The sequence below is a fragment of the Lactuca saligna genome, chromosome 8 (assembly GCF_052625555.1).
Source record: "Lactuca saligna cultivar CGN05327 chromosome 8, ASM5262555v1, whole genome shotgun sequence".
Lineage (NCBI taxonomy): Eukaryota > Viridiplantae > Streptophyta > Magnoliopsida > Asterales > Asteraceae > Lactuca > Lactuca saligna.
Window position 1 is genome coordinate 223,604,674 of NC_136424.1, and position 144,179 is coordinate 223,748,852.

General features: G+C 38.1%; 2 pseudogenes; one reads left to right on the forward strand and one right to left on the reverse strand.

The window, feature by feature from the left end:
- Positions 1–21,767: 21,767 nt before the first annotated feature.
- LOC145010520 (protein argonaute 9-like) lies at positions 21,768–22,737 on the reverse strand (annotated as a pseudogene).
- An 11,345-nt stretch (positions 22,738–34,082) lies between these two features.
- On the forward strand, positions 34,083–101,035 carry LOC145010521 (uncharacterized; annotated as a pseudogene).
- Positions 101,036–144,179: the final 43,144 nt, after the last annotated feature.

The window sequence follows — 144,179 nt, forward strand, 5'->3', positions numbered from 1 at the left end:
ATCCCCACATCTTCTTGATACAATAAAACGGTTTCGGATTTGACTGAAGTGCGACGTTTGGCACCCCCGATGATTACGCAGGAGAGAGAAGAACTGTTCCGTTTTGCATGCGTGCCCATCACCTCACTATTGAGGCCGTTACTCTGTCGGCTGAGTCAGCATCTTATCTGTTTAATAGTTGTCATCCAAACATAAGATTATAAAGTAACCGAACGAGAAGTTTGGAAAATCAAAGATTTTCGTGCATAGAGTGTAAAAGATAAGGAAATAAAGCGAGATATATAGGGGAAGAGTGATGTCAAACTAGACACAAAACAGATGATCCCGGGCACAAATCACTTTCTTCAAGGTCAAGAGAGACCTTAAAGTGTTTGTATGGATTCCCGTTGAATTACGATCAAGCACTTTCTAAGAAGTGTTGAAAGGCATCTTTTTGTTATGCATAATAGGGTGGCTTTCGCTTCAATTTAAAAATCCGGACCTTGACATAAGACCGAGACTAAATGAAGTACTTGTGAGACCGATGTGGTCTGTTGAACAAGTAGGCTGGATAACAGATATAGTGACTTGGAAAAAATATATGATGGTGAAATCTCAAAAAAAATTTAAACTGGATTCTAAGGGAAGAAATGTTATGGTAAATAACAAAGTCATAAGAATCGCACAAACAAAGAGAGATTTCATGTTGACCGTTAATTCATGATAGGTATTGAATGTTGGGTTTCACTAAGCACGTAGTGACACGTGGCTTAGATCATAAACACAGATATTTTGCAACCATAAACCTCAGTGGTTAATTCTGAGAGTCTCAAGGGTTACGATATGGTACCGAAATATGATGGAGAAGAGTAAGGTGGTGAAGAAAAGCGATAGTACCTCTGGTGAAAATAGTGACCAAGCAGTAAACTCTCAACTCATATGAGAAAAGAGTAAGGTAGCTCGGGATTAGAATAAATGGAGCAGCCTTATTGGGAAGACAAGGTTTGTATGTACCTAGTCATTAAGGCTTTTATTCAAAATCAGTTGAGGCTTTGGACAACATGCAGAAGCATGCTTCTAGGGACGCTTAACTAAGTAAAATAAAGAAAGAGAAAAACCAAACAAAGTAAAAAAAATAAAAAAACCGAACCCGAAATGGACCGAACGCTCGGTTCGTTTCGGTTCCAAAAAATATTTTTGGAAAACAGCTTTACAAATGGGAAAAACCAATACAGAATAATTAATAATAATAAGGGAGAAATTTTTTTTTTAAACTGAACCCGAAATGGACTGAACGCTCGGTTCATTTCGGTTCCTAAATTTTTTTTGGATTTTTAGAAAAACAGCTTTACAAAAAGTGTACAACCATAGACAACATCTTTTTGAGATTTGAGTGAAAATATGTGTTATGGGACCGAACCCGAAATAGACCGAACGTTCGGTTCATTTCGGTTCCCATGTGAACTGAACTCGAAATGGACCGAACGTTCGGTTCATTTCGGTTCATTTCGCTCCTTACTTTTTAACTTTAGGATGAAGTCTTTGGTACTGATTTAGATTCCATCATTCCTAGACCATGAAGGATTTTATTGAAACTGGCTTCAGGTAGAGCCTTGGTGAAGATATCTGCCAATTGATCGGTGGTTCGAACAAAGTGAATTTCGACATTACCATCCTCCACATGATCCTTAATGAAGTGATACCTCAGTGCTATATGCTTGGTCTTAGAGTGTTGCACTGGGTTGTGACAAATCCTAATTGCACTTTCTGAGTGCAATATAGTGGGATCTTTTTCATGTTAAGTCCATAATCCCGGAGCTGGCTTTGGATCCATATTACTTGAGATGTGCAGGAGGCGGCTGCGATGTACTCTGCTTTGGCTGTAGAAAGGGAAACGCATGTTTGCTTCTTTGACTGCCAGCTGACCAATTTCCCATCAAGGAATTGGCAACCCCCTGTGGTGCTTTTCCTGTCTAAACCACATCCTCCAAGGTCTGCATTAGAGATGGCTTGAACGAAGAAGCCTGAGTTGGATGGATACCAAAGACCGAGAGAGGTAGTTCGCTTCAGATACCTAAGTATGTTCTTCACTGCAAGCATATGAGGTTCTCGTGGGTTTGCCTGAAACCTAGCACAATAACATACGGAAAACATGATGTCAGGCCTGCTAGCAGTAAGATACATTAAAGACCCAATCATCTGGCGGTATAGCGTAATGTCAACTGCTGGTTTCTCCAGTGAAGGGGTGAGTTTGGTTTCGAAAGCCATTGGAACCTTGACCTTTGAATCTCCCATCATACCAAATTTGGCAAGAAGAGTTTTGGTGTATGCTTCCTGGTTGATAAAGATGCCTTTGGGTCCTTGTCTAATATTTAATCCAAGAAAAAAGTTAATCAGACCCATGGAGCTCATTTCAAATTTAGTCTCCATCAGCTTTCTAAATTCAGCTGTTAAGCTGGGATTCGTTGAGCCAAAGATGATATCATCGATGTAAATTTGTACAATCATAAGGTGGTTACCTTCCTTTTTATGAAAGAAGGTTGGGTCAACTGAACCTTGTTTGAATTTAGACATCTTTAAAAACTTTGTTAGCATTTCATACCAGGCCCTAGGAGCTTGTTTCAGACCATAAACCGCCTTGTCCAGAATATAGCAGTGATTTGGGAACTTCTCATTGACGAAGCCGGGAGGTTGCTCCACGTAGACTGTTTCTTCGAGTTCTCCATTCAGAAAAGCGCATTTGACATCCATTTGGTAGACCTCAAAGTTTTTGTGTGCTGCATAGGCCAGAAAAATGCGAACAGATTCCAGCCTTGCAACTGGAGCGAAAGTCTCTTCATAGTCAATCCCTTCCTCCTGACAGTATCCTTTCACTACCAGACGTGCTTTGTTTCGAATCACATTCCCTTCCTTGTCCATTTTGTTCCTGAATACCCATTTTAGACCAACAACTGATGCATTTTGAGGAGTTGGAATGAGGCGCCAAACTTTGTTCCTTTCGAATTCGTTCAGTTCGTCTTGCATAGCTTGAACCCAATCGGAGTGATCGAGAGCAGTGTTAACTGTCTTGGGTTCAACTTTTGAAACGAAAGAATTAAACATACAAAATTCTACTTTGGAGAATAGGGAAGTTTGTTTTTCCTTAAGTTGTGATCGGGTCAGAACCTTTTCAGAAACATCACCTACAACTTGAGAGACTGGATGATTTCTGGTCCATTTGATGAGAGGAGGGTAATTTGGATCATAGGAAGGATCCAATTCAGCGTTTACCATCTCTTCTGGTTCGGATTGACTTTCATCGTCAAAGAGCATATTGGCATTCTCCCCCTCGAATGAAGAACTTTCTGAAATAGTCGGACTTTCGGGTATATTGAAGATTTTGGGTGCTCCTGTGTCTTTAGATGCTGTGGAGTGATCAGATGCTACAGTACCTTCGGGTGATACAATACCTTCGGGTGCTGTTGTGCCTTCTGGTGTTGTGGAGCGTTCAGGTGCTACAGTACCTTCGGGTGCTGTTGTGCCTTCTGGTGTTGTGGAGTGTTCGGGTGCTACAGTACCTTTGGGTGTTACAGTACCTTCGGGTGCTGCAGTATCGGCGTGCTCCCCCTCGACTGATGCGCCGAAACTGGGCACTCCTTCATTCATTCGCCTTGTAACATCTTCTACTAGTTGCTTCAAATGATCCACCTTGTTGTCTACTGCGCTGGCTTCCACATTAATAGCTTTCTCTGGTTCATCAAATAACTCGACAAACTTCTCAAAGAGATTTGCAATTGATGCTGTGACTTGACCTGTTTGAGGAAAGATTTCACCAGTTGAGTTTATGTTTGTTGTTGACTTTTTGACATAGCTATCATCAAAGGTCACGTAATACGTCTCTTCTATTTTCTTTGAACGTTTGTTTAATACCCTGTATGCTTTGGAAGTGAGAGAGTAGCCCAGAAAAATCCCTTCATCGGCTTTGACATCAAATTTGTTGCGATGCTCTTTAGAATTGAAGATGAAGCACCGGGAACCGAATACATGGAAGAATTTGACATTCGGCTTCCTGTTGTTTATTATCTCATAAGGAGTGAGCGTGAATCGCTTATTGAGATATGACCTGTTCTGTGTAAAGCAAGCTGTAGATATAGCATCAGCCCATAAATATAAAGGTAAAGAAGCAAAACTTAGCATGGTTCGAGCTGCTTCACACAAGGATCGGTTCCGTCTCTCAACTATACCGTTTTGTTGAGGTGTGTAGGGAGCTGAGAAGTTGTGGGTAGTTCCTCTTTCCGCCAGGAATTCTTCGAATTCTTTATTTTTGAACTCCAGGCCATTGTCACTCCTGATGTTCCGAACGACTTTCTTCAGTTGTACTTCCACCTGCTTGATGAACATCTTTAGCTTGTGAGTCGCTTCAGATTTAAGCTTTAGAAAGAACACCCATGTAAAACGTGAAAAGTCATCAACAATAACAAGAATGTACTTGCTACCGCCGATACTTTCAATTGATGAGGGACCACACAAGTCAATGTGAAGTAACTCTAGTGGTTCAATAACTTTTGTGTTTATAATTGATGGATGAGTCTGCTTCCCCATTTCACATGCCACACATAAATGTTCTCTATCATACTTGAGCAATGGAAGACCACGAACATGACCTTCGGCAACAAGTTTGTTGATGTCCTTGAAGTTGAGATGAGAAAGCCTTCGGTGCCACAACCAGCTTTCATCAGATTGTGCTTTTGATAACAAGCAGATTGCTGGATTCCCTTTGATTGGTTTGAGATTTAGGGGAAACATTTCATCTTTGCGCTCTGATTTGAGAATAACTTTGTTCGTTTGCTTTTCAATAATTTCTGAACCCTCATCATCGAACGAGACCTTGAGACCGGTACCTCCAACAAGCTGAGATACACTGCTGAGATTATGTTGTAGTCCCTCTACATATGCAACCTTCCTGATTGTGAAATCACCATTTGTAATCATCCCATAGCCTTTTATGGTTCCAAAGGAGTTGTTCCCGAACTTGACATTCCCACCGTTTGAAAGAGATCTGAATTCCCTAAGCTCTTCCTTCCTCCCTATCATGTGACGTAAGCAGCCACTATCAATATACCATTCTTCATTGAACTGCTCGTCACTGATAACCTGAACAAATTAAACAGATTTAGGAACCCAAAGTTTCTTGGGTCCACGTGAGCCTTTCACAGGAACAGGAGCAGAAAAAGAGATGTCAACAAAAAATGTTCTTTTTATCAAAGTTGTTTCATCTTTCTTTTTGATGGTGTAAACCTTAATCTTTGTGGAATCTAGTGCTTTTGGTTTGGTCTCTGATTTAACTGACAAAACCTTTGATTTCCCTTTCAGGTCAGTTGGAGATTTAGAATGAGATTGAGAAGAAGAATGATTGAAAGAATTAGAATAAGAGAATTTAGACTGAGATGATTTCTTGACTTGTTATTCTAGGTGACTCTTTCGGTTTTGATTATCAGTGGAACCGAACCTAGAATTTTGCTCTCTTTTGCTCTCAAAACCGAACTCCTGCTTTCGGTTGATATTGTGCTCTGAACCGAACTTCTGCTTTCGGTTGTTATTTCTCTCTTGAGATCCAACAGTATTTTTCTCTGACTTTAAATTTTTGTCACGATATGAGAAATAGGCATTTTGAGATTGCCAAAACTATTTTCTTTCAGAAAGATTCTTCTTGTATCTCTGATTCCTTTGTCGTTTTTGATTTCTCATCTGTTTCGGCTGATGATGGATGTTCGCCTTTTGATTTTGACTGGTGTCAGCAGGTCCGCTTTGAACCGATGATGATTCTCTTGAATCTGCCTTATCTTTAGGAACATCTTTTGTACCACTAGAACTTGGCACGTCAAAGTTATCAGGTTTGTTAAGTGGCTCAGGAATGTATCTTCCTTTTGCTTTCCAGGATGTTTGCTCTGATAGACCAATAGTTTCATCAGCATTGTCAATAGGAGCCGACCAGAAGAACTCATCACAACCATCGGCATTGTCTTCGTTTACAATGGTTGTGAGTTCGGCTGTCTGATGTTCGGTTACACCTGTGACCTTATACACCCGATTTGGTGTTGTCCTTACCTTTTGGTAAACAACAGCTTTTTCTTCAAGTTTCGGGGACTTTTGTTGGGACAAGCGAGCGAACTCCACAGAATTTTCGGAGATGAGATTTTTGTGGATTTCAGGTTCACTTTTGACAAATTCAGAGCAGTCAACTTCGTCCTCTACAGAAATTTCACTCATGTCATTATCCTCATTAAGCTCAGATGCATTTTCAACATCAATTTTACTTTCTGAGCTCAAATTGGCATTCAATGAGTAAAATTTTTGTATGGTTTCGGTCCTTAGATTCAGTTTGTCATTTTCATCCAAAAGGTTTTTCAGCATGTCCTTATGGTCTTTGGACTTAATGAAAGATTCAATTTTGTCTAGACCATACATATACGTTGGATTAACATCCTCAGACGAAACCACACTTTCACAATTGTATGCTTCAGCGTCGATTTCATCCTCCTTAAACTCAAGAAAAGGCAAGATCATACGATGAATTTTCTGCCCTATTTCACAGTTCAAATGAAGTTGAGTGATATTATTGTAAATACGCTTAGTAATCAAACAAAAAACATTTTACTGTTTCAAAAGTTTTAAATTGTCTCTTTGCAAATAAATGTTTTCGTCCTTGGTTTTGACTAACTCCGACTCTTTCAGTTCGATCCACATCCTTCGTTCCTCACTCTTCGACGACACCCTGCTTATTTGGTCAGTTAGGTTAGAATTGGTGACCCGAGTTTGAGTTAAGCTACTGTCTAGATGAGAAATTCTTGAATTAACATTTTTTAATTCTTTTTCATATGAGCATTGTGGGACTTTAAATGAAACAAACACGGATTGTACCTTCTTGATTAATTCATCAAGCTCGTTGAATTGTATGCTGAGCAGTTTTGTTGTAAAGCACATGTCCTGTTGCTCCTTTGAGTCTTTGTTCCCACCATCTGTGTTATATCCCCTCATCTGAGATACATCAGACACCATCAAGCATCTTCCACTGCTTTCCTTCTCTTTTGCCACATAAGCTTTTCCATGAGAAGGCTTCCTTACTTCATCATCCTCGGAGTCGGTTGACCAGACCTCCACTCCTCCGAATTCATCATTTGCTATAGAACCCTGCACAATTAAAGTATTCATAGACGAGTTAGCAGTAGATTTCTTCTTCCTGATCTCATCCAGCTTTTTCAGTAACAATGCTTCTTCATCTTTTTCCTCATCCTTTTCATCCATTTTCTTGACGACACAATCTTTAGCATAGTGATTCTTTCCTCCACAGTAAAAGCAGCTCACTCCCGAATCTCCTTCAGCTTTCGGTTCCTTCTTTGATTCTTCTGCTTTCGGTTCTTCTTTGACCTTTTCAGAGCTATAACTTCCCTGCCAATTACGGTTCTTATTGGTGGGAAATCTTTTCTTGATGAACCTCTTGGGATTTGATACCATCATAGCATAGTCTTCAGAAGTAAGATCATACTCTTCTAAGTTGAGGTCTTCATCTTCCATTGCCGCTTTACTTTTGGATAGTAGTGCCATGGAACCCAGGCTTGAAACTACATTTTTCTCCTGAAGTACGATCTTCTCTTGAGATTTCAGTATGCCCACCAGTTTCGCTAGAGAATAAGATTTGAATTGCTCATGCGCTTTAACTGTGGACACAACAACTCTCCACTCAGATCTGAGGCGGTTTAGAAACGTGACTTTCTGCTCAATCAACTTCCTTTCAATATCATGTTTAATCATTTTGCTAAGAAGATGATTGAAGCGATCGAACGTTTGAGTCACAGTTTCTTCGACTCTCTGCTTGAATTCACCAAACTCAGATAAGAGTAAGGTTTGAATGGAGTGTTCAAGATCTTCATCCGTAGAATACAATTCGTGAAGCCTGTCCCATATTTCTTTGGCAGTAGTGCACGAACTCACCAGCCTGAAAGTGTCAGATTGAAGAGCGAATCTGATTAATCTCAATGCTTTAATATTGCACTGAAATTTATCTTTTTCGTCTTGGGCAACATCTTTAACATCTTTCAAAAGATCATTATACTCCTTTTGAGTTTTAATAATCCTTGAAGTTGCAGAATGAGCAAAGGGTCCCGAAACAATTGCTTCCCAGATGAGGTATCCATTGTCCTCAGATCCTATAACATAGTCTTCAAAGTGATTTGCCCAGACTTCATAATCTTGGGTGTAGAGGATGGGAATCTTCGTTGTTGATCCAATGATGTTCGAAATATTAATGGGATTGGATGGCGACTCGTCCATGCTTGATCGAATAACCTGTTTGAGAGATCAGACTTGTAATATATAATATTAGGGCAAAACGAACAAATAATGAGATACGTCAATTATGGGGTGATGGATCAATAAATATTAGTTAATGCGAAACAAACCCTAATAGCTTCTTTCACAGAAGAGATGTGTATGAATTACACAGCCTCCCGCTCTGATACCAACTGTTGAGATAAAAATCTTTAAGATCAATTAGATCTTTGAAACAGGTATATAAAGAATGTAAAGCAATACTCAAGAATGGATTTGAATATGTCGAATGATTAAAACTTTCAATCCTCAGCAGAGCTCGATGAAGAACTTCCACTGTAGAGGATCCTAGGGTTACAAAAAGATAACTTGTATAATTACACCGTAAAACCATGATCTATCAGTTACGTAAAAGATGCATGCAAGCATTTATAAATACACAAACCCTAGAAAATAAGATACGGATGGACAGGCCCATACCGCATGAAGGATGGGCTAGGAAGCGAGCCCAAGACGCAACATCAATAACCCAACAGTTATGTCCCTCCCTCCGCCCCCATATCACCCTCGAGAACTTGTACACCCTTGATTTCGTGTGAGCTTCCATCATTTGAGAGAAATAGCTTGGAGGAAGGAACTTTGGGAAAGGAACTTGAAGATCAAGAAGGTTGCTTCAAAGGAGGAGGTGTAGATTCGAGATCTACTTATGTGGTGTTCATCTTGGAGGTAACAAGCTGTTATTTTTCCCTCCTTTACACCTAGATCTATGTGTTGTTGTTGGGGTTTTTAGCCATAATGTTATTCTTTCAAGTTAGAAGCCAGATCTGAAGTTGCTACATCAGATCTAATCATATGATGGCCTTGAGAAGCACAAAGTATCAGCCATTCGAGATCTACTTCTGTGGTGTTCATCTTGGAGGTAACAAGCTGCTATTTTTCCCTCCTTTACACCTAGATCTATGTGTTGTTGTTAGGGTTTTTAGCCATAATGTTATTCTTTCAAGTTAGAAGCCAGATCTGAAGTTGCTACTTCAGATCTAAGCATATGATGGCCTTGAGAAGCACAAAGTATCAGCCCTTGAGTGGATCATGGAGCCTCTTTTCCTTAAACCCTAGTTCATGGTGCATTTTGCCTAGATCTCCTTCTCTACACGTAAAGCTTGCAACTTTACGTGAGGAATGGGCTTGGGAAGGGTAGATCTACAGTTTGGAGTCCATGCATGACCCAAAAGCCCTCTGCATGTAAAGGGATTCAAATGGACTCGACGAGTCCTTTGAGTGGACTTGGCGAGTAGCATGAAGGTGTGGAGCAACTCAGCGGGGCCACAAGAAGGCTCAGTACCCCAGTTTGTGTTCAGCAGGACGGGTGATGGCACCTGCCCCTGCAACCTTGAGGATCACAGACGACCGTCAGGGCCGTGCGGAGGCGCCTGCGGTTGGAGGCAGGGATTTTCAGATGGCTACCTTGGAGACGCAAGCAGCGCCGGACGTTGCAGGTATGCGATTTCCGTTTTCAGTTCTTCTGTTTGTGCATGATGTTATTGTTGGATTAGTGTCTAAGTCCATAACTATTTTGGTATGTACTTGACCCGATGGTGCATGGTCCTTTTGGGTTGCCTTCACCAAAGCAACTTGATTGGAGAAATGAATAAAGAGAGAGAGGATAATATGATTTATTAATATGTTATAAGAATAATATATTAAAGGAGAAATCATATTTGTTTAATTAATATTGGTCAATAATTAATTAAGAATTAGTTTTGTGATCAAATGTAATTAATTAAACTAGAGGGGTTGATTTGTAATTATGTGATAGTTACAAAATAAGGTAAGGATTATCTTATTTATATGGTGGACGAATTTAAGGTTGGAAAGCCTTAGAATTCGAGTATGATAAGGATTCAAGGATTATCTTATTGGTTGCTTAATGGATAATCAACTAGATAAGGATAATGACTGAAACCCTATCTCTACACCTATATAAACACCCCTAGGGTCATGAATTCGCGTATCCCTTCCCAAGAGGTCCTAGATATGAATTCTAATCTCTCACCTCTCTCTTTATACCTTCTCCACTTGCTTATGGTGTTTGTAAGCCATTAGAGGAGTGACACTTGTGACTCTAAGCCTTCCAAAGCAAATTCAAGGAGGAATTGGGATTGTTATTGCTACATAACAATCAAGGTATGTTCTAAACCTAATTACATGTTAATATGATTACTTACATGCTAGAATTAGGGTTTATAGTCTTGGATTCAAAGCATGTACAATAGAGAAACCTAGATCCAAGCATTAGGGTTTGTATGAGCACATAGGATGTCTTATGACCAAAACCCATCAGTGGTATCAGAGCCTAGCTTGGTTTCAATTGTATTGATGCATTGTATAACTGGAACATCGTTTTTTGGGCTTTATGGCTGAGGAACTCGGCGAGTACCACAGTGTACTCGGCGAGTAGACCTCAACTCGGCGAGTACAGTGTGGTACTCGGCGAGTTCGAGCGTCAGATAATGCTTATCTCGGGATTTCTTGCTGTTTTTGCATTTGGATAGTTACCTTATCATGTTAGATCAATATAAATCCGATTTTATGATATATATGACTATATTCTTGATCTAATTAAAGATAATTATCAATTAACAAGATAATTGTTTCCTTATAAGATAATTGATTAATTATCTTGAGTAAATTGATAAATTGTTTTGCAAGAAATCATTAAACAAATCAAATATGGATAATTATGTGATTAAATGTTAATTTAAAATTATTTGTTATTTGATCCTTGTTGTTATGAAAGGTTTCATATTTTCCCCTTTAGGTTTTATAGTTTAAATTTGAACCCAAAAGTTTTGAAGTTTTGAAATTTAAATAGTTAAAACCCTAATGTTTTGAAAAAGGTTTCAAAACTTGCCCTCAAGTTTTGGAATTTAAAAGCTGATTAAAAGGTTTAATTAGAAATGTTAAATTCTAAAACTCTAGTAATGTTTTGAAAAGTTGAAATCACACCCTTATGGTTTTATTAATTAATTAAGGAGTATAATTAAAAGAGGTTTAATAAATCCATAAAAGTTTAGGTTAACTTTTTAATTGAATTAAAAGTGTAATTGTTAAAGTTAACCATATAGTATTTTAAAAGTATAAAATACACTTTATACTATATATAACATTAAAAGTCTAACATTATATATATGTATGAGTAAAAGTCAGTCTTACCGTTAGTAGGCCTCATTCACGAAACTGGTCTATAAGGGGTGTTTAAGGAAAATTGCCTATAAAATGGCGATTGAATGGGTATCCACTCTTACCCACCGCACTCTTGACTAGTGGAGGGTCGTTAGCCGAACGGGTAAGATAGGACGAAACCTTCCATTATAAGTATGATGAAATACAAAGTAACTAAATGTTTTTCAAATTCCCAATCTTAGTTACTTAGGCGAAAGTGAATTGATGCAATTCCATGAAATTACACTTTGTGCCCTTGCAAAGACATTAGTGGAGCGTGTGTGGTTTACCGGCACACTAAATGGTTCTAAGCAAAGGTAGCAAAGGGTGACTCAATGTTTGTCATAGTTCGGTGGAGCGTGTGTGGTTTACCGGCACATCGAATAGGTGATTGTAACATGTGAGGGCACCATGTAGTTTTCATGGTTATTCACACCCACTTTGTGATCCTCGGCATCCCAGTCACAAACAAGAGGGGCATATCGAGATTTAAACATGCCATTGAAATGTTCAATGAATCTCAAAGGATCTAGGAGTTTTCATAGATTTAAAACTTAAAATTATTTTTCGTTTTTCATGGTGGAAACTAGTGAATCGTCATTCACTTACCTTCAGATGTTCTGCAATTTGGGTTACGGCATCCCTCTCCCGAGTTGTAGGATATTGTGTTGGGTCCTAGCCTTGGAATTTCATTTGGGTGATTTACCAAGGACTCAATCAATCAACTAACTTGAATTCGGTTTTCTCCCGATGTCAAAGTTCGACAACTATGGTCTTCTCAAATCCCGTGGAACAAGCATTCCACATGAAGATGATATTCCACGATTCGATCGAGGAACAAGAAATCATGCTTCACTTCCTCCTCCTCCTCCAATTATTCTCCCTAACCCACAAGATTGTAAAATTGAAAGGTTCAATATCACTCAAGCCCTTTTGGCAAGTAAACATAAAGAGGGCAAGTCGGTGTGTGCACACGTCTTAGGGATGAAGTCACACATTGATAGATTAAGAATGATGGGATCCATTGTCGGTGAAGCGATGGCTGTTGATTGGCTTCTTCAGTCACTTCCTAACTCGTATAGTGAGTTCGTAAGAGAGTACTATATGATGAACCACGACGTGACACTTATAGATCTCACCTACATGCTTATTGCTGCTGAATCAACAATGGTTTGGCGCAATAGAAAAGCAAAGTTGATTGGTGAATCTGCCTTCAAGACCTCTATGGATATAGACAATGGCAATGAAAGACATGCAATGATCGAAAAGTTTGATCACAAGAGAAAGGCGATGTCTGAAGTAGTTCCATGTGTTGTTCCAAAGGAGTCAATTTGCTTTTATTGCCAAGAGAAGGGGCATTGGAGACAAAGTTGCCCTATCTACCTAAGAGATCTAAGAGATGGGAGAGTCAAAAGTATGACTACGCTTTAGGTAAGAATCCACTATCTAACTCCATTAATTTCCTATTCATTGATTCTTAATACATGATGTGATAAGATTGCATTTGAATGTTTTGAAGGATCGGTGAAAAGAAAGGAAGCTTAATAAGAGAGCAAGATGAATCTAATCACAAGAGATGGATCTCGATCTCATGGACTTGAAGATTGGATTTTGAGCTTAGATAGTTATGATAGAGTTGTTAGAAATTTTCTTTTTACATAGTTTTCAATGGATTTTGCATTGTAAGGACAAATGTTTTTCCGCTGCTTTTATAAATAAAATAAATTTTGTTTGACTTATTTATTTGTTTACTTCCTTGCAATGAAATCATTATGAAAATTGATGTTTGCATATTTCTACAACGAATGGATATGATTCTTAGTTATGTTATTTATGGCAATGTCAAGTGAAGGACTAGGAGATCGAGTACACAAAGTTGTGTGTTGATCGAGTTCACCATAAGAGTAACAAAGATATTCGTCATGATTTACTAAAGGCTTAGTAAATATGATTACACTTACAAGATTAAGTGTAATTTTGAATTGATTAAAGGGTTTAGATCAATAGCAAAACGAATAAGAAGAATCAAGTAGGAAGAAAGATAAGAGTTTCTCCATTCTAAGAAGAAGGGAGAGTAGCTTTTATGCTTTATGATAGGTCTTAATGATTAAGAACCATATCTCAATTGATCCTCTAAGTGAGTCTTGGTACAATTGTATGTCCAAGAAGAGGAATCAAAGATTGATGAAATGGTCAAATCAAGAAGACAATCATACTTCGTTCCAATAACAAGTCTTAAAGTTAAGATTGTGACAATGAGTGAAAAGTATTAAAGGTTTATAACATTCATCAAATGTGGAAAGTTGTGATGTCTTGGATAAGACAAAGACCAACTATGACCAATTTATGAAGTGTTTTGATACAAGCTACACTAACTCTTGAAAATTTGTTTGTCAAGAAATGTTTATTGACAAAAGAATCTTATATGTCAAGGAGTCGGTGGGAGTCTTAATGGTCTCGAAAAGTTTCAAGAACAAATCAAATAAACCTTATCGATCATCACTAGCACACGAGTTGAGGTTTACAACCTATCGTGAAGACATTATTTTGTTTCTGTGCCAATCCAATCGAGTTAATTATGCATGTGAGTCCTATGAGTTCTCATTTGAATGAGTAAAAGGCAAGGACCTTGATCAATGAAAGGTGCATTGATAGGAAAAAGGTAAGATGCTTAACTACTTGGAAGACGTGGTGGGCAGCTGTGCTACCATAAGGCAAGAAATCAAGATTAAAGGAAGTTCGATCCATATGAGTTTGAATTTGTCGTAAACTTTGGTTTTAACAAATTCACATGGATAGGAACACATACACCGTTTAAATCTAAGTGTCATAAGATTTCCTCCTTCATGAAAATGATTGTGAGAAAATGCTTTCACTAAGAACGATTTTAAAAGATAGTGATTGTAAAATTGCATTCTCGAATTCGATCATGGTTATGGCATCCCTTTCCATAATTTGAATTGTGAGGTTTGGCAATTAGTCTTAATTGTTAAGACACACATATGAACTATCTAAGGCAAAACTGTATAAGTTCAAGAAGCCTTGATAAAAGATTATCAAAGCACTAAGTATTAGAAACATGAACTTAAGAAATTCAATAAGTATTGTTTTTCTGAAAGTTAAGATGTTTATAAATACATGTCGAAGCTAGTGGGAGCATAAGTGTTATATTTTATAATAATCATCATGATAGTGGGAGCATAAATGTTATGATTGTATGATTATTAAAGCACGTATTGCATAGTTGGCAATATTAATTATAGAAAACAAGAGTCATACTTTGCAAAGTTGTAAAGTTGTTTTGCTATAATTAAGGGAGAGAATATTATGCTTCATTTCAAATCTAAAGGATTAGGTTGTGGAATGTTAATAAATGTAGTCAAGGGTACATAGTGTGTTCTTAAAATTTCGATTATGATTACGGCATTCCTCTTCACAATTCGAATTTTGACAACATAGAAAATAAAACATTGTGCGTCGTGTCCCATACGCTTCGGGTATAGGATGGATTGCAAATGCTTTAATGTTTGACCATTCTAAAATTTCCCAAATGTCTAGTGCATTTAGAGGAAAAAGGGACTAGAATCGGTTTTGACTAAAATAATTAAACAACTATCAAAGGACAATCCAAAGTTCGACGAGGATTGGTTGCTTGTGAGTAGCTGGAAGTATAGTATTGGAAATTATGGAAATGTTTCCATAATGGATGGACAATATCGACATCATTACGAATAGATAAGATTCTATTAAGAAATTAGTTGTCATATGGAAAATATGGAAGCGTGTCCATATTGGGAAGTAAATATTGAAAATCTATGACTAGATTAGAAACCTTTATGCAAAAGGATGTTCAAAGGAATGTACTTTGAGTGAGAGACATCGTATCTAAGGAATTGTCTTGTAACAATCTCCGATAGAGGACTTTGTAATATCATTGGCAATAGTCTTTGAGACTTTGGTGCATTGACATTACAAAAGGATCGTTGCATAAAGTGTTAGAATCTAGTATATTCTATAAGTAACAAGAATTTGATATTCTTACACTTAAGAAAATGGATTTGGAGTTGTAAAATGAGAATGATTGGAAACGTGTTCAATTTGTCTATTTCACAAAAGTAAGAACCATAGGTAAAAATTGTGTGCATGCTAGGAGCATGGGACAAGTGTAATAATTCAAGTATAAAGTTGATTACCTGAAACGACAAATAATGAGTAATCGATATGGTGATAAATAAAACGTGTTTTGTTTATACTCAAAGGTTTGAGGCCATATGGGATTAGTATTATTCTTGTGTTTCACCTTGCATGTTTTGACTTCCAGAATAATTGAGTTTATTAAGAATAATCGAATTATTCAAACGGGCCACAGTCGTTCATATGTTGGAAGTAGATATGAATGAAGACTGTCGTGAATTGGTGTGTGGATTGTCTAGAAGAGTATTAGACATAAGCAAATGTTTGCTGCAACGTTCATGAGTGCTTATGAATATGATTTGAGCATTGGATTAAACCTACGCTCACTTGGATCACTCCATGAATTGTATTACGAGTGATTAGTGAGACGATAACATCTTATATTCTTGAAACCGAGATGTGTGAGTTGTATCTTGCGAATCGGTTGCACATTGATAATATGTAAACGCACCAGTAACTTGGTGTTATAAAACATATTGTTGTGTGTGATTTGGTTAGTGAGGGCAAGCGAGCATTGTATCAAAGTTTATCCGTTCCTTTTATCCAAAGTAGGATAAAAGCGATATCTTTGGGCCCCTCGATGGTTTAGTGATGACATACGTGAATGCTCGGCCGGGCTAGGGCTAATTTGATTTGTTCAATTAGTTTGTCGTCATAAATCGGAAATCGAGATATAGTACAAAGAGAATGATTTGAAATCATATCTCATACGATATCTAGAATGGAGGAATATATGATCCCTTATCTAAGGACACGCGTATCTGATATGATCAGAGTTGACAGCGGCTTTGGAAAGCTACGATTGCAGATTGGGATCTGAAGTCATACGCAGAATAGTTGTTAGACTTATCCAAGTGGGAGACTGTTGGATTAGTGTCTAAGTCCATAACTATTTTGGTATGTACTTGACCCGATGGTGCATGGTCTTTTTGGGTTGCCTTCACCAAAGCAACTTGATTGGAGAAATGAATAAAGAGAGAGAGGATAATATGATTTATTAATATGTTATAAGAATAATATATTAAAGGAGAAATCATATTTGTTTAATTAATATTGGTCAATAATTAATTAAGAATTAGTTTTGTGATCAAATGTAATTAATTAAACTAGAGGGGCTGATTTGTAATTATGTGATAGTTACAAAATAAGGTAAGGATTATCTTATTTATATGGTGGACGAATTTAAGGTTGGAAAGCCTTAGAATTCGAGTATGATAAGGATTCAAGGATTATCTTATTGGTTGCTTAATGGATAATCAACTAGATAAGGATAATGACTGAAACCCTATCTCTACACCTATATAAACACCCCTAGGGTCATGAATTCGCGTATCCCTTCCCAAGAGGTCCTAGATACGAATTCTAATCTCTCACCTCTCTCTTTATACCTTCTCCACTTGCTTATGGTGTTTGTAAGCCATTAGAGGAGTGACACTCGTGACTCTAAGCCTTCCAAAGCAAATTCAAGGAGGAATTGGGATTGTTATTGCTACATAACAATCAAGGTATGTTCTAAACCTAATTACATGTTAATATGATTACTTACATGCTAGAATTAGGGTTTATAGTCTTGGATTCAAAGCATGTACAATAGAGAAACCTAGATCCAAGCATTAGGGTTTGTATGAGCACATAGGATGTCTTATGACCAAAACCCATCAGTTATAATGTTATGGTTCTGCATCATTATCTGTATGAGTATTTTATTTTTGAGCGGGTTGATTGTGATCGAGTTATATGCCATCTGCATACCTTGGATATTTGGATAGTGATTAAGGGATGAGTTCTTTTGGAGAAGGTTACTTAGAGTGCAGTAATTGTATCATGCCTTGGAAGGACTCGATATGTCTTGCTAGTTCGGAGCCGTATAAGTTTTAGAATGGACAGGTTAGATCCCTAGCTATGGCAAGCTTGGGATTCCTCGGCGGATTGATTATGGAATGGTAGCAAGGATTGGGATTTCTCTTCATTGAGAATCGATGTGTAAGCATGATCAAAGTGGGGGAGAATCATCCGAGTGTACAAGAGTAAGAGCACACAAATCCAGAACGAGTACGTGATTTCTGAGAAGGAAAATAAGTAGTTCAGCGTTTGATGGATTGAGTAGTTCAGAGTTGGGAGTTGAGAAACTCCCCATCAGTCCGTGCGTGTAAATGGTAATGGTGAGTATGTGGTACGGATTCCGGTAAAGGGTCGCCTGTAGGACTCGTGTGAGTCGGAATGGAGATCTTGAGGTCAATTAGCATGGGATGCTTTTGTGTTAGCAGTCAGTGCCAGAAGCAGCATGTAGAGCATGGAAAAGTGGCGGGAGAGCCTCGGCTTTCTTCAACAGCAGTCATTGGTGGAAAGTGATGTAAGAATTTGGGGCGACCGTAGCATTCACTAGCAGTCAGTGGTGGGAAGTGTTGTCAGACTACGGGGCAGCCGTAGCATTCCGTAGTAGCTTCGTTGGCGGAGTCGGGGCGAGACCCTTATCTCCTAGCATTCAGATAGGGATCGGGAATGGGTGAGAATGGTAAGGAGTTACCTGTATAGCCTTGAGAGGTGAGACCTTGGGAGAGGCCGCGCTAGGATATAGTCGGGTGAGACCCATGGGCAAGGCCCGTATGAGAATAGCAGTATAGGTGAGACCTAGAGCAGGGTTGCTCAGTAGTATGGTTGGGTGAGACCCGTGGGCGAGGCCCATGAGTTTTAGCAGCACAGGTAGGACCTGGCAAGGATCTTAGTTTCTAGATGAGGGGATCGGGGATCCCAGGAAATTGTAGTGCTAGCATAGTGGAATAGATTGAGCAGCATAGGTGGCAGAAGTTTCTTCGAATGTCGCTGGGAGCGACTAGTGGTTGTGATGAGTCAACGATCGATGAGAGCTGGTAATGCAGATATTGATAGGTCGGTAGGGACCAGGGTGGTCTTAGTTCATCCGGAAGCCAGATGTGGAATAGCAGAACTTCCAGTCAGTAGCAGTGCGAGTATGCAACGTATGGTAGGACTCAGTCAGTTGTTCGTGGGGTGCGCGACACCGAATGGTAGTAGAAAGAATGCCCAGTGGATACTGGCGACGATGACCCGTATTGGGAATAGTGGGAGTAATAGATTTGGTGGAGACAGGGTCTTCGCAGTGGCAGAGGAGATGGGTGGTTATGGAGCATCGCCTTGGGAAGGCAAGGAAAGAAGGGGTGAACCCCTACGGGGTCAGTGCAATATTTGGAAATTATCAGGAAGATTGTCGGTTGAGTGAGTTGCGTTTCCAGAATGTTTAGGGTCAGGATGGACCCGAGATTATTATCTGTAAGGATTGATATTGGTCTGAATGACTGAGCGGAAGGCCAGCGAAGGTAGGCAACTGGTGTTAGAATGAACGGTGGGGTATTGGAGGCAGATCGCAATCGGTGGTTCGTAGCAAACTTCGAGGATGAAGTTTAGTTTAAGTGGGGGAGAGTTGTAACACCCAAACTTTGGAAAGCCAAGAAAAGAAGGAAAACCCCAATTTTCAGGGGAGACTCGGCGAGTCTAAGGAGGGACTCGGCGAGTCCGAGCGGGATCTGGGTCAAGGAGTAAGTGACCGACTCGATGAGTCGGCCAAGGTGACTCGACGAGTCTGGTCTGAACGAGGAAAACCCTAATCCCGGGAGTTGTATCCTATTTAAAGAGTGTTATGTCCCTCCCTCAGCCCCCATATCACCCTAGAGAACCTGTACACCCTTGATTTCGTGTGAGCTTCCATCATTTGAGAGAAATAGTTTGGAGGAAGGAACTTTGGGAAAGGAACTTGAAGATCAAGAAGGTTGCTTCAAAGGAGGAGGTGTAGATTCGAGATATACTTCTGTGGTGTTCATCTTGGAGGTAAGAAGCTGCTATTTTTCCCTCCTTTACACCTAGATCTATGTGTTGTTGTTGGGGTTTTTAGCCATAATGTTATTCTTTCAAGTTAGAAGCCAGATCTGAAGTTGCTACTTCAGATCTAAGCATATGATGGCCTTGAGAAGCACAAAGTATCAACCATTGAGTGGATAATGGAGCCTCTTTTCCTTAAACCCTAGTTCATGGTGCATTTTGCCTAGATCTCCTTCTCTACACGTAAAGCTTGCAACTTTACGTGAGGAATGGGCTTCGGAAGGGTAGATCTACAGTTTGGAGTCCATGCATGACCCAAAATCCCTCTGCATGTAAAGGGATTCGAATGGACTCGACGAGTCCTTTGAGTGGACTCGGCGAGTAGCATGAAGGTGTGGAGCAACTCGACGAGTAGGATGAACAACTCGTCGAGTCAGATGAAGATTTCCTTGGACTCGGCGAGTCAGGTTGCGAAACCCCAAACCCTTCGAGTTGAGACTCGAATCAGTGAGTCGGGTGGAGACTTGGTGAGTTGGACAGGTCCGGACTCGGAAATCGGTAGACTTGGCGAGTCATGGACTGACTCGGCGAGTCGAGACGCGAATGGAAGGAATCTAAACATTTTGAACTCGGCGAGTCAGTAGGGTGACTCGGCGAGTAGTGTTGACCTGGAAGGTTGAATTTGACTAGGGTTGACTTGGTTGTCTTTCGGGGGTTAGTTAGACTCAGTATTGCTTTGATATTGGTAGTTTAGGGAGCAAGGAGAGCAAGAGTTCAGTGAGTTGCCGGGCAGCAGCTAGTGAGATCATCAGCAAGTTCAACTAGTGCAGGTGAGTTTCCCTTTGTGTGAATGGGTCTAAGGCCACAATGTCGGCCCATGTAGTTATGAGTAGAAGATCCAGGGGTTAGCCCTAGGCACAGTATGCTAGTATGATATTTAGCCGGACGAGGTCCAATAATATCGGCCGGGTGCCCAAGGATTGTTTATATGATAGATTACACTTGTTGTCTGTGTGATACATGTATGTGCCTGGTAAGGAGGTGAGTGTGGGCGAGGTCCCGTATCTCACCAATAGCAGAGTGTGGATGGGGTTCCATATCTCATTAGTAGCCGAACAGGGGCGATGCCTAAACTAGAGCAGAAGTGAGAGTGGGCTGGGCCCGTATCTCACTACCATTAGGAGCGTGGACAGGGTTCCATGACTCATCAGTAGCAGGACAAGGGCGAGGCCCTGGATAGGCGAGGCCTTAGGACGGAACCAGTTGCATGTGTTTACTTATATGTTGTGATATGTTTATGTGTTATTATTTGTTGGCGGGCGAGGCCCTGTGACAGGCGAGGCCTAAGTAAAACAGATATGTATCTGAGCGGGGCTCGAAGCCAGGCGGGGCCTGGAGCGGCGGGGCCGTTATAGCAGGCGAGGCCCGAGGTAGGGGGCGAGGCCCAAAATAGCGGGCGTGGCCCAGTATGTGCAGTATGTGGTTATGCATGGTATGTGGTTGGGTGGGGAACTCATTAAGATTCGTGCTTACGGTTTTCAGTTTTGGTTTCAGGTACTTCCGGTAGCGGGGGGAAGAGCTCAGGGTGATCGCATGGCACACACCATAGATTAGACAATCTGAGAATGTTTACTCTGATAATGATTATGTGTTTTGAAAACTTATACTTATATTATGTTTTGGAATGATGACCTTGCTTTAAGTAATGTTTTATTAAAAGAAATTTTTGGTCTTAAATTTTGGGTCGTTACAAAAAAAAAAAAAAAAAAAAACCAAACAAAATTGTCCATATTTTTCAAATTCCAAAATACCGGAACAATCCATTGCTATAATTTGAAATTTATATAGCATGTAAATTTTGTATATTCGATTCAAAAGGATTAAAGCCAAAAAAAACTCACCAACTTTGGATTAAAATGTTACTATTTATCTTTTTGAACTTAGATACATAGCACATTCAAGATTTATTTTGAAAACTCATGACTTTAAACGTCGTTTTATAAGAATTCCACTATGAAATTGTTGATTAAATAACATGAAATAATTGAAAAAATTCACTAACTTCTGTTCTCTACATGTTTTCTCACTCAATCCAATGATATTATACTTCAGGTTCGAGGGTAAGGTCTTGACGCGAAGGTTCTTCAACATTCTTTTTGCCTAATCGCCAAAAAAGAATCAAATTCAACATTTGAAATTTTGAATCGATAAGTTTAAACAGAACAAAATTGTTATATCTTGATCCAATCGATCTCCATTAAGTTGCGAACGTTTTGGTTTTCAAATAGGAAATACATAACTTTCCCTGGCTTGACAATCATAGTAGTAGATACATATGTAATAGAATCAAATCAATGTTGATTGATAATCAATATAATCAGTCATAGCATTATAATTTTAAAATTAGACAAATAAAAAAGACAAAATCGTTAGTGTTTTTTTACCCATGTTCAAACTCAACCCAGATTGGGTGGCACGAAAACTTGAATGAAACCCCCTGCAACCCACAACACCACCTCCAATGCTTATGAAGTTCCTTGAATCATTTTGAAAGTAGCATTGTCTAACCAGAAGACAATCTCTATGTATAATCCCAAATAAACCATGATTAACGTTATTGAATACAAATACATGAATAATTAAGTAGAATTTCTTGTTTATATGACTTACTGTTTCGCCGCGTGTTGGCGAAGAAGAACATCTAAAATCCTAACTGCTTTATGAAATTGCTCAGAATCGTGACCTTGAAGCGCATTAACAACAACTTGAATTGGGATCTTTGTTGCAAAACATAAAATCACTTTCTACTGCTTCGATTGAGGCACACGCCTCGATGTTTTGGTTTCTCCTTCACTTGGGCTTCCACCTCGAATAGTTCTATACAAATAACATGTGTTTGTTAATTGTTAGCAGCATGATTCTTAAAAAGAAATTCGAAAGTCAAACATTGTTTATTACCTATTTGATGCCGCATTTTCCAGAACGAGATTGAACTCGAGCTTAGTTGCAGGTAAAGCACCAACGGTGAAAAGAGTCTTTTCACCATCGTATGCAAAACCTTTGCCACCCATTTCAGATTCGTAGATTCTATGAACCATATCGAGTATTTTTTCTTCCGATCCCTTTTGCCTCGACGGGATTTCCATCTTCATAAATTAAACCAACCTGAAGAAGAGATATTTGTAATCCATAAGTAACCATCGTCACAATAGATGGTGTCGAGATTTCATAAATTTGGATTTATTAATTAAATTGAATCCCTATCCCTAATCTCATATACAACGAATCCCGTAATATCCTCAAATAAAGATACGAAGATTGAAATCTAATTAAAAATTTAGCAGATTTTATGGGATTTGAGGAATGGATTGGAAAAGATTGAGTGGGAAACAAAGGGAGAGAAGCTCCAGAAAAGAGACACGCGGATTGATGAAACATATAAAAGTGACACGTGGCATGTAGGAGAGGTAATTATTAGGAATAGAGAGGATATATATATATATATATATATATATATATATATATATATATATATATATATATATATATATATATATATATATATATATATATATATATATATATATATATATATGGTGTTTATCGACCGGATTTTGTTTAGAAGAGTTGCGTGCACAAAAAGAAATTTCATTAAATATTATGCAGGATGATTCTTAAAGTATCTACATTAACTTTATAATCACATATTTTTTTACTTAATTATTTTAATTTTTTATGTCAACTTTATAAAATTTAATAAAACATTATAAAAAGCTAATTTAATTTAATTCTTTAAGAATTAAAAAACTTTTTTTTCCATTGAACTTCAAATAATCAAATCTATGGAGTGTCAAAATTGATTCTCACAATGATAGAGTTTCATCCGTTGAATGATAATTGTACTTACAATTTCACTGGACTCTGTTATTAAACTCACAATTATAGATGCGATTAACTTTCATAAGTTTTCGAATGACGATGTTCCATCGTAGATATGAAAAGGGTCGGTCTTATTGTTTAAGAGTAAGACTATCCCCATCAGCAACCCAACTCAATCCAAAATTTCTATGAAAAAAATAATTTTTCTTCCTTCCACTGATGCAACCCAATTCAACAAAATTTTACCCCATTAGCAACCCAACTCAAACCAACTGTTTATTATAAATAAAAAAATTAATATTAAATAGAAAATATATTGATATTATACTCTATTTAAAGAGAACTTTTTTTTTTTATGAAATTTAAAAGTTTTTGCTAATTTTTTTGAGATAATATTTAACGTAAAAATTATAAATCGATAAAAAACAGAGTATAACATATAAAAGAAAAAAAGAAAAGAATTGGGATGAGCAAGTGTGAGCTGGGTTGTGGTGGTGGCCTAGTTCACCAAAAATAATTTAATTTTCATTTTTTTTATTTTGTGATGTGATGCGAGCGTTCCTTCAAAAACCCCAATGAGGATAGTCTAAAGATAGGGCTTAGGGCCCCCTATTGTAAGGGGTTCGTTTACTTTTGATCCATTGTTAGTAGTTTCCAAAAAGTCAGGCTTAAGTTTTGATCGACTCTTCAAGCGACAATACGGCAACAAAATCTTCCGTTCTTTTTTCCACTCTCGTTCTCGTCTTCTCGATTACAGGCTTTTCTCCAATCATTTCTTCTACACTTCTGTTGAGTTGTTGCTCTCCCTGTCTCCCTGAATCACAACATATCATCATCCAAAAAAACTAGGATCTTCTTCCTTCTTCATTGTTGGTTTCTCGTCAGGGCTGGTCCTGAAAAATGAAATATTCTTAAAGGCCCAGGACGAACAAGAAAAAAAGGGCCCTTATCTTTATTATAATTTTGTATTTTTAAATAAAAATATATAATCAAAAAAATTAGACCCTGTGCAGCTGCCCACTTTGCCCTCCCTTTAAACCCCCCATGTTTCTTGTGATTTAATGATATGCTATTCTGCTGCTATTTTGCGGCTATTATGCTGTTACTGAATGATTGAAACGGTAATATTCTTTGTAATTTCAATTTTTAGGTTTGATTTTTCTATTATCTCAAAATTGGGGTTAATAGGCAATTCATTAGGGTTAATCTCTTTCCAATCTTGTTTTGGTTTATTAAACAATCATTAAGAAACTAAAGCATCGTGTATGCAACTACTACTTGTTCTATAAAGGAATCGGATAAAAGAGTGAATGCCTTGTGATGCGTTAAAGGATAAACAGGAAACATTTGACCTTTTTGCCTTTTGGTATAGTTTCTCTAGCCATTCTAAAGAAAGTTCTTTTTTAATGCTAAAATTGTGATGAAAGCGGACTGATGTGTCATTTAGATTATGGTTTGCATGAAAATGTCTAATTTGTTTAGTGTAATTAATCATTGATATAAAGTTTTCCTTCTAAATGAAAATGTCTAATTTGAGTTAGAATAGCTTTCTGGCTTTCTATATGCTTTCAATCATGATTTTTGTGTTAAATAATAGTGGTTTTAGTGGTTAAAGTTATTGAAATTTTAGACATGGAAAACTCAAGTATAAAAAGTAAAAAGTTTTATTTGGTTTTATAACGTGGTTTGGTAAATTAAATCTCATAAAAGTGCATGAGAGTAAACTAGCAAAGAGGTGGTCCCAATCATTCCAAATTACACTGCAATTGGTTGTAATTTAAACTTTTTAGTTTATTATTGCTGGTTTCAAGCTCGGATAAAAGAGAGTTTATAACATTAACTATAGTAATATCAAAGGGTCCCAACTTTTGGTCGCTTAGAGCCCCCAAACTGGTTGAACCGGCCATGAACATGAATGAACACCATTTCCGGTGCAGTTATCGTCATGTGGAGTGGGCGACCTTATGCCGACAATGGAAAGGAAAGAAGAGGCAACGACCTTTTGACCGTTTGAACCATTTAAACAATTTTTTCTAATTATCAAATTATATATATATATATATATATATATATATATATATATATATATATATATATATATATATAGAGAGAGAGAGAGAGAGAGAGAGAGAGCTCATACTTTCATTAAAACTCGAAAACTAAAAGTAAAACGGTAGATTCAAACTATAAACGACTTGAATTGATCATCGAATTATTGTAATTGTGCATCAAATTTAAGGTTAATTATCAAATAACATAGGGGATAATTTTTTTATTTTTCATATTACTTATATTATTTTTTAATTATTTTAATTCTAAATATTATTCAAATATGTTAACTTTACTTTCACGAACATCTTCGTAACTTTTCAATCATCTTCAACTTTTCCGTCATTACTAATCTCTCAAAGTTTCAATTGATTCTCTAAAATAACTTTGTAGAAGTTGAACAACTATTTAATTAGGTTTATAATGCTTTTGTCGTCTTTTTATTTCCCGTCTTGGTATTTATATTTTTATTTCATCGAACATGATTTGTTTTAAAAATTTGGATGTTTTTATCGTCATTTTTCATAATTAAATTTCTGATATAGTAAATGTCGATTAACTTATTGTTCTTTTTAGTCTAAATTACATTAGATTATTATGTTTCATCGATTTATGGTATCTTAGTTTTTAATTGAGGGTGAATCGTTTATAAACTTAAGGTTTTTATAAAATAAAACTTTTATACATATTTAGTTTTCATTCTTCATTTATTGTTTCCTGATTTGAAATTTGATGTTACTTTCATTGATTTTGTCTTAGGATTTTTATATTTTGGAGTTTTTACTCTAAGACAACAATGTTTTAATATTAATTGTCCTCATTCATCGTGTTTTGTTTGTTAGAGTTTTGATTTTGTTATTTATTTGTTAGAGTTTTGATCCTGTTTTGTTTGTTAGAGTTTTGAATTTGTTATTTGTTTCAGTTTAAGTTTTATTTTAGTAATGTTAGTAATTAAAATATATTGATTTAGTTAATCAAATGTGAATAAAACAAGCAAAAACTTTATAATTTTATCAGTGACATATTTATATATGAATAGATATGAATAAATAGAAGCAAAAACTAGTTTCATTTTAATAATGTTGCTTATTAATATATACTTATTCGGTTAATCAGATATGAATAAAACAAGCAAAAAAAACTTTATTTAAGTCAACGACATATTCATATATAAATGATATAAGGAGAAAAGAAGCAAAAACAAATTTTATTTTAGTAACCCTGTGGTTTACTTTCTTTACATATTTGTTCATATCAACATGGTTGGTTTGTGAAGTTTGACAAAAAAAAAAAAAAAAAAAAAAAAAAAAAAAAAAAAAAAAAACTTAATACGAACAACTATATTTGTATCAAAATATTTTTTTATATGTTTTTAAAAAAAGAACCTTACTATCATTTTCTTGCAATTCTAGTGGGATTTTCATAGATTTTTTTCGAGCTTTATATAATGCCTAAGATACTTTCTTTTATAATTCATTCAAACGATCAAATCTCACTGATCATTATAGATGACGGTTATTGGGGTTTAATACCCATAATTACTATCATTTTCTCTTAATTACCTAAATAATTATGTTAATAATGATTTACCTCTATATTTTTGTTATTGAGTTATCACAGTATCGGCTTATATTACCTTCCACCCCTATTCATACTCATCCTAAGAATTATCCCAAAGTTTCCAACTCACTACACTCTAAGCATCCAAACACACAAAGATGTGAGTAGCATGGTTGTTTGTAGAAGAGTTTGAACTATGGAGAATCATTGTTGATGGCGGTGGAGGGCAGCATGCTAATTAAGTGATTGGTCATGTGAAAAACTTTCACCTAAAACATATGTGGAAGATGACCCTAAAAAAGAAGAAAGTGGATCGTATTGCTGATCGTTCATATCATCCGTTCGCGTTTGTAATTTTGTTGGGATGTATATGGACATGAACATTTGATGACAATATCATTTACCTCACAGGGATCATGAAAACCTTTGTTCTTATATTCATGCTTGTGATAATTGAAACGTTTTTATATCACATCTGATTTGATTTTGAACATAAAAACAAAAAAGACATTATCACAAATATATGTATGTATAGAAAATACATTTGGGTTGTCAATGCCAAAAGGGATGAGTACAAAGGGTTACATTATACAAACATATCCTATACAGCACACAACACACACACACGCATACACACACACACACACACACACACACACACACATATATATATATATATATATATATATATATATATATATATATATGAAGTGTGTTAGGATTGATTACGAACAAAAATGAAAGTAACTGTTAAGAACACAGGATCTAAATATAATCTGGTTGGCTCGTATACAAGTCTGAATGAGTATAGGAGTTCGAGAGTACAAAATGATAGGATGACGCTCAAAAGTTCTTACTCCACTCTAGTACATATCCTATTTATAGGATACAAATAGAGTTACAAAAAATTACAAGGAAAAAATGTCTAAGCTTCGAATACAACAATGCCTTGTAAAATAGATAGAGAGTCGAACTCAAACTGATTTCGACTCCTTACAAACCTAGGCCATTTCGACACATCACTATAAATGTTTCGACCCCTACAATCTCCCCCTTATTGAGAGAGTCGAAATTATGCAAACAACTTTAGAGTTTGTAGAACTTCTCTCCGAATCTCCATATACCACTGAATGTTCTTTCGAATCTCATCTTTGTCTTCACTGTCGTTCTTCTTGCAGTTGTTGATTCGAATAAGGAGATTTGTATACTGAGAGTTTGTGTACCTCTCAAGATCATTCACTTGAAACAAGAACTTCGTTATTCGCCCATTTCTATTCTTTCCTCGAAACACAACTCCAAGAGGTTGATGAATTATTTCACCATCTTCACATTTCTATTCTTGATAGTTGTTGCAAGATCAATATTAGTGATTGCCAAGAAATCATAGTAGTTGTCAAGAACTTTGATATGGGCAAGCCAATGATGAAATCATCTTCATTGATCTCTGTTATCTTTGACACATCTACAACACTCAATATATTTATAACCGATATCAGATCATTCAAGTTCATCAAAGGAAATTCTGCTATTAAGAACTCAAAAACAACATTATTTGCCCTTAAGACAACATAACGAAAATTTTGTAGCAGACCTTCGAACATGCTGTCATGAGTAATGTTCAAAACTTTGATTATTTTCATAGGTGACCATACCTCTTCTTCATTTTTTGCTAAGATCGAATGAAAACAGATCTTCAATCTTTTGAATTCTTCTTTATCATTGAAGTTCTCTACAATCTTGAATTGAGAAGAAGTGAACAACATATGATTGATCGGGAAGTCAAGTTGATTAAAGTCAAAATTTTCTATGTCTAAGCTTTTCTTTGGCACCTTTCGAAAGTAATCATTCATTCCAATCGAAACAATATCTTCTATTGTCTCATAACACCACTGCTTGTTGGGATCACCCTTGTTCAATCCAGGTGGGTCATTTGCTCTTCACCTCAAAATGTTGTTGATCTGCCTTTGCTTTTTAATTTCAAGAGCTTGTTTCTTTTTCTTTTCTTATTCTGATTGTTCAACTGTGATTGATTTCCCTTTATCATATGGATTAACATTCAAAGTTGATTTGTTAGGAATCGAACTGGAACCTCTAGCTCTTTCATTTATTGAGATTCCTTTTGTTAAAGCTCTTGTTGTTGTTGTTGTGGAAGTTTTGGTTAGATACATGGGAAGTGAAGTTAGAATTTGAGTCGGACTTACTTTCTTAACTACAACTCCTTTTTCTTTATCAGAATCCTTTAAAGAACCAACTCCTCTAATTCCTTTCTCTCCCCCTTGTGACACTTGCACTGCTTGAGTAGCATTAGTTAGTTAATGAAGGACTAACTCAAGGATTGGAGAAAGCTCAGATTTGATATTGGATTCGGTATTCAAAATAATTTGAGAAAGATGCTCTTGAGATATGGACGATTGATTCAAAAGATCAACCTTGGAATGAGACTCCTTAATACTTGACAAAAATTCTTCCATCTTCTCAAACAACTATGTATCCTTTTCTGACTTGGCTTCATGCTTATTTGTATACTCAGAATTGAACTCAACCAATTAAGTGATGCACTCGCAGTGACATCAACTTTTCCAAGGAACAATGTATAGTTTTGCTCCATTTTTTGAACTTCTTTCGACAACACGAATTTGACTTCAGAAAATTTTGAGATCCAAAGACTCCTTCGTTGTATTCACATGTTCGAAAAAGAGTTCATGAAGTTCCTTTGCAAACATCGCGAAGTTTCTTAACCTCATATCTATAGCTCTTGGAATGAAACTCTAACCTTTCTGCTTCTTTCTACTTAATACCCTCAACCAAGTTTCGTAAGCGAGTTTATTGATTCATCAAATATTCCATTTCAACACCAGACAGAAAGAGATTTCCTCTTGTATCTGCTTGTATCTAAAGAAGAGAATTAAATTTTGAGTTAATGATCTTGAACTTTTTACCTGGCATGATTAATTCATAAGGAATATTCTCCTCCTCAGGATCAAATTGAAGATCAACATATGACACCATTATATCATCATCATTAAGCTCTTTGTCATGAACCACTTTCTCAGCCTCAGTGGATTGAGATGATGTGACAACCCAAAATTTTCATTCGGACAAACTCCAAGGTCAATGACTTCAATTAAAAGTCAATTACATTTCTAATTAACAATTAGCCAATTTAAAAGTATGTTTGAGTGCTTTTAGGGTTTATTCTTGAAACGAACGGAAAAAAGGGAATGATTTCTAGAATACCGGGATAGCAAATGAAAAACCAACACCTTAGTTAGGTGTTCATGGCCAAACAAAGGGAGTTTGGGCCATGAACTCTAGCTTCGCCGTGAAGTCATGTCTTAGACATGAGTTTACTCCCTAATTGGTTCATTTCCCACTTCCACCCTCTAGTTTACTCCCCATTCTCTCTCAACTAGCATATTGTTCTTCACCCGATATTCCGAAAACGTAAGTGTTTCTCGACTTGATTTGTTGCTACAAATTAACATCTAGTTGTTATACATCATTTCACCCATTCATTACTGCTTTTAACTAGATCTTCAAGTGTTCTTCAAAACACCAAGAACACTAAGAACACACACTAGTGTTCTTGGACCTTAAACACCCAAAAAAGATTCTATCTTGTAAGTACACTTGCCATAACTTCTTGTGTGCTTAATATGAACTTGTTTACACTTGAAAATCACCAAGAATCACATGATCAATGGATTTTACGGCCAAGGGATGTTCTTGGGCCATAAACTCCTCTAAATGAGGTTAAATGGACCTTAGTCCCTTCCTAAGCCTTGGATGTTAGCCATGATTCCTCCTAGAAATGTGTAAGACCTTAAACAACAATCAAAACATGTTCCCATAAGAGTTTACGGCCGTAAAAACATAAGGATATGGTCCTTAGGCCATAAACTCTACAAGGTAGTATTATTGTGCCCCTAATGCTTTCCTACGGCTTGGACTTGATCATTTGATGCTCAATTATGACTTATAAGGCCTCAAAACACAAAATGGAACTTAGTACCATGAGTTTACGGCCATAAACTCATCGGGAAATGGTCATGGGCCGTAAACTCCATAAGGAGTGGTCCTTGGGCCATAAACTCCAATGCAATGCCATACAACTCTTAGATGCAACCCTTTGGTACCTATAGCACTTGAATCAAAGTGTTTCCATGTCCTAGGGTGTCTAAACTTGATTAATTAGTTGTTAAATGACTAATTTGATACATATATGTTTATTATATGATAACTAGGATCATTGTGTGTGTTCAAGTCCTTACTTGACAACTAGCATCTTGTCCGACACTTCTGAACAAACTACTCACTACATGTGAGTTTATACCCCTTAAACAACCTTTTAAATGCTCTTACATGATTTTAAATACTTTTATGGGGGGGGGGGGGAATATAATTTGAATATCATAGTTATTATATCAATCACATATGATTAATAACTACAAAATAGATGGATTTTCTATACTTTCAAACCGTTTTATCAAACAAGCTACTTTTGAATCGCTTTACAAACTGACATCAAGTCATGATTATTTTCTTGTTTCAAACCCTTTAAATGGATTACAAAACCTCTTTTTCACTTATGTATTCATATAAACCATGATTATACACTTATGTAGTAAGTATATATATATATATATATATATATATATATATATATATATATATATATATATATATATATATGCAATTGAATAGGATGGCTGTGTTTTCAGCTCCAAAACCTTGTATAGCAAAGGTGTATAAACTTACATGGACACTTCAAGCTACATTACTAGCAAACTATAATAGGTATAGTTTGGGAAATACCACCTACTATTCTCAGTACAAATGGAACATACAAGAGTCAGTTCATTCATGAGTCTATACAATTGTATTACATACTATATGAAGAGATACAATTACATACTATAGGAAGAGATACGATTACATACTATATGATGAGTTACTATTACATATTATATGAGTAGATACGGTTATATAAGCATAGGACTAACCATTCTACACCCAGCTGTTAGCTATAGAGGGAAAATGCACATCGACGGATGTCTATAATTAATACTATTCGGCAAGTTACTCTGCCGTGTTTATCCTAGTACCAAAGGATAGTACTTACATGTTTATATAATGTTTCCATTTTACTTTTACTTTGTGACATATTCACATAAACGATGAAGTAGACTATATTTTGATAATAATAGTTACACATGGGAAAATTACATACTTTTACAAGAAACAAACATACAAAATAGTCGGGTCTTGGTAGAAGACTGCATTTTATACTAGTAGGAAATATAGGATTTCCTAGGGTTTTCACACTTATACAAACTGTATCATCAAACATTTACAAGTCTTTTCCTTACGGTTTTACAAATCAAAGATATTAAAGTACTTATGAATTCACCAGCTTAAATGCTGATCTATGCTTTCAAAATAACTTGTATTCTCAGGTCATCAGTAGATAGGTACTGGTGATAGGTTTTTCAGAAGATGGAGCATAGACAAGACTCGTCTTTTATCCTTCATTTTTGGTGTCTATTACATTACACATAACCCACATGTATTAAAATTATATATTTAATGCAATGGATGATGTTTGTTTGCTTATTTAATATTACTGTGTTGTGATACTATGCCTGACGTCCTCCGCCCCAGCTCGTTTCCGCCGTTCTCGGTTTTGGGGTGTGACAGATTGGTATTAGAGCATTGTTTATAGTGAATCAAGTATATCAACCCATAAAAGATATACTAACTATAAACACATTGGGATTAAAACACTCTGACCAAGAGTTTATACTTTTAAATAATAAAATATTTAACTAAGTATACATATCTGCATTCATACTAAAATCAGTGTCATAATGACAAATACAAAAGTATTACGATTGTTAAATATCACAAGTAAGCTCGGGGATGTATGGTCAGTCCTGGGAGTTGCATAGCCTGATCAACTATCCTGGTCTGAGGACTGATTAACATATGCCCAAGAATGGTAGTGATGTGGCTACAAGTCTAAAAACTTACCAACACTACTACAATGAGAACCTTAGAACAAATCATAACTTAAAATACTATAGGAGTATTTCGTGTCACTATAAATATCTTAGCTAGTACGTCTCTTAAACTAATTCTATTACCCCTAATTCTCACGTAGATAACATGAAGAAGAGCCCAAAGATGAACATCCAATCCCTTTAGATGACCACCTCACAGAAGGCTTCTCGGATGGATCTGACTCTACCCCAAGTAGGTCAAGCCCCGAATAACAACCCCCGAACCGCGTTTCAAGGTCCCACACCCTTGTGGGCAACAAACTTGAATCGTTGGAGCGATGAAGTCAACCCTTACCCTACAACGGCGACGGAAGCTTTTACAACATAAGCGAGGGTGGCTCGGCTGACCTAGCCCTACCTATCATGGTTCGCAGGATTGCTCGAAATGTTGAACAAAATCGAGTAGCCATCGGCCGAGTAGGGGAGATTAATGCCAACTCTGGTGTCAACACGGTCTGCATTGGCCATCTCGAAGATGTAATGGAAAGAACCAGGAGGACCAATGAGACTCTGCATCAACAACTAGCTGCCTCCTGAGCTAAAGTCATAGAACTTCGACTTTGCCAGAGGGCTCATGAACGACACCTTCAAGAAGTGGTTCGTTAGATGGAAGACCTTAGGGTTCGCCCGAGGAATTCCCATCGCCGTTAGAAGATGTTTAGTACATCTTTTCTTTTAATTAAGGAATAGGCTTTCTTATCTGTGCTTTATGAAGCATTTTTCTGTAAAATATTCCTGTCTTTCAAGTACTTTATTAGACTCCTAAATTGCCAATATTTTCCCCTATGTTATGATGTAAGACCTTCAGATAGCTCCTTTTCCCGAACTTGATTACATCATTAATACCAGTAATTTTGGCATGTTATCTAGCCTATTCAGAAAACTCATACTATCACCTGTTGTTGATCTATGGCGATTTAGTTCATTAGACACATTCATTTTATATAACTATTGAATTCTTAACAATTTTTTTTTATATTTTCAACTTATAGTTGAAACATGCCGCCTCGTAGAAATCCCAGGCGTAACAATCGTGGGAAAGCACCGACACCACCACCACCGCCTCCACCTCCTCAGTTTGATGCTGCTATGTTCCAAGCGGCTGTCACTGCGGTAGTAGCGAATGCCATGTCACAAATCAATACTCCTGTCCTTAGTGGATCAGGAATTGGAACACCTCTTTCTAACTATAGTGAGAGTCATGGGCACCCCAGGGAGTGCACCTACAATGATTTTACGAATGCTAAACCCCGAAATTTTAATGGAACAGGAGGGGTGATGCTTTTGAGGCAGTGGATAGAAAAGACCGAAGCAGTCTTTGAAATCTGCTGTCACACCCCCAAACCAAGGATGGCGGAAACGTCCAGGGGTGGAGGACTTCATGTATAGTATCATAATCACAATTGCAATAGTAATTTAAGCAAACACAACCAACATATATATAAATATAAAAGTTACATCAGTGTATGAGTTACATGTTTCCAAATCAATTACAATATGTTAACAAAAACATGATATATTGACACCTTACGTCCCATCCTCAAAACGCACTTTGGTACATGTTTAGTGATTACTTGAGAATACCAGAATACAAGTTGTTTGAAAAAGTGTCAACACAAAGGTTGGTGAGTTCATAAGTTTTTGTTTTCGAACTCAATAGAAGTCTTTCCCTTGTAAATGTTACGTTTGTTTCAAAAAAATCAGATATTTTCCTTAAACCGAAGCAGTCTTTGAAATCTGCTGTCACACCCCCAAACCAAGGATGGCGGAAATGTCCGGGGGTGGAGGACTTCATGTATAGTATCATAACCACAATTGCAATAGGAATTTAAACAAACACAACCAACATATATATAATTATAAAAGTTACATCAGTGTATGAGTTACATGTTTCCAAATCAATTACAATATGTTAACAAAAACATGATATATTGACACCTTACGTCCCATCCTCAAAACGCACTTTGGTACCTGTTTAGTGATTACCTGAGAATATCAGAATACAAGTTGTTTGAAAAAGTGTCAACACAAAGGTTGGTGAGTTCATAAGTTTTTGTTTTCGAACTCAATAGAAGTCTTTCCCTTGTAAATGTTACGTTTGTTTAAGAAAAATCCGATATTTTCCTTAAAATTTGTGTAATGTGGTCTTATAACCGAAGACCAAAATGTATTAGTAACCTCTCTTGCTAATAGAAAATGATATGTGTTTAAATTGACATAAACGCGTTTGAATTGAATGAAATTCCTGTAAATTCTTATGTTTGTTAATACTATCTGTATATGTAGTCCTAAATCCCAGGACCGAGAAGTAACAAGTATTGGCCATACTTAAACATATAAAATGTGGTTTCAAATGATGTGTAATCATAAATACCAAAACCGAACGTGTAAAGTAATATCTGTATTTATTGACATAAAAAGTGATTTTAAATCGACATAAAACCCCTTTAGGTTTTATAAAAATCCCGTAAACTTTATGTATTTTTATCTCCCTATGTGAGTCGCTATAATCATACTATGACTGAATGAACCTGCCACGATGTTTCTCAGGCGTCGCGAAACTGAAATGACATTTGTCACCCGTAGACCTGCAGGTCCCACTGTAGCTAGCAGCAAGGGGTGGTGTGTCAAACCCAATATAGATCTATATACAACTATCACGTTCTCCCTCCAGGAGACTCTGATTATAACTACCAGGAATTAGATCCCGCACTCGGACGTACAGAAAGAGATTATCTCACAATTTAGGTTAACAAGTTTACGTGTAGTGTGCGTGAGTGTAAAACCTTTCTGTATGAAGGTACCCTCTTTGTACGAGTGTGTTATGTGATGTATCATAAACTATACCTATTATAGTTTATCCAAAACATTCGTAATATATAAGAACTCTTTTATGAAAATGCATTAGTGTTATGAATCCATTAAACTATGCTTATTATAGCTTAATATTCGTGTTCTAAATGAATAAATAATCTTATCATGAATGAATAAGTTTCAGTTTATGATGATAAACTAACAAGGAAACACATTCAATATTAATAACTTATTGTTATACACTTTGCTCAACATAATACAAAGTGTTATGAAATTTATATGCTGTTAACTAACTTTAACCTTTCTGCGCTATTTTAGAAAAGTCATAGAAAAATCATACGAAGTCGAAAAATAAATCCGTAAATTCTGAGAGTTCCCAAAATGTGTATAGTTTACTCATAATTTTTATCATGATTTTTAATAACCTCCAACTTGGGTGAAAAAGTCCATAATCACAGACTGGTCCGGATTGGTGTTTGAAACGATAGGCAGTTTTGTAAAAATCACCATAAATTGTAGAAAAATCGTATGGAGATTTTCAAGGAGTAATTTTAAAGCTAAGAACTTGAAGTACTTGCACCTTGTACAGTCTTGAAAACAAAAATTTTTAAGTTGCCCAAAACAGTCCGTGAATTGAGTTGAACTTTTCTGATGAAGGCTGTTAGAAAAGTTTAGTTATGTTCTTGGTATTTTAACTTGTATTCCCCCCCCCCCCCCTAAAACTTGAGAAAACATGAAAATGTAGGGTTATGAACTCACCTTGAGTGATTTCTGAAGATGGATGATGGAGATATGTAGTATTCCACTCAAGAACACTAAGAGAATGTCTTGATGGTTCGAAGATCTAACATTAATGTGATGGATTTTGTGTAAACAATCAATGATTGGAGTAGAACGAAGTGTAATAATCACAAGGAGGATGAATTATACTTACCAAGGGAAGGGTAAAGCTTGAAGGTCAGCCTTGGAGTCTTGGAATAGTTAGATAAAGTTTGAGAGAAAAGTTGTGTTGTGTCTTTGGTGAAATGAGATAAAATGAAAGAAGTGAGGAGAGGGGATGGGTTATTCCAGCTCTAAGAACGTGGGAAGGGCTAATAATTGAGTGGGAAAGACATTGAAGTGACCTAGGTAAGGTGGGAAGGTGTGGCTGGTCATAGAGTGGGTATGTGGGTGGTTGTTTGTGTCATAAGGTAAAGTAAAGTCAACACTCTGCGTCAATTATTCACCCACTAGATTTTTATTATTTAAATGGGGATTTTAATGAAAATATGATTAAATTATGAATATTTAGGGTTCATTATGTAAAAATATGATTTTTGGAGAAAATCCCGCGTTAAAATCACGAAAAACGGGCTAAAAATGTGAAAAATATTGAAAATGGGCCAAAAATGTAAAAATTCCAAAGTCTGGCCGGAGTTTCGGCCTTCTGGTCATCGTAACCGAAACTAGAAGAGGGGGACCGAGAGCAGAGAAGAAGACAGTGAGGAGAAGAGAGAGGACCGAGAGGCGGAAAGAGGACCGAGAGGCGAAGGGAGGACCGAAAGTAGAAGAAGGAACCGGGAGGGGAAGAGAGGACCGAGAGTAGGGGAAGTAAGACCGAGACTCGGTCTCTGTTCTTGGCGGGTTCGGCTCTCGGTTTGGTTCTAGGTCTCGGCTCTCAGGTTCGGCTACAGGTCTCGGTTTCAGGTCTCGACTCTCAGCTGCTGGTCCTGGTTTCGGTTCATTGCTGCTTTCGGTCCAAGGAGTTTGGCCCTAAAAGGCTTCGACTCCTTGAGAGGGGCTTCGGCTCCTTAAGTCCATTTTTCTCGTTTCTACCCCGTTTTAAGCCGTTTTTGACCCGGTTAAGGGTCAGGATGGCCCGAAAAGACTATAAAAAGTTTAAGGAACTTTTGAGAGAGATTTCACATTCTTGGAGAGATTTCTCATACAAAGAGAGATTTGGGAGAGATTTCACATTCTTGGAGAGATTTCTCATACAAAGAGAGATTTGGGGTGAGATTTCACGTTCTTGGAGAGATTTCTCATACAAAGAGAGATTTGGGAGAGATTTCACATTCTTGGAGAGATTTCTCATATAAAGAGAGATTTGGGAGAGATTTCACATTCTTGGTGAGATTTCTTATATAAAGAGAGATTTGGGAGAGATTTCACATTCTTGGAGAGATTTCTCATACAAAGAGAGATTTGGGAGAGATTTCACATTCTTGGAGAGATTTCTCATACAAAGAGAGATTTGGGAGAGATTTTAAATAGAGAGAGATAGAGTAAAAACGATTGAGAGAGGTTTCGTGTGTGGCATTTGTGAGTGTCCGGCTTTGCCACGCAAGGTCCGTAAACCCTGTTAAGCCTTGTTTAAGGATCTTACACACTCCCGATGAGTATGTAACATTGTTTCCTCGTTTTTGTTCATTGTTTAGCACTAAGGCTAAGGAAAATTAAACACACGATTTTTTTCCAAGTGATGTTTTCTCATTAAAATAGTGAGTTATATAGTATTTACATAACACATACCCTAATATACCACGTTTAATTGATTTGATCGGTTTGACTTGATGACTTTGATTGACTTAAACTTGACCCGAATTTGACTATTGTCACATTATCCCCCCGTTAGAGGGAATTTCGTCCCGAAATTTACGTTTTGACTGGGACTTCAGGAGTTAGGAAAAAGATGCGGGTCTTTTTGTTTCATTTGATCTTTGCGTTCCCAAGTGAACTCAGGTCCTCGTTTAGCGTTCCAGCGGACCTTTACGATGGGGATACGACTCTTTTGTTCTTTTGACTTCCCGATCCATAATCTCAACTGGTTCTTCCACGTAGTGGATATTTTCCTTAACTTTGATCTCGTTGAGAGGTATTACAAGTGTCTCATCAGACAGACACTTCTTTAAGTTGGATACGTGGAAGGTAGGGTGTACGTTACTAAGTTCTTGTGGTAACCGGAGTTTGTACGCCACAGGACCAATTCTGGCAAGGATTTCGAATGGTCCGATGTACCTCGGGTTTAGTTTCCCACGTTTACCGAAATGTATCATTCCTTTCTAGGGGGAAACTTTTAGTAATACCCGGTCTCCGACCTGGAATTCTAAAGGTTTGCGTCGCTTGTCTATGTAACTCTTTTGTCGATCACGAGATACCTTAAGTCTTTCCCGAATTTGAACGATCTTTTCTGTGGTTTCCCTTATGATTTCAGGCCCAGTAAGGATGCTATCAGGGACTTGCCCCCTAGCTAGCTGAGTATCCCCCACTTCAGCCCAACACAGAGGTGATCTACACGTGCGACCGTAGAGATCTTCGAATGGAGCGACTCCAATGCTAGTGTGATAGCTGCTATTATAGGAAAACTTGATAAGTGGTAAATGAGTATTCCACGCCTTACCAAAGTCTATCACACAGGCTCTCAACATGTCTTCTAACGTCTGTATTATGCGCTCGCTCTGCCCGTCGGTTTGCGGATGATAGGATGTACTCATATCTAGCCTAGTTCCCAGGGATTTCTGTAAGGACCGCCAAAATCGTGAGGTGAATCTACTATCTCGTTCAGAGAAAATGGATACTAGTACACCATGCAGTCGTACAATCTCCTTGATGTATGTCCGGATTAACTTTTCCATCTTGTCGGTTTCCTTTATTGGTAGAAAGTGCGCAGACTTGGTCAATCTGTCTGCGATTACCCATATGGTGTCAAACCCACCCGATGTCTTAGGTAACTTGGTTATGAAATCCATGGTTATCCGCTTCCACTTCCACTCGGGTATATCCGGCTGTTGTAGTAGTCCTGATGGCTTCTGGTATTCTACCTTGACCTTGGCGCAAGTCAGACACTTGCCCACATAGGTAGCAATTTTAGCTTTCATGTTTGGCCACCAGTACAACTTCTTGAGGTCTAGACACATCTTATCCGAACCTGGATGGATGGAATATCGTGTCTTGTGTGCTTCGTTCATGACAATGTCTCGGAACCCACCGAACTTTGGTATCCAGATCCGGTTCATGAGGTTTCGTGCTCCGTACTCCTTGACCTCGAGGTTTTTATCCATCCCTCTCAATGCCTCACCTGTCACGTTTTCGGGTTTCAAGGCTTCACGTTGAGCTTCCTTGATTTTTGTGAACAGGTGCGAATGGATTGTCATCATTAGTGACTTCACCCAGTGACCCGAGTATTCTTTTCTACTCAAGGCATCGGCTAGAACATTAGCCTTACCCGAATGATAACGGATTTCGCACTCATAATCGTTTAGTAGCTCTACCCATCTTCTTTGTCGCATGTTGAGCTCTTTTTGATTGCGGATATGTTGAAGAATTTTGTGATCGGTGAAGATGGTGCACTTCGTGCAGTAGAGGTAGTGTCTCCAGATCTTCAAGCTGAACACTACCGCTCTCAATTTGAGGTTGTGGGTGGTATAGTTAACTTCGTGGCTCTTAAGTTACCTTGATGCGTAAGCGATGGATTTCCTTCTCTGCATAAGCACGCATCTGAGGCCTTGATTTGAAGCATCGCAATATACCACGAAGTCATCAGTCCCTTCCAGAAGAGACAAGACTGGTGCGTTGCATAGAGCTTGCTTCAGTGTCTGGAAGGCAGCTTCTTATTTATCTTCCCATTTGAACACCACGCCTTTCTGAGTCAGGGTGGTGTGGGGTTTAGCAATCTTGGAGAAATTCTGTATGAATCTTCGGTAGTAGCCTACGAGTCCTAAAAATTATCGAATTTCTGTTGGTGTTGTAGGTGCTGACCAATCTTCAATGGCCTTGATCTTTGAGGGATCCACATGTATTCCTTCCTTGCTTACCACATTGCCAAGGAATCCTACTTCTCGGAGCCAAAATTCACACTTTGAAAACTTGGCGTAAAGCTTCTCGGATCTTAGCGTCTCCAATATTAGCCGCAGGTGTTGACTGTGCTCTTCTTCGCTTCTCGAATAGACCAAAATATCGTCGATGAACACGATCACGAACTTATCTGTGACAACCGTCAAATTCTGGTCAATTCAAAGTCAAATAAAGTCAACAAGTCAAACCGGTCAGCTCAACTAACCCTTGTGTACTAGGACTTACGTTCAGTATTTACTAAATAACTCGCTATTCTGATAAGAAATCATAAATCGAAAAGTACGTACAACTAGATCTCTTTAACCTAAAAACTTTGGTACGTGGCGACCCAAACCGATAAAACAATGTTGCATACTCATCGGGAGTGTGTAAGATCCTTAAACAAGGCTTAACAGGGTTCACGAACCATGCATTACGATGCCGGACACTCACAACTATCCCACATGGAACCTCTCTCAATCGTTTTCACTCTATCTCTCTCTATGTCAAACCTCTCCCAAATCTCTCCAAGTATGCGAAATCTCTCTCAAATATCTCTCTGTATTAGAAATCTCTCCAAGAATGTCAAATCTCTCCCAAATCCCTCTAAGTATGTGAAATCTCTCTCAAATATCTCTTTGTATGAGAAATCTCTCCAAGAATGTCAAATCTCTTCCAAATCTCTCCGAGTATGTGAAATCTCTCTCAAATATCTCTCTGTATGAGAAATCTCTCCAAGAATGTCAAATCTCTCCCAAATCTCTCCAAGTATGTGAAAACTCTCGCAAATATCTCTTTGTATGAGAAATCTCTCCAAGAATGTCAAATCTCTCCCAAATCCCTCTAAGTATGTGAAATCTCTCTCAAATATCTCTTTGTATGAGAAATCTCTCCAAGAATGTCAAATCTCTTCCAAATCTCTCCAAGTATGTGAAATCTCTCTCAAATATCTCTCTGTATGAGAAATCTCTCCAAGAATGTCAAATCTCTTCCAAATCTCTCCAAGTATGTGAAATCTCTCTCAAATATCTCTCTGTATGAGAAATATCTCCAAGAATGTCAAATCTCTCCCAAATCTCTCCAAGTATGTGAAAACTCTCGCAAATATCTCTTTGTATGAGAAATCTCTCCAAGAATGTCAAATCTCTCCCAAATCTCTCCAAGTGTGAGAAATCTCTCCCAAATCTCTCTCAAAAGTTTCCCGTAACTTTTTGGAATCATTCGGGTCATTCCGACCCTTAACCGGGTCAAAAACGGCTCAAAACAGGGCGAAAACGAGAAAAATAGGCTTTAGGAACCGAAACCAAGAAGAGAGGCTTCTTAGGCGAGGACCGAGCCTCTGTTGGCTGTGGCACGCGAGGACCGAGCCTCTGTTGGCTGTGGCACGCGAGGACCGAGCCTCTGTTGGCTGTTTCACGCGAGGACCGAGCCTCTGCCTCTGTTCGCTTCTCGCACTCTCTGTTCGCCTTCCGCCTCTCTGTCGCTTCCTCTCCTCTCTGTCTCTACCCGCCTCTCGGTCTCTGCGCTCTCTTCCCGCCTCTCGGTCTCTGCTCTCTCTTCTCTTCTCTCGGTCTCTCTTCTCCTCTCTCGGTTCCCTCTCTCTCTCTCCTTTTTCCCCTCTCGGTTCCTACTCTCCCTCTTCTTCCCTCTCGGTTTCTGCCTCCCCCTCTCTCGGTTCAGCATCAGAAGACCGAACCTCGGCCAGAATTCGGAAATTTGTCACTTTTAGCCCATTTTTGATATTTTTAACATTTTAAGCCCGTTTTTCGTGATTTTAAAGCGGGATTTTCTCCAAAAATTATATTTTAACATAATAAACTCTAAATATTCATAATTTAAACATATTTTGATGAAAATCATTATATAAATAATAAAAATCAAATGGGTGAATTATTAAAGGTGGAGTGTTGACTTTGTCTTATCCAATGTCACAAGCAACCACCCCACACCCACTCTTTGACTAACCACACCTCCCCACCTTACCTAGGTCACTTCAATGTCCCTCACACTCAATTTACACTCATTCTCACGTTTTTAGAGCTGGAACAAACATCCTCTCTCCTCATTTCTCTCATTTGCCCTCATTTCACTAAGTATCAAACACCACTTTTCTCTCAAACTTTTCCCACTCCAATTTCGAGATTCAAGGCTGATTTTCAAGTGTTCTTCCACTCTTAGTAAGTATAATTCATCCTCCTTATGATTATTTCACTTCATTCTACTCAAATCATGAATATCTTACACAAACTCCATCATATTAGCGTTAGAGCTTCAAATCTTCAAGTGATTCTTCAAGTGTTCTTGGGTTGAACACTTCTCTTCTTCAACATTTATCTACTGAAATCACTCAAGGTGAGTTCATACCCCTACATTTTCATGTTTTCTCAAGTTTTCAGGGGGGGGGGGGGGGGGGAATACAAGTTAAAACACCAAGAACATAACTAAATTTTTCTAACAGCCTTCATCAGAAAAGTTCAACTACATTCATGGACTGTTTTGGACAACTTAAATATTTTATTTTTCAAAACTGTACAAGGTTCAAATAGTTCAAGTTCTTAGCTTTAAAATGACTACTTGCACATCTCCATACGATTTTTCTACAATTTATGGTGAATTTTACAAAACTGCCTATCATTTCAAACACTAATCCGGACCAGTCTGTGATTATGGACTTTTTCATCCAAATTTGAAGTCATTAAAAATCTTGATAAAAATTATGAGTAAACTAGACACATTTTGCGAACTCTCAGAATTTACGGATCTAGTTTTCGACTTCGTATGATTTTTCTAAAACAGTGCTGAAAGACTAAGAATTAATTAACAGCTTCTAACTATCAAAACACTTTGTAACATGTTGAGCAAAGTGTTAAATCATTGATAACTTCATATTTTACATGTATTTCTTGTCATGATATATTTATATAATAGGAAATTACTTGCTGAATTTATAAGAATCCTCCATCATAATCAATAGTACAAAACAAAGCAAGTTAATCATAGTTATATCGTACCATACGTTTGCCTTACATAGAGTGGGATTCTTAAACACCACAAAGAAATATACTAAACTATAATAGGTATAGTTAGGGTACATATACATTTCAAACATTTTAATAAACTATAATAGGTATAGTTTATGATCATTTACATAACATACTTGTACAAAAAGGGGGGTACAAATACAAAGTACCGGGTTTTTATACAAAAGGGGGTACAAATACAAAGTGCCGGGTTTATATACGAAAAAGGGGTACAAATACAAAGTGCCGGTTTTCATACAAAAAGGGGTACAAATAAAAAGTGCCGGGTTTATATACGAAAAAGGGGTACAAATACAAACTGTCGGTTTTTATATAAAAATGGGTACAAATACAAAGTGTCGGGTCTTTATACAAAAAGGGGGTACCGATACAAAGTACCAGGTTCACTTAAGATAGTTATTATGATATTAAAACTATATTGCATCTAGAACTGTTAGACTTCAACTATAATCGCTGAGCGTACATGTTTGAGTCTTATAAGAATTTTGTCTCGATTGGCCTAGAATTAGTGATGCCTGCCTCATCTCCTGTTCCTTGTTTGGTTGTGGACCTAGGGCAGACCCACTATATTCAACGTTTTATCTAATTTAAACCTTATATAACTTATATACGCTGGATGATTATAGAGGAACTCTACGGGTCATTCTAGGGTTCATTAATGCATCATAAAGGAATATTCCTATTCACACTTAACTAAGAAAATATTGGATTTTCTGCAAATCAAACTATATCGATTTTACAAGGAAAAACGGTTTCTACTTCAAACAAAACTCTTATGAACTCACCAACTTAATTGTTGACACTTTTCAAAACTACTTGTATTCTCAGGAAATCAGTGAAACAGGAAAACTTCATCGCTTTGAGGATGGGACGTTAAACCGTCAACAATTTATTTTTGTCATCATAATGTAATTGCTTTTGAAACATGTAAACATATACTTTGGTGTAAAATTTTCAATTATATTTATGGTGGTTGTATTTACTTCGAGCACTATTATATTCGTTGTTGTGATACTGTACATGAAGTCCTCCACCCCTGGACGTTTCCGCCATCCTTGGTTTGGGGGTGTGACAGATTGGTATCAGAGCATTGTTTATAGTGAGCTAAGTATATCGAACCACATAAGATATACAAACTATAAATGCATTGGGACTAAGGTCTCTGATTTTAAGATTTCAAAACCACTATACCTTTAGGAATAAATAGCTTTTGTTAAAAGTATACATGCATGCATACATACTAAGGTCAGCATCATTTTAGGACAAAACAAAAGTAATGATTGTTGGATATCACAGGTAAGCCTGGGGATGTATGGTCAGTCTTGGGAGTGGCATAGCTTGATCAACTATGCTGGTCCGAGGAGTGATTAGCATATGCCCAAGAATGGTTGTGATGTGGCAACAAGTCTAAAAACTTACCAACACTACCACAATGAAATACCATAGGGGTATTTTGGCATTATTATAATTACTTATCTGAGAACAAAATAGATTTTTATCGATAAGTCAATAATTGCTTAGGGGATACATTAAAATTATATGTATCTAGGACGTCATAGACTTAGAATCTGTGGATCTTGCTTTACGTCCTGTTCTCGTTGGATTGGGGATTTAGAGTTTGGGTCACTTATTCGAAGGTCTATCCTGTCCCGAATACATATAACTAGTATGCACTAAACAATATGTTGAAGTACCTGATAAAGATCATCATATAATTAGCTAATTAGTACGTTTGCTTAGTTATTTCTTATATCCCCATTTCTTGCGAAGATATCATGGCTGGATTCCATCCACACGACGACCCGTACTACCCTAACCACGACAATACCAAATGGCTCGGAGAGGAGCCAGAGAATGATTACCCAACCCCTGGGAATGGTCACCAAATTGAAGGCTATGCTGATGGTTCTGACTCCGACCCTGAAGTGGAGAACTTAACCCCGATGACTCTTGTTCCGAATCCCAACCCTCGACCGGCTTTTCAAGGCCCGACGCCTCCTTGGGTAGAGTGCTTGGAAACCGGGAGCGAAGAACAAGACCAACATATGTCGTTTAATAGAGAAAGAAGTTTCTACAACATAAACGAAGGAAGCTCAGCAGATAGAAACTTTTTTTTTCAATCCTGGTCCGTAGAGTTGCCCGAAACGAGATTCAGGGTAGAACAACTCTCCATAGTATCGCAGAGGTTGATGCAAATACAAGAATACATACGATCCGCACCAATCGCCTTGAGCACACTCGTGAAAAATTTAAGAGAGACCACAAAACTTACTAACTCATGAAGTTCATTCATATGGACTTCCTTTATGAATTATATATAAGGAATTCTTAAATCGGAGAATAATGCAGGAAAAATCTAATTCTATAACAACTGACTTGTCTTTACTAGTAGAAACTTACCATCTGATCATTTTTTTTTTTGCAAACTCATGACAGAACGATGCCACCAAGGAAAAGACCCAGACCTTCGGGCAGCACAACGCCACCACCTCCGACGCCACCTCCTCAGTTTGATGCCGAAATGTTCCAAGCTGCAGTAACAGCAGCCGTGGTAGCTGCAATGTCACAAATTGGCACAAATAGCATTGGTGGTGCTGGATTTGGAGCCACAAACCCTAACCACGGGGATAGTGCAGGACGCACAAGGGAATGCACTTACAAGGACTTCACAAATGGCAAACCCGATTCCTTCGATGGAAGTGGGGGTGTCCTCGCACTAATTCAATGGTTCGAGAGAACCGAAGCAATCTTTGAGATTTGTGCTTTCCCCGAAGCGAGCAAAGTCAAGTACGCGACATTCACCTTCATCGGAAGAGCTCTCACTTGGTGGAACGGCAGAGTTAAGTCGCTTACGCTTGCAGTGGCTAACTCGTTAAGTTGGGAGGACTTAAAGAAGATGATGCTGAAGGAATATTGCTCAAGAGGTGAAGTGCAAAAGCTGGAGCAAGAACTATGGAATCTCAGAATGGCAGGCTCCGACCTTACAACTTACACCAACCGATTTTGTGATCTAGCACTCCTTTGTCCCGCTATGGTCACCCCGGAAGACAAAAAGTTGGAGCGATACCTCTGGGGATTGTCCCCCGAAATTCAAGATAGCATGCTGGCCTCAAGACCAACTACCTTCGACAACGCCAAGGAGTTAGCACAACAACTCATTGACCATCATGCCAACCATGACACTATAACAACCACCCTTACCTAAGCAAGAGGAGGGAACAACGAAAGAAAGTTTTTGGACAACAAGAAGGACCAATCAGCCCAAGGCCTCGCTAAGAAGCAATAGATCCTTGCTGTTCATGCTGCCACAACCCTCACCATGCCGACTCCCATGAAACCATACGTTGGAACACTTCCGAAATGCAACAAGTGTAACTTCCATCACACCGGGGCTTGCCGAAAGATGCATTGCAAAAACTGCGACAGAGAGGGGCACACTGTTCGTTTCTGTAAGGCACCAACACGACCCATCAACCAGGTCCCTGGCTTTGGAGTAAGCCCAACCTGTTACAAGTGTGGAGAAACGGGTCACTTTAAAAGGGAATGCCCAAGAACAAGAGATGCCGGTGGTGGTGGAAGGGTGCTTGCAATCACCGAGGGAGAAACCACCCCGGAACTGCCCGCAAATATCAGTACGTGTTTCTAACATCGACATTTAAAACCCTAATTTCTTTATATGATAAATCTAGCATTGATTAAAGCATGCATAGTAATAATCATGTGACATCGGGCGAGTTTTTCCTCACCATAATCAATTTCTTGCACTCCGAAAAGTTTCCCCCATCTTTCCTCTAAATTCTTGGATCCCCATTCGAAGTGCAAAATTTCGGGACGAAATTCCCTTTAACGGGGGATGATGTGACAACCGTCAAATTCTGGTCAATTCAAAGTCAAATAAAGTCAACAAGTCAAACTGGTCAGCTCAACTAACCCTTGTGTACTAGGACTTATGTTCAGTATTTACTAAACAACTCGCTATTCTGATAAGAAATCATAAATCGAAAAGTACGTACAACTAGATCTCTTTAACCTAAAACTGTGGTACGTGGCGGCCCAAACCGATAAAACAATGTTGCATACTCATCGGGAGTGTGTAAGATCCTTAAACAAGGCTTAACAGGGTTCACGAACCATGCATTGCGATGCCGGACACTCACAACTATCCCACATGGAACCTCTCTCAATCGTTTTCACCCTATCTCTCTCTATGTCAAATCTCTCCAAGTATGCGAAATCTCTCTCAAATATCTCTCTGTATTAGAAATCTCTCCAAGAATGTCAAATCTCTCCCAAATCCCTCTAAGTATGTGAAATCTCTCTCAAATATCTCTTTGTATGAGAAATCTCTCCAAGAATATCAAATCTCTTCCAAATCTCTCCAAGTATGTGAAATCTCTCTCAAATATCTCTCTGTATGAGAAATCTCTCCAAGAATGTCAAATCTCTCCCAAATCTCTCTCAAAAGTTTCCCGTAACTTTTTGGAATCATTCGGGTCATTCCGACCCTTAACCGGGTCAAAAACGGCTCAAAACGGGGCGAAAACAAGAAAAATAGGCTTTAGGAACCGAAACCAAGAAGAGAGGCTTCTTAGGCGAGGACCGAGCCTCTGTTGGCTATGGCACACGAGGACCGAGCCTCTGTTGGCTGTTTCACGCGAGGACTGAGCCTCTGCCACTGTTCCCTTCTTGCACACTCTGTTCGCCTTCCGCCTCTCTGTCGCTTCCTCTCCACTCTGTCTCTACCCGCCTCTCGGTCTCTGCTCTCTCTTCCCGCCTCTCGGTCTCTGCTCTCTCTTCTCTTCTCTCGGTCTCTCTTCTCCTCTCTCGGTTCCCTCTCTCTCTCTCTCTCTCTCTCTCTCTCTCTCTCTCTCCTTTCTCCCCTCTCGGTTCCTACTCTCCCTCTTCTTCCCTCTCGGTTTCTGCCTCCCTCTCTCTCGGTTCAGCATCAGAAGACCGAACCTCGGCCAGAATTCGGAAATTTGTCACTTTTAGCCCATTTTTGATATTTTTAACATTTTAAGCCCGTTTTTCGTGATTTTAAAGCGGGATTTTCTCCAAAAATTATATTTTAACATAATAAACTCTAAATATTCATAATTTAAACATATTTTGATGAAAATCATTATATAAATAATAAAAATCAAATGGGTGAATTATTAAAGGTGGAGTGTTGACTTTGTCTTATCCAATGTCACAAGCAACCACCCCACACCCACTCTTTGACTAACCACACCTCCCCACCTTACCTAGGTCACTTCAATGTCCCTCACACTCAATTTACACTCATTCCCACGTTTTTAGAGCTGGAACAAACATCCTCTCTCCTCATTTCTCTCATTTGCCCTCATTTCACTAAGTATCAAACACCACTTTTCTCTCAAACTTTTCCCACTCCAATTTCGAGATTCAAGGCTGATTTTCAAGTGTTCTTCCACTCTTAGTAAGTATAATTCATCCTCCTTATGATTATTTCACTTCATTCTACTCAAATCATGAATATCTTACACAAACTCCATCATATTAGCGTTAGAGCTTCAAATCTTCAAGTGATTCTTCAAGTGTTCTTGGGTTGAACACTTCTCTTCTTCAACATTTATCTACTGAAATCACTCAAGGTGAGTTCATACCCCTACATTTTCATGTTTTCTCAAGTTTTCAGGGGGGGGGGGGGGGGAATACAAGTTAAAACACCAAGAACATAACTAAAATTTTCTAACAGCCTTCATCAGAAAAGTTCAACTACATTCACGGACTGTTTTGGACAACTTAAATATTTTATTTTTCAAAACTGTACAAGGTTCAAATAGTTCAAGTTCTTAGCTTTAAAATGACTACTTGCACATCTCCATACGATCTTTCTACAATTTATGGTGAATTTTACAAAACTGCCTATCATTTCAAACACTAATCCGGACCAGTCTGTGATTATGGACTTTTTCATCCAAATTTGAGGTCATTAAAAATCTTGATAAAAATTATGAGTGAACTAGACACATTTTGCGAACTCTCAGAATTTACGGATCTAGTTTTCGACTTCGTATGATTTTTCTAAAACAGTGCTGAAAGACTAAGAATTAATTAACAGCTTCTAACTATCAAAACACTTTGTAACATGTTGAGCAAAGTGTTAAATCATTGATAACTTCATATTTTACATGTATTTCTTGTCATGATATATTTATATAATAGGAAATTACTTGCTGAATTTATAAGAATCCTCCATCATAATCAATAGTACAAAACAAAGCAAGTTAATCATAGTTATATCGTACCATACGTTTGCCTTACATAGAGTGGAATTCTTAAACACCACAAAGAAATATACTAAACTATAACAGGTATAGTTAGGGTACATATACATTTCAAACATTTTAATAAACTATAATAGGTATAGTTTATGATCATTTACATAACATACTTGTACAAAAAGGGGGGTACAAATACAAAGTACCGGGTTTTTATATAAAAGGGGGTACAAATACAAAGTGCCGGGTTTATATACGAAAAAGGGGTACAAATACAAAGTGCCGGTTTTCATACAAAAAGGGGTACAAATACAAAGTGCCGGGTTTATATACGAAAAAGGGGTACAAATACAAAGTGTCGGTTTTTATATAAAAAGGGGTACAAATACAAAGTGTCGGGTCTTTATACAAAAAGGGGGTACCGATACAAAGTACCAGGTTCACTTAAGATAGTTATTATGATATTAAAACTATATTGCATCTAGAACTGTTAGACTTCAACTATAATCGCTGAGCGTACATGTTTGAGTCTTATAAGAATTTTGTCTCGATTGGCCTAGAATTAGTGATGCCTGCCTCATCTCCTGTTCCTTGTTTGGTTGTGGACCTAGGGCAGACCCACTATATTCAACGTTTTATCTAATTTAAACCTTATATAACTTATATACGTTGGATGATTATAGAGGAACTCTACGGGTCATTCTAGGGTTCATTAATGCATCATAAAGGAATATTCCTATTCACACTTAACTAAGAAAATATTGGATTTTCTGCAAATCAAACTATATCGATTTTACAAGGAAAAACGGTTTCTACTTCAAACAAAACTCTTATGAACTCACCAACTTAATTGTTGACACTTTTCAAAACTACTTGTTTTCTCAGGAAATCAGTGAAACAGGAAAACTTCATCGCTTTGAGGATGGGACGTTAAACCGTCAACAATTTATTTTTGTCATCATAATGTAATTGTTTTTGAAACATGTAAACATATACTTTGGTGTAACTTTTTCAATTATATTTATGGTGGTTGTATCTACTTCAAGCACTATTAAATTCGTTGTTGTGATACTGTACATGAAGTCCTCCACCCCCGGACGTTTCCACCATCCTTGGTTTGGGGGTGTGACATTATCTAAGAAGGGTCGACACACTCGGTTCATCAGATCCATGAACACTGCAGGCGCATTTGTTAATCCGAATGGCATCATTACAAATTCGTAGTATCCATAGCGAGTTCTGAATGTCGTCTTGGGGATATCTTCTTCTTGAACCCGTAATTGATGGTAACCCGACCTCAAGTCGATTTTTGAAAAGTAGCTCGCTCCCTGAAGTTGGTAAAAAAGGTCGTCGATTCGGGGTAGGGGATATCGATTTTTGATGGTAAGTTTGTTTAACTCCCTATAATCGATGCACATGCGAAAGGATCCATCCTTCTTTTTCACAAATAGAACCGGTGCTCCCCAGGGTGAAAAGCTCGGTCTGATGAACCCTTTGCTCAACAGTTCGTTCAACTGGATGGACAGTTCTTGCATCTCGGCCATTGCTAGGCGGTATGGAGCTTTGGCAACGGGTAGCTCTAGGAATTAAGTTGATTCGGAATTCGACTTGTCGTGCGAGTGGTACACCTGGCAGGTCGTCTGGGAATACTTCAGGGAAGTTGCATACTTCTGGAATTTCTTTGATGTCCTTCACCTCTTGTTTCTTGTATACGATGTGGGCTAAGAATGCATGGTATTGCTTTCGGAGGTACTTTTGGGTTTTAATACAAGAGATGATTTATAGGTTCGCACTAGGTTTGTTTCCATAAACGGTGAGGATGTTGCCATTCGGCAGATTGAGGCGAACGACCCTTTCGTAACATAAAATGTCGGCACGATGAGGGCTTAACCAATCCATACCAATGATTATGTCGAAACTTTTTATGGTGACCGACATTAGATCAATTTTGAACGAATGGTTGTCTAGAGTGAGAGTACACCCTATGTAAATATCGCTAGCATGCTCAACCTTTCCATTTGCCATTTCTACGATGTAAGAATCTTTTAATGGCTGGGAATTTTGCTTAAGTATATGTTTGAATTGGTGACTTACGAAACTTCTTTCTGCCCCACTTTCGAAAAGTACGCATGCATAAGAGTTATTGAGGAGGAACGTACCAGTAACCACCGAGGGGTCCTTGACTGCTTCTCCATGCCCTAAAGTTAGGACTCTTCCTATAACCCCAATGTTAGGGGCTTATGCCTTGGGGAAGTTCCTCCTGAAGTGTCCTGTTTCACCACATCCATAGCAGGCTTGGTTTGCCCCTGCATTGGCAACTTGGTTGACCGGTCGTGTTGGTGCTTTACAGAAACGAGCAGTGTGCCCTTTTCTGTCACAGTTTTTGCCATGCATTTCCCGACAAGCACCATTGTGGTGGTAGTTTCACTTGTTGCACTTAGGGAGACTCCCTGCATATTGCTTTGGTGGTGTCGGAGAGGTAGTAGTGGTGGCAGTACGGATAGCAACAGTCTGTTGCTTCTTGGCGGGGTCCTGCGTCGGTTGTTTCTTTTTATTGTTCCAAAACTTCCTCTTGTTGTGCCCTCCTTTTTTTCGGTCAGTGGTGGCTATCACGGTACCACGACTAGCCCTGTGATCTATAAGTTGTTGTGCCAATTCCTTGGCACTCTCAAAGGTAGTGGGTTTCGAGGCCAATACACTATCTTGAATCTGGGATGACAGCGCCCAGAGGTATCGCTACACCTTTCTCTCCTCTGGAGTGACCATTGTTGGACAAAGGAGTGCTAGGACATTGAAACGGGCAGTATAAGTTTCAAGATCAGTTCGTGACATCCTGAGGTTCCAAAGTTCCTCTTCAAGTTTTTTTATTTTGCCCCTCGGGCAATACTCCTTTAACATCAAAGCTTTCAAATCCTCCCAGCTTATAGAGTTAGCCACTGCGGGAGTAAGTGATTTAACTCGGCCATTCCACCAAGTAAGAGCTTTTCCGGTGAAAGTGAATGCTGCATACTTGACCTTGCTCGCTTTGGGACAAGCACATATTTCGAAGACTGCCTCGGTCCTTTCGAACCATTGCACCAGTGTGATTACGCCCCCGCTTCCATTGAAAGGTTCGGGCTTGCCATTCATGAAGTCCTTGTAAGAGCACTCCTTTGTACGCCCCGTGCTGTCCCCATGAATTGAATTGGTGGCTTCGGATCCAGAACCGCTAGAACCATTAGTTCCCATTTGCGACATTGCTGCCGCCATGACTGCCGTCACTACAGCTTGAAACATCGCAGGATCAAACTGCGGAGGTGGTGGCGGAGGGGGCGGCGTTGTGTTGCCGGAAGGTCTTGCTATTTTCCTTGGTGGCATGGTTTTGTCATTATAAAAGAAATGACCAGTCGGTAAGACTTCAATAGTAATAACGAGTCGAGTGTTACTTGTTTCATCTCAATTGTATTTCGACCCAAGTTTATTACTTTAGTAGGTAATTCATTGAAATGGTTATGTAATTTAAACATATGAATTTCATAGTGTTGACCCAAGTAGGGTCATGTGTTTGCTTATGTCAATATTCTAGAAAGCAAAATACATGCCAAATCCATTGATAACTTGTTAGTACATATTGTTTTGAGAAAGTTTGACCTCACAAGGGTCTACACTACATGAAAATAAAAGATAAGGTTTTGGCAGTACAAAAACCCCTTAACTAGTGTGATCACTTAGTCGCGGGTCAACCGACATACAAAAGAGTAGCACCAACGCATACTTATAAACTTTTGCTACAAAGATGTAAGAATAGTAACGAGTTCTAATCACGACGATCCTTCCCTGACGGAGCCTGGGATGATGTCGATGCGCCCTGTAGTTTTGCCAATCTCCGTTCGGCTGCGACCATTCTCTCTTCGAGTGCCATGTATCTTTCCCGATACTCCCTTGCTTCTGATCGAGCAGTGAGAAGGTCCTGAATGAGTTGGTCTCTATAGTGGGAGTCTCATTCCAGATCTCTGGTGCGAGCAGTGGTAGACTCTACGATGTCACTTAGCTCCCTGACCTGATCGGTCGTCATCCTACCACGATCATCTATACTTTCTATTCGCTGAGTCATGACGGGGAGGGCTCTATCAGCCTGTCCACCATGGATGAGGTCATAATAACCTTGTTGGTCGCCATATGGTGACCGCTGGCGTTGTTGTCGGCTCCACCTTTCAATCGTCGTTACCCAAGGGGGCTCAAGTCCGTTGTATCCAAAGCGGTGTGCGGGTACCCTCGTGATGTAAGGAGGGTTGAATACTTCTGGTTGTTCCTCCATTTCGTTCCCAACCATGACTATATCATCGTCTTCCTCTTCTTCTTCTTCGTCTTCCTCCTCTTTTTCTTGTTCTTCGTCTTCCTCCTTTTCTTCTTGTTCATCGTCTTCATCCTCTTCTTCTTGTTCGTCTTCCTGCTCGGGTTCCTCTTCGGGATCCTCCTCGGGATCCTCTTCGATTTGTTGCTCGGGCTCTTCATCGATCCATCCCGTGTTTCCATGATGGGGAAAGTACGGGTCCCCGGGTATGTGAAACCCTACCATGATGTCTGCACGAGAAACGGGGGGGGGGGGGGTTAAGAAGCACATATCAGAAAATAATAATAACATGATGCTATAGCATGTACAAATACTCCTATAGTATTTTTAAATGTTTATATTTGGTTCCTAGCGTGTTCTTTGTAGAGTGTAGTTAGGTTATTAGATTTGTCGCCCATTACAACTATCCCCCAGCATGTGTAAGTTACTTCTCGGATGGATATAGTTGATCATGCTATATCCTTCCCAGAACTGATTACACATGCTAAGGCATACTTGTAGTGTTCAACTCCTCCTCTTTTGTTTTATGTTCTCCTTAGTTATGACACTACGCGAGTATATAATGCATGTAGGTATACTTTTAAACAAGAAAATATTCGTTTTTTAAAAGTACAACCCGTTAAAATGTTTTAAGAATTAGAGACTTTTAGTCCCAAATATTTTTATAGTTTGTATATCTTATGTGGTTTGACATACTTAATTCACTATAAATTGTGCTCTGATACCAATCTGTCACACCCCCAAACCAAGGATGGCGGAAACATCCGGGGGTGGAGGACTTCATGTGTAGTATCATAACCACAATTGCAATAGTAATTTAAGCAAACACAATCAACATATATATATATATATATATATATATATATATAATTATAAAAGTTACATCAGTGTATGAGTTACATGTTTCCAAATCAATTACAATATGTTAACAAAAACATGATATATTGACACCTTACGTCCCATCCTCGAAACACACTTTGGTACCTGTTTAGTGATTACCTGAGAATATCAGAATACAAGTTGTTTGAAAAAGTGTCAACACAAAGGTTGGTGAGTTCATAAGTTTTTGTTTTCGAACTTAATAGAAGTCCTTCCCTTGTAAATGTTACGTTTGTTTCAGAAAAATCCGATATTTTCCTTAAAATTTGTGTAACGTGGTCTTATAATCGAAGACCAAAATGTATTAGTAACCTCTCTTGCTAATAGAAAATGATATGTGTTTAAATTGACATAAACGCGTTTTAAATTGAATGAAATTCCCGTAAATTCTTATGTTTGTTAATACTTCTTGTATATGTAGTCCTAAATCCCAGGACCGAGAAGTAACAAGTATTGGCCATACTTAAAGATATAAAATGTGGTTTCAAATGATGTGTAATCATAAATACCAAAACCGAACGTGTGCAGTAATATCTGTATTTATTGACATAAAAAGTGATTTCAAATCGACATAAAACCACTTTAGGTTTTATAAAAATCCCGTAAACTTTATGTATTGTTATCTCCCTATGTGAGTCGCTATAATCATACTATGACTGAATGAACCTGCCACGACGTTTCTCAGGCGTTGCGAAACTGAAATGACATTTGTCACCTGTAGACCTGCAGGTCCCACTGTAGCTCGTAACAAGGTGTGTGTGTGGAGGGGGGGGGGGATGTCAAACCCAATATAGATCTATATACAACTATCACGTTCTCCCTCCAGGAGACTCTCATTATAACTACCAGGAATTAGACCCCGCACTCGGACGTACGAAAAGAGATTGTCTCACAATTTAGGTTAACAAGTTTACGTGTAGTGTGCGTGAGTGTAAAACCTTTCTGTATGAATGTACCCTCTTTGTACGAGTGTGTTATGTGATGTATCATAAACTATACCTATTATAGTTTATCCAAAACGTTCGTAATATATAAGAACTCTTTTATGAAAATGCATTAGAGTTATGAATCCATTAAACTATGCTTATTACAGCTTAATATTCGTGTTCTAAATGAATAAATAATCTTATCATGAATGACTAAGTTTCAGTTTATGATGATAAACTAACAAGGAAACACATTCAATATTTTGAACTTATTGTTATACACTTTGCTCAACATAATACAAAGTGTTATGAAATTTATATGTTGTTAACTAACTTTAACCTTTCTGCGCTATTTTAGAAAAGTCATAGAAAAATCATACGAAGTCGAATAATAAATCCGTAAATTCTGAGAGTTCCCAAAATGTGTCTAGTTTACTCATAATTTTTATCATGATTTCTAATGACCTACAACTTGGGTGAAAAAGTCCATAATCACAGACTGGTCCGGATTGGTGTTTGAAATGATAGGCAGTTTTGTAAAAATCACCATAAATTGTAGAAAAATCGTATGGAGATTTGCAAGTAGTAATTTTGTACAGTCTTGAAAACAAAAATTTTTAAGTTGCCCAAAACAGTCCGTGAATGGAGTTGAACTTTTCTGATGAAGGCTGTTAGAAAAGTTTAGTTATGTTCTTGGTGTTTTAACTTGTATTCCCCCCCCTTGAAAACTTGAGAAAACATGAAAATGTAGGGTTATGAACTCACCTTGAGTGATTTCAGAAGATGGATGATGGAGATATGTAGTGTTCCACTCAAGAACACTAAGAGAATGCCTTGAAGGTTTGAAGATCTAACATTAATGTGATTGATTTTGTGTAAACAATCAATGATTGGAGTAGAATGAAGTGTAATAATCACAAAGAGGATGAATTATACTTACCAAGGGAAGGGTAAAGCTTGAAGGTCAGCCTTGGAGTCTTGGAATAGTTAGATAAAGTTTGAGAGAAAAGTTGTGTTGTGTCTTTGGTGAAATGAGATAAAATTAAAGAAGTGGGGAGAGGGGATGAGTTACTCCAGCTCTAAGAACGTGGGAAGGGCTAATAATTGAGTGGGAAGGACATTGAAGTGACCTAGGTAAGGTGGGAAGGTGTGGCTGGTCATAGAGTGGGTATGTGGGTGGTTGCTTGTGTTATAAGGTAAAGTAAAGTCAACACTCTGCGTCAATTATTCACCCACTAGATTTTTATTATTTAAATGGGGATTTTCATGAAAAATGATTAAATTATGAATATTTAGGGTTTATTATGTTAAAATATGATTTTTGGATAAAATCTCTCTTTAAAATCACGAAAAACGGGCTAAAAATGTGAAAAATATTGAAAATGGGCCAAAAATGTAAAAATTCCGAAGTCTGGCCGGAGGTTCGGCCTTCAGGTCATCGGAGCCGAAACTAGAAGAGGGGGACCGAGAGGAGAAGAGAGAGGACCGAGAGGCGGAAAGAGGACCGAGAGGCAAAGGGAGGACCGAAAGTAGAAGAAGGAACCGGGAGGGGAAGAGAGGACCGAGAGTAGGGGAAGTAAGACCGAGACTCGGTCTCTGTTCTTGGCGGGTTTGGCTCTCGGTTCGGTTCCAGGTCTCGGCTCTCAGGTTCGGCTACAGGTCTCGGTTTTAGGTCTCGGCTCTCAGCTGCTGGTCCCGGTTTCGGTTCATTGCTGCTTTCGGTCCAAGGAGTTTGGTCCTAAGAGGCTTCGGCTCCTTAAGTCCATTTTTCTCGTTTCTACCCCGTTTTAAGCTGTTTTTGACCCGGTTAAGGGTCAAGATGGCCCGAAAAGACTATAAAAAGTATAAGGAACTTTTGAGAGAGATTTCACATTCTTGGAGAGATTTCTCATACAAAGAGAGATTTGGGAGAGATTTCACATTCTTGGAGAGATTTCTCATACAAAGAGAGATTTGGGGAGAGATTTCACGTTCTTGGAGAGATTTCTCATACAAAGAGAGATTTGGGAGAGATTTCATGTTCTTGGAGGGATTTCTCATACAAAGAGAGATTTGGGAGAGATTTCACAATCTTGGAGAGATTTCTTATACAAAGAGAGATTTGGGAGAGATTTCACATTCTTGGAGAGATTTCTCATACAAAGAGAGATTTGGGAGAGATTTCACATTCTTGGAGAGATTTCTCATACAAAGAGAGATTTGGGAGAGATTTTAAATAGAAAGAGATAGAGTGAAAACGATTGAGAGAGGTTTCGTGTGTGGCATTTGTGAGTGTCCGGCTTCGCCACGCAAGGTCCGTAAACCCTGTTAAGCCTTGTTTAAGGATCTTACACACTCCCGATGAGTATGTAACATTGTTTCCTCGTTTTTGTTCATTGTTTAGCACTAAGGCTAAGGAAAATTAAACACACGATTTTTTTCCAAGTGATGTTTTCTCATTAAAATAGTGAGTTATATAGTATTTACATAACACATAGCCTAATATACTACGTTTAATTGAGTTGATCGGTTTGACTTGATGACTTTGATTGACTTAGACTTGACCCAAATTTGACTATTGTTACATTACCCCCCCCTGTTAGAGGGACTTGACCCAAATTTACGTTTTGACTGGGACTTCAGGAGTTAGGAAAAAGATGCGGGTATTTTTGACTTCCCGATCTATAATCTCAACTGGTACTTCCACGTAGTGGAGATTTTCGTTAACTTCGATCTCGTCAAGAGGTATTACAAGTGTCTCGTCAGGCAGACACTTCTTTAAGTTGGATACGTGGAAGGTAGGGTGTACGTTACTAAGTTCTTGTGGTAATCGGGGTTTGTATGCCACAAGACCAATTCTGGCAAGGATTTCGAACGGTCCGATGTACCTCGGGTTTAGTTTCCCACGTTTACCGAAATGTATCATTCCTTTCCAGGGGTAAACTTTTAGTAATACCCGGTCTCCGACCTGGAATTCTAAAGGTTTGCGTCGATTGTCTGCGTAACTCTTTTGTCGATCACGAGACGCCTTCAGTGTTTCCCGAATTTGAACGATCTTTTTTGTGGTTTCCCTTATGATTTCAGGCCCAGTATGGGTGCTATCAGGGACTTGCCCCTGAGCTAGCTGAGTATCCCCCACTTCGGCCCAACACAGAGGTGATCTACACTTGCGACCGTAGAGAGCTTCGAATGGAGCGACTCCAATGCTAGTGTGATACCTGTTATTATAGGAAAACTCGATTAGTGGTAAATGAGTATCCCACGACTTACCAAAGTCTACCACACAGGCTCTCAACATGTCTTCTAACGTCTGTATGGTACGCTCGCTCTGCCCATCGGTTTGCGGATGATAGGCCATACTCATATCTAGCTTAGTTCCCAGGGATTTCTGTAAGGACTGCCAAAATCGTGAGGTGGATCTACTATCTCTGTCAGACATAATGGATACTGGTACACCATGCAGTCGCACAATCTCCTTGATGTATGTCCGGGTTAACTTTTCCATCTTGTCGGTTTCCTTTATTGGTTGAAAGTGCGCAGACTTGGTCAATCTGTCTACGATTACCCATACGGTGTCAAACCCACCCGATGTCTTAGGTAACTTGGTTATGAAATCCATGGTTATCCGCTCCCACTTCCAATCGGGTATATCCGGCTGTTGTAGTAGTCCTGATGGCTTCTGGTATTCTACCTTGACCTTGGTGCAAGTCATACACTTGCCCACATAGGTAGTAATTTCAGCTTTCATGTTCGGGCACCAGTGCAACTTCTTGGGGTCTAGATACATCTTATCCGAACCTGGATGCATGGAATATCGTGTCTTGTGTGCTTCGTTCATGAGAACGTCTCAGAACCCACCGAACTTCGGTATTGAGATCCGGTTAATGAGGTATCGATCTCCATCCTCCTTGATCTCGAGGTTTTTATCCATCCCTCTCAATGCCTCACCTGTCACGTTTTCGGGTTTCAAGGCTTCACGTTGAGCTTCCTTGATTTGTGTGAACATGTGCGAATGGATTGTCATCGTTAGTGACTTCACCCGGTGACCCGAGTATTCTTTTCTATTCAGGGCATCGACTACAACATTAGCCTTGCCCAGATGATAACAGATTTCACACTCATAATCGTTTAGAAGCTCTACCCATCTTCTTTGTCGCATGTTGAGCTCTTTTTGATTGAGGATATGTTGAAGACTTTTGTGATCGGTGAAGATGGTGCACTTCGTGCTGTAGAGGTAGTGTCTCCAAATATTCAAGGCTAACACTACCGCTCCCAATTCGAGGTCGTGGGTGGTATAGTTAACTTCGTGGGTCTTAAGTTGCCTTGATGCGTAAGCGATGACTTTCCCTCTCTGCATAAGCATGAATCCGAGGCCTTGATTTGAAGCATCGCAATATACCATAAAGTCATCAGTCCCTTCCGGAAGAGACAAGATTGGTGTATTGCATAGAGCTTGCTTTAGTGTTTGGAAGGCAGCTTCTTGTTTATCTTCCCATTTGAACACCACACCTTTCTGAGTCAGGGTGGTGAGGGGTTTAGCAATCTTGGAGAAATTCTGTATGAATCTTCGGTAGTAGCCTGGAAGTCCCAAAAATTGTCAGATTTCTGTTGGCGTTGTAGGTGCTGACCAATCTTTAATGCCTTGATCTTTTAGGGATCCACATGTATTCCTTCCTTTCTTACCACGTGGCCAAGGAATCCGACTTCTCGGAGCCAAAATTGACACTTTGAAAACTTGGCGTAAAGCTTCTCGGATCTTAGCTTCTCTAATATTAGTCGCAGGTGTTGACTGTGCTCTTCTTCCCTTCTCGAATAGACCAAAATATCGTCGATGAACACAATAACGAACTTATCTAAGAAGGGTCAACACACTCGGTTCATCAGATCCATGAACACTGCAGGCGCATTTGTTAATCCGAATGGCATCTATGACGACAAATCTAGTACGAACCTTCACAACATTTCGAGTATTCAAGCTGGAAAGTGCTTACGAAAGGAAAATCATGCATTCTTTGCACACGTCATAGATACGAGTCAGGAAGTAAAGGGACATTCCAGAAGTACACAACTTTTCCGACATCTTTCCAGAAGAACTATAGGGATTAGCACCGCAACGCCAAGTCGAGTTCAGAATTGACTTATTGCCAGGGGCTACACCAGTAGCCAAATCTCCTTATCGTCTGGCGCCAGCGGAGATGCAAGAACTTTCTTGTCAGCTTAACAAAATTCTCAAGAAGGGATTCATTAGGCCAAGCTTCTCACCATGGGTAGCACCGGTCTTGTTCATCAAGAAGAAAGATGGATCGTTTCTTATGTGTAATGACTACAGGGAACTCAACAAACTTACCGTTAAAAATTGTTATCCTCTACCCCAAATTGATGACTTATTTGATCAAATTCAAGGAGAAAATTATTTCGCGAAGATAGATCTACGATCCGGGCATCACCAATTGCGAGTGCTAGAAGAGGATGTCCCCAAAACAGCCTTCCGAACTCGCTATGGACACTACGAATTTGTAGTGATGCCATTTGGATTAACCAACGCACCAGCTGTATTCATGGACCTGATGAATAGCGTGTGTCGTCCTTACTTGGATCAGTTCGTTATTGTCTTCATCGATGACATACTTATCTACTCCCAAAGTAAGGAGGAGCATAATCAACACCTAAGGAAAGTTTTAGAAACATTACGATCGGAGAAGCTCTACGCAATGTTCTACAAGTGCGAGTTTTGGATTCAAGGAGTCGAATTCTTGGGCCACGTCGTTAGCGAAAAAGGAATACACGTGGACCCTTCCAAAAATTGAAGCTATTGAGAACTGGTCAGCACCGAAGACACCTACAGAAATTCATCAATTTCTAGGTCTCGCTGGCTACTAACGCAGGTTCATATAGAACTTCTCTAGTATCACGAAACCACTTACCATACTGACCCAGAAAGGCGTGACCTTTGACTGGGAAGAGAAACAAGAAAAGGTGTTCCAAACGCTTAAATGAGCCTTATGCACCGCACCAATACTATCCCTCCCAGAAGGAATAGAAGAATTCGTGGTCTATTGCGATGTATCCAACCAAGGGCCCGGATGTGTTTTGATGCAATGAGGAAAGGTCATTGCCTATTCCTTGAGATAGCTGAAGACGCACGAGGTCAATTACACCACACACGATCTTGAGTTAGAAGCAATTGTGTTTGCTCTGAAGATCTGGCGACATTATCTGTACAGTACGAAAAGTACTATCTTTACAGACCACAAAAGCCTCCAACACATCTTCGACCAGAAGGAGCTTAACATGAGAAAACGATGGTGGGTTGAGGTACTCAATGACTACGAATGAAAAATTCGTTATCATCCCAACAAAGCCAACGTAGTAGTTGACGCCCTAAGTAGGAAGGAATACTCTGGTCGTAGAATCAAATCCTTGACTATGATTATCCATTCACACTTGTGTACAAAACTTAAAGAGGATCAACTAGACGCTTTGAAACCTAAAAATGTGGCAAGAGAATCCTTGAGAGGAATGGATAAGAACATAGAAAGCAAGGGTGGTGTAACAACCCGAAATTTTCCATCGCCGAAAAACCCGTTCTACCCGTAAAAATTCACCTTTTATCGATTCGTTCCGATTTTGTTTTGGGTTAAATTATTTAAACTTATATGTTTATTTGATACTAATGAGTGTCCAAACCCCTTAGGAACTCATGAAATTAGCCCAAAATATTTATTTCAGAAATTTTAGAAACATCCCCGCCGAGTTACGGAAACTTAATCGGGTGCGATCAAAAGCCCCGTTTAATGCCGGTATTGGGTAGAATTCCGCCATATACAAGTTTTGGGAACCATTTAAACGTGTTCAAGCTATCATTTGAAGCTCTTTCCCTCTCTCTACTCTCTTTCTAACCTCTCTCCTAAATTCAAGTTTAAGGGTCCAAATCTCAAATTTAAGGCTTCTAATCACTAAGGTACCTTCCCTAACTTGTTATGCAACCTCATTAGCCTTCAAATCCGAACTTAAACTTTGATTTTGGACTTCAAACATGAGTTTACGGCCAAGGAGCATGCTTGGGCCATAAACTCATGATAAGAGGGTTTTTATGCCTTTAAACCCCTCCTAAACAATTTTGGGACTTAGATTCGACTATATGGCTTACCAATTCCGACTTAGAACACCCTAATCATAATTTTTGTAGAGTAAACATGAGTTTACTGCCCAAGAACAAGCTTGGGCCGTAAAATCCTCATTCATGGGGAGTAAACTCATTTTCTAGTGTTAAAAAGCCATATAACTTCACCAATAGCCTTGAAATAAATCCTAAAATCATCTAAAAATAGTTTGGGGACCTTAAGCATGTCAAACTCCCTATAATTAGGTGTTCACGGCCATGACACCCTAAGAATATGCTCCAGGGCCGTAAACTCCTAAAGATGAGTCATTTGGTTCCCTAAATTCATACCAAGGCTTAGAAAAATCATTGGAATCACATGTAATTGTTTAAAGACCAAAACTTAAAGGAATTGAAGTGAGGGAGGAATTTACGGCTGTAAACTCCAAGTTTACAACCGTAAACTCCAATAAATTTTCCATAAGTGAAGTTAATCTATTCCAAGGCCTTAGATTTAATCCTAGCTAATCTTCCCAAGTCATATAAGGCCATTTAGCACCATAAAACCCACACCCATGAGTTCACGGCCGTGAACTCATATGGTTAGGGTCTTAGGGCTGTAAACTTCCTAAGGAGTTTACTCTTGAAGTCCCAACTCTATATCCAAGCCTTATGTGTCCTCAAATGCCACCGGGTCCCTCCAAACGCTTGTAATGAAGTGTTTTCGCGATTAGAAGCATATGTCCCTAACAAATAAATAATTTAAGTCCTATTTAGATACAAATGTGTATCATTTGATAATCCATTGGAATCTTGTGTGTTTGCAAACCTAGAACTGACGTTTAGGATCCAAACCGATGCGTTCCTCAACCGGTGAGTTCATACCCCTACCCTTTTTCAAATGTTTTCACTGTTTTTAGGGGGGGGGGGGGGGGGGGAATACAAGCAAAAGTACAAGGAAACATTGTACTCAAACTTATTGTTTTTAGTTTAAATGTTTATACTCTGTATGTTTTAAATATCGAAAACTGTGTTTATCAAATAGTTCGAATTACGAAGTCAGCTTTCAGATTAATCATAGATTTCTTGATAAAATGTTACAATCTAAATTATATTTTATAATCTACGAATAATTCATACTAATTATCAATTAGAAATAATTCGAATACGAATACGAATACGAAAGTACAACTAGGAACCATACGAATACGAAACTATAACTAGGAATAGAACGAATACGAAAGTACAACTAGGAACATAACGAATACGAAAGTATAACTAGGAATAGAACGAATAGGAATACTAAAATAATAATGCGAATACGAATATGAATACGAATACGAATACGAATACGAATAGTAATAGGAGTAGGAATAGGGATAGGGATACGACTGTGAATACGAATGCGAATGCGAATACGAATACGAATACGAATACGAATAGTATTAGGAGTAGGATTAGGGATTCGAATATGACTGCGAATACGAATGCGAATACGAATACGAATAGGACAAAAATATAAATACGAATACAAATATAAAATATAAATATGAATATGATCAAGAATAGGAATACGAATACGAAGGCACGCATCTAGGTACATTCAACTGTAGCACCATTAGGATATCAGAAAACCTAGTTAATATAACAAGTACGAAAGGTAATCAATCATGACATCGAAATTCAATAACTAAGCTTACTATTAGGAAAATATAGGATATTCCTGGGATCATAGTTAAACATAACCAGAACCGTGTAACCTAACAATTAATCAAACATTGCTTTTAAGGAAATATGGGATTTTCTTGGATAACAAACTTTTCGAAAACTAAAGGGAACATGTTCATTTTCAGAAAACAAACCTCTTATGAACTCACCAGCTTTATGCTGATTTTCAAACTGCTTGTATTCTCAGGTCAACATTAGACAGGTACCTAGTGATACTTTTGGAGAAGATGGAGCGTACAGAAGACTCGTCTCTACTTTTGTTCATATATACTATGTATTACAAATGTACAACTTTACTTTTGAACAAATGTAAACTTTGATATGTAATGTAATGGTTGTTTACTTTGCTTACTATGTACATTGGATTTAATACTCAACGTGGAGTCCGCCCCATAAATGTTTCCGCCTTAGGTTTTCAGGGTGTGCCAGGTGGCGGAGCGTTATATTTCATGGGCCGAATTTGGACACCAAAACACGGTGGCTTCAGAGACGTGGTCATGACCAAGGCGCACAACAATCGATATTCCGTTCACCCAGGTTCAGATAAGATGTATCTGGATCTTAAAAAGTTATACTGGTGGCCTAACATGAAAGCAGAATTTGCTACCTTCATGAGCAAATGCCTTACTTGTGCAAAGGTTAAGGTCGAATACCAGAAACCGTCAGGTTTAATTCAATAACCGGAGATACTTGAATGGAAATGGGAGTAGATTACTATGGAATTTATAACCAAGTTGCCAAAGACAACGGGTGGACTTGACACCATTTGGGTCATCGTCGATAGATTGACCAAATCTGCGCATTTCCTACCAATCAAAGAGTCTGACAAGATGGAGAAGCTTACGAGAACATACATTAGGGAAATCGTACGACTGCATTGTGTTCCTATATCCATTATCTCCGATAAAGATAGTAGATTCACTTCGAGGTTATGGCAGTCACTACAAAGTTCCCTAGGAATGAGGCGGGACATGAGTACAACCTACCATCCACAGATCGACGGGCAAAGTGAGAGGACTATCAAAACCTTGGAAGATATGTTGAGAGCCTGTGTGATCGAGTTTGGGAAGGCATGGGATACTCATTTACCCCTTGTCGAATTTTCCTACAACAATAGTTATCACACAAGCATAAAGGTGGCTCCATTTGAAGCCCTCTATGGATGAAAGTGCAGATCCCCTCTGTGCTGGGCTGAAGTGGGTGACACCCAGTTAGATTGAGGACAAGTTCCTGACAACACTCTCACAGGTTTGGAAATCATACGGGAAATGACAGAGAAGATCGTTCAGATTCGTGAACGATTGAAAGCCTCTAGAGACCATCAGAAAAGCTACGCAGACAAACGAAGGAAACCTTTGGAATTCCAGGTGGGAGACCGAGTCCTTTTGAATGTCTCACCATGGAAGGGCTTGATACACTTCGGTAAGCGTGGAAATCTAAATCCAAGATACATTGGGCCTTTCGAGATTCTCGCTAGAATCGACTTTGTAGCTTACAAACTCAATCTACCGCGTGAATTTAGTAACTTACATTCTACTTTCCACGTCTCAAACTTGAAAAAGTGTCTATTCGATGAGACTCTTGTAATCTCACTCGACGAGATCGAGATCAACGAGAGCCTCAACTTCGTGGAAGAACTTGTAGAGATCATGGACCGAGAGGTCGAGCAAACGAAACAAAGTCGTATCCCGATTATGAAGGTTCGCTAGAACGCCAAGTGAGGACCAGAATTCACATGGGAGTGCGAGTATCAAATGAAATTAAAATATCCTCACCTATTCACATAATTATTTGTAAATACTTTATTGGGTTAAATTCTAATTTCAGGATGAAATTCCCTCTAACGGGGGGATGATGTGACAACCCGAAATTTTCATTCGGACAAACTCCAAGTTCAATCACTTCAATTAAAAGTCAATTAAATTTCTAATAACTATTAGCCAATTTAAAAGTCCGTTTGAGTGCTTTTAGGGTTTATTCTTGAAACGAACAGATAAAAGGGAATGATTTCTAGAATACCGGGATAGCAAATGAAAAAACAACACCTTAGTTCGGTGTTCACGGCCAAACAAATGGAGTTTGGGCTGTGAGCTCTAGCTTAGCCATGAACTCATGGCTTAAACATGAGTTTACTCCCCAATTGGTTCATTTCCCACTTCCACCCTCTAGTTTACTCCCCATTCTCTCTCAACTAGCATACCGTTCTTCACCCGATCTTCCGAAAACGTAAGTGTTTCTCGACTTGATTTATTGTTATAACCTAACATCTAGTTGTTATACATCATTTCACCCATTCATTATTGCTTTTTACTAGATCTTCAAGTGTTTTTCAAAACACCAATAACACCAAGAACACACACTAGTGTTATTGGATCTTAAACACCCAAACAAGCTTCTATCTTGTAAGTACACTTGCCCTAGCTTCTTGTGGGCTTAATATCAACTTTTTTACACTTGAAAATCACCAAGAATCACATGATCAATGGATTTTATGGCCAAGGGATGTTCTTGGGCTGTAAACTCCTCAAAATAAGGTTAAATGGACCTTAGTCCCTTCCTAAGCATTTGATGTTTGCCATGATTCCTCCTAAAAGTGTTTAATACCTTAAAAAACAATCAAAACATGTTACCATAAGATTTTACGACCGTAAACACATAAGGATATGGTCCTTAGGCCAGAAACTCTACAAGCTAATATTATTGTGCCCTTAATGCTTTCCTAAGGCTTGGACTTGATCATTTGATGCTCAATCATGACTTATAAGGCCTCAAAACACAAAATGGCACTTAGTACCATGAGTTTACGGCCATAAACTCATGGGGAAATGGTCATGGGCCATAAACTCCATAAGGAGTGGTCCTTGGGCCATAAACTCCAATGCAATGCCATACAACTCTTAGATGCAACCCTTTGGTACCTATAGCACTTGAATCAAGGTGTTTCCATGTCCTAGGGTGTCTAAACTTGATTAATTAGTTGTTAAATGACTAATTTGATACATATATGTTTATTATATGATAACTAGGATCATTGTGTGTGTTCAAGTCCTTACTTGACAACTAGCATCTTGTCCGACACTTCTGAACAAACTACTCACTACATGTGAGTTTATACCCCTTAAACAACCTTTTAAATGCTGTTACATGATTTTAAATACTTTTATGTGGGGGGGGGGGGATACAAGTTAAATATCATAGTTATTGTATCAATCACATGTGATTAATAACTACAAAATAGATGGATTTACTATACTTTCAAACCGTTTTACCAAACAAGCTACTTTTGAATCGCTTTACAAACTGACATCAAGTCATGATTATTTTCTTTTCTCAAACCCTTTAAATGGATTTCAAAACCTCTTTTTCACTTATTTATTCATATAAACCATATCTATACACTTATGTAAAAAGTATATATATATATATATATATATATATATATATATATATATATATATATATATATATATATATATATGTACGTATGCAATTGAATAGGATGGCTATGTTTTCAGCTCCAAAACCTTGTATAGAAAAGGTGTATAAACTTACATGGACACTTCAAGCTACATTACTAGCAAACTATAATAGGTATAGTTTGGGAAATACCACCTACTATTCTCAGTACAAATGGGACTTACAAGAGTCAGTTCATTCATGAGTCAATACAATTGTATTACATAGTATATGAAGAGATACAATTACATACTATAGGAAGAGATACGATTACATACTATATGATGAGTTACTATTACATAATATATGAGTAGATACTGTTATATAAGTACGGGACTAACCATTCTACACCCAGCTTTAAGCTACAGAGGGAAGATGTCTACGGTTAATACTATTCGACAAGTTACTCTGCCGTGTTTATCCTAGTACTAAAGGATAATACTTACATGTTTATATAATGTTTCCCTTTTACTTTTACTTTGTGACACATTCACATAAACGATGAAGTAGACTATATTTTGATAATAATAGTTCCACATTGGAAAATTACATACTTTTACAAGAAACAAACATACAAAATAGTCGGGTCTTGGTAGAAGACTACATTTTATACTAGTAGGAAATATAGGATTTCCTAGGGTTTTCACACTTATACGAACTGTATCATCAAACATTTACAAGTCTTTTCCTTACGGTTTTACAAATGAAAGACATTAAAGTACTTATGAATTCACCAACTTAAATGCGGATCTATTCTTTCAAAATAACTTGTATTCTCAGGTCATCAGTAGATAGGTACCGGTGATAGGTTTTTGAGAAGACGGAGCACAGACAAGACTTGTCTTTTATCATTCATTTTTGGTGTCTATTAGATTACATAGAACAAACATGTATTAAAATTATATATTTAATGTAATGGATGATGTTTGTTTGCTTATTTACTATTACTGTGTTGTGATACTATACATGACGTCATCCGCCCCAAAACGTTTTCGCCGTTCTCGGTTTTGGGGTGTCACAGATGAGAATGGAGTTGCAATGGGTTCATGCATAATACCAGAAAATGTTTGTGATATGGCCAAAACTAGAATAGAAGTTGTAACAGGTGATGAAATTGGTGGTAAAGCTATTGAAGTGTCAATTGTGGAAGTTTCGATGCTAGATAAGTTAATGGTGGAAGTTTCGTTGGTAGAAGTGACAAATGATTCATTGTTATGTATCCCTTCATCCATGTTAACAAGTGTGTCCTTATGAGATAAGTTCACATGGATGTCTGGAGTTTGAATCTCCTCTGTATTGGACTCGGTATGCAAAACCCCGGATGGTATGACCAATGTCTTCTTAGGGATGGATGTTGGTTGAGATTCACTCGAATTGATGTTTGTATACGTATTTTATATGTTCACATTGACATCAGAATTTCCTGTCACTTTGAAATTCGACTTGAGACAATAATCCCTTCGAGGTGATCCAATAAAAGAATCTTCTATGTGAATATCTAATTCTTCACTGTCATTGTCTCAATAATCGGATGAGTTGAGTTATAGACATGAAAGCATAAGAACTCAAAAAATTCCCCTCTTTATTTATCTAATTTGATGGAGAAGGTCCTGTTGAGTTCTTAATAATTAGAACAGTTTTTTATAAGTTCGTTGAAGAAGTTCTATTTACTCAACATATTTTCCCATCCTCTTTTGTTTGCGCACTTAACTTTCTTTGCTCTTTGCTATCGCGTTATTGCTGACTTCCTTCTGTTTAAGACTAAGACAAGGGCTCTTACATGGTGAACACATCTTGAAGGGTCTAATTAATGGTTTGGTCTAGGCTTTCACTGTAATAGGGTCTGTTGTTTAAATATGCATTTTTGGTAGTTTATGTAATAGTTTACGGCTAGCTAAGAGTTTACGACCGTAAACCCAAAGGCCAACCCATGTCCGTTATAAATAGGGGTGTGCTAGGTCGTTTAATGGTTGTTGATGCCTCAGAGTTTCGGCTGCTATTCCACAAGTTGTACCAGACATTTTTGATAATAGAAGCATGTGCAATCTTGTTTAGATTCTTGTTTCTTCTCTATTCTTTATTATTATCGATTGTGTTTATTGTTTGATCACTGGTAAGATCCGTTTCAGGACCTTACACGTCTTATTCATTTTTAGTGCACTAAAGGATTATCCAAAAAAGGGACTTGACTTACTAACCATGAACGCACCTTAAGGGGGAGTTCTTGGGTCATGAGTCTACTAAGGAGAGGCTTATCAAACAAAACAAACACAACCAATATCTTTAATTTAATATAAGAGTCTCTCAAGTGGTTCCATTCATTCTTATTGTACTTATGGGTCAACCCAAACTGAATGGGAAGAAGGGGGTCATTTAAACAGCGGTCTACTTTGTACATTTTCTGAGTAGACCAATTAGGGATTTTTTTTCTAGAAAGGAAGGGAACCTCTCATCGAAGGAGGCATAACTTATGTGCATGTTAGTGAAATACCTGGTTGTTCTTTAGACCCTTCTGAGAAGAAATATGATTTGAAGAATCGACATTTTGTGGTTCAACATGTTCTTTCATAGGTTCTTGGTTAGGTTGTTTGATTGGTGAATCAATAGGCTTCTTTGCAGGTTTCTTCGTTCTTTTGAGAAATCAAAATTTTGATAGGATGATTTCTTTCATAACTTCCTCCTCCATAGTTGGTGGTTTTTCGACCTGCTTCTTCTTCTTTGGAACTTTGGAAGCTTTAGAAGGTCCTTGTGGCCCCCTTTTATGAAAGAACTCTAGTTGGTGTAAAAGATTCAAACAAAGCCCGATATTGCGCAAGAATCTGATTTTGGGGGTCCACAAGCTTGAGCATCGCATCTATAATGCGAGCAACAATTGGACAAAATAGTTGGATCATCAACAAAAATCCTTGGTGCAACCATAACCATAAACTCAACAGTTTTGACATTATAAGGAAATAAAATATCCTATTGACAATAAACATCCTATAAAATCAAACTCTAGAAATGAGCACTCAAAACCCCATTAGTAATATTGGTGTGTGAGATGGAAGTTCCAAACTCCTCCTAGAGATGTGTAGCATAATTCACATTCAGACCATAATACAGTCTGGGAATTATTGAATAGACTTCAAGCTTGGCTTTGTTGATCCCATAGCTTCTTCATGTTAAGCAGCATAACACAACCCCAAATAGAAAACTCTATATACAAGGAAGACCATACTTCTTAAAGTGACTTATTCCAATAAGAGTTGGTTGATGCCGCATTTCATTAAACATATGAAGCACCTGATTAGTCGAAACATCATAGAATATACCTAACACTGACAACTTTGGAATTTGGGTAAATTGCTTCCAAGTGAGCTTCTTGATCTTTGAATTCGAGTGTTGAAACGAAACCACCTTAGTAGTTTTGTTGAATACAGCCGTTGAAGCAGCAAGAGAAAGTTAGGTCATTGGAATTGCAAATAATGAGGACGGTGCCGTTGATAATACATAGTTGTTCAGAGTTTGAACAAGCATCCATAATTCCTTTGGATAGTGATCAAGTGACTGAACAAGACAATGATTAGTTGTTTGAATCTTCATCATCGGTTGTGAGACTTCTTCATTATTAGTGGTTGTTGGATCAACATTGTGTTAAGAAGTAGCCATTGCAGAGATTTATAACATCCTAATATTAGGTATTTTTGTTAATGCTTTTTATTTTTATCAAAAGTTGCACAATTGGTCCCTTAAAGAAGAAAACTTCCACTTTGTTCATACACAGTGCGTAGTCAGGAGAGCGCACAACGTACTCATGCAGCATGGAATTCACGGGAGTTTAGCTAGTACGTTGGGTGTACACTTGGTACACATGGCGTAGTAGCCCAGACTCCAAACCCTAATTTTAGGGATTTCTCGCTATGTAAAGAACATGATGCCCTCATTTAGTTATCCTTATTAGCCACCAAACCCTCCCTAAACCCTAAATTCAACTTGAATTGGTTGTGTGCGCTTTTGCAAGATTTTTGAGTGTTCTTGACGCTTGTAGTGGAAGAACAAGACTAGAGATGAAGGAGCCGGTGTTGGAAAGCTTGTGGATTTAGAAACCTTCCATCCTTGTGCATCATTCTCAGGTATAAAGTCTATACATTGATAAGCTTTCCATTAGATTTATGTGGAAGAAGCTTTATGAACTTTTGTCCCCAAAATTGGACCTTTTTGAGTTTGGAGCACTCTAAGGGATTGTAGCTATACTTTCATGCATTATAAGACTTATAGAATCAGAAAATGATTGCTTGATCAACTCGTATGGTTCATGCATGAAAAAAGTGGTTAAGAATATGTTGAAAGGTAAGTTTGTTTCCTTGGGACTTGTCTAGCCATGCAAAGGCTTAAAGTCGATGAATTTATGGGATAAGATGTCTTATAATGGTCACATCTATAGCTGGGTTGGTTGTCTTAATGGAGTACGAAACAAAATGGATGAAAGAGGAAGCTGGTGGAGTATGTCGTGCGTACTTCTGGCTACACCCTGCGTAGCTGGTTCCGACCCCGACTATACGTTGTATGAGTTGTACACCTTGCATAAGGTGAGGTACACCCATCATATGCGTTGGGCAATTGAATTTTTGTTCACTTTAACCTTTGGTCAAAGTATAGGGTTTTGGACCGTGAGAAGGGAATTTTTTTTTTCACTTAGAGGACTTAGGTGTCGGACTTGGACTCGCATGACGAATTATGAACTTTAATTGTTAGTTAGGGTTAATTATTTCATTAACTAGGCGGAGTCTAGTTCCGGAGGTTTGGGTGTGAGGTTTACTTGTCATCAGTGTTAGGTGAGTCTCCTCACTTATTATCACTTGTGTGCTAGAATAATTGTATCTGTGATGACCAGTTTGGTCTTGATGTTATTAGATGCTGAGTCGTGGTTCCAAGGAACCAGCAGGGTGAGTCTACAAAGGATTTGAGGAAGTAGGGTCCTCGTAACTTAAAGTCTTCAGTAGACGACTTGAGTCAAATACGAGTTGTTGTGGAAGGTAGTATTGGGCTCATAATAAGCACTAGAACCGTATGCAACTCAAGTGGGAACCTTGAGGAACTAAGGAACTTGTAGGAGTGAGTGGGTATTAGTGTTTGAGATTTAGAATAATTTCAGATAGTCTTTTTGTGTGTTTCAGTACTGTGGTTACCTGAGGTTCAGGCTCCAGCAACCCCGAGACGACGAGTGCCAATGATGAGCAGATCCGCAGGATCGTTGCCACCGAGGTGGCAACAACATTTAGAGAGGATATTCCTGAGATGGTTGGGTACATCAATACCACATTAATTAAGACTTTTGATGGGTGCTATGCTTCCGTCACCAAGGATGTTGTTGTCGCATCCACCACAGATGTTGTTGCAGCGAAACCGTAGGAGGGGGGTTGGTTATGTTATCGGGAGTTCAACAACACGAAGCCCCCCAAGTTTGATGGAACCCAAGATCCAATTACTAAGGATCTCTGATATTGAGGGATATCTCTACACTTGTTCCTGTCTGGAGAATCTTAGGGTTTGCTTCACACTAAACCCACTTCGCTTGAGAGCAAAGGATTGTTGGAAGTTTGTGACAGCTGATTACACTATTGCAGAGTGTTCCGCGACGACTTGGGAGGGGTTTACTGAGATGTTCAAGGATAAGTTTGTACCTGTGGTTGATCGGGAAAGATTGGCACAGGAGTTCCTGTCTCTCAAAAAGAAGACAAAGACAATGACTGAGATCATCAAGATGTTTCATGAGAGGGCCTTGTTTTTCCCTGAGTAGGTGTTCATGGATCATGCTCATGTGAGTCAGTATTTAAGCATTTTAAGGAGAGATATCCATAAGTTTGTGGTGAACACCACGTATTAGACATTAGCTGAGTTGTAGACCAATGTCAGGAGGAGAGAGATCGAGTTAGAGAATCAGGCTAGAGAGGAAAGGGAAAGCCAGGGGAGAGACATGAGGCCATTATTGTCACCACCAGTGACTAAGCGGTCCAAGCCTACTGACCAGAGAGATGGAGGCCAGAAGGGCCACACTTGTGGGAAGTGTGGCAAGAGACACAAGGGACCCTGTTGGTCTATATCATTTTGCTACTTGTGTGGCAAAGAGCGGCATTTGGCTAGGGATTACCCCAAGGGATTTCAGGTTTTCTTTAACCACAACTAGACTGATCACATGACGGTGGAGTGTCCTTAGCTTGTATCTAGGGAGGTTTAGACTCTGGCTCCCGCGACCCTGAGTATCAATGATGGCTGTCAAGGGAAGGCCGAGGCACCGAGGGCTCGAGGGAGAGCATTCCAGTTGATAGAAGAGGAAGCCCATGCAACTCTAGACCTATGAATTTAATAGGATAAACTTGAATTGATAGTAGCACAGTCTTTTTAGGTTACCCTCCGATGTACCAAATGAATAAGATAAATTATAGAGAGAGAGATAATGATTTGTTAATTTATTATTTGGTTAATAAATTAATTTGAAATAAAAATATATGATTTGTTAATATATTAGTTATAAATTATAATATTTAATTAATAATTAATCAGAAATTAATTGGATTAATTTTAGGATTAATTGGATTAATTAAAAGTAGAAGGACTAAATGTGACAATGTTCAATAATTGAGCATCGTGCAATTCTAGATCCTCCCATAAGGGATGGACGAATTCTAGATGCTTTATAGGGTTTCCTTGGGCTCTAAGGGTGCCATGGATACCTTAAGGAGGAAGCTAAATGATTAGGGTTATTTGGGAAATACCTCCCTTATCCAACACCTTCCTAGACTCCTATATAAACCCATTAGGGTTTAGAATTTCATGACTTGCTCCTCCAAGAGGCTTAAGTTCAAAATTATCCTCTCCTCTTCTCTCTCTCTCTCTCTCTCTATATATATATATATATATATATATATATATATATATATATATATATATAATTTTTGTCGAGGCCAACAAAATTAATAACTCTAACTCTTTTACTCTAAAATAGAGAATAGTGGTAACTGGATCGTATCCACGAAGATTGATTCAATTTATATCTCTATGAAAATTACTTGTCCAAATACTTGTAAAACAAAACTAAAAGTATAATGGGGGGGGGGGGTAAATCTTTTTTATTGTTTGAGAAAATTGAATGCTAGAATGTAGAGATGACAATTAAACAAGTAGATGATTTGATTTAAGATCAATGAAGGAAAGTTTGTTGATTTTGAAATACACCACATGGATATCTTAGCTGAATTATCATTAGACTAAATGGAACAACACTTTTGATTTAATTTAACTTAGCTATAACAATTCATAAGCACAAATTACCTCAAATCTTCTTTGTTATTAAAATGGTTAGAGGAGCTCCAACACATTTCCTTAATTATAGTCACAAAACCAATGACGCATATAATCTTGTGAAAATCAATTAGCATTAAGTTGTAAGAGTCACCAACTCCAAAAGATAATCAAATGCTTACATTATAATTATGAAGGAAACATTTCCATGGTTTAATGAAATGAAAACAAACATAGAAACCATTTCTTGCTTACTAATTTTAGGGTCCATTACTTAACCTAGAAATTAGTCAACAAAATAAGCGTTCATTTTTCAAAGTTTATGATTAAAGATAAATAAACACAAGAAGATGTTTGACTAGAAAACATTCCCACAAATTTCAAACCCAAGATAACATGAAGTCTTCAAAACAACTAATCATCCATATGTCAAACCCTAATCAACCAAACATAAATCTAGCTAAGCATGGCCAAAATGAAAGAAATACAAAGTGGTTTAGAGGCACCAAACATGGTTCAAGTAGTAAAGATGAAAGAAAAATGATCCAAGCTTCCAAATCTTCAAAATCTTCTAGAGAGAAATAGTGTGTTCTTCACCCTTGAGTTTCCCTTTTCTCCTTCTCAAAAACTCCAGTAAAAGTCCTCAAACTTGGATCATAAAATTAGCCAGGGTTTTAAAAAAAATGAATGCAAATTAGCATAAACTAATATGATATGCAACCCAAAATAATGCATGAAAAAATAAAAGAAAAGGGAATACCCCACCCCAAGCTTAGAAATAAGCATTATCCTCAATGCTTGGGGCAAGGAGAAAGTACCTAAATCGGGGATCGGGAGGGGGATAAGGGTATTGAGGGTAATGGAAAAGGTAAGTGTGACAACCTGAAATTTCCATTCTGAACAAACCATATCAAGCCAATAGAAGTTAGAATAGTTACAGGGAAATTCCAGACTTTGGGTATAAGTTTGAGATTTTCATGATTTACACTTCAGGAAATATCAGGAGAGTGGATGCACTATGGTTTTGTGCAACACTGTTATTTCGATACTCTATGATATTAGAGTTCATTCCGGGAATAAAATATTTTCTGACAAAAATCTCAGGACTATAAATAGAAAACTGAACCAAATAATTCATTAGTTACATTTCCAATTAAAGAAAAGCCAAATTCTCTCTCACGGATCTTCAGGTTTTTATCCCAAATCGTGAGTACTTCAATCTAGTTTTATTATATAACTTAGATTGTGCTTAATAGCATCAAAATCACGACAGAACAACAAGATCTGTGAGTTTACTCCCCAAGAACATCTTGGAGAGTAAACTCCTTTTCAAAAGCCAAATGGTGTCTAGTCCTTCCTTAAGCCATGAAACTAGTTTGGACTTGTACGCTAATGAGTTTAGGGACAAAAAAAAACTCAAAGCAACAAGATTTGTGAGTTTACTCCCCAAGAACATCTTGGAGAGTAAACTCCTCTTGGAGAGCAAACTCCTTTTGGAGAGTAAACTCCATTTTAAGGGCCAAAAGTGTCCCAATGTCCCTCAAAGCCTTAGAAATGAGCCTTGAGACTACCCATGACATGTTTAGACATCCAAAACAAATAAAATCAAGGGTCGAAAGTGAGTTCACGGCCAAGGAAGTTCTTGGGCCGTGAACTCCATTTTAAGGTGTCAAAATGCCCTAAATGCCACCCTTAAGCCAAGAGACTAGCATAGGTTTTTACCTTGATGTGTCTAAGACCCAAAACAGCCAAAATACTAATGCCCACAAGTGTTTATGGCCGCAAACACATGACCAAATGGTCTATGGGCCGAAAACTCAAGATAGGGGTGTTTTGGTGCCACAAACACTTCCTAAGGCTTAGGCATGAATTTAGAATGCTTCCTTATTACCTTTAAGACCCTCATAAACATATTTGGACATGAGTTTACGGTTGTAAACTCATTTGGGCCGTGAACACTCCAAAAGTGCCAAAAGAAGTGGTCTTTCTCATCCCAGGCTAAGGCTAATGTCCCTAAATCATTCCCTAGCTTTCATACTTGCACAAACCCATGAGTGACATGAGTTTACGGCCGTAAACTCGCTTGGGCCGTGAACTCATGGTAGTAAACTCACATGTCTGCCTTTATACCTTCCTATGTTGAATCACATGTGATTCCAACACATGGTCAAGGTGTTACCTAGTCCTAGAAGGTGTTTCCTTTCATATAGATGTTATAAACACTATATTCATGTCAATATGTGTCCTTATATGTCACTTAGGACTTATTGTGTCTCGTGACTTCATTCGTGGAACTTCTCATCCCTACACGCGTACCCGCTAGAACCACTCACAACAGGTGAGTTCATACCCCTTAATCAATGTTTTAAATGATTGTAAATGCTTTAATGGGGGGGGGGGGGGAATACAAGTAGAAAACAATATGTTATTAAATCAATCTTATGTATTTTATAACTGTGTTTTCACTCAGTAGATTTCACATACTTCAAAAGGTGACACATGAAATGGTTTTCTATCTTAAAATACTGTGATAAAAAAAGTATTAGTTTTGAAATGTTTATTAACATGAAATCAAGTCACTCTTAATTATTATTCAAAACTCTTAGATATTTTGCAAAACCATTACCTTTACCTTCTTGAACAACCAGTTACCTTTCAGTTAATTATCATAGGGATAGTTAGAAGAAAGAAATCATTATTCCTATTACAATGAATCACACAAGAGTCAGTTCATTCATGAGTCTATACCAGTACCTTACCTGATACATGAGTACATCTACATATACTTACCTGATACATGAGTACATCTACATATATTTACCTGATACATGAGTAAGTTTTCATAGGCTTACATGATACATGAACACACTTACATGAATACCATACATGAACACTGTTACATAGGTGCATTATCCTGTATTCACTTACTTGGAAACTTGTACGTAGAACTACGAGGATGATTTATTAGTACTTTCTGTGTAAATTATCTTTCCTATCCCGGTTCAATGGGATATCTCGGTGGGACTAACCATTCCGAACCCCGCTGATTAGCACCAGTGGTCGATGACCGTCTACGGAGGTGTATGGTTACTATTTATATTAGGTAGATCAATATCTAGGCGGGACTAACCATTCCGAATCCCATCTGATTAACACCAGTGGTCGATGACCATCTACGGAGGTCTATGGTTACTATTTATATTAGGTAGATTGATATCTAGGCGGGACTAACCATTCCGAATCCCATCTGATTAACACCAGTGGTCGATGACCATCTACGGAGGTCTATGGTTACTATTTATATTAGGTAGATTGATATCTAGGCGGGACTAACCATTCCGAATCCCATCTGATTAACACCAGTGGTCGATGACCTTCTACGGAGGTCTATGGTTACTATTTATTTTAGGTAGATCGATATGGGGACTAACCCTTCCTCCCACCTGCTGCTGCTACAGAGGAAAATTGGAAAATCTTCGGATGTCCATTAGGTTATACCTTTCGCTTATTGTGATGCTATGTTAGTCCTAGTACCCAGTGACAACACTTACACGAGTATATTTTTCCTGTTTACTGTATTTTGTGATACTTTCACATAAACGATGAGTTAGACTACGTACTTTTAGTACTAGTCAATAGAAAGGAAAAACTATCATTTTACTTACAGAACATTTAGGTCTTGGTAGAAGACTATCATATCATTTTCCTATTTTACTTTATTTTGTGATATATTCACATAAACGATGAGTTAGACTACGTACTTTTAGTACTAGTCAATAGAAAGGGAAAACTATCATTTTACTTACAAAACATTTAGGTCTTGGTAGAAGACTATCATTTCATTTTACTAATTTACTTTATTTTGTGATATTTTCACATAAACGAGGAGTTAGACTAAGTACTCTAGTACTAGTCAATAGAAAGGAAAAATTATCATTTTACTTACAAAACATTCGGGTCTTGGTAGAAGACTACATTTCATACTTGTAGGAAATAAGGGATTTTATAGGATTTTCAAACTTATATCAATTGTTACACATAAAGATTTGCCAGACAATCATGACAGTTTTCCAAACAAGACAATGACACTTAAATACTTATGAATTCACCAGCTTTAGGATGATACTCGCTTTCAAAATAACTTGTATTCTCAGGTCACCAGTTAGACAGGTATGATATCCAGACCTTGAGAAGATGGATCATAGTCAAGACTAGTCATATTTTGATTATTCATTTTTATTGTTGTACATTATGAAAGAACACACATGTATTAAAACTTTACTATTTAATGCAATGGATGATGTTGTTGCTTGTTTACTACTTTACACTGTTATGATACTTCACATGACGTCCTCCACCCCGGAACGTTTCCACCGTTCTTGGTTTTGGGGTGTGACAGTAAGGTGGAAGGGAATAAGGTTTACTAGAGGGAGGGTATGGATATGGAGGAGGGAGTGGTACACTCTCAAAATGGTTCTGTGATTGGTGCCAAACCCACATATGATGCATCTGTTGTGACATGATTTGGTTGGATACACAAAGAGCCTCGAACCAATTCAGCAAAATAGGGGGGAAGCTGGTAATATATGAAGGGTGGTTGTGGTTGGGTTAGTTGGGGACCATGGTTGGGCTCATCGTCAGAGTCGTCATCCATGTGAATCCTTTTATCTCTTAAGCATGGAGTGTGTCCTTGCTAAATGTCTAGGTGATGGTTCTCTCAAGTCTCCACTCAGTTCCATCGTGGAAAGTGAAGTTGAGACTCGAGGGTCGGGAAGAATGAGTTATCCGAGACCTTGAGGACAAACCATGTGAAACCGCCTCCACTCATGCGACAGATATGATTCATTTTTTTAGAACACGCTCATCCAAAAGAGTTTTGTTGTCTACATGTGTGTGGTCATCTAGGAGCTCGATTTCAAGACCACGGGCTAAAAGAGTGACAAATCCTCCAATGCAAATATCACCAGACGCTTTGGTTTTCATGAGTGCACATAAGTAGAAATGAACGAGGAGAAATCCAGAATCAGAGGGTTTTTGCATCTCGTGATGCACCAAAGGAAGAATAGCTCAATCTTCGTGACTTGATTGGATTCTTTACTGGGCAAAGACAGTGCACACCAAGATACAATGGGAAATGCGGAGGCACGAGTGAATGATGGAGTTTGCCTTATCGTGATCGGAACAAGAAATGATCCCACTGGTAGTTTTTGTCCAAAGAGTCTCATGGTCGAACTTAGGAGACAGTGAATTGGAAGCCGAGAATGTGTTCATGGAAGGTAAGCCCATGACGTCATTTACCCTTGTGAAATCGAGTTGCATTGGCTCCCCCATAAGTTGGAATGCAACTTTTTTTTCTCTCATTGTCAAACCCACAGTCAGCAAGGAATTCTATAGTAGGAAGCTGGTATGTATGTGCCATGAAATTGAGAAAATTCTCCCACCTGATGTTATAGAACAATTGAGTAACCCCATCGAGAACTCCCAATGGAGTGAGCATGGATTTGTAAACAAATTTGGTTGAATCAACTTTCGTAGGCAAACTCTTTTTGTAGTTTTTAACTACTTTTATGTCCCAAAACCTTAGAATGTTTGGTTCCTCATTTTAACCTCTAGCTGGAGCTTTACCTCGGGCGGCAGTCGAATACTTTCTTGAAGTAGACATGACTAACCTGCAAACAAATTTGCAACCACACGGACAAACAATTCCAACAAATAATTATGCAATTCACTTCACCAATCTACTACATATGGATTTCTAAAATAGGTCAACAACCAATGCCAAATATATTTCCTACACTCACTTGATGCAATGTTATCTAAGTTTTCATTTTAAAACATGTATACATATTATTTAAAGTCAAGTAAGTAATGTACCTATTGGGGACTGCAAATTTTGAAAATTGAATATTGCACGCAAAAATTCGGAATTTGAAAGTCTTGCAATACTCCACCCCAAGCTTGAAGCTTTACACAATAATCCATGAAAAGTAATTTACCGTGAAAACCCAAGAAATCCGTCAATGGCTTGAAATTCTGGTGAAATTTCCCGGTGAGCTTTGAGAATTATTTTTAGTGGGGTTTGTACCCTAGACCAAAAGGAACACACTGGTGGTGTCAGAATTTTGGTCATACATGGTCAACACCCGAGTCAACACCAGTGAATGCCTCATGTGGACGGTCTCTAGTACACACGGTCCGCGTGGGTCGTTCTAAAATGGTTCAAAATTTGAAAGATGATGTAGACAGTTATGGCGAGTACACATAGACCGTTTTCAGGCCACGCGTACGACCCCTCGAGTATGCGTGGTCTGCGTGAGTCTTGCTGAAATGGTTCTGATTTGCTTATCTTCACGTTATTAGTCACACGCGACGGAGGATCAGTTGCAGACCATTTGTGAACCCCTTTTTGTGGAAAATCCAAAACCTCCATGCTTGACCAAAATGAACACCGGGATGAAAGCACAATGCTTTCCAAAAATGCCCCTCTTTAACGTCTTTGGCGATACGTCTTTCCTTCTCGATTTCAGTACACCGGAGCATCCAAATGGATGACATCTAGGACATTTGCATTAAAACCTTCATAGAATGATTTCAAACGACGCCCATTGAATTTGAAGACACTCCCCGTTTCTTCACTTTGAATTTCAACCGCTCCATGTTCAAATACTTTTAGCATAATGAATGGACTTATCCATCTTGACCTCAATTTTCTGGGAAATAACTTTAAATGGGAATGATAGAGTAAGACTTTGTGTCCCAACTTGAAATGTGTTCAGGTGATGGACTTGTCGTGGAAAGCCTTGGTTTTCTCCTTGTAAATTCTAGATTTTTCATAGGAGTAATCTCTTAATTCTTCTATCTCTTGAAGTTTAAGCTTCCTATGTCTTCCCGCCTCATCAACATGGAAATTTCATTGATTGACCACCCAAAATGCATTATGCTCTAATACCACAGGAAGATGACATGGCTTTCCAAAGACCAACCTAAATAGAGACATGCCTATCGGGTTCTTGTAAGCAGTCCGGTAGGCCCACAAGGCATCATCAAGCCTCAAAATCCAATCCTTTCTTGTCGGATTCAACATTATATCAAGGATAGACTTCACTTCATGATTTGAAACCTCCGCTTGACTGTTCGTTTGAGGGTAGTAAGCGGTAGAGACACGGTGGGTCACGTTGTACTTCCTCAATACAACCTCCATCATCTTGTTGCAAAAAATGCATCCCTCTATCACTAATCTAATCCCTAGGCACACCAAATCTTACAAAAATATTTGATTTTAAAAATTCGATAATTGTTTTAGCATCATTCGATCTTGTGGCCTTTGCCTCAACCCATTTACAAACGTAATCAACCAGGAGTAAGATGTAAACGTTGCCAAATGAGATGGGAAATGGACCCATAAAATCAATCCCCCATACATCAAATACTTCACAAACAAGGATTGGGTTTTGTGGCATTTGATTCTTTTGTGAAATATTCCCCATCCTTTGGAACCGTTCAAAACTTTTACAAAATAAATGACAATCGCGTGACATGGTTGGCCAAAATAGTTCACATTCAAGAACTTTTCTCAAAGTTCGGTTAGGACCGAAGTGTCCCCACAAGAAAATTCATGACAAAATTGCAAAATGGATTGGTGTTCTTGTTGGGGGAAGACATCTCCGAATAATTTGATCGGGACAATGTTTCCACAAATAAGGCTCATCCCATACATAATATTTTGCATCACTGTTCAATTTATCTTTTTGAGCACGTGTGAACGTATTAGGATATATTTTTGTGACCAAAAAGTTAATGATGTCAACTTACCAAGGAATGGATTAAGTAAGGGAAAATATATACTCATCCAGAAACGTGTCTCGTAATGGGAGAGGAGTTTCATTTGAAGTGATCCAACTTAAATGGTCAACAACAAGATTTTCGCATCCACTCCTGTCCCAAATTTCCAAATCAAATTCTTGCAATAGTAGGATCTAACGAATGAGTCTTGGATTTACATCTTTCTTTGTCATCAAGTACTTAAGAGATGTATGATCCGAATACACAATGACTTTGGTGCCTAGTAGATATTGCCTAAACTTCTCCAAAATCAAACACTATGGCCAATAGCTCCTTATCCGTTGTAGAGTAGTTTCTTTGAGCATTTTCTAGTGTTCTTGATGCATAGTAGATCACATGGGAGGTTCTTCCATTCTTTTGACACAAAATAGTGCCTATAGCATAGTTTCTTGCATTACACATGATCTCAGAGGAGATATCCCAATTTGGTGTTTGCATGATGTGAGCGGATGTAAGAAACTACTTGATCTTGTCAAAAGTTTCTTTGCATTCCTCATTGAACTCAAAACCAACATCCTTTTGCAAGAGTTGTCACATTGGTCTTGTTATCTCAGAAAAGTCATTGATGAATCTTCAGTAGAAACCTTTATCACCTAAAAAGGAACGAACTTTCCAAACACAAGTCGGGTAAGGTAAGCTTTGAATAACACCAAATTTAATCCTGTCTACCTTGATTCCTTTCTTTGACACAATGTGACCCAAAATAAGTCCTTGACTCACCATAAAATGGCATTTTTCAGTATTGGAAACCAAATTCATTTCAATGCATTTTTTCAAAATTTTGGTGAGATTGGTCAAACATTCTTGAAAGGAGTTGCCACGTACTGGAAAGTCATTCGTGAAAATTTTAATTATATTCTCAACATATTCTGAGAAAATACTAACCATACAATGGTGGAAAGTGGCCGGGGCATTACATAATCGAAATGGCATTCTCCGGTATGAAAAAGTGTCAAATGGACATGTAAAGGTTGTCTTTTCTTGGTCTTACGGTGCCACCGAGATTTGGTGAAAACTGGAATACTCATCTAGGCAACAATAATGAGACTTTCCAGCCAACCTTTCTGACATTTGATCTATGAATCTTGTTCTTGCATTAAGTTTATGGTAGTCAATACATAATCTCCACCTATTTTGCACATAGGTGGGGACCATCATACATTTGTTGTTCTCGACCACCATGATTCAAGTCTTCTTTGGTACCACTTGCACTGGGCTCACCCACTTGCTATATGATATTGGATAGATCATTCCCGCATCTATAAGCTTCAATATCTCTTTCTTCACAACCTCCATCATAGGCGGATTCAATTTTCTTTGTGCATCCCAGCTTCGATTGCATTCATCCTCCATCAAAATCTTATGCATACATGTGGAAGGGCTTAATCCTTTCGTATCCACGATCGTTCAACCCACTGCTTCTTTATGGTCCTTCAACACCTTGATAATGTTGGATAAGGTGTCTAAGTCCATAACTATTTCTGGTACGTACTTGACCCGACCCGGCATGGTCCATTTGGGTTGCATGGCACCATGCAATTGGATAGACTAAATTAAGTGGATAGACTAAGTTCTAATATATTAATAATATTATTTGATTAGTTTGATCAAGAATTAATTTAGAATTAATTAAGTGATCAAAATATAACTAATTGAATATATGGGTTGATTATGTAAATCATCCAGATCTTGTATAGTGGGCTAAGAGGCTCCATGGATTATCAAGTTGGGTTCCACCCATAGGATGCTCCATGGATTCTTCATGGGAGTTACAAACCCATGGGTCATGGAAATGAAGAGTCATGACACATTAGGGTTTACATGGTGTAACCCTAGATGTGTCAGCACTATATAAGGATCTCATTCTCCACCAAAATCGGCTACACTAAGGAAACAAGAGGGCTTCGCCGATTTCAAGAGGTGTGTATTCTCTCATAAGTTTTTTCCAAGAGCATTTGGTGTTGTGTGAAGCATTTGAGGCATTACACTTGGGGTGCTAGGCTCATAAGGTTTCAAGGAACACAAGCAACAACAAGGTAAGTTATTCTATCTATCATTCAAGTTAAAATTGTTCCCCATGTATGCTAGATAGGAATATAGCCTTGGAATTCAACTTTGCATGATAATTAGACAAACATAGATCCAAGGTTATTAGGGTTGCATGTACACTTAGGAAGTGTTAGAATGCTCAAAACCCATCAGTGGTATCAGAGCCTAGGCTTTTTTGCTTTTTATTTGTGATTAAAAGTTGAAAAAAGTCGAAAATCTTGCTGTCTACGAATGGACTCGTCGAGTCCATGGGGGGGACTCGTCGAGTTCACGTGTATCTTCAGCCAACTCGGCGAGTAAGTTCATGCACTCGGCGAGTAGGGTCGACAGATTGCAGAATTTCGAATTTAGTTGCTGGAAATGGATTAGAAACATTACCCTAAATTGTTTTGGTACTTGAAAACTTGTTTTGATGGTGTAATGCTCTTTCTAATTCATTTACAACAACTAGTTATCAAAATTACAAAGTTTTAAGTGTACTTTTGATTTATGAATGTGTTCATATTCATGTTCTTGTTCTTATGATGTTTTAGATGATCATAGGAATTATTTGTAACCTATGTGGTAGATTAATTCTTGATCACAATGTGTTTTAATGGAGTCCATAACTTGTCCTCAAGTTATGGAAAACCAAGAGTCACACTTGAATTAAAACCATTAAAAAGAACACAAGAGTTAGAAAAATGAAGAGTCTTCATTTTATTACTCTATTAAACTCATAAGTTACAAGAAATGAAAAGTTTTGAAAGTTACAAAACTTGCCCTCAAGTTTTGGAAAAGTAAAGTTAAGTTAAAACTTTAGTTCCAACCCTTAGAATTTTAAAAGTTAAAATTCAACCCTTATACTTATATTATGATGATTTAATAATTATATATATATGTATAAGAACAAAGTCGTCTTACCGCTAGTACGCCTCATTCAGGAAGCCGGTCTATAAGGTGGGTATAAGGTTGTTGCCTATAAAATGGTGACTTAATAGGTGTCTACTCTCACCCACCGCTTGCTTGACTGGTGGAGGGTCATTAGCTGAACGGGTAAGACAAGGACTTATAAATTCTCATTCAAAGTATGATGAATATTATAAAGTAACTAAATGTTTTATTAAATTCCCAATCTTAGTTACTTTAGGAAAAATGTGAATAAGGTGCTAATCCATGAAATTACACTTTACACTTTGTCTAAGTTGTTGGTGGAGCGTGTGTGGTTAACCGACACACTAACTTGGACTTAACAAGGTAGGTAAAGGGTGAATTAAGGTTTATTATAGTATCGGTGGAGCGTGTGTGGTTTACCGGCACATCGATTGAGTGATAAACTTTAAGGGTACTAAGTGATTTGCATGGTTACTTCACACCTCGTTTTGTGATCCTCGGTATCCCAGTCACAAAACTTGGAGGGCACACTCGAGATTGAAACATGCCTTTGAAAAGTTCATTGAATCTCAAAGAATCTAGGAATTTCTAAGAACCAATCATAAAACCTAATATCTAATATTTCGGTTTTCGTGGTGGAAATTGGTGAATCGTCATTCACCTACCTTTCAAATATGTTATAGCTTGGATTAAGGCATACCTCTTCTAAGTTATAATATATTATGATTGGATCCTAGCCTTAATATTACATTTGGGTTTTTTATTAAGGACTCTCTTAATATCTAAACTAATCTTGTCCTCTTCCTTCAGATGTCTTCAAACAATGCTGCTTCTGGCTCGAATCCTAATGGCTCCTTTACTCTTATGAGCTTGTGTGGGAAAGTCACTTTTGATGGATCCAACTTCAATGAGTGGATCAGAAACATTAGGATGATTACTCGCTACGAGGACAAAAGAATATGTCCTCGACAAGGAGCTTAAGGAGATTGATGAGACCACTGCAATTCCTCAGGAGATCGCTGACTTTCACGCACATGAAAGGGATGCTACGAAAGTAGCATGCATCATGATGGCCCCAATGATAGCATAACTCCAAAAGTCCTATGAGGATTTCTACCCTTATGAAATGCACCAAGATTTGATGGAAAGATACCATCAAAGTGCACGACAAGAGAGGTACGAAATCATCTGCTCCATGATAACAACCATGATGAAGGACGGGGATTCCGTCACGAGCCACATGCAGAAAATGCAAAGGTATGTGGATCGATTGCTGAAGCTTAATGTGAACTTCCCTGAGGAGCTTGCAATAGATATAATTTTGCGCTCCTTACCATCGTGCTATGATCAATTCCGCATGACATATCACATGAATAAGGAAGAGGTCACACTCAGCAAACTTTAGGGACTTCTTAAGACCGCAGAATCAGGTCTTAAGGGGAAGTCGGTTGTTAACACTCCTACTCCAAACTCCACTCCGGTTTTGGCAATCTGGAAAAGTCGAGGGAGGAAGAGAAAGAGCTCTTCGATGGGTACCAAGGTTAGGACCCTTGATGGATCTTCTTCAAGTGGAACCAAGAAAGGTTTTGTCACTCCTTCTTCTGACCCAAAAGAGGCTGAATGCTTCTATTGCCATGAAAAATCACATTGGAAGCGGAACTGCCCAAAATACCAGCAAGATGTGAAGGATGGGAAAGTTAAACCCAACCATGCAGGTATTTACACTATCATTTCTAATAACTCACTCCATTCGAAATCTTGGGTCCTTGATACCAGTTGTGGTATTCACATTTGTTGTGACTTGCAGGGACTAGGAAGAAGTGAGAATGTGGAGCAAGGAAGAATAAACTTAATCATGGGGAATAGGAAAGTTACACCTGTCACCAAGATTGGAGTTTATACTTTATCGCTAAGTAGTGGGTTAAATTTAGATTTGAATAAATGTTGTTATTCGCCAGAAATGGCAAGAAATATTATTTCCTTTCATGCATTGTACAAACAAGGTTTCACCTTTTCATTTGATAATGAAGTTGGTTCGATTAATGCTTTCTTTAATAATGTTCTTTATTTTAAAGCATTACCTTGTGATGGTGTGTATGAAGCTGTATCTGTTGTAGATCACTTAGGAAATAATGTTTTGTGTATTGATTCTCCTAATAATAATAACTTGGATAAAGCATCATTATGGCATTGTCGTCTTGGACATATAAGCAAGAAACGCATAGGCCAACTCCAAAAGGATGGAGTCTTGGAGTCGTTTGACCTAAAGTCAGATGATAGTTACGAATCATGCTTACTTGGAAAAATGACAAAGTCACCCTTCATAGGCTCGTGTGAAAGGGGTGAAGGTTTGTTGGACCTTATACACACGGATGTGTGTGGACCATTCAAACATGCCACAAGGGATGCTAATCGTTATTATTTGACTTTTACTGATGATTACAGTAGATATGGATATGTGTACTTAATCAAGCATAAGTCAGAGACTTTCGAGAAGTTTAAGGAATTTAAACAGGAAGTCGAGAATCAATTGGGCAGGAACATTAAGATGCTTCGATCTGATCGAGGTGGTGAGTATCTTAGTTTAGAGTTCCTCGACTATCTAAGGGAATGTGGGATTGTCTCACAATTGACACCTCCCAGGACACCGCAGTTGAATGGTGTGGCTGAGAGGCGTAATCGAACCTTGTTAGACATGGTTCGTTCCATGATGAGTCGAGCTTCGTTACCAATCTCATTCTGGGGGTATGCCTTAGAGACAGCCGCCGATATCCTTAATCTAGTCCCTACAAAGAAAGTTGCCAAAACTCCTCACGAGATGTGGACTGGTAAAGTACCTAAACTAGACCACATCAAGATTTGGGGTTGCGAGGCTTTCGTGAGATGTGAGACTCAGGATAAGCTCGAACCTCATAGCGAGAGGTGTATTTTCATCAGATACCCACATCAATCCTTTGGTTACCTCTTCTACAGACCTAGTGACAATATGGTCTTTGTAGCAAGAAGAGGAGTATTTCGAGAAAGAGAGTTTATAAGCCAAGGAGACAGTGGGAGGCAAATTGATCTTGAAGAAATTCAAGAGTCAAGTGGTGAAGGAACTTCAAACTCTAGCCCTCAACTTGAAGAGGAAACTCCTGTTGAGCCAATTGACGAATCTGTACCTCTGAGATGTTCCACGAGAGTTAGGAGTGCACCTGAGCATTACTATGGATTCCATATTACTGCAGAAGGTGAGACACTTATTAGTGATGGGAGACTAGTAAGTCAAGATGACCCTAACAGCTACGAGGAAGCCATGGTAGGCCTCGAGTTTGCTAAATGGAAAGAGGCTATGGATAGCGAGATACAATCCATGTATGACAATCAAGTTTGGAACTTGGTTGAAAATGTACCAGGTCGTAAGACGGTGGGGTGCAAATGGGTCTTCAAGAAGAAGACCGACATGGAAGGTAAAGTACACACTTATAAGGCTAGACTGGTTGCAAAGGGCTTCTCTCAAACTCCTGGAGTGGATTATGATGAGACCTTTTTTCCGGTAGCCAAGATTAAGTCTATTCGGGTTCTGTTAGCCATAGCCGCATTTCATGACTATGAAATTTGGCAAATGGATGTCAAAACTGCTTTTCTTAATGGAAAGTTGGCTGAAGATGTTTACATGAGTCAGCCAGAGGGTTTTGTCAGCAACGAGTACCCTAATAGAGTGTGTAAGCTTGAGAAATCCATCTCTGGATTAAAGCAAGCACCTCGCAGATGGAATCATTGCTTTGATGAAAAGGTCAAGGAATTTGGCTTTTCTAGGAGTGAAGATGAATCTTGTGTGTATGTCAAGGCTAGTGGGAGTATAGTTAGCTTTTTGGTATTGTATGTGGATGACATACTACTCATAGGAAACGGCATTCCAACCCTGCAGGAAGTAAAGTCCTGGCTTGGGAAGTGTTTCGCTATGAAGGACCTTGGTGAAGCTGCCTATATTTTAGGGATAAGGATCTTGAGAGATCGGAGTAAAAGACTAATTGGACTTAGTCAGAGTACCTACTTGGATAAGGTGCTGAAAAGATTCAGCATGCAGGACTCCAAGAAAGGAGAGTTACCCATCCAGAGTAACGCCAAAGTGAGTAAGACACAAAGCCCTAGCACTGAGGCTGAGATAGCAGAAATGAGTCGAATACCTTATGCTTCGGCTGTAGGATCGATCATGTATGCTATGACGTGTACTCGACCTGATGTAGCTTTTGCCCTGAGCATGGTTAGCAGGTTTCAGGGGAACCCTGGCAAGGCACACTGGACTGCGATAAAGAATATTCTCAAGTACCTATGAAGGACTAAGGACTGGGTCCTTACCCTCGGTGGGAGTGATGACTTGAGAGTTGTAGGGTATAGTGATGCTAGCTTCCAGACTGATTGGGATAATTTCCGCTCTCAGTCAGGCTGGGTCTTTACCCTAAATGGAGGAGCAATTTCTTGGAAGAGTTCCAAGCAAGAGACAGTGGCAGATTCTACTTGTGAATCAGAGTATATTGCAGCAAGTGAGGCGCAAAAAGGAGGCTATATGGCTAAAGAACTTCATCGGAGACCTTGGAGTTGTACCAGCTATTAAAGAGCCAATGGAAAGTTTCTGTGATAGTGAAAGCGCTGTTGCCTTAGCCAAGGAACCAAGGGATCACGGGAGATCCAGACACATCGACAGAAAATACCATTTTATTAGACATCGAATAGAAGAAGGACTCCTCGTGGCAAAGAGGGTATCATCGGATGAGAACCCGACAGATCCCCTCACGAAGGGACTGACTCGGGTTAAGCATATCCAGCATGCTCGGAGCATAGGGCTGAAGGATGACATTAGATTTAGTAGTTAGATAACCTCGAAATTTGTAAAGTGTAATTGACATTAGATGATGAATAATAGGTGTTTTATTTATGAGTAAAGTGTTGCTATCTCTTGTCAATCGTTTACTATATTTCTTTTGCATGTTTTGACTTCCAGAATAATTTTGTTTGGTATAACATATTATTCAAACCTCCACAGTTGGTCATATGTCGGAAGTAGGTATGAATCAAGACTGTCATGATTGGTTGCAGAGGTCTAAGGTGTTAGACAAGGCTACAACAATCATGAGTGCTCATAAGTTATGAGCATTGGACTCAACCCACACTCACTGGAATCACTTCATGGAATTCTATCTCGAGTGATCGTGAGACGGTAATATCATATAAGTCTTCAAACCTAGATATATGATTTGTTACTTACAAGTTGGTTATGCATTGATTGTATGAAAACGCATTGGTAACTCGATGTTATAAATCGTGCTCTTGTGTGTAATTCAATGAGTGGTAGAACAAACATATGAGTCGAAGTTTATCTGTTCCTTCTTGGATTAGAAGATGATATCTGGGCCCCTCGATGATTTTGTTTTGACCCATGTACCGTGCCCGGTCAGAACTAAGTAGATGTGTTCAATTAAGTTCTTTGTCAAACAAATCAGAAATCGGGAAACAAATTGTTGGACAATAAGTAAGACATTGTTCCATGACTGATATCTAGAACAGAGGATTATATGATCACTTATCTTAAATGGCGTACCATCATCTTCTCAGTTCCGAGAAACCTTGAAAAGAGCTACGATTGTCGATCGGTTCCTGAAGTCATACTTGCAGTAATAGTTATTAGACTTATCCAAGTGAGAGACTGTTGGATAAGGTGTCTAAGTCCATAACTATTTCTGGTATGTACTTGACCCGACCCGGCATGGTCCATTTGGGTTGCATGGCACCATGCAATTGGATAGACTAAATGAGAGAAATAACACTTGGAGATTATTAATATATTATAAGTTCTAATATATTAATAATATTATTAGATTAGTTTGATCAAGAATTAATTTAGAATTAATTAAGTGATCAAAAGATAACTAATTAAATATATGGGTTGATTATGTAAATCATCCATATCTTGTATAGTGGGCTAAGAGGCTCCATGGATTATCAAGTTGGGTTCCACCCATAGGATGCTCCATGGGAGTTACAAACCCATGGGTCATGGAAATGAAGAGTCATGACACATTAAGGTTTACATGGTGTAACCCTAGATGTGTCACCACTATATAAGGATCTCATTCTCCACCAAAATCGGCTACACTAAGGAAACAAGAGGGCTTGGCCGATTTCAAGAGGTGTGTATTCTCTCATAAGTTTTTTCCAAGAGCATTTGGTGTTGTGTGAAGCATTTGAGGCATCACACTTGGTGTGCTAGGCTCATAAGGTTTCAAGGAACACAAGCAACAACAAGGTAAGTTATTCTATCTATCATTAAAGTTAAAATTGTTCCCCATGTATGCTAGATAGGAATATAGCCTTGGAATTCAACTTTGCATGATAATTAGACAAACATAGATCCAAGGTTATTAGGGTTGCATGTACACTTAGGAAGTGTTAGAATGCTAAAAACCCATCAGAGAAGTTTCTCTTCTTCAAATTCAGTTAGGTGAGATCAGAAGAGTTTCATTCTTTCGCAAGTATGCATACTTCAAGTGTTGGAGTTGGAATTTTAATTCCAATTTTGGTGGTTGAATAAAGGAATGTGGCAATTTTGTGTAAGTTTGAGGTAAATCAATTTGCTTCACACTAAATTGGGTGGTTTTCTTGACCTCCAAATTGTTAACCAACCTTTGAAGTTCCAGGTCTAGGTAGTAGAGTTTCAATTTCTTGGCTAGTTTCTCATAATCAAATCCTTTGCTTAAAATCATCTATAAGATTTCACCATTAGACAACTCAAACAATTGGGTTAGTGGCTTAACAATATCAACAAACCATAAGGATGAAACATCACTAGGATATCTCATAGCATCATAAATATTAAAGTTTATTGTTTCACCTTCAAACTCCATTGTTAAACTACTCGCATACACATCAATCTTTTTTCTAGCTGTTTTCAAAAACGGTCTTCCACGACAGATTAGAGCCAATTTAGAAGAAACTTGTTCCTCTAAATTAGTCACATAGAAATCCATCAGGTATACCAATTGGTTTATTTTCACCAAAACATCTTTTAAGACTCCCTTAGGAAAAACACTCGAGTTATCCGCAAGTGTAATTATAACACCGGTTTCATTTAAAGGGCCAACATTTAGCAATTCATATACCGAATAGGGAATGACATTAATAGAAGCACCAAGATCAAGCATGGCACTACTAAAAGAGACATCCCATATATTTCAAGGAACCATAAACATTCCCGTAGATTTGCACTTAGGTGGGAGTTTCCTTTGCAATACTACATATGCATTTTCATTCATTGAAAAAAAAAATTCGTTTCCCTTTAATTTTCTCTAGTATGTGCAAAGTTCTTATTTTTTTGGGATATCTAGGGATTTGTTTGATTGCATCAAGTAATGGAATGTTTACCTCCACCTTTCAGAAGGTGTCCAGATCTCTTTCTCCTCCATATTCTTTTTTGAGGCTGGAAGTCGGGATGGAATGGTGGTTGAGTAGCTACCGGTGTCACTAGAGGGGTAACTTTCTTTGGAAATTCAAATTTTATATCATTCTTGACAATGGGATCCTCAAAAGGAGTGATATCTATTTCTTCCTCATCTTCCCTTTACTTATTTGAAATACCTTCTTCTGTTTGTTTACCACTTCTCAAGGTCACTACATTGACATTAGGTTTCTTTTCAGTTTGAGATGTGAATTTTCCATGGGACTCCAACATGCTTATAGATGTAAATATATATATCCCATTTGTGCTTTAAGGTTGGAGATACTAGTCCTTTTCTCATTTTGGAATTGTTGGGTACTAGTGGCAAGAGATTTGACAATGTCTTCAAGAGACATTTCGAAGCTACTTGGTTGGGATTGAGGATGTTGTTGGTGATGATGTTGGGGGTGTGGTTGGGGTTGATAGTGAGGTTGTGGGTGTTGGTAATGGGGTTGTTGTGGTGGTTAGGAAGGTCTAACCAACGCATTTTGAGGCAATGGTCTTGGATTGCACCTCGTATTGTGATTTGGCTTCCAACTTAAATTTTATGCATTTTGGTAATTGGATGGTGTGTTGTGGTAGTTTTGGAACTCTCTAGTGGAATTTACGTGTTCTGCATCTTCTTGAAGAATGGGACGTATATTCGTAGGGTGTCCCATTGTTGCATATATTCCACAAATCGTCACTTGTGGATTTTGTCCCAGGGATAGCTTTTGGACAACGAAAGTTTAATTTATGATTTGAGACTCGAGGTTTGATGTCACCACTTCACTTACTTTTTGATGCGTGTGCCTCTTCATATCTTGGCACGAGCCAAAGTGTTGGGAATTTGCGCCTATGTTGTTGAAGAGTTGTATCATTCGTTATGGAGTTTTGCTAAAGAAATCTCCCCCACTTGAGGCATAAACTAGTCTTCTTTTCATTGATAATAATCCCTCATAAAATTGTTGAATGGAGATTTGTTCTTGATTTTGGTGTTGTGGGCAACTATAACATAAGTTGTTGAACCTCTCCTAATAGTCATGGAAAGTCTCATTTTGTCCTTGGCTGTCACACCCCAAAACCGAGAACGGCGGAATACGTTCTGGGTTGGAGGACGTCATGTACAATATCATTACAATTGCATAATAGTAAAAGCAAGGAACAACAACCATTTCATATATATAGTGATCATAATTACAATTGTGTTCTACACAGTTAATAGACACCAAAAGTATAACAAAATACAACATGAGTCTTGTATATGCTCCATCTTCTCCAAAAGTTGCCATGTACCTATCTGTAACGACATAAATTTTAAAACCAATTTTTCATCTTTGCAAACATCAAAAACATCGATTAATATTTCAAATTCAAACGTAAACAATATTGTCACAACCGAATACATCACAAAGATCTTAAAAATAGTTTTCCCCGATAATGTGTACGATCACGCCGGCGCCTTCCCACGGTCCTCGCTAGTACCTGAAACACATAACACAACAACTGTAAGCATAATTGCTTAGTGAGTTCCCCAAAATACAACCTACGCACATACACCTTTCCAGGCCCTGAGCTTCCGGTCCATGTGTCTCAGGGGACTTCCATCCCGACTGGGTAAACCTTCCGGTCCTACCCACATCAACCTTACGGTCCATATTACAACTGTTGGATTAGGTGTCTAAGCCCATAACTATAATTGGTATGTACTTGAATTGATAGCAGCATAGTCCTTTTGGGTTGCCCTCAAACCTAACAACCGGACAAGGAAATTATGAAAGGAGAGATATTAATTTATTATAAGATTAATAAATTAATATAAATGAATTTATTAATATGTTAAAAGATTAATATATTAATAAGAAATTATTTTGTTTAATTAATTGTTAGCCAGAAATTAATTAGAATTAATTTTGGGGTTAAAAGAATTAATTATAAGGTGCATGGACTAGTTTGCAATTATCTAATAGTTGAGTGGAAGGCTCTAGAACCCCTTGGATAAGGGTGGACGAAATCTTTAGGGGAAACCCTAAAAATTTCGTCCATAGGGCTTGGATAAGGCCCTTGGGTTTGCTTAGGCCCTAAGAAAAGGATAACTAGGGTTTCCCCTAAACCCTAGATCCCTCAGCTATATAAGGAGCCTCCTAGTTCATGTTTTGGTCACTCTTTTCTTTTGAAGAAACCCTAAGGGCCGAAATTTTGCATACTCCCTCTTCCCTCTCTCCTCTAATTTCCTTCTTGCTAGTTTGGGTGTGATTCCATTAGAGGCATTACACTTGTGGTGCTAAGCTTCCAAGAAGATCAAGATCAAGATCAAGGGAATCATCAATTGTTTACTATAACAATTGAAAGGTATGTAATTACTAAACCCTAGTTTGTAAATTTCGATTATAGCCTCTCTCCTCTAGGGTTCTTGTTTTGCAATTCAAAGTTGTATGTTCAATAGATAAAACATAGATCCAAAGTAGGTTGCATGTGAACTTAGGAATTGTTTTCTAGGTTATTTGTTTTACCTAAAACCCATCAGTGGTATCAAAGCCTTTGTTTGTTTTAAATTGAATTGTTATAATTGTTGAATTGCAAATTAGGGTTTATAGCTATTAAACCCTAAAGGCCATTTTTTCGATTTTTAGGGTTGTGGATCAAAGGGTTTTTGAAAACCCTAGCCTCCAAAGAACCCTAATCAAAATTAGGGTTAGGGTTTTGAAAACCCTAGCCTCCTCCCTTGGAAATTTCGAAATATGCTATAAAGATTAAGGTTTCTTTGTTTTGGATAATAGTTGCCTTATTGGATAATTGAGAAAAATAAGGAAATTATCCTACCCCCATATTTTCGAAATCTAGAAGGGATATGGATTAGGATTAAATTAATTGTTTAATTTAATTAGATAATCCTTACAAGATTTAATAAATTAATTAAAATTTAATTAATAGATAAATATTAAATCTAATTAATTGGTTTATTTATAATTTAATAGTTTAAATTTCGAAAAAAATTTATATAAACCCTTGGAGTTTTAAAATGTTTTAAAACACACCTTATATATATATATATATATATATATATATATATATATATATATATATATATATATATATATATATATATATATATATATATATACAGTGTTGCAAAAATTGGACTACTCGGCTGAGTACTCGGCCGAGTACTCGGAATCGGGCCTCTACCGAGGGGAGTAGTGTCAACTCGGGGAATAAAATCGGTCTAACTCAAAATCGGTCAAAACTCGGTCAACCTCAGTCAACCTCGCTCAAACTCGGTCAACCTCGCTCCAACTCGGGCTACTCGGTCAACAAGTCAAAATTGGTCAACAAAGTCAAATTCGGTCAACGAGGGCAAAATTGACAAAATTATAAAACTTATTTTTGACTTTAAAACAATTACCCTAAAACCTAAAAAACAGGCGGTATTCTCAAATTTGGTTCCCCCTATTTTCTATGAGAATTCGATCTGCTGTGCTCTCTCTCTCTCTCTCGTCTTTCTCTTCTTCTAGCGAATCGAATACTACCAGCCACCAGCAGCAGCGATCGAGGTTCTATTCTACAGTTCGACTAGCAATAATGTGTTCCTGTCTTCCTGTGTTGTGATATTACCAGCGACAGAGATCGATTGTAGACTGAAGAGATCCTTACTAGCGATCAAGGTTTTTTCTCTTAACTCTTACCGTATCTCTCTATGTCGATTTTGGATTTCTTCTTCAAGAACTTGGTTTTTTTATTTGATTTGGTATAACCGTATGTATTTCACATTCGAGCTCGTTTTTTTCGGATAGTGTACTGTTAGTCTGTTAATCTATCTCACTGTCGATTTCGGATTGATCTCGTTTTTTTATTTATTTAAGAACTCCCACAATGTCCTACTGTTACAGTGGGAGTATGTATTTCATCAAGAATTTTGTCCCTGTTCGGCTGTTTCTTTTCCTCTTTTGTGATTCAATCTGTTTGAATTCATCATCTCCTTCGCTTTTCAATATAGAATCTTTCAATCGCCTAACGTCCGATAGTTTTACTGGTTTCAGTAGATAATCTTATGCCCCTTCTTCCAAACATCTGTAAAATCAACCCAATAATATATGTTACATGTCCTACTTGGTTTGTATCAGCGTATCTATTTCTTGATTTCTTTACAGGACACAGGTGTATCAGTGATTCAATGTCTGTATTTAGTGTATTTGATTTCTTTACCAGAGGTCCAGAGTAGAGACTGAGGTAATTAACTACAAACAAGAGGCAGTGGATATGTATTTTATTGTCCCCATTTCAGAACTCATATTTCACAGTTTGTAACTTTGTACGTATTTTTTTTCCTGTTTTCTGTGTAATATGTATGCTATTCTATTTTATCACTTTACGTGACTTTATATATTTGAATGTATTTCGGAATTCAAATTTCCAATATTAGTTTCACAGTTTGTATGTATTTTTTCCCTGTTTTCTGTTTCCTGTTTTTCTTGTTTTCTATTTTCTGAAACAATGTATGTGTTTTAGACTCACTAACTCACTTTGTGTTAGATAGATTTCTAACTGAAGTAAGGACATCAACCACAACAACCCCATCTACTGGATCAACTGTAGCTCACGAGAATGTTAAACGCAAATCAAATGATCCTGGATGGGAATATGCAGTGTGTGTGAATCCTAATAAATTAGAGCGAGTGAAATGCATTTTATGTAATAAAGAGATGGGCGGGGGAATCAATAGACTAAAACAACATGTTGCACAAATTAACGGAAATGTTTCTTCATGCCCAAAGGCCACAAAACATGACCAAATAAAATGTAGAGATGCTCTTCTTGATAAACAAAATAAAAAAAAGGGAAGGTAGATGAAAATGAGTCTTTAAAAGCACAAGTGAATATTAGAAGTAGTGAGAATGAAACCATTACCATCGATGATGATTTGATAGAAGATTCATTTGGCTCTAAGAAGGCTAAACGTTCTTTTGGGCCTATGGATCGGTTTCCAAACACTATCAACCCTCAAAATGTTTCAAACATGGGAAAGAGCAAACAAGAAAATATGTCAAATGTTATTCGTAAGGAACACATGATTCGTGTGAAAGAATATATTTGTAGATGGGCTTATGAATGTGCCATTCCTTTTCATGCCTTTGAAAAGGATAGCTTCAAAATTATGTTGGAGGCGATTGGCCCATTTGGATGTGGGGCACCACCTCCAACTAGATATGAGATGGGAGAAACATATTTAAAGAAAGAAGTAGAAAGAACAATAAATTTGTTGACCCCATACAAAGACGAATGGAAATCTAATGGATGCTCGATTATGATGGACGCATGGTCCGATAGAAAGAGAAGGAGCATCATGAACTTATGTGTTAATTCAAAGATGGGGACCGTTTTTTTGTCATCTAAAGAATCATAGGATGAAGCTCACACAGGTGAACACATAGATGAATATGTTGAAAGTTGTATCAAAGAAGTTGGCCCCGAGAATGTGGTTCAAATTGTGACCGACAATGCATCAAATAATATGGGAGCGGCCAAGTTGTTAAAGGAAAAAAGACCAACTATTTTTTGGACATCTTGTGCAACACATACCCTCAATCTTATGCTTGAAGGTATCCATTTTAATTGTGCTAAGTTTATAATTTAGTGTTCTTTCTTAATTTTTAATAATATAATTAACGTTTTATTTATTTTAAAAGGTATTGGCGGGCTACCTAGGTATAAGAAAATTCTCAACCATGCAAAAACACTCACGGTGTTTATTTATGCTCATCATAAAACTTTGGCCATGATGAGACACTTTACCAAGAAAAGAGATATTGTGCGACAGGGAGTCACGAGATTTGCTTCCGCATTTCTTACTTTGGAAAGTTTGGCCGATAAAAAGGCCCAACTAAAACAAATGTTTACAAGCGATGAATGGGAATCATGTAGACTTAGCAACACCGTTAAAGGGAAAGCCGCATATGACACGGTGGTAAATGCAACATTTTGGACCGGTGTAGCATTATGTTTAAAGGTTTTTGCCCCTTTGGTAAAAGTTCTTCGGATGGTTGATGCGGATCGAAAGCCATCAATTGGTTTTGTATATGGTGAGATTCAAAATGTGAAACAAGAAATTATTAATGCTTTGGGCAACAATAAAAAAGCATATGAGCCTATTATGGATATCATTTCGAAAAAGATGAAAGGAAGGCTTGATACAACCTTACATTTGACGGCTTACCTTTTAAATCCATATTATCTTTATAAGAATCTGGAGATCCAAAATGATATTGATGTGACCGATGCGATTGTTGATTTTGTCGATACAATATATCCGGGAGATCATTCTTTGCAAAACCATATCGTGATGGTTGAGTTGCCGGTTTACATGGGTAAACAAGAAAAATTTAGTCGAGAAATTGCAATTAAAGGATGTGAGGTGAACAACGACAAATTTGATCCGGGTAATATATTTTTAAATTGTATTTATTTTATAAAATTCCAAAATAATAAATTTAACAATGTTTTCTTTTCAACTTGTAGCGAATTGGTGGGTAGCTTATGGTGCATCAACTCCACAATTGAGAAAGATTGCTACAAGGATACTTTCTTTGACAACTAGTTCTTCGGGGTGTGAAAGAAATTGGAGCACTTTTGAAGGGGTTGGTAGTTTACTAAATTTAATTATAATTTATAAGTAGTTTATTCAAAACTTGTATATTTATCAAACTTTTTCTTTTGCTTATTTAAATTTGTAGGTACATACAAAAAAGAGAAATAGATTAGAGGCGTCAAAATTGAACAATCTTGTTTTTGTTCAATTTAATGCAAATTTGATGGAAAATAACAAGAAAAGAAAGACTAAGGATATGGAGGTACTTTTAGCAAAAGATGCAAGTGAGGCTCAAGAATGGATTGTCGAAAATGATGTATTGTTGGATGAAGGTGAGCCCGATGAAGCTATCGGTGACGAGGAGTTTCTACAAAATCGTAGAAGTTCTAGATTAAGAGAACTTGATGAGGAAGAATTTGTGTCGGAGGATGAAGAAGAACTAAATGAAGATGTTGAATATGAATCGGATGGAGTTAACATCAACGAACAAATTGGAGCTACATTAGAAGAGGAAGATTAAATGATTAATCTAAATAAGTAATATTAAAGAATGGTGTCTATTTTTGAAACTATTTAACATTTCAAAATGTATCTTTTGTTGATATTTCACCTAATTTTGTAATGAATTTCAATCAACTAATATTTAAAATTATGATATTTGACATGTATAATTTCCTTTAAAATATTTTTTTTACATGATTTACCATATCCGAGTACTCCCCGAGTCATCCGAGTACTTGCTACTCCTTCCTCGGCCGAGCAGGTGCCGAGTAGCGAGTTCTCCAACCTTGATTGCAAGTATGATAAGAGTGTTTCATGTATTAAATCAACATACTTCAAATCAGGGAGAGAGTCATAGCAATAGAGTAGTTAACTACCAATATTAATGATATTAATGATGTAATATGGGTTCAGGAAAAGTGACCTAACAGTAGGTCTTACATCAAATTATAAGGAAAATGTTGGCAGCCTAGAGGTCTAATTAGAGTACTTTCAAAGTCATGAATGTTTACAAACAAGTGCTCTACCGAGCATAGAAAGAGAAAGGCTATTCCTTAAAAAGGAAAGATAGGTAGACATCTTCTACTGACGATGGGTATTCGTTGGGCGAACCCTAAGTTCATCTACTAGGCAAACCACTTCCTGAAGGTGTCTCTCCTGAACCCTCTGATGTGCTCGGAGTTCTCTAACTTCGGCTCGGGATGTAGCTAGTTGTTGCTGCAGAGCCTCGTTGGTCCTCCTTGTCCTATCCATAGCTTCTTCCAATTGGCGGATGCGGACAGTGTTGAGGTTTGAGTTGGCATCAACCTCCATAACCCGGCCAATTGCTGCTTGACCTTGCTCGACATTTGTGGAAATCCTTCAGACCATAATGGGCAAGACTCGGTCCGCTGATCCTCCTTCGCTTAGGTTGTAGAATCTTCGATCTCCATCGAAAGGAATCGGCTGACCCTGCTCATCGCTCCACCGGTTCAGGGTTATTGCCCACATGGGAGTGGGGCCTTGAAACACTGGACGGGGGTTAGGGTTTGGAGCTACTGGGGGCAGGTTGTTAACTTCTGGCTCGGAGCTAGAGCTATCCGAGAAACCTTCAGCATGGTGATCATCCAAAGGGATCGGGTGATCATTTTCTGACTCCTCGTCGAGCCATCCTCCATTGCCCTGGTTTGGATAATACCGATCGCTGGGATGGTGGAAGCCAGCCATGCTATCTATGCGAGAAAGGGGGAAAGAAAGGTTAATAGATGTACTAATCTAGGATACTTATAAGATGGATCGTTATTAGTCAAGCCAATACTTGCGTAGTGCATACCAATTACATGTAACCAAAGCAAGATAGTCCTTCGAATAAGCAACCCTAATTTCAGATCCACAATCAAATAAGAATCGGAAATGAAGCTAAGGTCACAGATTCTGAGTCTATAGCACCCTAGTCACATGTAATCGTGATGTACCCACTTAGCAACTATTGTCCTATTAATAACGACCCTTTTAGTTATCACATATGTAGTTAGTAGAGTGCATAATACTCCTATAATATTCTTATTCTAACGAACTTCTGGTAGTGTTGGTAAGTTTTTAGACTTGTTTCAACACCACAACCATTTTAGGCACATGCTAGTCACTCCTAGAGAGATGTAGTTGATCAGGATACATCCACCCAGATGTAACTATATGTCTCTAAGCTTAATTGTGTTGTTCAACAATCTTTAATACTTCTGTTTTGTTCTATAATGATACTGACCCCTTTGTATTGGTAAATGTATATCTATAAACTTAATTAAATATTTTAGTACTTCAAAGAATATATATTCTTGGTCAGAGTGTTTTAGTCGCAAAGTGTTTATAGTTCGTACATCTTTTATGGGTTGATATACTTGATTCACTATAAACAATGCTCTGATACCAATCTGTCACACCACAAAACTGAGAACGGCGGAATACGTTATGGGGTGGAGGATGTCATGTACAATATCATTGCAATTTCATAATAGTAAAAACAAGGAACAACAACCATTTCATATATATAGTGATCATAATTACAATTGTGTTCTGCACAGTTAATAGACACCAAAAGTATAAAAAAATAAAAGATGAGTCTTGTATATGCTCCATCTTCTCCAAAAGCTGCCCTGTACCTATCTATCTTTGACCTGAGGGTACAAGTTATTTTGAAAACGAATATCAGCATAAAGCTGGTGAGCTCATAAGAGTTTTGTGTCATTGTAGTATAAAAGTGTTTGCAAACTTATAGTATAAAAACTGAAATTTGTATTTATGAGTAATAGAAATCCCTAGAAAATCCTATATTTTCCACAAAGTACATTTGTAAGTCAATCCTTCGAGTGTGTAAAAGTATGTTTGTTGAAGATTATTGTGTTGCGTCTTGGGCCCTTTTGTTTTACAGTCGGATTGGGCTTGTCAATCCGTGTTTATCTAGATTAGCCTTCTTTTTCTTAGATAAACGGTTAGGGTTTTATTATAAATATATGCATGCATGTATGCGTATAGAAGCAGTCGTCACTCTCATTGATTATTGTAAACCCTAAAATCCTCTACAGTTGATGTTCTTTATCGAGCTCTTCTGAGGATTGTTTATTAAATCATTCGACACCTTTTGATCCATTCAGCTTGTTCTTAATTGTTTATCTAGTTATTTCTCTACCTGTTTCATAGATCTAATCGATCTTCAAGTTTGTTTTAAACTTATCAATTGGTATCAGAGCAGGAGGCTGTGTAATCGATACACTTCTTTTCTGTGAAAAAAAAGCTTCGATTAGGGTTATTCCGCATTCATTGATATTTATTGAGCCGTCATCTCATAATTGACGTATCTCAATATTTATTGTTTTTGCCCTAATTTGATATATTACAAGTCTGATCTTTGAACAGGTTATTCGATCAATTATGGACGAGTCGCAATCCAATCCCATCAATATTTCAAACAGCATTGGATCAACAACGAAGATTCCCATCCTGTACAACCATGATTATGAAGTCTGGGCGAATCACTTTGAAGATTATGTCATAGGATCTGAGGATAATGGATACCTCATCTGGGAAGCAATTATCTCTGGACCGTTTTCTCATTCAGCAACTTCAAGGATTATTAAAACTCAAAAGGAGTATAATGATCTTCTGAAAGATGTTAAAGATGTAGCGCAAGACGAAAAAGTTAAATTTCAGTGCAATATCAAAGCGCTAAGATTGATTAGATTTGCTCTTCAATCCGATACTTTTAGGCTAGTAAGTTCATGCACGACTGCAAAAGAGATATGGGACAGGCTATGTGAATTGTACTCTACAGACAAAGATCTTGAACACTCCATTCAAACCTTACTCTTGTCTGAGTTTGGTGAGTTCAAGCAAGGAGCAGAAGAAACGGTGACTCAAATGTTCGATCGCTTCAATCATCTTCTTAGCAAGATGATCAAACATGACATCGAAAGGAAGCTTATTGAACAGAAGGTTATGTTTTTGAATGGACTCAGGTCTGAGTGGAGAGCAATCGTGTCCACAGTTAAAGCACACGAGAAATTCAAATCCTATTCTTTGGCGAAACTGGTGGGCATCCTAAAATCTCAAGAAAAGATCGTACTGCAGGAGAAAACCGTGGTTTCAAGTCTAGGTTCGTTGGCCCTCCTGTCGAAAAGCAAAGCTGTGATAGAGGACGAAGATCTCAACTTGGATGATTATGATCTCTCGTCTGAAGACTATGTTATGATGGTGTCAAACCCTAAGAGATTCATCAAGAAGAGATTCCCCACCAATAGGAACCGAAACTGGCAAGGAAGCTATAGCGCTGAAAAGGTCAAAGATGAACCGAAAGCTGAAGAATCATAGAAGGAACCGAAGGCTGAAGGAGATTCTGGAGTAAGCTGCTATTATTGTGGAGGAAAGAACCACTATGCAAAAGATTGTGTCCTCAAAAAGATGGTAGAAAAGGATGAGGAAAATGATGAAGAAGTTGTGTTGATGAAAAAGCTTGATGAGTTATGAAAGAGGAAATCTGCTGCTAACCCTTCCATGAATGCTTTAATTGTGCAGGGTTCGGTAGCTGATGATGAGGTCGGTGGCGTGGAGGTTTGGTCAACCAACTCTGAAGATGATGAAGTAAGGAAGCCTTCACATGGAAAGGCCTATGTAGCGAAAGAAGAAAGCAGTGGAGGAAGATGCTTGATGGTGTCCGACGTTTCTCAGATGAGAGGATACAACACTGATGGTGGGAATGATGACAAAGAACAGCAGAATCTGTGCTTTACTGCCAAACCACTCAGCGAGCAGTTCAGCGAACTTGATGAATTGATCAAGAAGGTTATCAGTGACGAGCAGTATGACGAAGAATGGTACATTGATAGTGGCTGCTCGCGTCACATGGCAGGGAGGAAGGAAGAACTAAGGGAATTCAGATCTCTTTCAAATGGTGGAAATGTCAAATTTGGGAACAATTCCTTCGGAACCATCAAAGGCTACGGGATGATTACAAACGGTGATTTCTCAATCAGGAAAGTTGCATATGTAGAGGGACTACAACACAATCTCATCAGTGTATCTCAGCTTGTTGGAAGTACTGGTCTCAAAGTCTCATTCGATGATGAAGGTTCAGAAATTATTGAGAAGAAGACGAACAAAGTTATTCTCCAATCAGAGCGCAAAGGTGAAATGTATCCCCTAAATCTCAAACCAATCAAAGGAAACCCAGCCATCTGTTTGTTATCCAAAGCACCATTTGACGAAAGCTGGCTGTGGCACAGAAGACTCTCTCATCTCAACTTCAAAGATATCAACAAACTTGTCACTGGAGGTCATGTGAGGGGTCTCCCATTGCTCAAGTATGATAGAGATCATCTGTGTGCTGCATGTGAAATGGGGAAGCAGAGTCGTCAAAGTCATCCATCCATAATAAACACTAAAGTCGTTGAGCCACTGGAATTACTTCATATTGATTTATGTGGTCCATCATCTATAGAAAGCATCGGTGGTAGCAAGTATATTCTTGTTATTGTTGATGACTTTTCACGTTTTACATGGGTGTTCTTTCTGAAGCTTAAATCTGAAGCGACTCACAAGCTAAAAGTGTTCATCAAGCAGATTGAAGTACAGCTGAAGAAGGTCGTTCGCAACATCAGAAGCGAAAATGGGTTGGAGATCAAAAATAAAGAATTTGAAGAATTCCTGGAAGAAAAGGGGATCAATCACAACTTCTCAGCTCCCTACACACCTCAACAGAACGGAATTGTCGAAAGACGAAACCGATCCTTATGTGAAGCTGCCCGAACAATGCTAAGTTTTGCTTCCTTACCTTTATATTTTTGGGCTGATGCTATTTCTGCTTCTTGTTTTACACAGAACAGGTCGTATCCTAACAAACGCTTCACTCTCACTCCTTATGAGATCATCAACAACAGGAAGCCAAATGTGAAGTTTTTCCATGTGTTCGGTTCTAGATGCTTCATTTTCAATTCCAAAGAACACCGCAACAAGTTTGATGTCAAAGCTGACGAAGGGATATTTCTGGGTTATTCTCTTACTTCCAAAGCATACAGAGTGTTAAACAAGCGTTCAAGGAAGATCGAAGAAACTTACTACGTGACTTTTGATGATAGCTATGTTAAAAAGCTAAAGGCCAACGAAGACACAGCTGGAGAAATCTATCCTCAAACTGGCCAAGTCACAGCCTCGATCGCTAATCTATTTGAGAAATTCATGGAGCTTTTTGATGAACCAGAGCAGGCCACTCTTTCTGAAGCCAGTGCAGCAGATAATAGGGTAGATCACTTGAAGCAACTTATTGACGATGCTGCAAGAAGAATGAATGAAGAAGAATCGAGTTCACAAGACCCTCCCCAAGACAATGCGTCAGTAGAGGGGGAGGATCCACCTTCATCCCAGCCAAGTTCACAAGTTGAGGGGGAGCTAAGGTCTCAACCTTCAACCGAGAGTGTCTCACCAACCGAGAGTGCTTCACCAACCGAGAGTGTCTCAGCAACCGAGAGTGCTTCACCAATCGAGAGTGTCTCACCAACCGAGAGTGCCTCACCAACCGAAAATGCCCCACCAACCGTAGGTACATCAACACCCGAAAGATCATCACCACAAGAAACCACTATAACTCAAGATTTACAAGACATTCCTTCAAGATCATATGTCGAGGGGGAGCATGCTGATATGTCATACGAATTCGACAGTTTGTTCGAACCAGAAGAAATGATAAATGTTGAATTAGATCCATCTTTTGATCCAAACTTCCCTACTCTCACCAAATGGACCAGTAATCATCCTATCTATCAAGTTGTCGGTAATATCTCAGAAACAGTTCTGACTCGATCACAACTCAAGGCAAAACAAGCATCCTTGTACTCAAAAGTCGAATTTTGTATGTTTAACTCATTCGTATCAAAAGTTGAACCAAAGACAGTTAAAACTGCTCTTGATCACTCTGATTGGGTTCAAGCAATGCAAGACGAACTGAATGAATTTGAAAGGAACAAGGTTTGGCGTCTTATTCCAACTCCTCCACATGCCTCGGTTGTTGGTCTCAAATGGGTCTTTAGGAACAAACTTGACAAGGAAGGGAACGTAATCAGAAACAAAGCACGTCTGGTCGTTAAAGGATACTGTCAGGAGGAAGGCATTGACTATGAAGAGACTTTCGCTCCGGTAGCTAGGCTGGAATCAGTGAGAATATTTCTTGCTTATGCTGCTCACAAAAACTTTGAGGTCTTTCAAATGGACGTCAAGTGTGCATTTCTCAATGGAGATCTCGAAGAGACTGTGTATGTGGAGCAACCTCCTGGAATCGTGAATGAAAAGTATCCCGATCACTGTTACATTTTGGTTAAAGCCGTGTATGGTCTGAAACAAGCACCGAGGGCCTGGTATGAAACGCTGACTAAATTTTTAAAGATGTCCAAATTCAAACAAGGTTCGGTTGACCCAACCTTCTTTCGCAAAAAGGAAGGTAACCACCTTATGATCGTTCAAATTTACGTCGATGATATCATTTTGGCTCCACGAATCCAAGCCTAACAGCTGAATTCAGAAAGCTGATGGAGACTAAATTTGAAATGAGCTCGATGGGTCCCATTAACTTTTTTCTTGGTTTAAATATCAGACAGGGACCTGAAGGCATCTTTATGAACCAGGAAGCTTACACAAAGAATCTCTTAGAAAAATTTGGCGTGATGGGAGATTCAAAGGTCAAAGTCCCAATGGAGTTTGGCACTAAGCTGACTCCATCCCTGGGTAAACCAGCTGTTGATCTTACACTTTATCGTCAAATGATAGGCTCTCTAATGTATCTTACTGCTAGCAGACCTGACATAATGTTTTCTGTTTGTTACTGTGCTCGGTTTCAGGCAAATCCACGGGAACCTCATATGCTTGCAGTGAAAAACATATTCTGTTATCTCAAGAGAACTACCTCTTTAGGTCCGTGGTACCCTTCTAACTCAGGCTTCTTCGTTCAAGCCTAATCAGATGCAAACCTTGGTGGTTGTGGTCTCGACAGGAAAAGCACCACTCGCGGTTGCCAATTCCTCGATGGGAAGTTGGTTAGCTGGCAGTCAAAGAAACAAACATGCGTGTCTCTGTCTACTGCTGAAGCAGAATACATTGCCGCTGCTTCCTGTACCTCTCAAGTGATTTGGATCCAGAGTCAACTCCGAGACTATGGACTCAATATGAAAAAGATCCCACTATATTGTGTCTCTGAAAGTGCAATTAGGATCTGTCATAACCCAGTGTAACATTCCAAGACCAAGCACATCGCAGTGAGGTATCACTTCATCAAAGATCACGTGGAAGACGGAAACGTTGAAGTACACTTTGTTCGAACCACTGATCAATTGGCCGATGTCTTTACCAAAGCTCTTCCTGAAACGACTTTCAACAAAATTCTACAAGGCTTGGGTATGATGGTAGGAGATTCGGTCCCAAATCCTCAAATCTCCAACTAAGATTTCATGGAACCGAATTAGACAGACCGCTCGGTCGCTCTCTGCTCTGGAGATTTAAAGGAACCGAAGCAAACATACCGCTCGGTCTCTCTCTGCTCTGGAGATTTAAAGGAACCGAAGCAAACAAACCGCTCGGTCTCTCTCTGCTCTGGAGATTTAAAGGAACCGAAGCAAACAGACCGCTCGGTCTCTCTCTGCTCTGGAGATTTAAAGGAACCAAAGCAAACAGACCGCTCGGTCTCTCTCTGCTCTGGAGATTTAAAGGAACCGAAGCAAACAGACCGCTCGGTCTCTCTCTGCTCTGGAGATTTAAAGGAACCGAAGCAAACAGACCGCTCAGTCTCTCTCTGCTCTGGAGATTTAAAGGAACCGAAGCAAACAGACCGCTCGGTCTCTCTCTGCTCTGGTGATTTATTGGAACCGAACTAGACAGACCGCTCGGTTCATCTCTGTTCTGAAATTGTCGCCGAAATACATAGATCACTCGGTCTATCTCTGCTTCATCATTTTCTATGTTGTACAATTTTATCTTTCTGTTTTTATTTTTTTTTTCAGAAAAATTTCAAAATTACAAAAACATTTTATCTTTCTGTTTTTTTTTTTTTTCAGAAAAATCTCAAAATTACAAAAACATCTTATCTTTCTGTTTTTATTTATTTTTCAGAAAAATTTCAACATCACAAAAACATTTTATCCTTCTGTTTTATTTCGTTTTCTTACTTATTTCCACTACTCGCAAGTCCTGGTCGGTGTACGCTTTGCACAGGTAAATACAAGTATCACCTTCTGTAGTGTTTACCCAGGTATGTTTTATCTTTCTCTCAGACTAGTTAGACGTCCCTAGAAGCATGCTGTTGTATGTTGTCGCAAGCCTCTATGACCTTGAGTACGACTTAATGATTCGATCAATACCTATCGTTTCTTCCCAATCAGGTTATTCTCTCACACTCGGTCTAGAGCTACCTTACTCTACTCATTTGATACATGAGTTGCTCTGCTTTGTCCCACTTCTATAGCAGAAGGTACGTTCAGTCTCTTAACCACCTCCTCAAATTCTACATTTACCTTCGATTCCCTAAAGTAACCGTTGATGCTTTCGGTCTTTACCACTGAAGCTTATGGTTACACAACCTTTGTGTTTATGATCTTGGATTCGATTACCACGTTCTAAGTGAAACCCAAAATCCAATACCTGCAATGAATTGACGGTGAGTGATATACTCAAGATATTACTTGGAAATCTCATTTTCTTTTTGTGTGATCTTTTATGAAATCGTCTCCACCTAAGACATTTCTTCCCAAAGAGGTCTAGTTTATTTTTCTTTAAGATTTCTGTTTATCCTATGCTTGTCACACGATAATTCCTACCTACCTGTTCAACAGATCACATCGGTCTCACAGGTATCTCTGCCAACACTCAGTTTTATGTTAAGACTTGATGTTCGGTTAGAGGTCAGCTACCCCTCAGCCCATGATCAAAAGATGCCTTTCATTGTTTATTAATAGACAACTGATCGTATTTCCAGGGAAACCACACAAGCACTTCAAGTCTCTCTTGGCTTTGAAGGAGGTGATTCTTTCCCGGAATCTTCCGCTTTCTGTCTTCTTAATAGACAACACTCACCTCTCAAACACCTTTGATTTATTTCTTTATCTTTCACACTCTTATGCATGAAAATTAATTTTTTCCAACATTCTGATTGTTGTTTGGTATATGGTTTTAAGTTTCAGTTGTAACCAAACAAGGGCACAAGGAATTTCAAACGGTACAAAAATATGATTTGGGCGCGTGCAATTGATTCGTTTCACACCCACGTGTGTTGACGTATTCCTGGGATACACCATAACATCCAATCGCGCTTTTTCAGGCGATGTTTTGGTTTCCTCATCATCACGATTTGCTCTCTCCAGTGCACGGTATAAATAAGGGGTGATCGTGTTCTTTGGCATTTACCTCCCACGTAATCTCTCTCTCTGAAAAGTTTCCACTGTTCATCTTCTTCTTCAATTTAACAATGGCGACTTCTTCTTCTGCACAAGATCAAACTGCATCTTCATCTTTGCTCTCCATCAAGCCTAATCAAAATATGATTATAGAGATGACCCCGTTCTTATATGATGCGTACATGCTCCACGTGGTGGAATGCCTAAAATATTCCTCATTGCTGTTGGCACTCACGCAGGTGGAAGCCGTTCCAATGTCCCTGCTTTCTCAAGTCTACACAACAGCAAACTATGACAAACACAAAGATCGCATCTACTTCACCATCCATGACAAGAAAACCTCTGTGTCCAAAACCAGGTTTTGCTCTCTTCTAGGGCTTGCAGTTGATTCTTCCGTCATCTCACCGGATTTTATCACCACTACTCAACTTTTCTCGATGATGTACGAGATGGGTTATACGGATGTTCTTACAACAATCGCGAAGGTCAAGAAATCTTGTCTTCCTTCTCAATGGAATGGATTGCTTACCCTTTTGATTAAGGGTTTAGCGGAGCGGTGTGGTGGTTCTGATACCACGAGTAAAGGATTTCTCACCATACTTTATGGTCTTTACAACGGCATCAACCTAGATTATGGCTCCATAATCTGGTCTCAAGTCGTTCAGAGTCTCAACACCTCTACACGGTACTCTGAGATCTCATGCGGCCGTTTCTGGACGCTTATCACAAAGAAGGCCATGGATTCCCTTGAAATCCCTGTGATGAAGGATGCTCTTATGGCCTCAATTGCCTCTTACTACACTAAGAAGATCATCGTTTCTGATCCAAGTAAGTTTCTCCATTATGGATTAATCCCTGAATCCAGGTACAGGTGTGTCACGCCTCACAGCAAAATCATGGCTGACTATAGCACCAGAACACCCTTGCCTCCAAGGGTTCTGTCTGAAGAACAGAAAGTTGCACTAGAATCCCTTGATCAACCTGCCAACCGTGGCAAGAGGGCCGGCAAAAAGGAGAAACCTGAGAAGAAAGAAACTGAACCGAAAAAGGAAAGAAAGCGAAGATCCTCCAAACGAAAATCCGATGCAGAGGAACCTTCTCAATCCAAATCAAAGAAGGTCAAGAAGATGGCTAAAAGAGCCAAAGGATCTCCTTCTCCTGGCTCTGCTCCTAATGACCCATCCGATACAGAGGCTGCTGCTCCTCCAACAGAGACAACTATTGCCGAGTCTCCTCAATAACCATCCTCTCCTGCAGGCACTCATCTTCCAGCTCCACCAGCATCTCCCAAAATTACAAAATCACCAACTCCTCCACCTTCTCCTAAAATTCCTACCCCATCCCCATCACCGAAACAGACGGTCCCACTTTCTGTTCCTCTAAACATCCCTCCCACTACAACAGAACCAACCATTCCTTTCTCTTTTACTATTCCTACATCTTTGATTCCCTTTCGAATCATCCCCGAATCAGTTACTACCACCTCTTCCCAACCACCAGTAACAGTCAATGTATCTGATACAGGGGCTACTACTGTGGTTGAAACCCCCGTCATCAATATCCCACCATCACCTTCTCCATCCTCCAACTCCGGTGCTACTTTGGGCGGTGATGATGAAGAGTACGACTCTCTTTATTATAGCCCATACCGGATTCCCACAGATACTGATGCCGATACCCCTATTACCAGTCAGCAGCTTCAAGAAATTCATGACAAACTCGATAGTCTGTTGGCTGATAATAAAACCTATGGGGGTGTGGTGCTGAAAGCCTTCATCAAGTCTGCGATCAAGACGTATACTGACGCTCTGGATCGTTCCATTGATGCCATCGACAACTCAGCCGCTTCATGCTCCAAAGCTACAAAGGAAGTCTCTGAGGTTGTTCACACAACTCAGATCTTTCTTGATTCTCTCAAAGCACATGCTGATGCTAATGCGGCCAAGTTTCAGACGTCAGTAGACTCCTTTTCGGCTACCCTTCAGGGTGAAACCTCCAAGTTTGAGGCTCTGCGTGCTGACCTCAAAACTGAATCCACCTCTTTTCTCCAATCTTTGGATTCACGTTTTGCTTCTCTAACAGCAGAGAGCACCTTAAAAGAAGATCTTGTCAAGCATCAGGAAACTATCGACCTTCAGAAGATACAACTGGCCCAGGCACAACAAGAAATCTCTTTGCTGAAAACTCAGCGGGCAGTTCTTCAAGGTTGCGCTGGTGATGTCAAGAATATGTTGACAACTGTCCTTGACACTCATGATCCCTTTCTTACCCTTACCATCAAATAGCATCTCCAGGCTAAACTCCTTCCCGCGATTAACATCTTGAGCGAAATGAAGGGTGTCTCGGAGACGCTTGTTCTTCCGAGACAAGGGGGAGAGGAGGGTATACCAAAGACAGAACCGAAGGTTAATTTAGCTTCGGGTTCTAGAAAACAGTTCTTTGTTGAGAGCGAGTCAGATACTGATGAAACTATCGCTGAAGCTCTTCAACGAAAGAAAAGGGACAAAGAGCTGGATGCAACACTGAAAATAGCTCGAGAGGCCAAGGCCAAAGAAAGAAGAATCAAGGAGGATGAGGATGCTCTACAAGCCAAGAAGACTCTGTTCCTAGAATGGGACAGAGACACACTCATCAATCAAGCGATTGAGTTTCCCTCCATATATTGGTTGGAACCGATTGCATCTTTTGAGTGTGAGAATATCAAAGACTCGCAGTTTGACATGCCAATCACACGAAAAGCTTTTACATTTCATTGCTTCGATGTCACTGCCGATGTCCCTCATCCAAACTTGAAGGTTGACAGAGAATTGATAGATTTCTATTTGAAGTATGGTCAACCACAGTACTTGACATGGAGTGCACAGAAGATAATTAAAGTCAAGGTACTGAAACCAACACAGGCTGGGAAATTTGTGAATGTTAACTTCAAAATCAACAGAGGAACGGCCAACACAGAACATTTTATTTCTCTGGCAGATCTTCCCAGTCTGAATCCTCATGATTGGATTCTGCTATACAACATTCTTGTCTCCAACCAAAGAGAGTATGAACGGATTCTGAAACATCTCAAAAGAATGTTGGCTTCCTATATCCATGAGCTCACCACTATGGATCAGGAAATAGCAAAAATAATAAACAAGAAACCGACCGTCAAGCCTACTTCCAAGACAGGAGACGTACATAAAATGAAGTTCGGGAAAATTAACTCATCAAATCTGACGGTCATGTTCACAAGAGGCGACAAGAACAAGTTTTTGTTTGCTTTGGTAGACAAGCATCTATTTTCAATAGATTGTCTGGAGCATATCATAAACATCATTCACCGATGCAAGCAGAACTCCACAGCAGACAAGAAGAACTTCACTGATATGCTTCGGTGGTATATCACTTTCAGGCATCACATTCTGGCTATTATACTGAGGATTTTTGAGACGGTGAAGAAGCCTTCTGCTGTTAAAAGGGAATGAAGACTTTGTGCCAAAGACGCAAAGGGGGAGATTGTTGAATATTATTGTGTTGCGTCTTGGGCCCTTTTGTTTTACAGCCGGATTGGGCTTGTCAATCCGTGTTTATCTAGATTAGCCTTCTTTTTCTTAGATAAACGGTTAGGGTTTTATTATAAATATATGCATGCATGTATGCGTATAGAAGCAGTCGTCACTCTCATTGATTATTGTAAACCCTAAAATCCTCTACAGTTGATGTTCTTTATCGAGCTCTTCTGAGGGTTGTTTATTAAATCATTCGACACCTTTTGATCCATTCAGCTTATTCTTAATTGTTTATCTGGTTATTTCTCTACCTGTTTCATAGATCTAATCGATCTTCAAGTTTGTTTTACACTTATCAATGTTGTTGAAACCTTCAATTATAAAAGTGTAGTAATAGATCTTATGTAAGTAATGCAGCTGAAGAAAAGTTATGCTTGCTAACAGTAGTAGTGTCATAACTTTAGTTAGTAATAGATCTTTAATTACTTCTGGATTTTAGTTCAGACTTTAAGTCTTAGTGTATTTCTTTAAATGTAAGTATAACTTCTCATTTGACCACTTGTGAAGTAGTAGAGTACCGATGACCTTCCCGGTCATGTGTAGTGAAGTAATGTAGTGCCACCCCTGGCCTAGTCGGCTCTGAATGTAGCTAACAGTCGGGATGTAATAGTGTCTATTCCGTATAGATCTATACATATAGTGTTGCTTCTCTTTCGGGAAGCCATGGTCACATGGTGAAAGTACAGTAGAGTACCTTATAGAGAGATAGTGTGATATACTTAGTATTAGTGAATTCTCTTATAATTTAGTATGATAGACTTTTAGTATAGTAAGTAGAGTGTTCTAATATACTTGCATTAGCTTGCAATGTTAACGGTTTAAGGTGTGTATAACAGTAGTAGAGATAACTAGTGGTAGCCTTAACTATACCTATTATAGTTAAATAGGGCATGTGAATTCCTACTTCTGATCAATAGTAGTGATGAATAAGATAAAAACATGCATATCTAAAACAAATATATATGATATATAATTAAGAATTTAACGACAATCGGACAGACAACCAATACCCTAAAACCACATCAAACAAGAACAGGAAATAAGGCCAACTATCGGTCCTAAGTCCTTCAAGTCTTATTTATATGAATATATTAATGTACATATATTTTATTAAAAGAAAAGTAGTTGAAATATAGTTTTGAAATAGTTTAACAACAATTTAACCTTAAAAACTCATTTGATAACTAGTTAAAATAGTTTTATTGATGAGTTTCTAAAATTTCACTACTAGAAAAAAGCCCTTTAATGACGCGCAAACAATGACACTCACTGATAGAAGACGCGGATTTGTGTGTGCCCTAAAAAATAATGTCAATTTTGAAAAATTGGAAGGATAGAGGACACGCGTTCGTGCGTGCCCTAAAATTAGTGTCAGAAAAGAAAAAAACAAGGAAATGCAGAGGGCGCCTTTTATAAAATATGCGTCGTCTAAATGTGTCACTTTATAATATTTTAATGAAACACGCGTTTTTAAGGCGGGATTTCACTCGTCTATTAAATCCCAAAAATTAAAACCCCCCCTCCCCGCCTCTTCCAATTAGCAAGAAAATCCCCTACGCCTTCGTCTTCATAGCAACACCGCACCACTACCTAACCTCCGATCTTGCACCACCAAGTGTCCCCGACCATCTTCTCTAACCATTCTTTACTGTTGCACTACACCGATAATAAAACCCCCCATCACTATTTTAAACCACTCGTGATACGCATCCTCACCTTCTCCTATAGATCTTCATTCTCTGTAAAAACCCTTCTACCATCAATCATCGAATAGCACTCCCAAAAATTACAGAATGAAATCCCAAAAGAATTATAAAAATCCTGCTCCTAAGAAAAATCCCAAACAACTAGTGGTATTTTCACTAAAATTCATGGATTCTCTCATGCGATTTTAGCGATTTTCATCCCCCCTCCCCTATTTTTTGGCATCGATCACTTCTTAGGTGGTCTTTGGCCTTCATTTTTATTGTATCTAGTTTCCCTTATTCTCCTCCACCTATGTTTTCATCTTTCATCTTCAATTTCTTCTCATCAATGGTTCAGACGATTCATATGATTCCAGGTCAAGGAGGAGGAAGAAGAGCTATTGCTCAAGTTCTAGGATTAGAAGCACGAAATCGAAGAAAGATATGATATATCTATATAATATATGTATTTATGTTGCAACTTCTAGTTTTTTCAATCCTACTCTAGATAATGCTCTCACCAGACTCCAACAATGTACTTTCATTAGACATCAAAGAACCTTCTCGAGTACAATTTTATAAAGGCTATATGTTCAATCGCATTCCAGAACTTCTCTCTGAGCCTGGGATTCTCTTGTCTATTTTTGATGAAATTAGTGTTTTGATTAAGGAAGATAGCTCCTTCAAGAAAGAACTTATGATGACTCCCTTTGTTCTTACTAATACAGGATCTTTGCAAGAACCACAAAGGTATATTCTAAATACATTTCCATTATATATATAATTCAGTTTTAATGAGTTTGGTCCAGATGATGAAGCAGATAACTACTCAAGGAACACCCCTGATGCATTTCATGAAGATTATGTAGGCAAGTTGTTCGATGAAATGCTAAGAGACTAGTTTTTTTCTGAACTAAAAGTCATCAGACGGTTTCCTGTTTTTGTTGACCCACCTGTGACTGGTTGAAGTTGACATGGGAATTCCTATATGCTTCCCTCACGTATGTGTGCCTCCTTGTCATTTTTTGGCTATTTCAATAAAAAAAATTAAGTTTTTTGGAGCTGATTGAGAAATCTAAATAACACTTTGTTTGTTATTAGGTCGTACAGAGCATCATAAGTGAGCTTGAATCAAAAGGGGTGCTTCCAGGAGCATTTTCAAAAGTTTTATGATGTAGTTATGCCATACTTGAAAGCTATACTCATGAATGCAACTGATAAAGATAATTGTATGCTTCGTGCCAAATCCATGGAGTGTATTAGTTTCGTTGGAATGGCTGTTGGACAAGATAAGTTAAAAGATGATGCTAAACAGGTATAGTTATATATATTTATAAATATGTAATTCACAAATGTTTTTATTTTTTCATCTTGGAAAGTTATAATTTATTACATGTTTCAAGGTTATGGATGTCCTTATGTCACTTCAAGGTTCCCAATTGGAGACAAATGATCCAATAATAAGCTACATGTTACAAGTATGCTTCTTTTCTTTTTCTGTTCTTAAACTTAATCTTTTAAAATAAATTTGAATTAAATATTATAAATTTATAATTATATATTTTTGTTGTAGGCGTGGACAAGACTCTGCAAGTGCCTAGGGAAAGATTTTCTCCCTTACATGAATGTTTTGATGCCACCATTGCTTCATTTTATTCAACTTAAACCAGATGTTACAATTACTTCTGCTGATGATTCAGATGATGATATTGATGAGTCTGATGATGAAAGGTGTGATTTTTAAAAAATGAAATGTTTGAATGAGAGTTAATGACCATTTTACCCTTTGATATTGTAGCATTGAGACTATTACACTTGGAGATAAGATAATAGGGATCAAAACTAGTGTCCTTGACGAGAAAGCAACAGCATGCAACATGCTATGTTGCTATGCTGATGAATTAAAAGAAGTGTTTTTCCCATGGATTGATCAGGTGAAATGAAATTCCTCTTTTACCCTTTCTTCTCTTTTTACATTTGAAAAAAATCGGCGTAAGTTTTTAATAAAAAACAGGTTGCACCAACATTAGTGCCACTTCGTAAATTCTATTTCCATAAAGAAGTTAGGAAGGCTATAGTCTCAGGTGAAATAAAATACCTATTTTACCCCTGAAGACTAGATGTATCATATTCATGTATGTACCAGTTATACCATGATAATAATGTTGGTGGAGCTGGAGCAATATTATTAATTGGACGTTTCATGTTATCATGGAATATGCTATCATTAAACCATCTTCATACATGCATTTATTGTCTAGAACACATTCTAATTTCAATATTATCTCCTATATTAGGTATGGAAGCTGCTAGTAATTGAAAATCATGATTCAGGTACTACCTAAGCAACAGTAGTATAACATATCTATGAAATATCTACACTAAGTGACACTTATTGTAATCATTGACAGAAAGGGTGACACCATTACTAGATGACTACATGCAAGGTAATCCTACCCCAAGAAATGACTTACATAATGCACTATCCCTATGTTGTTTGATATGTCTACATTTGTGTAAATGCATGAACAATTAGGATATATAATTCAAAAAAATGATGATGGATATCACCAAATTGGTTATAATAACAACATACCTCAAAATTTATGTTAAATTTTTAAGGAAAATTGTAGGAAATAACAAGGTACGCTATTAGCTCCAATGGATATCATCAAATAACTAATTTTCCCTTATACATCTTCATATCAATTTTTCTTTCTAATGTTCTGATTTGTTGTTAATTGTGCAGACACCTGAGATTCTTCATTTGTTAAAGCAGATCAAGGAGAAGCTGAAAGAAGTTGATCAAATGATAAATTCATAAGTCGTTTCTATAAACACCACCATCCAACATATTTGTTGATGTGAGTAGGCATGAAATCAAACAACTAAAAATTGGATAGGCAGATGGGCCAACATATGTCAATCATAATTAAATAATGTATATAATATATTTAAATTAAAATTTCTGCAGGCTGGAACTCTTTTTGACTTCACAGCCTCCACAATCCAAAGTTCATGTAGGGTTATTTTGGTAATTTACTACTAGCTGGGACTCTTTATGCTAGAAATTTTTAGTTCCCTGTACTTAGAGAGGTAAATATATACTCTGTTACCCATCATTTCAAATGTTCATGTAGGGTTATTTTGGCAATTTACCATTTTGTCACTTTCACAGCCTCCACAATCATTTCACTTCCACAACCACTACCACCGATGTTTCGAAAATTTTAATTTTTGATCCTTTGTTATAAAACTCCCAGAATTTACAAAAATCTTCCTTTTAATCACCGATGGCATATAATATTTTCACTTTGTACTACTAAAGATGATGCATACAACAGAGGTAGAAGAAGCTTTGATGTTGAAAATTATGGTAGAAGAAGTAGAAGCTCTGATAGAGAAAAGGAACAACATGCTTATGATGATGGACATTATTCATCAAGGGTGTGTGTGTGTGTGTGTATCTATATATATATATATATATATATATATATATATATATATATATATATATATATATATATTCTTTGTTTATGTCGGAAGCAATGTGAAAGATATATTTTTGTTTATGTCGGAACAACATGCTTATGATGATGGACATTATTCATCAAGGGTGTGTGTGTGTGTATATACTAAAGATGGGTTTGTTTTTATTGCAAAGGAAGCAATGTGAAAGCTGATGATCAATCTCAGAAATCACCAGAAGGGGTACCTCTTACTTATGAAGATGTTGTGGCTCCATTATTCACGTTGCCGATTATATGAACTTAGAGGTATCATCAAACAAACTATATACTTTATCTAGATTCAAATATATTCATATTTAAACTCCATTAACATTGTAAATTAGTTTATTATATAATTCATTAGGCATGGAGGGTACCTAAAGTCTTGCGTCCTTTATATGAATCTCCAATTATTCTTGCTCAAAAAATAATGATGGTAATTCAACATATCAAATCCATAACGTTTCCAAATATACCCTTATGTCATTTTACTTAATTAATAGAAAATTGAATGTGGTAGGATTTACGCCAGCTATGACAGATAGCTCTATAAGCTTCGAATTATAGTCGTGCAAATTAGGGGAGAAGACCTGCAACATTAATAGGATTAAGTCGGAGGAAATCCATAAGGACCATTTTGCAATTTGATAAGTTTTAAGGGGGTTAATTTGTAAATTTTTTATTCTTCAGGGGTTTAATGAAGCTCTGAATGGGTTTCCTGATGAGGGTTGGTCATTAATGGGTAATGATGGAAATTAAGATGTTACTATTCTTGTGAATACTTCTCATAAAAAGCTTATGGGGTTGAATCTTTCATTTGAAAATGGATTTGCGCCTGTTAGTAATGATGTAATGTGTGCAAAAGCTTCAATAATCATGGGGTAGTTATGTGATTATTGTGTTTCCCATTTTTCCCTTTTATTATCTCTTGTATTTTTCATAATGTCATATATATACACTCCCTTTTACATTGTTTTCATCATATTGTTACATATAACAAGATATACTTTTTGTTATTATAGAATCTTGAAATCAAGAATATCAATGATGTAAAGAAAGCATCAATGGCAGCATAGTTTGCAAAAGAAGCCACTCTATGAACAGTTCATGTTGCTAAAAAAGATGATGACATGTCACCAATTGAAGCCATTCTTGCACCATTGGAGTCTGACCTCAAACTTGCTGGATAAAAGGTATGTGCTACAAAATAATTTTAGAAACTATAAAAATCTCATGCTTCCTTTTTGTCTTTCAGATTTCAAAGTTACCAGATGACAACAAGGCATTAGATGGATGGACAAAGTCAAAGGAAGCTGCTTTACTTGACGCTGAAAGGACTGTTTAAGTTGCATTAGCAAACGCTTCAATGGTGGATAATCTTCAAAACAAGAATCAGGAGTTGATGAAACTGATAGAAATTTCTTAGGTATGATGCTTTTAATATTTAAATCTTTAAATAATATCGATTTCATGGAGGAAAATAAAGTTATGGTTTTGTTTTTTAGGAGGAAAATAAAATTATGGATAAAATGCATCGAGAAAAGGTTGTTGATCAGGTGGAAAAGCTTACACAGACTGTACGTGAGTAACTGATCACATGGCTAACCATACCTACAAAGATTTTTAATCTTACCAAGTTTCCAAACAGTAGATCTTTAGAGAAAAGATTGACATATCGAACATGCATTTCTAAATTAGTGGTCAAGTGAAGCAGGTGCATCAACTCACCAAGGGTTGCTTCACTTTGACCATAAATAGTAGTGAAAAAAAAAAGAATAACTATTAAAATATAATAGTTATCTGTATTAAAAATGAGTAACCTCTTGCCCCTTAATTATATTGTTTGTGTCCCACCCCTTATATTAAATTGAGAAAAAAATAACAAAAAATAATTACAAAAATTTCAGAATCTTGAATAACAGAATCTTATATCTTCATCATTTAATTGTGTTTTATTAATTATACATACATGTTTATACATCTGGTTAGTCATATTCTTCTTGAAATATCTGTTACAACAATGGGATTCATCCAAGTTGATAAGACTACAGATTATCTTTTGGATCCCCTTCAAAGGTGTCTCAAGGTAACATAACATATCTATTTATTGTTGGAGTCTTTATATATTAAGTACATGCAATCATAATATTGACACCTTTATATGTAGTGTGTATTTAAATAGTGATTTGTATGATCTTGTAGGACCTAGATGCATTCACTATAGCTATTGTTGTGAGTATTGCCTTCTCTTTCATTCCTACTTCGTTAGTTGTTGGTATTATGAAGGTAGGCCACTCTACGGGTTGTATTTTTCACATAATTGACAAGGAGCTGTTGTATCTATTCAAACTAGGCTTAGAGTAATGGTTGCAAGAGATGAGTTCAGAAGAAGAAGAAACAAGGCTGCAACTATAGTTCAGGTACTATGGATTAATTATATTTGTAAAGTATTTAAGAAAATGATTAGAAACAAGGGTAAATTTGTACAGATTAGTTAGCTACTTGCAAGTTGATCTTGAATAAGCAAAGGGCAATGGATTATATTTTTTTGTATCTAATTTGTTTGTAAATTTTTGTTACAACTTCTATTGATTTGTTTTATCTTTCCATGGAACAATTATTTGTATGACATTAAATTTATGCAATGGTTTCTATTTTTTGTATATGAAATTTTATTTTCTATTATGAAACATTAAACACAAATTTAATTTGAAAATAAGTAAATCTATAAATAATATTTTTTTAAACATTTAAAATTATGATACGCAAAAATGTGTGTCATGTTCATTTATGACATGGCCTTTCTTGATAGGGGCTTTCTTGATACGCATTGCGTGTCAATAACACGCGCGTCGTAAGGTTACGACACGCGAATGCGTGTCGTCTTCCTTTATCACATGGCCTTTATTGATACACATTGCGTGCCGTAAACACAGGTCGTAATTGTGCGTCGTCTCTCTTTATGATAGAGCCTTCCTTGACGCGCATTTGCGTGTCGTCTGAGCCTTTTACGACGCGCAATGAGCGTCGTAAAAGGCTGTTTTTCTTGTAGTGTTTGTAGGTTAATCCCTTTACGATGATGGATTGTAAATCACATATGATTTGATAGTAAAATAGGTAATAATGTACTTGTATCCCCCCCCCTAAACCATGTAAAAACATTTAAAAGGTTCATTAAGGGGTATGAACTCACCTGAAATGAGTAGATCGGGTATGAGTGTCGGGTGAGCGTTTGGTGTAAAGTAAGGACTTGTACACCCTTTATGACACTAATAACATATGAATACATATGTTTACAAGTAATTAGTGATTTAATCTCTTATTAAAACATATAGACATCCTAGTGTGATTACAAGTCTTACGGTTGAGTGCTAGAGGGTTAATGAGTTGTATGGAAGGAGTGTATGACCTCACACTGGAGTTTACTCTCCTAAAACCCAGCCTAAGTGAGTTTATAGCTGGAAACTCATGGGAGGAGTGTTTTTGATTGCTTTCAAGTCTCATGTGGATTTAGAAGTGTTTCTAAGGAATTATACAAGGCTATAGGGGTGTTTAGGGGTTCAAGAGCATACTCCCTTGGAGTTTACGGCCCCAAGGCCACTCCTTGGGAGTTTACAGCCGTAACCTTTGGGTTTATGGTAGTAAAGTCTTGTATACCCCATTCCTTGATTTCTAGGCCTTTTGTTTGATTTCTAACAAATTCTAGTAGAGGTTATAAGGTCTTTTAGGTGTTTAAAATCCCATTTTTCATGATCTAGGGGAGTTTACGGCCTAAGCACATGCTTTGGCCGTGAACTCTATTTTATCCCACAAAAGCATGTGTTTAAATGTTCTAATTCCGAAATGGCTAGTCCTTAATCCATATCTTAAGCCTAAGGGTGGTTTGGAAGTGTTTTTGGGCATGATAGCATGGTTAGAGGGTGTTTACGGCCTAAGCATGTGCTCGGGACATAAAATCTCTTTTATTCCCTAAAAATTGATGTTTCAAGGTTTAAACACTCCTAGGTTAAATCCCCAACTAGTTTCTAAGCTTAAAGGAAAGAAATTTGGGACTTTTGGCCTCATTCAAGGGGTTACGGCCTAAGGAGGTTCTTAGGCCATAAACTCCTTTCTCTCAGCTTTCTTGGACGATTTTTGGGTTAAAATAACACTAATTAATATCTAGAACAAGTTAGGGTAGAAGATCTTACGTTTTGGAGTCGGAAACTTGCGGTTTTGAGTCGAAAACGAGCTAGAGAGAGTGCGAGAGTAAAGAGAGAGAGAGAGAGAGAGAGAGAGAGAGAGAGTGGATCTTGAGTGGTAAAAAGAGTTCTAGGATGTGTTCAACTCCCTATATATAAGTCTTGGGTGTTACACCCGGTATACGACTACCCGATGCTAAAGCTTAACCAGGTTTAAACTTTTTACCCGAGTTAAATGATTGTAATAAAAATAACATTTTCCAAATAAATGGAAATGAAATTTATTAGTTTTATTTATTTTGTTACGACAATAACAACATAAGATATAAATAAATAAATAAACATTTATTTATTTGACCCCGATGGAAGATAAAATTACCAATCCTTTGCTCTATCAGCCAATGAAAAGGGGAATGCCCTTAATTTGAATTGGTCATTGGTTGACCCTTGTGGATTCATGCTAGTGAAAATTATATAGGAGATCTTCAAGTTCTTATGAGGTTCTTCATTCTACAATCCATTAAAAGTTGGAAGGTGATTGCGACAACCCAAAATTTTCATTTGTATAATTTATACAGTCAAACACAATATTAGTCAAAAACATTTCAATACATTTTTGACCGGATTTAAGTCCATTTAGGTGTTTTATTTTACTCTCATCAAAACGATTTAATAAAAGGAAGTGTTGTTATGAGTGAGGTGTAACAAACAAAATAATCAACACCTTAGCTAGGTGTTTACGGCCAAACAAGGGGTGTTTGGGCCGTAAACACCATTTTGCCAACAACTCATGCATACAGCATGAGTTTACACCCTTTTTCCTTATTTCCCACTTCCCACCTCAAGAACACAAAGCTTTTCTCTCAAGTCTCATAGATTCCTCTCTTCAAATCCGCCAAAATGTAACTGTTTCCTCCCTAGATTCTTTCATACAACACTTAATCCAGTGTTTATACATCATTTCATCCATGGATTCTTGGTTTTTACATAGATCTTCAAGTGATCTTCAAAACACCAAGAACATCAAGAACACATACTAGTGTTCTTGGGTCCTAAACACTCTTACAAGCTTCATATGAGTAAGTATACTCCTCCTAGCTAGTCGTTTGCTTAATATACTTGATAATCCATGGAATGAACACCAAAATCCCCAAGAACACATGTGTTTATGGTTAGGGATCTCCCAAAACCGTAAACACCACTAAGTGGTGTTTGTATGCCCTAACACCTTTTAATGCTTGGACAAGAGGCTAGAAACTTTGCATGCATGATCTAAGAACCACAAAACACGAAAATGATGAAGTGGCCAAGAGTTTACGGCCGTCAACCCAAGGGTTTATGATCGTAAACTCCCATGGAGTGGTCCAAAGACCGCAAACTCCAAAAAAGTGCAATTTCGAGCCCTAACCACCTCCTAAGCCTTTGATTCAACCCTAGAGCACTTCATTGTGAATCATGAGACCTTGAAACACACAAATGCACCATTCCCATGAGTTTACAGCCATAAACTCATGGGGGAAATGGTCCCGAAACCGTAAACACCCATAAGGGCCACCATTTGAGGAGTAAACTCCAAAGTGAGGCCATTCTCTCCTTAGATGCAACCCTTAGCACTCCTGGCACTTAAAACAAAGTGTTTTCATGCATTAGAGTGTCTTTACTTACTTAATTAATGATTAAATAACTAACTAGATACATTTATGTATCACTACATGTTACATAGGATTTGTGTGTGTGTTCAAGTCCTCACTTGACACCTAGCATCCTACCCGACACTTCCATCCACTCCACTCACTGCAGGTGAGTTCATACCTCTTAATCAACCTTTTAATTGTTTTTAAATGCTTTTATGGCGGGAATACAAGTTGAATCAAACAAATTATAATATCAATCACATGTGATTTATAACTTGCAACCAAAAAGGATTTTCTATATTTTTAACTGCTTTTCCAGCAAAACTGCTTTAAATGTTTATCAAAATCGTTTTCATGTTAAATTGTTATAAAACTATTCCCAAACTCTTTTAAAACTTCTTTTGTTCCTAAACCATATCTACACCAATGTATTTATATAAGTAAGACTTGAAGGACTTAGGTTTGATAACTCACCTTACTTCATGTTCTCGTTTGATTGTGGACTTAGGGTATATTGTTATCTGTCCGAACATCGTTGAATTCTTAGTTATATATTATATATATTTGTGATAGATATAAAAGTCTTCACTTCAGTTCAGTACCTTTGTATATCAAAGGCATGCAATCAATATTTCTATTTAACTATAATAGGTATAGTTAAGGATTACAACTCATTTCTACTATTACCATGATACCTACTAGAATCGGTACAGTTGTGAGTCAATACATGATAAATACTATATGAAGAGAATAATATATACTATACAAGAGAAAACTCGACACATTATAACAGAAAATACATTATACAATATACAAGAGAATATACTATAATTAGAGTGTGACATACTACTTCCCGATACGACACTTCACATTGGTATCACCGTGTAACCAGAGTCTCCTGGAGGGAGAGCAGACATTGTGTGTATGGATCTATACGGGACAGACACCCCCACATCCCGACTGCTAGCTACAGTTCGAGCCGACTAGGCCCAGGGGTGGCAAAATATCACCATTCCACATATGACTCAGAGGGTCATCAGTTATTCGATCATTAATCAGCATGGTTACATACAAGTTCACGTTCAGACCTTTAAATTAACTCATTAAGAATTAAAGGCAACACAGATTCCCCGAGGTGTATCGTACATTTAATACTACATGGAGTCTGCATTTTCATTACATTAAGCCGACAGTGTCACTACTGGGAGTAAAACATTATTTTCCCAATTACTTTATATGAATGAATTTTAAAACTATATTTTCATACTGATAGTTTCACTGGGAAAACTTTTACTTTTTCAAAGGATTAAACATGCAAACAACCGGGTCTTGGTAGAAGACTACTTTTACTGGAAAATATAGGATTTTCTAGGGAACACACTAATTACAAACATTGATATCAGTTATTCTACTACATTGATGTAAACATTTTTATACAAGCAATGACACTAAATACTTATGAACTCACCAGCTTTATGCTGATACTCACTTTCAAAATAACTTGTATTCTCAGGTCATCAGTAGACAGGTACAGATGTAGCTTTTGAGAAGATGGAGCACATACAAGACCCATGTTTTATTTTGATTATACTTTTGGTGTCTTACAAACTGTATAGAAAACACTTGTATTACAAATTATTATATTAATGCAATGGATGTTGTTGCTTGTCTTTACTATTATGCATTGTTATGATACTATACATGATGTTTTCCACCCCAGAATGTTTCTGCCGTTCTCGGTTTTGGGGTCTGACAGTGAGTACTTAACTTCAATTCCGAACCTCCTTCCAAAACAGGGTAATTGATACCGGTTGGAGTTTGTGTAACATCGGTTTCCATCATTTGTCTCAATGTCCTTTCGGGTGGTCCTTCTCCTTCTGTCATTGGAATTAGGTTTCTGATGGGTGGATTTTGTTGTTGGGATGGTGCTTCAGGAATTTCTTGGTGAGGGTCAGGGCTAGAATCGGGTTCGGTGTCACTAGAGGAAGCGATTTCAACCTCCAGGTCCCCGTGAGTATTAAAAGTCTGACCACATTCTATTCTCTTTTCCTTCGCCAAACATCTTGCTCATTTTTCAATTTCCGGGTTATAAATCAAAGCACGTGTGCGTTGAAATCTGGACATAGAGAAACAAATTGATTAAAAATAAACCAATCCTCGGCAACGATGCCAAAATTTTGGTGGTTGTCAAGGCCAACAAAATTAGTAACCCAAAATATTTTACGCCAAAATAGTGTATTGTGGTAAAGGGATTGTATCCACGAAGATTGGTTCAATTTATACCTCTATTAATATCACTTGTCCAAATACTTTTAAAACAAAAATAAAAGGAAAATGGGGGGGGGGAGTTTAAATCTTTTTGATTGTTTGAGAAAATAAAAACAATCCTAGAATGTAGAGATGGTAATTAAACAAGTAGATGATTTGATTTAAGATCAATGAAGGAAAGTTGGTTGAATTTTGAAATACACCACATGGATATCTTAGTTGAATTATCATTTGTCACACCCCGAAAATCGAATGCGGAAACATTTCCGGGGTTGACTCCACGTTGAGTATCAAATCCAATGCACATAGTAAGTAAAGTAAAACAACAATTACATTACATAAATAAAAGTTTTATAATTGTTTCAAAAGTAAAGTTGTACAGTTGTGATACATAGTATATATATGAACAAAATGAAACGGGTCTTCTGAGAACTTAGTCTTCTGACAAAAAGGATCTTCAGGTACCTGTTCTAATGCTGACCTGAGAACACAAGCGGTTTGAAAATCAGCATAATGCTGGTGAGTTCATAAGTGGTTTTTGTCTGTGAAAATGTTCAAGTTTCCTTTCTGTTTCTAAAATGTTATGCACACCAAGAAAATCCCATATTTTCTTAAAAAGGTTGGTTATCGTTTGTCAACATGTAAAGTAGAGTTGTACACTGAAAAACATGTTTTCTCTTGTAAAGATGTATAGTTAGGTTATCTGGATTGACATACTATTCTGGTTATGTACCAATGTATTCCCAGGAAAGTCCCATACTTTCCTGATTGTGTTACCAATTCTGAAAGATGTAAAGTTATCCGGTTTGTTATCCTTTCTGGTTATGTAAACATTTCCCCAGGAAAGTCCCATAATTTCCTGAATGTTTGTTACCGTATGTAAAAGATGTATTCCTATTAGACATGGTTATGTAAAAGGTTTCCCAGGATAGTCCCATACTTTCCTGAATGTTGGTTACCGTATGTGCAAGATGTATTCCTATTAGACCTGGTTATGTTGTGAATTGTATAAAGTTGTTCATTATTACCATAAGTAAATCTCTGTTATCCTAATTGCGAGTTCCATAACCATACAATGGACTAAACATGTGGCAATAAGTAGTCCACATACTTATGACTTTCATCACCCTTGAACCATTTTGGTTTGGTTGTAGCTAGCAGCCAGGTGTGGGGTACTCAGCCCTGTATAGATCTATACACTCAAGTCACGCTCTCTAAATCCCAGAGATTCTGGTTACAGGTGTAGTCCTCCACTCGCGTATCTCTGTGGAGTGTTCGCCGAGGACGTGCCTCCAATCATACATGATTAACAAATTTACTAATAATAATATGATAGTCCTCCACTCGCGTATATATGTGGAGTGTTACCGAGGACAAAACAGTGTACATGTTTTATGTTCAAATGTCCTAATGCCATGCTTTTAACGGATAAAATGTGGAAAACCATTTGTGAAATATATGTAAAACATAACAGTTTAAAATCCATTTCACAAATAGACGTTTACGTGATTTGCATGTTCAAACGGTTATCAGTTGTAGTAATCAGTGTTAAAAGCATATAACATGTGAAACACACACATGAAAACATGTTTTTAAGTACAAGTAATCCTTTGTACTTTGCTTGTGTTCCCCCCTGAAAACAGTGAAAACAGTGAAAAAGGGTTGGGGTATGAACTCATCGGACTCGGAAATGCGACGGTTTCGGACACTACACGTTTGTTCAGGGCTTGATTACTCACGATGTCCATATGTAAAATGTAATAATGTCCATATATATCTAATTGGATTTACAATCACTAGTTATATGGAACATTACACTCCAACGAGGTTAAACACCTCAAAACGAGCGTTTGGAGTGACCCGGGTGACATCTTCGGACGTGTAATGGCACTAGGGACTTGGGATTTGAGTTTACTCCCCAAGAGTAAACATTTAAGGGAGTTTACAGCCACAAAACACACACATACATGAGTTTACGGCCGTAAACTCATGTTGGTGTGATTTTGAGTGTTTAATGGCTTGTTTGGACATGGGGATTGTTGGAATGGATTTCCAAAATGCCTTGGAATGGATTAAATGAATTTATACCATTTAAAAGGGAGTTCACAGCTGTAAACTTGGAGTTTACGGCTGTAAACTCACCCATGGTCAAGAATAATTCATTTGAGGTACAAAGAACAATCACATGTGATTCTAGTTAATTTTCCAAGCCTTGTTATGAATCTAGGGCACAATTTAGCATATTTTTAGGAGTTTACGGCCCAGGAGTGTTCTATGGCCGTAAACTCTCATATGTAGGGTATTTGATGTGTTTAAGGTCCCCAAACTATTTTTAGATGGTTCTAGGATTTACCACAAGGCTATTGGTTAAGTTTCAAGGCATTCTAACGTGTAAAAATGAGTTTATCCCCCATCTTTGAGGAGTTTACGGCCCAAGAACATGCCTTGGCTGTAAACTCTCTTTTGTCCCTCAAAATGCAAGGTTAAGGTGTTCTAAGTCTAGGTTTGTAAGCCTCAAGGTCATATCTAAGTCCCAACTATGATTTGGAAGGGTTAAATGGCTCAAAAACCCCATTTTTGTGTGTTTACAGCCCAAGCTTACTCCTTGGACGTAAACAGATGTTCCAGGTCCTAAATCTCATTTTGAACTCAGATTTGAAGGCCTAAGAGGTTGAATAACAAGCTAGGAAGGTTACCTCTATGATTTGGAGCCTTAAATCTTTGATTTTGGACCTTAATTTAGAGTGAGGAGAGAGGTTAGACAGAGAGTAGTGAGATGAAGCCAAAAGCTTCAAATGAAGGCTTAGAACACTTTATATAGTGTCTAAGTTTTGGACACGGTGGATTTCTACCCGATACCAGCGTTAGGCGAGGCTTTTGGTCGTACCCGATTAGGTTGCTGTAACCCGATATGGTCGATTCTAGAAATATTCCGATCACTAATATGGGGTGTTAAAATGATTTCTAATTGTGTTAAGACACCCATTAAGTCATTTTAGATATGCACAAGTTAATGACTTAATTAAATAAGAAAATCGGAATCGAATTTGAAAATGACGATTGGTTGCTTGAATTGAACTACGAAAGAGTTACAAGAAGTGGTACGGAAATTTCGGGTTGTTACATTATCCCCCCGTTAAAGGGAATTTCGTCCCGAAATTCAAGGTTAAAACACGAGACAAGATACAAATCATGGATCTGGAAAGTGTTGTGGGTACTTCTGTTTCATTGAGTCTTCCTGCTCCCAAGTGAATTCCGGTCCCCGCTTGGCATTCCAGCGAACCTTCACTAATCGGATACGACTTTTCTTTGTACGTTTGACTTCTCGATCCATGATTTCGATCGGTTCCTCCACAAAGTTTAGGTTTTCATTGATCTCGATCTCGTCTATAGGAATCACTAGGGTTTCATCAGATAGACACTTTTTGAGATTTGAGACATGGATGACAGGATGAATGTTACTAAGTTTGTGAGGTAAACGAAGTTTATAGGCTACCGGACCGGTCCTGGAGAGGATCTCGAAGGGTCCAATGTATCTAGGGTTAAGTTTCCCACGTTTACCAAAACGTACAATGCCTTTCCAGGGCGAGACTTTCAATAGAACACGATCTCCAACCTGGAATTCTAGAGGTTTCCGACGGTTATCAGCGTAACTCTTTTGGCGATCTCGTGAAGCTTTTCATCGGTCTCGGATTTGAATGATCTTTTTGGTGGTTTCGCGGATGATTTCAGGACCAGTGAGAGCACTATCGGGGACTTGACTCTTGGCTAACTGTGCATCCCCCACCTCGGCCCAGCACAGAGGGGATCTACACTTACGACCGTATAGGGCTTCAAACAGAGGAGCCCTAATGCTAGTGTGGTAACTGTTTTTGTATGAGAATTCGATCAAAGATATATGTGTGTCCCACAACTTTCCAAAGTCAATGACACACGCCCTAAGCATGTCCTCCAGGGTTTGGATTGTTCTCTCACTCTGTCCATCGGTCTAAGGATGATATGTCGTGCTCATATCTAGTTTGGTTCCAAGGGCTTTCTGAAGGGACTGCCAGAATCTGGAGGTAAACCTGCTATCTCGATCAGAGATAATGGATGTAGGTACACCATGTAGTCGGACTACCTCCTGGATGTACATTCGCGCGAGTCTTTCCATTTTGTATGATTCTTTGATAGGAATGAAGTGAGCGGACTTTGTCAAACGATCGACAATTACCCAAATGGTATCGTACCCACTAGAACACTTGGCCAGTTTGGTGATGAAGTCCATGGTAATCATCTCCCATTTCCATTCGGGGATCTCGAGCTGTTGGAGCAGACCCGAAGGTTTCTGGTGCTCAACTTTGACTTTGGCGCAAGTCAGACACTTACCCACGAACGTAGCTATCTCAGTTTTCATGTTTGGCCACCAATATTGTTTCTTGAGGTCCAGGTACATCTTGTCAGAACCTGGGTGAACAGAGTATTTGGTTTTGTGTGCTTCCCCCATGACAATTTCCCTGAATCCTCTGGACTTTGGAATCCAGATCCGATCCATGAAACAATAGACTCCGTCACCTCTGACCTCAAGTTTCTTTTCCATTCCTCTCAAGGTTTCGATCAACATGTTCTCAGGTTTGAGTGCTTCTAACTGGGCTTCTCGGATTTGCATGGGTAAGTTGGAATGGATAGTCATTGTCTGGTTCTTCATTTTGTGGCCTGCACTTTCCTTTCGGCTAAGGGCATTTGCTACCACATTGGCCTTGCTGGGATGGTAACGGATTTCACACTCATAATCATTGAGTAGTTCTACCCATCGCCGTTGCCTCATGTTCAAGTCTTTCTGATCAAAGATGTGCTGCAGGCTCTTGTGATCAGTGAAGATTGTGCACTTGGTTCGATGGAGATAATGTCTCCAAATCTTCAATGCAAAGACTACGACTCCTAGTTCCAAGTCATGTGTGGTATAGTTAACCTCGTGTGCTTTCAACTGTCTTGAGGCATAAGCAATAAATTTTCCTCTTTGCATAAGCACACAGCCTAAACCTTGGTTAGACGCATCGCGGTAGACAACGAAGTCCTCTGTCCCTTCGGGTAGGGACAGAACAGGCGTGCTGCATAAGGCTCTCTTCATCGTTTGGAATGCAGTTTTTTATTTATCACTCCAACAAAAGGGTACACCTTTCTGTGTTAGAGTGGTTAAGGGTTTGGCGATTTTGGAAAAATTCTGGATGAATCTCCGATAATAGCCGATGAGACCCAAGAATTGACGGATTTCTGTGGGTGTCTTCGGTGCCGACCAATTCTCTATCGCTTTAATATTGGAAGGATCCATGTGAATGCCCTCCTCTCTTACCACGTGACCGAGGAAAGTTACCTTCCGTATCCAGAATTCACACTTGGAGAACTTCGCGTATAGCTTCTCGGATCTAAGGGTCTCCAACACTAACCTCAAGTGGTAAGAGAGGAGGGCATGAACACAGCCGGTGCATTGGTTAGACCGAAGGGCATCACTACGAACTCGTAGTGTCCATATCGATATCTAAAAGTTGTTTTTGGAAACATCACTCTCTTGAACTCGTAACTGATGGTACCCTGATCGAAGGTCTATCTTTGAGAAATAGCTGGCTCCCTGGAGTTGATCGAAGAGGTCATCTATTCGCGGAAGAGGATATCGGTTCTTAACGGTCAACTTGTTCAACTCACGGTAGTCGATACACATCCGAAAGGATCCATCTTTCTTTTTGACAAACAGTACCGAAGCTCCCCAGGGTGAGGAACTCGGTCTAATGAATCCTTTACTGAGCAACTCATTGAGTTGGCTGGATAACTCCTACATTTCTGCTAGAGCTAAGCGATACGGAAACTTCGCTACGGGAGTAGCTCCAGAAATTAGGTCAATACGGAACTCGACCTGACGTTCGGGATGAATTCGTGGAAGCTCTTCGGGAAAAACATCAGGAAAGTTACAGACTTCGGGGATGCTCGGGAGGTCTTTAACTTCCTGTTTCTCGTTGATCACATGGGCTAAGAATGCAATGCACTCCTTTCGTAGGAGCTTTCGAGCTTTGATGCAGGAAATGATATGAAGATTGGAACTACGTTTATCGCCATGGATTACGAGAGTCTGATCCGAAGGAAGGTTGAGATGGATGGCTTTTTCGTAACAAAGGATATCAGCATGATTAGGACTCAACCAATCCATGCCAATGATAACATCAAAGCTCTTAATGGAAACTAGCATGAGATTTATAGGAAATGAGTAGTCATTCAGGGTAAGCGTACAACCTATGAATACATCGCTAGCGCTTTCTTTCTCACCGTTAGCCATCTCGATGGTAAATGTTTAAGTTAGTGGCTGGGGATTATGTTTTAGGTTATGATTGAATGCATGACTAACAAAATTCCTTTCAGCACCCGAATCGAAAAGAATACTAGCATATGAGTTGTCGAGAAGGAATGTACCCGAAACAACAGTGGGATCGGCGACTGCTTCCTCCCGTCCCATGGTTAGAACTCTTCCGGTGTTATCAACAGTTGACTTCTTGGGGCAGTTCCTTTTAAAGTGCCCAACCTCTCCACAGTTGTAGGAAGCTTGACTAACGCCTGCTCCAGATGATTGGTTGGCCGATTGGGTCGGAGTTTTGTAGAATCAAACTGTGTGCCCTTTCTTACCACAGTTGGTACAAGATAGTTCTCGGTAGGTGCCAGGATTGTGATGGTATTTGCACTTGTCACTCAGAGGAAGATTACCAGCATATCTGCTGGTAGGATTTGGAGTTGTGGATCCCACAACAGAAGCAACAGCAAAGGGGGTAGTAGCAGCATGGACTGCTACAGTCTGCTGTTTCTTGGAAGATTCTTGGGAAGATTGACCCTTCTTCTTCTTCTAGAATTTTCTCTTTTCACCACTCCTTTGAGTCGGCTCAGAAGTGGTAGTGGTTTCCTCAACATCATCGCTATGATCAATTAGGGTTTGGGCTAAAGTCTTGGCACTATCATAGGTGTCCGGACGGGTAGACAAGACATGACCCTTTGTCGATTGGGTTAACCCCCAAATGAACCTTTCGATCTTTTTGCTCTCAGGAATGACTAGTCCCGGGCAGAGAAGTGCGAGATCATCAAATCGGGAAGTGTATGCAGCAATGTCGGAAGCTTTCATTTTCTAGTTCCAGAGCTCGTGCTCTAGTTTCTGCATTTCACCACGGGGGAAGTATTCATCTATGACGAGCTCTTTCATGGCTTCCCAGCCCATGGCGTTGGCTACGGGTAGGGTCAGAGATTTGACTCGGCCATTCCACCAAGTCAAGGCTTTATCAAAGAAGGTATAGGTTGCGAACTTGACCTTATCAGATTCCGCGCAGGCACATATTTCGAAGATGGATTCGATTTTCTCGAACCATCAGGATAAGGAAATGACACCTCCAGTGCCATTGAAGGATGTTGGTTTCGCATTCATGAAATCCTTATAGGAACCCCCTTTTTGGTGTCCCTGGCTATTTTCGGGGTTCTGGGACTGGGTACCACTTCCTGAGCCACCAGGGTTTATTTGTGACATGGCTGCCACCATTGCAGCAGTCAAAACTGTCTAAAGTGATGCAAGATCAAATTGAGGAGGAGGTGGTGGTGAAGAAGGATTGTTGTTGTTCTTTGTGCTGGGTCTCTTTCTGGGAGGCATCTTGATCTACATTGAGTCGATAGATATGGAAGTTATATGTTCCGAATAAGCGATAAAGCAGGAAAGTGTTATCTAAACAGATAATTTATCGCTAAGAATGATCACAGAACACCACTGAAATGAGGATTTCTACAGAGGATTGGCTCGAGAAATACTCCCATAGTATTTCATGATTTGCTTACGACAATGGTTTGATGTTTGTGGTATTAAGGTAAGTTTTAGGCATGCCGCACACCATAGTCACTCCCAAGCACATGTTGGCCGTGTCTCGAATGAATATAGTTGGCCAGGCTATATTGACCCTAGACACAACTACATAACTGCCCAGGTTTAACCGTAGTACACAACACCCAATTACTTATGTTCTGTTCTACTTGTAGTTACAGATCACGACGGTTCGATATACTTGTATACTTTTGAAAATACTTGTAGTTTGAAGATACTTTTAATTCAGAGCACTTAGACCCTTTAGTGTTTATAGTTTTATACCATGTAAGGTTTAGTATACTTCATTCACAATAAACAAGGGCTCTGATACCAATCATTCACACCCCGAAAACCGAAGGCGGAAACATTTCCGGGGTTGACTCCACGTTGAGTATCAAATCCAATGCACATAGTAAGTAAAGTAAAACAACCATTACATTACATAAATAAAAGTTTTACAAGTGTTTCAAAAGTAAAGTTGTAGAGTTGTGATACATAGTATATATATGAACAAAATGAAGCGGGTCTTTTGAGAACTCCGTCTTCTGACAAAAAGGATCTTCGGGTACCTGTTCTAACGCTGACCTGAGAACACAAGCGGTTTGAAAATCAGCATAACGCTGCTAAGTTCATAAGCGGTTTTTGTTTGTGAAAATGTTCAAGTTTCCTCTTTGTTTCTGAAATGTTATGCACACCAAGAAAATACCATATTTTCTTAAAAAGGTTGGTTATCGTTTGTCAACATGTAAAGTAAAGTTGTACACCGAAAAACATGTTTTCTCCTGTAAAGATGTATAGTTAGGTTATCTGGATTGACATACTGTTCTGGTTTTGTACTAATGTATTCCCAAGAAAGTCCCATAATTTCCTGATTGTGTTACCAATTGTGAAAGATGTAAAGTTATCTGGTTTGTTATCCTTTCTGGTTATGTAAATGTTTCCCCAGGAAAGTCCCATACTTTCCTGAATATTTGTTACCGTATGTAAAAGATGTATTCTTGTTAGACCTGGTTATGTACAAGGTTTCCCAGGAAAGTCCCATAGTTTCCTGAATGTTGGTTACCGTATGTGAAAGATGTATTCCTGTTAGACCAGGTTATCTCGTGAATTGTATAAAGTTGTTCATTTTTACCATAAGTAAATCTCTGTTATCCTAATTGTGAGTTCCATAACCACACAGTGGACTAAACCTGTGGCAATAAGTAGTCCACATACTTATGACTTTCGTCACCCTTGAACCATTTCGGTTCGGTTGTAGCTAGCAGCCAGGTGTGGGGTAGTCAGCCCTGTATAGATCTGTACACTTAAGTCACGCTCTCTAAATCCCAGAGATTTTGGTTACGGGTGTAGTCCTCCACTCGCGTATCTCTGTGGAGTGTTTGCCGAGGACGTGTCTCCAATCATACAGGATTAACAAATTTACTAATAATAATATGATAGTCCTCCACTCGCGTATATATGTGGAGTGTTACCGAGGACAAAACAGTGTACAAATTTTATGTTCAAATGTCCTAATGACATGCTTTTAACTGATAAAATGTGGAAAACCATTTGTGAAATATATTTAAAACATAACAGTTTAAAATCCATTTCAGAAATATACGTTTACGTGATCTGCATGTTCAAATGGTTATTAGTTGTAGTAATCAGTGTTAAAAGCATATAAAATGTGAAACACACACATGAAAACATGTTTTTAAGTACAAGTAATCCTTTGTACTTTGCTTGTGTTCCCCCCTGAAAACAGTGAAAACAGTGAAAAAGGGTTGGGGTATGAACTCACCGGACTCGGAAATGCGACGGTTTCGGACACTACACGTTGGTTCGGGGCTTGATTACTCGCGATGTCCCTATGTAAAATGTAATAATGTCCATATATATCTAATTAGATTTACAATCACTAATTATATGGAACATTACACTCCAACGAGGTTAAACACCTCAAAACGAGCGTTTGGAGTGACCTGGGTGACATCTTCGGACGTGTAATGGCACTAGGGACTTGGGATTTGAGTTTAGTCCCCAAGAGTAAACATTTATGGGAGTTTACAGCCACAAAACACACACATACATGAGTTTACGGCCGTAAACTCATGTTGGTGTGATTTTGAGTGTTTAATGGCTTGTTTGGACATGGGGATTGTTGGAATGGATTTCTAAAATGCCTTGGAATGGATTAAATGAATTTATACCATTTAAAAGGGAGTTCACGGCTGTAAACTTGGAGTTTACAACCGTAAACTCACCCATGGTCAAGAATAATTCATTTGAGGTACAAAGAACAATCACATGTGATTCTAGTTATTTTTCCAAGCCTTGTTATGAATTTAGGGCACCATTTAGCATATTTCTAGGAGTGTACGGCCCAGGAGTATTTTATGGCCGTAAACTCTCATATGTAGGGTATTTTATGTGTTTAAGGTCCCCAAACTATTTTTAGATGGTTCTAGGCTTTACCACAAGGCTATTGGTTAAGTTTCAAGGCATTCTAACATGTAAAAATGAGTTTATCCCCCATCTTTGAGGAGTTTACGGCCCAAGCACATGCCTTGGCTATAAACTCTCTTTTTTCCCTCAAAATGCAAGTTTAAGGTGTTCCAAGTCCAGGTTTGTAATCCTCAAGGTCGTATCTAAGTCCCAACTACGATTTGGAAAGGTTAAATGGCTCAAAAACCCCATTTTTGTGTGTTTACGGACCAAGCTTACTCCTCGGCCATAAACACAAGTTCCAGGTCCTAAATCTCATTTTGAACTCGGGTTTGAAGGCCTAAGAGGTTGAATAACAAGCTAGGAAGGTTACCTCTATGCTTTGGAGCCTTAAATCTTTGATTTTGGACCTTAATTTAGAGTGATGAGAGAGGTTAGAGAGAGAGAGAGAGAGTAGTGAGATGAAGCCAAAAGCTTCAAATGAAGGCTTAGAACACTTTATATAGTGTCTAAGTTTTGGACACAGTGGAATTCTACCCGATACCGGCGTTAGGCGAGGCTTTTGGTCGTACCCGATTAGGTTGCCATAACCAGATATGGTCGATTCAAGAAATATTCCGATCACTAATATGGGGTGTTAAAATGATTTCTAATTGTGTTACAACACCCATTAAGTCATTTTAGATATGCACAAGTTAATGACTTAATTAAATAAGAAAATCGGAATCGAATTTGAAAATGACGATTGGTTGCTTGAATTGAACTACGAAAGAGTTACAAGAAGTGGTACGGAAATTTCGGGTTGTTACATCATTAGACTAAATGGAACAACACTTGTGATTTAATTTAGCTTAGCTATAACAATTTTTAAGCACAAATTATCTCAACTCTTCTTTGTTATTAAAATGGTTAGAGGAGCAGCTCCAACACATTTCCTTAATTAAAGTCACAAAACCAATGAAGCATATAATCTTGTAAAAATCAATTAGCATTAAGTTTTAAGAGTCACCAAGTCCAAAAGATAATCAAACGATTATGTTATCATTGTGGAGGAAACATTTCCATGGTTTATAAGAAATAGAAACAAACATAGAAACCATTTCTTTCTTACTAATTTGAGGGTCCATTACTTAACCAATAAATTAGTCAACAAAATAAGCATTCATTCGTCAAAGCTTTTGATCAACGATAAATAAACACAAGAAGATGTCTGACTAGAAAATATTTCGATAAATTTCAAGCACAAGATAACATGAAGTCTTCAAAACAACTAAACAACCATGGATCAAACCCTAATAAACCAAACATTAAATCTAGACAGTCATGGCCAAAATGAAAGAAATACAAAGTGGTTTAGAGGTACCAAACATTTTTCAGGATGTAAAGATGAAAGAAAAATGCTCCAAGCTTCCAAATCTTCAAAATCTTCTAGAGAGCAAAAAGTGTGTTCTTCACCCTTGATTTCCCCTTTTATCACTTTAAAAAACTCCAGTAAAAGTCCTCAAACTCGGATCCAAAATTAGCCAAAAGGATCCCACCAACTTTCCCCAAATAGAAGTTCAACGCAAAAATATGATTTCTTTACAGCATGATCCACGCGGACCATGTGGGTCTCGCTGAATGGGCTCTTTGGCCCATGTAGTTGGCACTTCTAGATTACTATTCTCATCCATGGTCTAGTTCATTTGTGCAAGTTTTTGATAGCTCAATTTTTCCTTCCAAACTCTTCCAAGATGTTCTATTTCCCCTTTAATCTTCCATAGCTCTATTTATATTCACTTCAAGATCATTCTTTATCCAAAAATTAAGTCCAACTTGCTCTCTTGATCATGTTCAACAAGCCCAATCACACCACTTCAAGACCACAAGAAAACCACAAGCCTCCAAAGATCCCACACTCCTTCCATACCTCCATGTTGAATAGTCATTGATTAATCCTGCAATTAAGTTCAAAAGAGTAGAATGTACCCGATAAAGGTGAAAAAAAAAACAAAAAGGTAAAATATGAATAGAATTAACAAAAATGAGATGGAATGAACTAAAAATAAATTAGGAAAAAAAGTAAATAAAATGAAACTATCATAGACAATAATATTTTTGAATTTTTGATTTTATCAAATAACGACAAAAACAAGTTTAAGAAAATCTTTTTTGGATATTTGTTTGTAGAAATAAAATACAAAAATAAGAAAATCTTTTTGGATATTTGGTTTTAGAAAATAAACACAAAAATAAGAAAATCTTTTTGGATTTTAGAATTTTTGAAAATAACAAAAACAAAAAATAAAAGAACTATAACATGTTAGCAAGATACGTTCAAAGCATAGTATAGTAGTCATCAATCATGAGTTGTACATCGAACAACTTCCATCAAAAGAGAATTGTGTTTAGAATGGTTCAGAGAGAAGTCAAATGCGAACGTAGTCGGACACTGAATTGGAATAGTAACCTTTGAATAGAACACAAACCGTTGAAATTGATTAAAAACACACAAAGGAAATACCTACTAATCGAAAGTAGTTGAAACTATCGAAAGTAAGGAAAAACAAAAATTTATGTCTAATTCAAGAAGAATGTGGAATAGAAGATGCATCCATCATTCCAGACCATTCAAAATCTTTAAGAATGAATTTTCATCTAAAGGTTTTGTGAAAATATCAACAAGTTGATCTATTGTTTTGGCAAATTAAACATCAATGTTCCCATCTTAACGTGGTCTTTGACAAAATGATATCAAAGAGTAATATGTTTTGTTTTCGAGTGTTGGACCAAATTGTGACAAATGAGAATTGCACTTTGAGAATCAAAATACAAAGGTATTTTCTTCTATTGATCACATAGTTACACATTTGGCTTTGAATCCAAATAACTTGTGATGTGTATGCCATTATTGCAATGTATTCTGCCTCAGCAGTCAAAATTAAGACACATATTTTCTTTTTCGGTTGCCAACTCACAAGCTTCTCATCCAATAATTGACACCTTCCAGTTGTGCTCTTTGTTTCCAATTAGCATCCACCCGATCCGCATCAAAAATGCTTGAATAAGAAATCCTATCTTCGAAGGATACCACAATCCTAACAAAACTTTTCCTTTGAGGTATTGAAATATATTCATAACTACATTGAGATGGGGTTCTCTTGGGTTTAATTAGTACCTGGCACAATTACACACAACAAATAAAATACCAGGTTGACTTGCATTTAAATACAAAATCAACCCTATCATGCGTCTATACGTCATTAAATCCACAACAAGCGTATCCAACGAAGGACAAAAGCACGTGCCAGCTGCCATTGGTACTTTAACTTTCGCGTTATTCGTCATTGTAAACCTTTAATGCAGATTTTGAGATATTTCTCTTGATTGGTAAAAATGTCTTCCCTACTTTGATGAATATGCAAACCAATAATGTTATTAATTTTACCCATCATACTCATTTCGAATTGACTTTTCTTGAGTTTATCAAATTCCTTAAGGAAAGATGGATCAGTCGAACCAAAAAAAATATCATCGACAAAAATTTGAGCAAGTATCAGATGATTCCCTACTTTCTTTCGAAATAAAGTAGGATCAACTGGTCCTTGTTAAAATTTAGTGAGTATCAAAAAATTGGTTAGAGTTGCATATACGAGACAAGGTGCGTGTTTCAACCCATAGACTGCCTTATCTAATATATAACATCGATCTCGATACTTATCTAATTTTTGGATAAACAATGATCATGAAGTGAAGAGAAATGGAGATATGGAAGATTAAAGGAGAAATAGAGCATCTTGAAAGAGTATGGAAGGCATAATTGAGCTATCCATAAAGTCAAAGGCTTCAAGCCTTTGCATGGCTTAATGAATCCCAATTGCCAAATATGAACTCCAAAAGGTCAAAATTACTCCAAATATGTCTTAAAACTTCTTAATACCTTAAGACCTCAATCCAAACTTCCAAGTCCGATTTCAAAGGAATTCTTAAGTCATAAAGTTTCCAACTTTATGACTTTTCATAACTCAATGGGACCCAAATCAAAACCCTAAGTCCCAAACTTGATGAAATGACTACCAAATCATCCATGGAAGGTTTACACCCATCAAGATCCAAACTTTATGATTCAATAACCTCAATAAGGACAAAATATGAAGCTCAAAGGTTCTACAGTAACTTCTACTCACAAGACCCACCTCAAAGTGACCAAAACCAGAACAAAATACCACTTAGCTAGATCTATATGAAAGAGAATATTGGAAGAGTTTGGAAGATTAAAGGAGAAATGATGATATGATCAAACAATCCCTTCCTGTTGCTCCACCACCACCACAATCCTTCAACGCAACTGCTACTAGAACACAACATCGACCATAAAATTTACATTTGTCGACCTAAGCCTTCGGCGTATCAGCGTCGTGGGTCAATTGTAATCATAAATGATTATGTAGTGTCGTTCGTTCCTTTAACCTCTACCACATTCCTCGTTGATACATATTTGTAGCGGTAAACTAATGAAAATTAGAATTGTTGAAGATAATTGTGTTGCATCTTGGGCCCTTTTGTTTTACAACCGGATTGGGCTTGTCAATCCGTGTTTAACTAGATTAGCCTTCTTTTTCTTAGAAAAAGGGTTAGGGTTTCATTATAAATATATGCATGCATGTATGCGTATAGTAACAGTCGTCACTCTCATTGAATATTGTAAACCCTAAAATCCTCTACAGTTGATGTTCTTTATCGATCTTTTCTGAGGATTGTTTATTGAATCATTCGACACCTTTTGATTCATTAGCTTGTTCTTAATTGTTTATCTTGTCATTTATCTACCTGTTTCATAGATCTAATCGATCTTTAAGTTTGTTTTGAACTCATCAATTGGTATCAGAGCAGGAGGCTGTGTAATCAATACACATCTTTTCTGTGAAAAAGCTTCGATTAGGGTTATTCCGCATTCATTGATATTTATTGAGCCGTCATCTCATAATTGATGTATCTCAATATTTATTATTTTTGCCCTAATTTGATATATTACAAGTCTGATCTTTGAACAAGTTATTCGATCAATTATGGATGAGTCACAATCCAATCCCATCAATATTTCAAACAACATTGGATTAACAACAAAGATTCCCATCCTGTACACCCATGATTATGAAGTCTGGGCGAATCACTTTGAAGATTATGTCATAGGATCTGAGGATAATGGATACCTCATCTGGGAAGCAATTATCTCTGGACCGTTTTCTCATTCAGCAACTTCAAGGATTATTAAAACTCAAAAGGAGTATAATGATCTCCTGGAAGATGTTAAAGATGTAGCGCAAGATGAAAAAGTTAAATTTCAGTGCAATATCAAAGCACTAAGATTGATTAGATTTGCTCTTCAATCTGATACCTTTAGGCTGGTAAGTTCATGCACGACTGCTAAAGAGATATGGGACAGGCTACGTGAATTGTACTCTACAGATGAAGATCTTGAACACTCCATTCAAACCTTACTCTTGTCTGAGTTTGGTGAGTTCAAGCAAGGAACAGAAGAAACGGTGACTCAAACGTTCGATCGCTTCAATCATGACATCGAAAGGAAGCTTATTGAATAGAAGGTTACTTATTGAATGGACTCAGGTCTGAGTGGAGAGCAATCGTGTCCACAGTTAAAGCACACGAGCAATTCAAATCCTATTCTTTGGCGAAACTGGTGGGCATCCTAAAATCTCAAGAAAAGATCGTACTGCAGGAGAAGACCGTGGTTTCAAGTCTAGGTTCATTAGCCCTCCTGTCGAAAAGCAAAGCTGTGATAGAGGATGAAGATCTCAAATTGGATGATTATGATCTCACGTCTGAAGACTATGCTATGATGGTGTCAAACCCTAAGAGATTCATCAAGAAAAGATTCCCCACCAATAGGAACCGAAACTGGCAAGGAAGCTATAGCACTGAAAAGATCAAAGATGAACCGAAAGCTGAAGAAGCAAAGAAGGAACAGAAGGCTGAAGGAGATTCTGGAGTGAGCTGCTATTATTGTGGAGGAAAGAACCACTATGCAAAAGATTGCGTCCTCAAAAAGATGGCAGAAAAGGATGAAGAAAATGATGAAGAAGCTGTGTTGATGAAAAAGCTTGATGAGTTATGAAAGAAGAAATCTGCTGCTAACCCTTCCATGAATGCTTTAATTGTGCAGGGTTCGGTAGCT